The 144,179-nt window shown below is 40.1% G+C and overlaps 1 protein-coding gene across 1 annotated transcript; it reads left to right on the plus strand.

Moving 5' to 3' along the window:
- The first annotated feature begins 23,233 nt into the window (after positions 1–23,233).
- LOC119245740 (phosphatidylinositol N-acetylglucosaminyltransferase subunit P-like) lies at positions 23,234–89,197 on the plus strand. The gene is made up of 4 exons (XM_037511700.1): positions 23,234–23,356; positions 77,731–77,851; positions 87,381–87,435; positions 88,807–89,197. Exons 1-4 carry the CDS (start codon positions 23,234–23,236, stop codon positions 89,195–89,197), a joined length of 690 nt encoding a protein of 229 aa, XP_037367597.1.
- The last annotated feature ends 54,982 nt before the right edge of the window (positions 89,198–144,179 follow it).

Below are 144,179 nucleotides of genomic sequence, written 5' to 3' on the forward strand. Positions count from 1 at the left end.
TTTAGTATCTCCAATGTTAATTAGAATAATCAGAATCACTTTATAGATTTTTCATGTTACCTTCCTTGTGAAATGTGTGCAGTATTATCCTTCAGTTTAGCTCTTCTCATAGGATAGTGGCTTGCTAGTTTTAAAACCATAACCAAACTAACTGGTCACACATATTTATATATAAAGCACATACCACATTAAAAAATTCAAGAATGTTATAACCTAAGCATTTCCCCCCTAATTTTGTTACTTACAAAACTTTGTCTTAGATGAGGTAGAAATCAAGTATATGTTATAAATGTTTGTCTGTAAAAGCAAAAATCCATACTAATACTAGAATAATTTATTATGACTGAATTACTCTTTTATTTTTCCAATAATTATTATAGTACTTTCCTAGTGCTATTAGGTATGCATGTAATTTTTAGTTTTTCAACCAAGTTGTAACTCTTTCATTTGATCAGGGCTCTTTAATCTCATCTTCATTATTGGAATTAACCATAGTTATTTATTCCTGTATTAACACTCTCAACCTACTAGAATAACGTGCAAACTAATAAAGAATAGACTGTTTGTAGTTGTTGGCAGGGAACCCAGTGATTGGTGAATTTAAAACTAAAGTATGGGAGTAATTTGCTGCTGTATTTCCTTTGAAAGATAATGGAGGAAGAAATAGAACCTAATAATGATCATGAATTTTAGAAAAAGTAGTGAAAAAATATATGGTCAACTCTGATTTCTCTTATGAATGAGGAAAGATTCTATTTCCTAGCTGCTCTCATATTTTTGAGGGAGGATTGGCTTTTTTAGCACTGTCAGCAAACTGCAAAAGCTGCTACTGTGCTTATGCCTTATGAATATGATTTTGTTTCATTTGTATGTTAGCCCATGTAAATATCTATCTCTTAAATCTTAGAAGCATTGATTCAGTTCAACAAAAGTAAATTTAAAATATAAACTTTATTAGTTGCCAAAGAAGATTTATGAAAGACTTTTTATCCATTTTATTTTTTGCAAATGTTTTAGGTATTTTCATTTGACTTTGGACCACCTCTCTCTGAACCCCACCCTCTCCCGCTTAACCTGGCTTGAACCATGGCAAACATTCTTTAGAAACCAAGAAAAAAAATATCGAAAAGCACGTAGAATATAGTATGGCACAATTTAACTTCTCAAGTGAGCATAAAGAATGCAACTTAATGTCACTCAAAAAAGTATGACCATCAGATTTCCTTCTTTTTAAATATGTAATCAGATAGTTTTACATTTTCTGGGGGGGTAATATGACTTTTTTCACTTGATGTTTTCAGTTTTCTCTGTCATTCATGTTTCCCTTTTATGTTCAGTGTTTCAAATACAGTTGTATTTAAAAAAGATTTTTAAAGTACCAAAACTGTAACAAAAGGTACAGTAGATTTTTTTTCTGGTATAATATTAATATTATACAGTGAACTAGATGATGTGTTGTCAATTTAATAATTGACACATATGTTTAAATATAAATTGTGATGTTGATCAAGTTACTGCTAAAATGTGAAAAATATCCATGTAAAGAGGGGAAGCAGCATATTCAAAGTCACACAAATAACAAATAAGAGACTCTGTATTTTGTATTTTGAGCTCATACAGATTTTGGCTCTGAGGAAACTACAGAGACCCCAATCACTGGTGGTGTTGGACTAATGTTTGAGATAAACTCATTATATTCAGGGTAAAGAAATAATACTCTCGTAATAATCACAGGCAAGAGAAAACTGGAGAGGACTAGGGTTGGTGTTAAAATTGAGGCTAGATAATCTTATTTTTGGAATGAACTACTCAGTGGAGCTCCTGGTATGAGAGATTCTTGGAGTCACACAAAATATGATCTTTGAAGCCCTTTAGAAGCCAAGAAATATGTAAAGATGAAGAAAATTGTTGGGCTGTACTTTCTTCCTTTTGGACACAAAATAGGTTTGTGCCCTTTGGGTTGCTGTGATTCTGAAAGTATTGGTCTGTGAACCATTCAGGTCCTTATGAGAAAAGAAGATGAGATGTACTTCCTTGACAGGTTGACTCTGGAAGCCTGACTAAGACTTGACTTTGGGAGAACCAGAAACTGACAGGGCTCCCTCCCACCAAGTGAGAATTTAATAAACAGAATCACAATTGGCCCCAGCTTGGCTTCAGCATTTTTGAAAATGACATCCAAGATGGCATAATCACTGAGGAGGAAATCACAGCCTGGTCTGCAGTTGGAAATTGCTAGCTTGTTGGCAGCTGTTGTTCACTCATGGTTGAACTACTCTGTCATTAGATTTCAGAATAGGGCAACACAAAGGGAGAGGATGAGGGCCATCATCTTTCTAGGCTACTGAGCAGATTAAGAGTTTAGGAAAATCTTATTTACAGTCAACCAAGTACTTATACTGCATGTGGTCAGCACTATGCTAAACGCTGTATAAAGCATGAAATGGGGGCAGTGACGTCGCCCTTGTTCTCCAGAGAATCTGATTACTGCTGATATTCAAGAGAAATAAAAAAAAAAAAAAACAAAGGTGTGCCAATACTCAGATTATTGAATCTGAGTATTACCTCTCAGCCCTAAGTCCATTCCTCTTTCCCTGTTTTGTGATACTAGGGCTGGGCCCTATAAACATTGCCTCTGTGCCAGATAGTGCAGTATAGGAATTTATCAACAGAAGGTGCTATATCACAGGACAAAGAAGTTCCTCTTCCTAATGTGCCTTTTATTAGTAGTTAATCCAGTTATTACTTAATAATTATTCATACTAAACTCCCCCTGTTCTGGTTACTGTGTGGTTTCTGCCTCCAACTAAGAGAATACAAGTGCTATAAGAGTTCAGACAATGTAGAGTTCAATGTGGACTGTTGAGTCAAGGGAGGACATGACAAAAGAACTACCCAAACTGGGCCCACTCTAGTAGGGGAAGAGTTTTAATTCTAAATTCAGGGGGGAGGCAGTCCAGGGATGAGAGAGAGAGAGAGAGAGCATGCACGGGGTGGCGGGGAGACAGAGAGAAAATGGGACTAGGGGCCAGATTGGATGACTCATTTAAAGTGGTGGGAACTAATTTTAGAGGGTAAAAATAGATTAATGATTAACCAATTAATTCAACAAATGTTCAGTGAACACCTGTTATGTATGTATCAGGTTATATGTGTAGATTTACATCAGTGAACAAAACAGATGAAGATCTCTGCCCTATGGTGATTACATTCTGGGGGGGGGGAGATGGTGAGGCAGGAGAGAGACAATAAACAGTAGACATGATAAACCTGTTATGGAGTACAATAGAGGTTGTAAGTGATATGAAAATAAAGGGGAAAACGTGATATGAAGAAAGTAGACTGGGGTTGTATTCGTTTTCTCTTGCTATTGTAACAAATTGCTAAAAGATGGCTTAAAGCAAGACAAACTTACTATCTTACAATTTATAAGTCAGAAGTTCAAAGTATCGGCATGATGCATTCCTTGCCCAGTCCAGCTTCTAGAGGACACCTGTGATTCCTTGGCTCATGGCCCCTTCTTCCATTTCCAATCTAGCAGATTAGCATCTTCAAATCTCCTCTCTTACCTCTTTTTTTTGTATCACATCTTCTCTGATTCTGACATTGCTGCCTCTCTCTTATAAGGACCTGTCTGGTTATATTAGGCCCTCCCAGATAATCCTGTAAAATGTCCCCATCTCAAGATCCTTAACTTAATCACACCTGTGAAGCCCCTTTTGCTGTGTCAGGTAACATCTACAGGTTCTGGAGATTAGGACATGCGCTTCCTTGGGGAGGTGAGACATTATTCAGCCTATCACAAGGGGGTTGCAACTTTAAATCATTGGTCATGATATGCCTCATTTAAAAAGTAAGATTTGAGCAAGACTTTAAATAAGGGAGTTACCTGTGGAGTTACATTTATGGAAAATGTTCTGAATAGAGGTATTAACCAGTATAAAGGCCCTGAGGCTCAAAGCTTCCTAGTGTGTTGAAGGAACAAGGGGGTCATCATAACCAATTCATTCAACAAATGTTCATTGACCCCCTATTAAGGCAGTAATCAAAGCACTCCCCCAAAACAAAAGCCCAGGCCCAGACGGCTTCACAAATGAATTCTACCAAATGTTCAGCAGTGAATTAGTGCCAATCCCACACAAACGCTTTCAAAAAATTAAAAAAGAAGGAATACTACCAAATACGTTCTACGAAGCCAACATTACACTAATACCAAAACCAAACAAAGACAGCACAAAAAAAGAAAATTACAGGCCAATCTCCCTAATGAACACTGATGCAAAAATCTTCAACAAAATCCTTGCCAACAGAATCCAACTATGCATCAAAGGGATAATACACCACGATCAAGTGGGATTCATTCCAGGGGCACAAAGATGGTTCAACATACGAAAATCGATCACTGTAATCCAACACATCAACAAAAAGAAAAATAAAAACCATATGATCATATCAATAGATGCTGAGAAAGCATTCGACAAAGTCCAACATCCATTTATGATGAAGGCCCTTGAAATTCTCGGGATAGAAGGAACATACCTTAACATGATAAAAGTCATCTACGACAAACCCACTGCCAACATTATTCTCAATGGCGAAAAGCTGAAGGTCTTTCCTTTAAGATCAGGAACAAGACACGGATGTCCTCTCTCACCACTGCTCTTCAATATAATACTGGAGGTCCTAGCCAGGGCAATAAGACAAGAGAAAGACAAGGAATCCAAATAGGGAAAGAAGTAAAACTATCACTATTTGCAGACGATATGATAATATACATAGAGAACCCTAAAACTACGCAGAAAAACTACTCAAAATAATCAACCAGTTCAGTAAAGTAGCAGGATAAAAAATCAACACACAAAAATCAGTAGCCTTCCTATATACAAACAATCAATCTGAAGAAGAAGAAATCGAGAAAACCATCCCTTTTTTAATGGAAACCAAAAAAATCAAATACTTGGGAATAAACCTAACAAAAGAGGTGAAAGACCTATACAAAGAAAACTATAAAACACTGTTAAAAGAAATTGAAGAAGACACAAAGAAATGGAAAGACATCCCCTGCTCATGGATTTAAGTATCATATAGATGGCACAGAGTAAATCAGGGAGAGCCCAATAGATAATGTCAGAGAGAGGAAGAGCCAGATCATCTGGGCTAAAAGATTAGGGTAGAGTCATCATCAGAGGAAAGTCATCTGCCCTACATGTTAAAGGTCCTCTCTGCCTCCATTTTGAGTAGACTATCAGGAGGCAAAGACTCAGTCAGAAACAACTGCTTGCAATGCTGCATGGGAAAGAATGCTGAGGCCACATTCACCATGGACATGGGAGGAAGAAGAAACACAATTGGAATCGCTTGGGCCCATCATTTTCCAACCCTGTAATAGATATGAGGTAATAATGTTAGACTAAAGGAGCATGTTTCCTGTATTTTATAAAGAATTATAAAAAACATTTTAAGCAGTGCACACTTATGTTAATATGTACCTAAAAATTTTTATTGAGGCATCAACAAGAAAAGATGTCTGGCTGAACTAAAATTCAAATGTGCCTATTTCTCATATTCCTGATATTGCTTGTGATGTATTTGGTAGAACCTGAAATGTCTAACACGTGCAGGACTTGTGATAATGGCTTCTTGGCTGCGCAATTTTATTTTTAATTGCAAACACCTGACGGCTCAGATGGTCCCTTTCCTCAATCAACCTGATGCTATTTAAATCTACGGATATGACGCATGTGGTAAAGAAACAGGCTTTTCATCTGGTCTCAAGCTGATCCTCACAAGGGACCTGCCCTTTGTGGGGGGTCACGCAGAGCTCAAGTTCTCCTCTGCAGCTCTGCAAACCTGAAAAACTGACATTGCCAAATGCTCAAGATAATGAGTCCTGGGAAAGCAAGACAGGGCTAGGACACCCAAGTGCTAATTAACTGATTTGAAGTGTGAGGTTTAGGACAGTCAGTTTTCTACAGAGAACACTTGCTCCCAACAATAACCACTTGAAAGACTAAATTACAGATCATAAGAAAATCATATTAATAAAAGTTTTAAATAGCCAATTTCTTTATGTCTGACACTGTTCTAAGCACATTTTTATTTGTCTACTCAACAAATAATTATTGAGTACCTCCTTTATGCCAGGCATTGTGTGGGCCCTTGGAAAACATCCATTTAAAGAAAAAGGTTCCTGCTTTATCTATGTTGAAGGCAAAGCCAAGAGGATTTCTTGACAGATTGGATATGAAGAGTGATGTAAAGAAAAGTCAGGGATGAAACCAAGTTTTGGGTAAGGAAAGATGGTCAGTGAGGAATTCTCCATGAAGAGGGTGCTCGTGTTCCGCCCCATGGCCTGGGCGCCCTTGGTTGTCTGAGACCTTCAAGATCTGTTCTGAAGCCTTGTGTAAGTGACACATGGAGGGAATGAAGGTGAAACGGAAGTGCCTGCACATGGGACACAAGGAGGCGAGCTCGTGGGCTAGTGAGTGTGGGTCGAGAATTTGGATGGAGTATGGATTCAGGAAGAAAGAGGCACAGGGAACTTCAGTCTCCCAGTCTTAACAGTCCTTGTAAATACTGTGACAGAACTGGGCATCCCAAGATAGAGAGATGAGCGCTTGAGAAACTGGAGAAAGTTTACTTAGAGGTCATACAAAAGAGGGACTCAAAGATAGGAGGGCATTCAGAATGTATTACCTTTTATTAAGAGACTGTGCATATAACTATTATGCATTAGGACTAAGAGAAACACATTAACTCTCATCAGAATCTTATAATATAGGCACTCAAATAATTCTCATTGCATAAGCGAGAAAATTGGGACCAAGAAAAGGCAAATTGCTCACCCTCACCCAGCTAGCAAGGAGAGGTCTTAAACCCAATCAAGAATCACTACTATCCTCACTGCCTCGTTGCCCCCTCTTCCCTTTAATTTCCAATTGTCTAACATATTCAGACAAAAGAATTTGGGGAGATTTTAAGTTTTTTGCCGAGGCTTCTGCTTTAGAGATCCTGATTGAAAAGCAGGTTTTCTTATCTCTTACATCTTGTAAAATAGTTTCAAAAGATAGCAATTACCTCAGTTGCTTAATATTATTATTACTTGTTTAAAACATGTCATTTGACTATAAATGTCATATTCAAATGACAGTTCAGTCTGTAATGTAGTCAAATGGTCAAACCAGTAAAAGAACCCATAGCAAAGAGGTGACTAAAATTTTATGAATATTTTACATGTCACAACTTGGGCATAATAACCCAGATTTCTGTTATTTCAGAAAGGTTTCAATAAACTTGAAGCAAGCTACCTGGTCTATCTAAAGATGAGTTTGCATCTTGTTCACCATCAATAAGGTTAACTTCTTGCTAAACCAGATTTCATACTGACTTTAAGACAGATGTCTCTAGATATCTCTATCTCCACACCCACACCTCCCCTGATGTCTGAGTCTGCATATTGAAAGATAAATTACATTTAAAATGTGTGTGTGTGTTTGTGTGTGTGCGCACGCGCATGTGTGTGTTTCTGAGATTACCTTTGAGATAATTTTATTTGGTTACCTGTGCTTAGCGCTTCTGAGAAGTTTTATGCCAGGAAGAGTTAATTAAATACAATGCATCCTGGGGCTCAAGAGCTGAAAACCTAATGAGATCCAATGTTTCATGTGAGACTACTTAAATTGAAACAGTGGCAGAATTATCTAGAAAATCTTGATGAACCTTCAAGCTTGATATGTTCCTCATTTCATTTATTTGGTCTGATATAACACACAGCCCATTGCTGTGTACATTTCTGCATTTATGCATGTCACAATCCCCTCAGTTCATTCAGGAAGGCAATTTGAGATGAGATTTATTTTGATGGTGTTTTAGATGTTGTGTCTAGTAATGATAATGACAATATATAGAAGCTGGCACAAAACAAGTGCATAAGCTGCTTGGGAGAGAGAGGCCCCAAATTTCATAAGAAAATGCTCATTTCCTTTACCAGCAGCAGATAAAGTTGAAATTTATTTGGTGGCTTGCAGCCCAAAACACCCGACCATTTCCAAGGCACACAGATTACAGTACTTTGGAAATCAGCCAATACTGAAGGGCACAAGGATGTTTTGTTTTCTAGTTACAGAGCTTTATATCTGCCTCAAGTTTTGGAGTTGAATCAAGCTCCCTGGGATCAACTGTCGTTTCAGTAGGCAGCATGAGTAAAGGCTACGGAGGGTTAGCAGGAGCTGAGGGGGAGAAAGTGACAGTGTTGGTAGATTTTAGTTGTAAATGTGCAACTTGTAGAACTGTGCATCATTTGCACACCCTACCCATGGCCTCCTTGTCAGTGAACAGATACTCTTTTCTCCTTCCCTGAGGTGGGGACAGGGCAATGAAAAGCAGAGGCAGTGGTGATGGCTCAAAAGCCCCCCACTTTTGTTACTCACACTTAGTTTTCTGATGGAAACATGGTTTTGGTCTCCTGGTCTAAGAGTCCAGTTTATTTCACAAGGAAATGTACTGGCTAGAAGTAATGTGTCTAACACTATTCAATTTTACTGACTTCTCTTTGGGTCTCAGCCTGTCACAGTCAGCTAATTGTGAATGAGATTAGAGTTATATCTAAATTAATGCAAATAAACATACATTGTAGATATCAGAAATACAGAATGCTATGAACAAATGTGAGGTTCTGGCCCTGTCTACAAATTAGGAAGAGAGCAGAACATACGTTGTTACCTTTGCAAAACACTGATACTTTTCATTATTAACTTTTAAATTGCAGATATGACACAAATCATTAACCATAACATCAGTTTAATGAAAAGATCATATATTATAAAATCAGATCATTTAAGAATCTATAAATAAACTGAATGTATGTAAATTACTTAATGGAAGGGGAAATAGTTTTCTCATTGATTAAAAATGTTTCCCCCTGTCACCTTTAGCCTATTAATAGGCTCATTCCTGAATTAAAAGCTGAGCTGCACACCATATGTGCCAGGAACAGAGAAAACATTCCAGCATTTCCCAAATTGTAATGTGCTATAAATCACCTAGCAGTCTTGTTGAAATGCAGATTCTCATTCAGCAGGTCCAGCAAGGGCCTGAGATTCTGAGATTCTGACTTTCTAGCAAGGTCCAGGCGATTCTGCTCACTTGTGGACCCTTCTTTGGTCTTCTCTGTAAGGAGACTTCATTCAGATACAATGTACTCTCAAAAATTTGCTCAACCTTTTGATACACATACAATATTTTGGTTGTTGTTGTGATTCGCTCTCATGATTTTTTTCTTTTTTGGTAATTGCACAGAGTAAATATATTTGAAATATCTGATGCACATTTTACCATTAATACACATTTTTCTCCCCACCCCCATTCAAACAACAACTGACACTGTGCCCTCTGGCACATAAAAGGAAATAGGGAGGAAAGAAAGTGACTTCTTTCTAGATTTGAATGCTTCAAGGACCTACAACCAGTTCTCTGTGACCCTGTCACCCCATCCCTCTCTATTTTCTCCCCATCACTGAAGTCAGTTGTTGGCTTGCAATTGTTAATGTACTTGCTCTGTTGACTTGTGACAGGATAAAGAGGATCAGGAGCGATTTCTTTTTACACACTATCTCTATCATAGATTAAGAGGGTAGGCTAATTCAAGATGAATGAGAGAGCATATTTCCCTGTGAAAATGAAGACTGTAGCTTGTTTATTTTGCAAAGAGAGATATTAAATGTATACAACAATGTTAAATATATACAATTGAAAATATCCATTATAAAGAGACCATAGTAAGAACTCATATACAACAGGGTTTCTCAGCCTTAGCACTATTGACATTTGGAACTGAATAATCCTTTGTTGTGGGGCTGTCTTGTGCATTATAGGCTGTTTCATAGCATCCCTGGCCTCTACACATTAGAGGCCAGTACATTCCCTGCTCCTCCCCGCACACACACACACATTCCCAATATTCCCTGATGGGCGAACTCATTACCACTGAGAACACTGGCATACAATAATAATAGCACATGTTTACAGGGAGCTTAGCATCCACCTGGCAGGGTTCTAGATATTTACATGTATTCACACAATTAATACTGAATACAGGTACTTTTGTGTTCCATATTATATAAATGAGAAAACTGGAACACAGAGAAATGAAGTAACTTGACCAAATTAACAGCCAGTAGGCAGAACATCTGGGATCTCCACCTAAGCATTCTAGTTTCCAGATCTGTGCTTTTAGCCAACATACTTTGTGATGAACGTTTAGTAAACTGGAAAAGAAATGCTGTTTCAATAGGATTTATTTTGAATGTGGATAAAATTAGCAACGTTGCTATGAAGTGTAGTTACATATTACTTTAATTGCCTGACACTAAACCAATTACATTTGAGGAATTTATAAAAGAATGTGTATTGAGTATAAGAGGCCCTGACCTGCGCGCTGCCTTCCTGGAAATGTTCCAAGTTCCCCTCTGGCATGAGGGCTAGCCCAACCAACAGTGCTGCCCAGGTAGTATGCACTTTGCTCAGACTGGAACCAGTGTATGACCTAGTCTCTGATGAACATTTCTCCCTTCCAGTTACTTTGTGATCCACACTCCTACCCCCTGTATGAGGTCAACTAGTCACCCCAAAGAGTTCTATCAATTATATCTATGAGCAGGTCTTGAGGTCTCAGTTTCTGAAGGGCAGCCTAGTGGGCACAGTGCTCCCACAAGCCAACATGGGGTTTCTTTCATGGAATTGCAAAGACTGGTGCTGACTTGCTGATTTGAGGTGACTCTTACTTATCATACACAGGACAAGCAGCTCTGAACTAGCAATGGTCCACAATGGACTACTGGGCAGTGCTGCTTCCAATTCATAGAAACTGAGAGTGTCAAGGTTGGTGACAGTAACCCATTACCCTCTGTGTCCTCCTGCTATCACTCAAGGCCACCATATTCCTGGCAGCCTCCAAAGGTATTGGTGGTACTCAAAGGGAGGCCATGCCTGTGTCCTAAAGGGCTTTTGAGATCATTGCTTCTCAGTGCCAACAATCTATATCCTCTAAATGAGATGATGACTCTGTGCTCTCTCAAGTCAGTCTCAAGCCTTGTGGGAGAATTAAACAGACATTCGTTGTGCAAATGGGACTGCTCTTCTCACACAGCCTGGGGCCTCTTGTCTATCCTCCACTCTTCTCTCTGCTTGTAGTTCAGAGTGCACAGCAGAGGCATAGTTAACACAGAGATGAGTTCTAGAAATACAATGATGATGACCTAAAAAGTTCAAGAGAAAACATGGTTGTTTGATGTGCTGTTTTACCTTTGTGCTATAAAATTCAAAAGGTACATTTAACATGACCAGAAAATGACTTATCCCTGCATCCTGTGAGTAAGACTTGCATTTGAGATCATCATCAAAAAAAGCATAGTTACAACATCTGAAAGAGTCATGGGCAGCAGGATGGATGATGCAGCATTAATATCCAATGATGTCACCAGCTTTGTGTCAATGATCTTGCAGAGGCAAGAAGATCTGTATTGCTTCAGTAGTTTCAGAGTTTGCTGAGAGTCTTTATATATATATATATATATATATATATTATTTTTCATTTTTGCACAATGTATGCATTTTCATCATGGTTATAGTCCCCATACAATTCCCACCCTCGCTATTTTGACCCTAATCCTGCCTCCCCTCCACCCCCCATAGTGTGTCCCTGGTTTATAGTTGCTTGTTGATTTTGATTTTTACTTTATTATAATTAGTCTTTTTCCTGGTCCCTTATTTAGGTTTTCTAAATTCCTGCTATGAGTGAGACCATCCTGTACTTCTCTTTTTCTTTCTGGCTTATTTCGCTGAGCATGATCCCTTCCAGCTCCATCCATGTTGCTGCAAATTGCACGAGCTTATATTTTTTGATTACTGAGTAATATTCTATTGTGTATATGTGCCACATCTTCTTGATGAGAGTCTTTTTTTAATCATGAATGAGTATTATGATTTTTAATGATGATCTGCTCTGGTTCGTGTTACCCTCCCCCCACAAAAAAAAGAAAAGTCCATCTAAATTAGATGAAAAACTTGACATTATGACTCTTTTAAATATTTTTACTATTTCTCATTAAGAGCATTAGAAAATGGAGCAATTTGTTTCATTCTTTAGTCACACACAAAATGGATCTTTAGGAGTTTCGTTTGTCAGGAAAAAACTCATCTAATTTCCTTTATTAAAAGAAGTAAAAACCATAGCTGGATTTACATTCCCAAAAGTATAAAATTGAATCCCAAATTCCAAATATGTTTTCTTGATCTAAAACTTTATGAAAATCATCTATCATTGCTAAGTTCATCTTTCTCAACAATTGTTGACCGTGTGAACTGGAAATACCAAATAGAAGTTATTGAACTACAGTACTGAGAGTGAAATAATGACATTTATTTATCCTAAAAATAAAAGCATTGTGCAACTATTCTATGTTCAAAATGAACTATCAATTTATGAAGAGTTTCTTTCTGTAGTGAAACTGAATTCAATTAAATAGCAAAATCAGTTAGAGAATTCAAAGATGAATTCTGCCCTGCACCTCACTATTTGAAATATAAGACCTCACATTTTATGTTTTTGCAGAATTTAAAGGATCTGTTTTCCATTTCTAAATTGAAAGATTAATGAAATACAGAAGGATATAATTAATAATTAACCATGTCTATTTCCAATTTGCATTTGCTTACATGTATGCTAAAATATAAACTCCACTAATATATCTGTGTTTGTTATATCTTGACACTGTATTTCAGTAAAAACAAAGAAAGCTTGATTAAATTTCTGGTGATTGATTTTCCATACACCTGCCCTGCTTGCCCTGCTTCATTAATTTACCTGCTAGGTCTGTGGAAGAACTTGAGTTCATGACTCATGCAGTAAGTATGCAGCTGATGACAGTTAAATTGAGTGAGTTGCAAACACTTCTGACGTTATGGTTTGTTCACTGATTTTTCTTTTGATTCCTATGTTGCCTCAGTCTATAAATAGAGCAATAGCAAAAAATTAGGCACAAAGCAAGCTCTTGATAAAGACTCCTATAACAACATTGGAAATGTTGGTACAAAATAATAAAGTAATACTGGATTCAGAAGTAAATAAGAAGACCTAAATCTCCATTGAAAGGCCAATATTTCTCAAGCACTAAAACATCAGTCTACTCCAATCATGGCTTAATCTATGAGAGCAAATATAGATTCATTCCCATCAATGCCCTTCTCCTGTGATTACAACACCCAAATGACACTTTCACTATCCAAAAAATTTTCAATTGCAATGTTTCCTTTTTTCCACATTTTATTATAATCACTGGCACATTGCCGTGGGGGCAGATATTTACTTCACTTTGGGGAACATTGTTTTTATCTTGCCCCAATTTACTAATTTTCTCTCATTGTGAGTATAGTCTCCCTCAAATTATTTTCTGGAATGAGGTAGGATATAAATGTAGACATTCTTTTCTAGGATTCTTCAGATAAGAGAGAACACATGCTATAATAGGGCCTGAGGTAACTTAGCTAAGACTAACACAGTCTTATGTAAGCAATTGCTGGAAGGTTTTCTTCTTATAAATACATTTCTGTGGAAAAATTTTAAATCATTTTCAGTTTTTACTTTGGCAAATAGAAAACATGAAGTTATTATCTAGTCTGGGCTTAATAAAGAAGCACAAACTAAAAATTAAAGCAAAAACTAGAGAAATAGATTCTGCTGGTCAAATCTAGTATTTGTCCAGGTCTTTCGAAATCAAATGCCTGCCAGTTGTTAAAGAGCTACCAGTGGTAGAAAACGTCTCCCAAAGATAAGACACTAGAAAAGTATTTTCTTTTCAGAGTAAAATGAAAAAGGATTATAGGTGACAATAGAAAACATGAAAGTGAATTCAGTCACTCATTGAGCAAGTATGATGGAGCAACTCTGTGTCAGTCTGTTCAAGACACTAGAGACACAGCGAACATGTCGATTCAAGACCTGTTCTCACAGAGCCTGGTGCTGCTGAATGAGACAGATAATACAACAAAAACAATAAATGAAAATAATACAGAGTGGTGTGCCTGTAAAGAAAATAAGAGAGAGTGCGGAGTTAGTAAAGAAAGGAGATTGAGAGGAGCGTACTAGTTCAGTCAGATTGGTTGGGGGAAGGCCCTATATGAAGGGAATATTGGAGCAGAGACCTGAAAGCAGTGAAGGAGTATACTGTGCAGGGATCTGAAGGAAAATCATTGAAGGCACAGAAAACAGAGAGAGCAAAGTTTCTGAGGCACAAGAGGGCTTGGGGTGTTCCAGTGTGACTAAAGCAGAGTGAATCAGGCAGAGAGAAGCTGGAGATGCATTCACAGACATCACAGAAGCTGGGTCATGCGGGGCTGTGGCAGTTTTAAAAACAGTTACCAATTCTTTTACATTCCTTTCATCAAGGATCTGGTGGATCTGGTGGGTTTTGACTGCATCAGCCACTAGAGTACTGTAGAAGTGATACCAGATGTTTTCTCAGGTGAGGCCATAAAAACACCAAGCAGCTTCCACTTGGACTCTTGAGCACTCCTTCCAAGTCTCCTGAGACAGTCATGCTGAAGAAACCATGTGTGGCACACCAGGCGATTCCTAGCCAAGCCTATCCTTCCAGTCACCCTACCAAGAATGAAACTGCTGCCCAAGGCCCTCCAGATCAGCCCATCGACTGACTGTGCCCCCCTTAGTGACTTGAATTGACGCCATGGTGAGGGAGAAGAATCAACAAGCCAAGAACTACAAGTTCCTAAAGTACCATAAAAGGATTGCTGTTTTAAGCCAATTAATATGCAGAAAAAATAAAGAATTCCTACAACTCCATAATCAAAAAAGAAAGTCTGTAATTCAAAACTGGGCAAAGGACTTAAATAGACATTTCTCTTAAGAAGATATCTCTCCACAAGTAGCCAATAAGTACATACAAATATGCTCAATAGCATTAATCATTAGCAAAATGTAAATCAAAACTACGAGATACCACTTCACACCTATTAAGATGGCTACATCAAAACAATAAATAAAAGGAAAATAAGCATTGGCAAATATGTGAAGAAATTGGAACCATCATGCATTGTTGGTGGGAATAGATGAAAAATGATGCAGCCACAGTAAAAAACCCTTTGGCAATTCCTCAAAAAGTTATAGAGATTTACTAGATGATTCAGCAATTCAGCTTCTAGGCATACACTCAAACAAATTAAAAGCAGGGACTCAGATACTTATACACCAATATTCATAAGAGCGTCATTCATAATAGCTAAAAGGTGGGGTCAATTCAAATGCAAATGTCCATCAACAGATGAATAGGTGAATAGATGAGCAAATGTGATGAATAGAAAGTGTGTGTGTGTGTGTGTGTGTGTGTGTGTGTGTGTGTGTGTGTGTGTGTTTAACAAGTACAGAATTTCTGTTTGGAATGATGAAATGTTCTAGAAGTGGAGAGTTGGTTGCACAACATTGTGACTGTATTTAATGCTGAATTGTGCATTCAAAAATAGTTACAATGATCAATTTTTTATTTTAATTCTTGAGGTACATTTTTACTCCTCCTTATGTGCACATGTCCCATTCACCTCCCACCAAACCACCTGTGCCAATACTCCATCTACCTCCCTCCCCTAAGTCCAAGATTTGGTCCTGCTGTATTTTGCCTATATGTTTTTTGGTTATTTATATTCCACAGATGAGTGATACCCTTTGACATCTGTCTTTCACTTTCTGACTGATTTCACTTAATATAAACACCTCAAGGTCAGTCCATTTTGTCCCTAAAGGCACTGTTTCGCTTTAAGTTTGTTTTTGTCTCTGTTTTATTTTTTTAAAGATTTATTTATTTATGCATACAAGAGCTGGGGTACAGGCCAGAGGCGCTGGGCGGGGGGTGTGAGAGGATTCACCAGAGACAGAATGGGGAACAGAACAGGCAGATTGACCAAAGTACACTGCTGAGGGGAGCAGCGGGCGAGGCAGGAGAGGTCTGCTGTGCCATGTGGGTAGCTCCCTGGCCGGGGATCTAACTCATGCTGCAGTGGCTGCAGATAGCTCCACAGGCTGCATCTTAACCCTTGCGCCACCAGAGAGACCCTGTCTCTCAGTTTTAAATGGACCTCTTATACACAAAGTGTAGATGGTTGAAGCTTTTTAGCCCAATTTATCATTCTGTGTCTTTTAATTGGTGAACTTGGGCTGTTCACATTTAGCATGATTATTGATATATAGTGTTTATTATCACTCATTCTTTTTTTATGTTTTAATTGTTTTATCTTTCTATTGTTTCTCTTTCCATTTGTTTCTCTCTGATCTTTCACTTTGATGGCTTTCCCTAGTGACTATCAATTTCTTTGTTTCTTTGTCTGTGTGCCTCTATTCTAGATTTTTGGTGAGTGGTTAATGTGGGGGTTATATCTAGTGGGCTATGTCTGAAAAACTCCTTTATAATCTGGCACCCACTCTCCAATATTTAACTATACAGGTTCTGTCCATTTCTTCCTCTCCTTTAGTGTTTTGCTGTTGAGTCATAGAGCTCTTTCTCATGCTTTTGATTTTGTATTCCCATCATAGCTTTGCGCCTGATGTTCTGTTTCATTTCTTTTCTTTTCTTCTAGAAATCCTTCCAACATTTGTTGTAGGGTAGATTTGATGGTGATAAACTCCACTAGCTCCTGTTTCCCTGGTAAAGCCTTTATTTCTCCTTTATAGTTGAATGATAATTTTGCAGCATAGAGTATTGTTAGCTGGCAGTTCTTGTCTTTTAGGAGTGTGACTATTTCATTCAATTGTCTTTTTGCCTTGGAGGTGACTAGGGCAAAATCGGAGGATATCCTAATTTGGGTTTGTAAATCATCTTATTTTTCTTAGCTCCTGGTAAAATTTTCTTTATCGTTGATTTTTTGATAATTTAGCAATGATGTGCCATGATGTAGGCCATCTTGCATTCAGAAATTTGGGTGTTCTCTCTGCTTCCTGCACATCCATATTTAACTCATTCTTTAGGTCTGGGTAATTCTCAGCTGTTATTTCTTTGAATAGAGTCTCTGCTCCTTTCTCTCTCTCTTCACCTCCTGGAATACGCATTGTTCCTATGTTTCCTCCTCTCATTGAGTCTGATGTTTCTTGTAGAATTTCCTTGTTTTTCCTATGTCTTGTTTTCTCTTTTTCTAACTGAGTGATTTGTACATTTGAGTCTTATATTTCTGAAATTCTTTCTTCTGCCAGTTTAATTCTATTTAAAGCCCTTTCTATATTTGTCTGCATTTCATTCAGAGTCTCTTTTTGTATGCTTTTAATATTTTCAATCCCTTTGATAAAGAACTCTCTTTGTTCCTGGATCTCCTTTCTAAGATTTTTGCCCCTGCCTGTCTGCTTTCACTGGCCTTCCAGTAGTTTATTTAGCATTTGTAATATTGCTGTTTTAAAGTCTTTGTCTGATAAGTCCTTTATTTCTGTATCCTTAACATATATCCCAGAACTTCCATTCTTCTCATTTTGCTTTTCCATCTTGTATTCAGATGTTCCTTGCTTTCTAGGCATGTGTGTTGCAAATCTGCTTTTAGGTGGTTGGGGTGCTGTGAGTTTATTTTTGTTTGTTACTATTCTTCGTTTACCCAGGCATGATGTTGAGGCAGGAAGGGAGTCAGGGGCTTAAATATTCAATCTCAGTTTTGTTAAGGATGAGCTTGGTCATGTCTACCTCCCCTCCTCTCTCTCCATAGCAAACTCTGTTCAGCACTTCAGTCATCCTAATTCCGAACCCACCTCCTTGCTGCTCCTTTCTGCCTGGAATCCTGATCTATGAAGCTTGAGTCTCCTCATGAGGGGGACTAGTTCTGGTCCAGAAGGCTCGTGTTCTGGAACTCAGTTGGACCTGGCAGGCACAAGGTGCCTGAGCAGGGGGTATGCCTGCTTGTAGGCAATGGCCTACAACAGCAGCCTCCACCACTGCCCCACATGAGGGACCCAGGCTGCCAGTTCTGTGTGCCCTCTTGATACTTTCCAATAGATTGGTGCGTTCTCTATCATCAGCCTTTTTCTCTGCTGTTGGGCCCACAGTGGAGCCTGGCCTGGCTCCACCTGGTGACTCTTTGATCTGTTATTACTGGGAGGTGGGTAGAAGAGAGAGCTCTACCTACCCATTCCAATCAGAGTTCCCAATGTCTCAGGTCAAACCTGTACCCATGCATAACTGCACTTCCTTTCTGAAAAGCCCCTCCAAGGAAATTCACCCTGAGGTTCCCTGTGTCATCCATGAGTAGCACATCCCCTGCACACGCTGTCAGCTTGGGTACCTACTTCGCCCACCACACTGCCTTTTGCCTCTTCCCTGCCTTTCCCTGTAGCAAGCCACTGAATTTAGTGTGAGTTCTCCATGGGAAAGTCCTCGGGCTCTGTCAGTGAACTTCTGAAACTTCCTTTGAGCAAATATTATTTTTTATGGTTGTTTTAGATGTAAAAGTGATCCCAACTTTTCTGTTCTGCCATGATGTCACAGCAGTCAATTTTATGTTGTATATATTTACCATGATTTTTTTTTAAGATTTATTTATTTATTTATTTATACAAGCACTGGGTACAGTCAGAAGCGCGGGAGGGTGAGAGAATTCACCAGAGCCAGAGGGGAGAGCAGTGCAGGCAGACTAATGAAGTACACTGCTGAGGGGAGCAGCGGGCATGGCTGAGAGGTCTGCGTGCCATGTGGGACCCTCGCCGGCAGTTGGGGATCGAACCAGCGCTGCAGAAGCTGCTGGCAGCTTCGCAACCCAGCGCTCAACCGCTGCGCCACGGGGGAAGCCCAACCATGATTTTAAAGAAAGTCAGGAAGTAGAGGAGAACCAACAAATGACACTGAGACAGAGCAGCCATGGGCATAGGACAATATCCAGAAGAGTGTGTGGCATACTTTAACCAACTGAGATAGACAGAATGACCAGTTTCCAATGCTGTTGAAATGATGAGTGAGATAAGGACTGAGAATTAACTATTGGGTTCAGCAATGTGGAGGTGATAAGCTGCATGATTAGGACCATTTCAGTGGCACAATGGGCACTAAAGACTTAACCCAGACTAAAATGGGTTAAAGAGAGAATATGAGCTGAGGAAGTAGAGACAGTATAAACTAACCCTTTGGGAAGTTTTGCTGGAAGGAGTAATAGAAAAGTAGGGTCAAAGAGGAATGGCAGATCTAGAGAGGGATATTGGTAATGTGTGTGTTTGCCACTGGGAAATAAATGTCAGTTGAACCAGATGTGATTTAATGTCAGCTAAAGTCCTAATTTGCATAACAAATAAAAGGATGAGCAGTGCTCATTAGAAAGCAAGCAAAACACTGAAATTATCATTAGTAAGAACTGTGAACTAATCCTTCCAATTAGTCCCAAGAACAACCACTACTTAAAAAAGATGGAAACCATTTCCACATTCCATAGTTCAACAGACACATGGAAAATTTAGAAATAACCTAAGAAATATCATAAATGTGAGACGTTTTGATAAACAATCAATAGGAGAAAAATAAAGAAGAGAAAAATAAGGAAATAATAATTCTTTTCATGTGACTGTGTGGTTATTTCACAGAGGATGTATGAATATTATCCACCCTATATTCAAAGAAATAATAACAAATGTTAGTAAAATTATATATAAACAATATTATTGGCCTTGGGAAAGACAAAACAGAGCATATTACATATTACATATTATAGCATGAAATTTTAAACACTGGAACAAATTTCTGGTTACAAAACCTCTCTGCTATTGCTTGAAAAACCAGACAAGTTCCATTTAATATTGTTCTGGAATTTCTGGCCCCCCCAAAAAAAATTAGGCATAATAATTGGCAGGCAAAAGAATGATTTTTTATTATTTGCAGACATTAAGATTGCACAGCAAGTTAAGGCAAGAGAATCAATAGGATAGTCATTAGAATTAATAAGCACATTCAAAAAAGTGTCTGGATGCAGGGAAATTATCAAAAAATCAATAGTTTAGGTAATAAGCAGCTAGAAATATAATGAAGATGCAATATCAAGGCCTTTTTAAAAAGTACCATAGAAGTAACTTATAATAAGAAATATTTGGATTTTATACATATATACATACATGCATATATGTGTGTATATATATTCTTTTATTAAGTAAAAAAAAAAGTCTTGGAAAGACTTGGATCACATGCTCCTGGTTGGGCAGACATAATCTTGTAATGATATACATTCTTCCCAAATAGGGGCAATTCAGTCCCAATCATAGGCTGATGAGAATTAATTTAATTTGACAGTATATTTCTGAAGTTCATCTAGAAAAATAAATAGGTAAAACATAATGAAGAAAAGTTTAGAACAAAAATGAGAGTGGGGTTGCTCTGCTATATATTAAAGTTATTCATAAATCTCAAATAATTGAAAAATGAGACATCAGTAAAAGATTTATAAAGAGAGCAGTAAATCTGAGAAATAACATAAGAATAAAACTGTGCAATGCATAACTTTATCATATGACCAAGTAGGTATTAAAAACCAGTTGGGAAAGGATGGATTTTTCCATAATGGTGTAGGGTAGGAATTGATAAACTATATAAGAAAATCATATTAAACTATCACCATTATATGCACCAAAAAACTTTAATAGATTAGAAAATTAAACACAATAGTCAAATTACATAAAAGCTAGAGAAATATGTCTGATCTAGTGAAAAGTCTTAATTTTAAAAGTGATTTTTAAATGACAAAGAAAAAGATATATACAACATAAGAAGTAAATCAACGAATTGAGAAAAATATTTGTAACTAATATGATGGACTAAAATTAATATTCATAATATAGAAAGTATTAAAATAGTAAGATGATATGAAATCACATTAGAATCTCAATCAGATCAAAAAACGATTCACTGACCATGTGATTCATGATAACTATTCTAGCACCTTCCCATAATAAAAGCAGGGATTTGGGAGGATCTTTCTGTTTTAGACACTCTGATTAGAAACATCATCTCCCAAAGCAAGCAGAGCAGAGCTGGGGCTGAGTCTAGGGACCCCCAAGTCTCACATTGCAAGTCTGTGGTTTCTTATTTAAGGAGGTTCCAGCCTCCAGCTGGACAGAGTAGGCACGTATCCTGCATAGTGACAGCTGAGCGGCAACAGGAATCTCTCATCCTAGACACAACCACTGCGTACACAGTAGCTGAGGCCTGCGATTCCATAATTCAAGGTTTATTCCTTAAGCTTACAGTTTTATTCTCCTTTAAAAAGCAAGTCTCTCATGGGTTACTTACAATTTAGTGATAGTGGAAGACTTTGCTAGCTGCCTACCTAATATCCATTCCCCCCGCTTTTTTTTTTCTGATTCTAGAACTCAAATTTGGGGACTAAGGTTAGCAGTGTGTGCCCAGATTCTGTTTCATCTAGGGGTGGTCTTGTGACCCACCTCTGGCGTCTGAGATATAAATGGAGATCACTGAGGGGGGCTTCCTGGAAAGCTTGTTAAAATGGGCAGAATTCTGAAAACAATGGCCCTTTCCCTGTTCCGGTCTTTCTTAAGGAAAGGCGGACATGATTTTTGGAGGCACAGCAGCTTCGTGCAACCCAAAAATAAGCACTGCACTGCGAAGGGCAGAGCAGGAAGACAGAGGAGCCTGAGTTGTTGATGACTGATGACATCACCGAGCCACTGTCCTGGCGCCATAGGCCACCTGCCCCCTCCAGATGGGGGCATCCTATTGGGTGAAGGCTCTAGAGACAGGTTTCTGTCGCTGGTCGATGCAGTGTCACAAAGACTCAGAAAATCATGCAGGGAGTGAGTTTTGAAACAAGAAGGCAAGGAGACAGTATGAGTTCCGAGAACTATACAGGAGCAAGGCAGCTCCTAAAGGAGAAAATGGTTGACGTAGAAGGTATAGGACCCTGAAGATCAGTTTATCATGAACAACTAAAGCTTACCCTGCATCTAAACAAACAAGTGGAGAAATAATTCCATAACCTTCCATAGGTGGGAAAAAGGAAGTATTTCTCTGCAATATCTTTATGGTTTGATTGCACAACATGCTAATGGTTAAAGGATGGCTCTTCTGGGATAAAGCTGGGTGAATCACAATTCTTGTCAAGAGACTTTCATAAACAACATAGAAGGCCAAAGTGTTCCCTGAATAATGGCTCCAGAGGAGCAGGTGAGGACTATGAGCTCACTGATTAAAGTGAACGTTGAATTGCTGTTTTTGTTCTCCTGAAATGCCATTGTTATTGGCTGGACATCCGCAGTGTATAAGTTGGTGCAAACATTAGCTAGCACCACTTGAACTTTTTACCAAGAGTTTTGTTAAGAGCTGAGATATGATATCACTCTAAAGAGAAAAATATGGGCCAATTTTAACCTTTCATCTAAAATATTCACGCAACCTTGATTTCTTTCATAAGGATTTCATGCATGAAATCAAAGACAAGCCAAGGTTCAAAATGGGGGAGAGTTTCTTTTAACTTGGTGTACCTTTTACCACCTCTTTTAGCAAAATGTTGCTATAAGTTATAGGTACATTTTGTGAAATCCCACCCACAGATCAGTAGGTGGGAATCAAGTTAAGTCACAATGTTTCTTGTTTAACATCACAAAAAAAGAATTCGCCCATTGTATGGCCCTGAGGCACAGAAGTGCTTCCCCAGCTGGAATGTGTAGAGCCACTCATCTGCCTCAGCCAGAGGCCTGCACACCTGCAGTTCTACCAAGTTCCCGGATGCTGCAGCTCTCCTGGTCAGTGAACTATATTTTGAGTAGCCGTAGCCGGGGACTAGAGCCTAGCCTAACCTGGCTGCTAGTCAGGATCATTTAGGGATCTTGTTTTTGACAAATGCAGTCTTGGGCCACATCCCAGAGCCACAGAATCAGAATCTCCGGGAATGAGGTGCAGGAGTTTGTATTATTAACCATCTCTCCAGGTGATTCCTATTCACCCGTAAGCTGCACCTGGTCCGCAATGAGTAGAGCAGCATGTCTCAGTGAGTAGTTGTGCACCCCCTTCATCAGAATCGCCCGAGGAGCTTGATGATCGTGCAAATACTTCTCTGCAGATACCTCCCTTCTGCTGCCTAGGAAGGAGGCAATGGGTGGAGGGAGTAGAAAAAAATAAGGAGACAGTATAAAAAGGGAGATTGACGTCACTTCAACTCCCACCTGGCAGGAGTAGAGAGGGCCAATTCTCCTGGAAGTGACAGCATGGAACATGCCTCCTGCTGCCTGACCACCTGCACCTCCTTCCTTCTCTTCCTCTCCCTGGCAACAGAAGCAGCCAAGGCTGCCCCCCAGGGACAGCCAGGGGTCTGGTTAGAGAGGAAGGAGGTAAGTACAGAGAAAGAAAGGGGGGGCTAAAAAAACTAAAGTGAAGGTATAGGAATTATAAAATAGCCTTAAGCTTCTGTTTATATTGCAAGTCAATCCAAATAAGTCAATGCAAATAAGTCCTATTTTATATCTGTACTTGCTGAAATAATAACAATGTATTATTCGGTCATAGAAGTACATTCTAATTGTGGATAAGTGTGTATGCATAGAAAAAAAATCTATGCATAGAAGAAGATTGTGAACCTTATTAATCTCCAAGTGGTGGAGTTCAAGAAACTATTTACTTTGGTGTTCTAATCTATATTGTTTGAACATTTTGCACTAAGCATGGGTTGTCTTTATCATGAGAATTTTTTTTAAAGCTATTTCATTTAGGGAAACAAAACCAAAGGGTCACAATGCAAATATACTCTAGGGGGCTGAGTGAGGAGTGGGATAGAGTTCCTTCCTTGAAGAAGCCCACAAACTCAGAATGCAAATCCAAGTTGGGGAATGCTTTCTGACTTCCAGAGATAAGCAGTTATGTGACCTCGCAACAGATGTCAGAGCTGGACGCCCCTACAGGGGGAATGGCATTTGGTCCAAAAGTCCAAGACGGATTCCAAATGCAGGTTATCAAGTGCAGATCTGAAGAGCTGGTCTACTAAGGGAGGGGAGTGTATCAAGGTTAATTAGTATAAAGGAAGTAGCTTGGAGAGAAATAGGTTAGAAGACGCTAGTAAAGCAACTGTAATGCTACAGACAGGTAGCAATCTTGTGGCTGTAACAATGAGGTTAATCAGGAGCTCAGATTAAGTAAACCTGAGACCTTATCAAAGAGGGGGCTGCTCCTTGTTGTCTGGGGACCCACTCCAGGTACTGATGTGACAGAATTGCCACATGAAAATGAATTAAACAGCAACACAGCAATGATCTCTGTAGAAGACTTAGGGGGCTTTGTATATTAGACAGAAGATGGGCTCATGAGGACAGAATCTGGGTTACATGGGGTCTGTGTACTTGGGAGTGTCTTGGACATTGCAGGTCTGTGGCATCTCCCCCAACTTTAGCTGTGGTTGTGGAAAATAATATACTAAATGTCTGTGGGTTCTTATCGCCTCAGTTTCTTGCTTAAGGCATATGGAGAAAAAAACAGCTAAAGCAGCCTAGAGGGAGGGGGGAAGGTGAACAAGTTAAATCACACCTGGGATTTTGAAAACTCCAGTGTTTCTGGACTTTGCTCATTCACAACTTAAAGACATTTTTCTCCTTGAATTTCCTATATCTATCATGTCATATTAGCTGAAACTTATGCAGGGAACTCTAGGTCACTAAATGATAAACAGGAACCTAACCATGTGTAGGGTAAGGAAAAGGGTCAGGCTTTTCTGCCCTCCCGCCATCAGGACAGATGACGGAACCCTGCGGTCCTGAACGCATGCCTGATGGCGGCACCTGGAGTGGGGTGTGGGCACAGGTAGATGGGATTCACCTGGGCTGAGCCTGGGCTTTTAGGGGCGGCGTCACAGGGACGTCAGCAGAAGCCGAGAGAAGAGAGAACGAACAAGAACCACGAGAGCAGCAGAGATCACCGGAGAGCCCAGACAGAGTGAAGACTTGCCGGGGGCTGGGAGGCCTGCCAGCCTCCCGGCCCCCTGCACCCCTGCCTGCCGTGTACCCGGTAAATCCCAATAAAAGCCTGCAAACCACCGAGGGCTCCAGGCCTCTCTCCTCCCTTACCCCGTCTGCTCGGGTCATAGAAAACCTGCCCTGCGCCATTCCTGCCCCTACACCGTGGAAGCCCAAACCCGTGAGCCACCTTCCTAGCAGTGACAGATGAGGCAGAGAAAGGAGAGGCGGTTCCACTTTGGGGCTGCATGATACCCTTTGGCCTCGGACAGTATCAGGCAGCTTCCGCAACGCCTTGGGAGGAAAACCTGACTTCGTCATCACACTTCGAGTGTGTTAGTTTCCAGCCACCGTGCTGTCTGCTAAGGTTCAAGGAGATAAAGAAATGTTTCTGGGCGATGAGAATGGATAAGGAGAACTGGGGAGGACGGGGGGGGGGGGGCGGGAGGGATGTGGACACCAAGTGATTATAATACATCATGACAAGCGGGCCCCGTGGCCAGTTCAGGGTCATCGCCTGTGTCATCGCCCGATATTTCCATCGCTTTCACCTGGATGTGCAGTGGGGCCAGCATTGCAAGGGCAGTTACCATGCCTTCGGCTAATTTTACTTCTAGAAAAAGGTAGGACATATTAGGGGCTCTGCCGTGACTTTGAAAAGATCTGTGATAAAACATCAACAGCTGAAATGAAAAGAACTATCTCAAGGGGGAGAAATGAGTGATCAACAATAGGAGATGAGAAATCTGACTTGTTTGCCACCAATATTAATTTCGTGTGCCTGCTTCCCTGGTTTGGAAGAGTGCTGTGTTTGGGAAGCTTCGGCTGGTACTGATTATTTTTGTGTCTCTCAGGGTGTCAGATCTAAAACACCTGAACGCCTCCCCTAAGGAAGCTGCTAGTTCAGTTCTAACTCTCCAGGCAACATCAACCTAAAATACTCCTGCAGACAGAAATAGATCTGGATCAAGATTCTGCTCTTCCTTCCTCTTTCAGGCCCAGAAGAGATTTCTGAGAAGATGCATGAGGAAATTTGCCAGTGAGCTGCTCTCTGCCTGCGGGTCCAGAGGAAGGTACATGTGGCATACATACTTGTGACAAATGTGACTTAAACCCGGTTGTTCATTCATTGTGACTGAAAAGTCTGGTCATTGAGATCCTGGCTCCTCAAATTGTGGTTCCTTGACCAACAGAGGCAGCTACAGCTGAGGGCCAAGAATCTGGCCGAGAATCTTGTTGGCAAAGAATCTCGGGCTCGCCCCAGACCTGAATCAGAATCTGCATTTTCATACAACCCCATGTGGTCTGTGTTACTTTTCAAGCTGGAGAGGCAACTGCTCCAGCTTCTCTCTCTCTCTCTCTCTCTCTCTCTCTCTCTCTCTCTCTCTCTCTCTCTCTCTCTCTCTCTCTGGAAGGAAACAGGGGATGTCTGCAGGCTAGGCCTCAGGGCTCCTCAGATTTAGTTCTGGGGACAGGTAGACGTCACAGGACTCCTGGCAAATAATGGCCAGGCTGCAGATAAGATTAAGAAATTCCTGAAAACCCCATCACAGTTGAATTGTTTCTTGATCGTGCGGACGAGGACACCAGGGTCCTTCTAGTTCTTTGTGAAAGCAGCGAGTTCTTTGTTCATGCAGGCTAGGAACCCGTTCTTGGAGAATTTGCAGTTATTACCCTCCTGTCCAGCATTCTTCTGGAAAACCGCAATCAAAAACTCCAGGTACCGCTAGCCTCAGCTGGAGGGGACACTTTTCCGTGTCCAACAGCTGAGAGGCGGGGCGCGCGGAGGCTGGGAGCGCGGAGCGTGTGGGGAGCCAAGAAGGTCATTTTCATCAGGTTCTATTCTTAATAGGAAACAGGTCGAGAAGTAAAAAGCTCCCCAGGGCTACAAATCCTAACCTGGAAAATGTGAAGCTTTTAGAGAACATTAAAAACAAGTCAGCAAATGACAGTTTATGAACGCTAATAAAAAGACTGGGCTGAGGTCAAGGGCAGGTGCTCCCAGGAGGGCTGCTGTGATCTTGAAGATGGGTGTTTCAGCACGACCAGCCACTCTGCTCTCTGCCCTTCCTCTTCGTGCTTGCCTTCTTTCGCTTCAATGCCACATGGCTCTTTTGGCAGAATTAGCTCCCAGATTTGCAGTGGGAATCAGACAAGAACATCTCCTTCCTTTCCTTGGAGAGATGTTGCATGGGGGCTGGGCAACGGCCTATTTCTGAGGACAAGAGTAAGCAAAGCTAAAATGGAAAGGGGTGCCAAGACAGAATGCCCAAGAAGCGCAAGGACACAAAACTGCAAGGGGGAAGCAGAGCCGTGCACTGCCAGGCCCCTGAGACTGGAGAGGCTGGAAGCTATGGGCACTTGGTGTGAGTTAAGGGCAAGAGGAGGGACGGTCTCAGGGTGGGGTAGGTGGCTGCTCTAGGTTCAAGTCACCATGTTGACTTTAATTAACCAGTGACTGGTGGGTGGGCCCAACTTCAGAGCCAGGGGGAAATCAAATGGATTCACCGTGGGAGTGAAATGATGAAAAGAAGTATGGATATCAATGAGTCTGAGGTGTCTGGAGAGGTTGGTGGATTTCAAAGGATAGGTGGATGTGAGTCTGAAGAGCCTAGTCCAAGGTGGGATGTTGTACCAAGAACCAGACCTCATGAAAACAGTGAAATAGATATTTTGCTGCCAGTATCCTCTCTCTGCTCCTACCTTGCTTTCCCTCTTCCTACTCGCTTCTCCAACCCACATTCAAACCTCTGGTTTAGTATCTGTTCAACCAATTTCTTTAACCCTGTAGGTGTCAACCAATTGATTTGTCACACTTTTCAAAGAGGTTAAATTTGATTGTGTGCTCCTTAAAAACCAACCCATCTTCCAGACCTATAATCTTGAGACATCCAGAAGCCCCTCAGATCCATGTTAACACACACCTGCTCTATCCATCCAAGGCCAGATTTGTGTACAAGACATTCTGATAGGATGAGAAAGAGGAATTCCATAACTGGATGGAAGAGCTAAAGACATGGATGACCTCAAAATTTAATAGATGGGGCCAAGGGAGACAGTGGGCTTTTACTAAATGTAAGGTAGTTGTTTTAACAACATTCTTTAACATATTGTAATTTATTTTAGGACTGATCTCAGACTTCTCTTTCATAGTTTGTCATTTTTCCTTGTGAGGATATTTGTAATTTTCTCCAGATAATTATCCTGCCTCCTTTTGTTCTTGAATTTTATGCCACTCAAATACCCACCTTTTACCCCCAGTTGGTTGAAATGCCTTGAATTCCAAGACAATAGCATTAGCAAGAAATCAACATTCCAACCTTCAAGAGTGGAAGGCACATGGTTTTAAACTATGGTGATTAGAATTCAGTTTTCCTCGCAGATCATGTGGTTTAAACAATTGCATTGAATTATTAATTTGAGAGGGGAGAAGAAAGGAATACTATTCTCTCATAGGTTTTCTAATATCTGTTGTCTTTATAAAGTTTTGTTTGGCATGCACACACGGTCCTGGTGGCCATGCAGAACTGAGCTCTGAAGCATATACTGGCCAAACGGTACAACTCCCATTTCATGTTACTTGTCAAATTAGACATGCTAGTAATACCCATAATTACATGTTGCAAGCAGCCAAGCTGCAGTGAAGTGTACTTAGATGCTAATCAGGCCTCAGGGAAACCCCTCTGAACAATGCACTCAAGTGTCCTCTAACCTCTGGCTTGGAGGCCGGGTATAGGTTCTTTATAATGCCAACATGCTACCCATAATTTCTAATTGTTCCTGATAATTTAGAGTGCTCTTGAAAGGAAAAATAGCAGAAAGCTAATCTCCAGGGGGCCTGGAGAACCATTTTCCAGTTTTACCAAGTTTATTTTGTGTTAATACTATCTTTGCTGGCCACACTGAACATGAGGGTTTGGGGAACAAGCCTTAAGACCTAGGCTATGCTCAAAGAGTCCTGTGCCTCAACTTCCCTGCCAGCCATTCTGAGACGCTGATCCACCTGCACCCTTTCCCGAGCCCAACTCCTTCCATTGTGTGGCCACCACGTTCTTCTCCCTATGTGTTTGATCTAGAGACCACCTGTTGTGTGCCTGGTAATGTGCCACAAAGACAAGTGGTGCCTTCCTTGAGGCAGTCACAGTAAAATGAAGGACACTGATAGATGAACAGATGATTCTGAAACTTGGAGTGATGACTGCAATGGTGAAGATATAGCCAGTATATTGTAGAAGTACCAAGGAGCGGAATACAATCAGCCTGAGGGTAGGGGTGGGGGGAGCAGGTGTGCACCTCTTCTAATTTTAGTTCTCTCAGACATTTAAGCCAAAGGTCCCAAGATGTCACCTAGAATGCTCTTCATGTGGCGCCACCTTGTATCCTTAGTTAATGGCCTTCCTTCCCCAAATGTGACCGTGAGTCACATAATCAGACATTTATGCCTCAACACTTCCTTCCCGCTAGTGACTTCCAACTTTCCAGAACAGTTAGCTCAACAGATTGAAGGTAACCTTACTTTCCTGCCTGGAATGAGGTAGATCATACCAATATCTGGAAAATTAACCGCAGGCTCCCAAGTACCCATACCATCTCCTTTCCAGAACCTCGGGAAGCTAAGGAAAATGGTGACCATGACCTTTCAGTTTCCCAAGAAAACCTTGACTTTCACTTCATTCCTTCATTTCACAACATGGATTATTAAACTTTGCTTGTCAGTTTCAATCATTCCATAGACAATTTCCAGGTAATCTTTAAATGAAGTGACATAAAAATAGACATACTTAATTGAATCAGCTCCGTCACCTTCGGGTCCCCACTTCAAAAGATCTGGAAATGACAAATCAAAAACATATATTTCAAGAATGAATTTTTAAGGCAATCTTTAATGCCTGCCTACTAAAATGCAGCCATCTAGGAACTCTGAAATGTGCCATAAGTTCATGCCATTATACATAAGTATGACCGAGATCAATTTTCCTAAACTAATAGAATATAGGTATATTATCACTTGTTAGACACAGTAAAAAATATATGTTTGCAAATGTATGAAGGTGACCAGACATGGCTTCATTGTAAAATGTTATCTCTAATGCTCCTTTTCAATGTAGCACTGACATTTAGTTACCCTAAGAAAAGCATAGAGGGAAAAACATTTCAAGAAATGCTCTGTAATCTAGAAGGCTTTCATTTTAAAATCCCTGCACTAAGCACATTTATACAGAGAATTTTTCCATTTGAATTTCCACATTGTTTTTAAATATCTTGGGGAAATGTTTAAAAGAAAAAAATTCAAAACCTAGGTAGCTTTCAAAATGTGGACACTATTTACTTTCATCCATATTTAGCTCAAAAATAACTGGATTATTTTTTGCCAACATTTCTCAATGCGCTCACGTGGAACTAGGATAAATCATGGCATATTTAGTCTCAAAAGGTTCTTTTGGCATTTAGGAGTGGAGAGATTTATTTATGAACCATTAGCATCATAAATGGAGATTGCTCTTGGGACATAATCATCTTTATAGAAATAAGATACGATGACATGGTAATAAAAACACAGGAATCACTTAGAAATGAAAATGTCCACATAATTGGAGTTTTTCTGTTTACATATACAATATCTTAATATCAAGAATTTTAATATAAGAAGGTAAATTGGACTGCAAAGAATCTCGAAAATGTAATCGTTGAATATTTGAACTTGAATTAAGGGGACTTATTGATGAACTACAAACTGATTTTGGCTGTAGCTCAATGTTGTTTATATAGAATAAAGAATAAATTGTTATTTCATAGGCACATTTTATATACCAGCCTAATGAAACATAAGCTTTGTCTTATTCAAAGCTAAAATGAAAAGTCACAAACAAATCCAATACCTAAGATGAATCATTTCACTCTGGGCAAATTGCACTTTATTTCTTCATATGTAGAGGATGTTTGAAAAAAAAGAGGTAGCTTTGGCACAGTGAAAAGACCATTGGCTTCAGCGCAAACACAGCTGGGCTTAAGGGCTGACATATTCACTTTTTGAACAAATGGGCAAATTAACATCAGTGTTTACTTTTGAGCAAGTTTCTTCAATTCTCTTTTAAAAACTTTTTTTATACATAAAACCATGAAGATAATGTTATGAAGATTAAGATTTATGTTTAAGTCCTGGCATGATGCCTAATACTGAGTAAATGCCCAATACTGAGTAGCTACCCTGTTTAAAAAAAAAAAAAAAAAGACTCCTCATTGTACTCAAATCAATCAAAATGGCTTCAAAGATCATTCATGATCTGGTGCCTCTTACCTCTGATGGCTTCATCTTGTAAAACATGCCTCTTATACTGTCCCCTGGTGTCTCCAAAGTAAAGTATATAGATACCAGGGGACATATAGCAGACCCTTTTTTTGTTAGCAGAAATTTTTTGTACCCCGCAGATATTTCTGCATGCTTTACCACTTCAGTGGGCACCAGCCAAGTCTAACTGGCAACATCTACTTCTCTTTGTCTGGGGGCTTCCTCCAAAGTTGCAGTTTGGTCACACGGCCTGTTCATGTAGACAGCTGAAAATGTGGGCTGTGTGATGGCTCCGGGATTTGCCTTCAATCAGTGACCAAGAATTGTCAAATACCCTAGCTTCAGTAAGCCTCAGAAGGGATAAATCTAAGACATCGTTTGATAACTGGGAAGGGTCTGCGATCTTACTCTGCCTACATGCCATGAGTCTTCTGGGTCAAAGACAAAGGACTTCATTACTCACAGCACAGCATGTAGCATGAACTTCATGTTTCCATTGGTTTCCCTTGACAGCCAGGCTCTATGGTGGTGATGTGAGTGGTGGATGCTGTGCAGTGTGTCTGTGTTACAGCTGAAGAAACCCCTAATCTTATAAGGGGCTGCTAGCATACCTACCCACCTTTTGTCCCAGAAAAAGACACTATTATCTTGGTCAAGAAACAAATCTGCCCTCTGTTCATAGGAGACATTGTAATCTAAAGATGCTTGCCACGCAAACATTCTTGAAAACATAGAACAGAACAAAAACTGCATGAGATGTATAGAAACACCATGGAGAAATGCCTGCCAACAATGTGCCCTATGCATTTCCCCAGCAGGACTGAACTCCACCATAGTAACTCACTCGACATAGTTTCCTTGACTGGCTTCCTTTCCTTCTCTGTCTCATTTCTCAACTTCCAAATAAATGCCTTGCAAATACTGCAAAATTAGAATAATATTGGGAAGGAAGAAAAGAGAAAATGCATGGTGGAGCACTCACCAACAAAATCCACTACAACTTACTTACATTTCTCCTGCAGAAGCTAGAAGAATTTTCTTTAGGTGCTATAATTGAATTAACCTAAGAAAATAAACAGCTATCTATCATGCATTAATTCAAAATACAGGTTTTTAAAAAGATTTATTTTTATTTATACAAGAATCATGGTACAGGCCAGATGTGCGGGGTGGGCGTGGGGGTGAGAGGATTCACCAGAGACAGAGCGGGAAACAGAACAGGCAGACTGACTGAAATACACTGCTGAGGGGAGCAGTGGGTGAGACAAGAGAGGTCTGCCGCACCATGTGGGTATCTCCCCAGCCGGCCGGGATTGAACCCGCACTGCAGAGACTGCGGACAGCTACATAGCACTGCACTCAACCACCTGCACCACCAGGGAGGCCCTCAAAATACAGTTTTAATTGAAATGAATCTTGCAGTGTTTCCTAAGCAACTGAGCAAATTACCTCATGGCATAGTTAGGTAGCTAAGAAATTCACTGATCCCAGTTACTACCCAGTAAGATGATCCTGTCAAGAATAGAATTTTGTGACCTTATTATCACTAGTGAGAAGTCAGAATTTCCTTCTTCATTCCAGACAGTGGATGTTCCTTAATTTTAAACCACAATGGTGAGCTTTTACTTTAATTGCACATATATAAAACCCAGAAACACCATGATGTTAGTGGTTAGCTATAATTCTAGCCATAAACAAAAACCAGGATGTTTTTAGTTTGTTTCCCCATATGGCATCTAACATTCTTGATGTCCAATTTTCATCCCTTTTACATCCTTCAGTTTTAGTCATGATGTTCTAAATGGCAAGGTCTGTTCCAGGCAAAGCTTCATTTTGTGTCTATAAAACTGCTCAAGGACAATGCTCTTCTAGTCCATTCTTTCTCAAAGTGTGCTCTCTGCAATGGCAGCATCAACATTACCTGGAGTGCAGCTTCTCAGGCCCCACCCATTTACCTAGTGAATCAGAAACTCTAGGGATGAGGCTCAGCCTCTTTTTTAACAAGTTTTCCAGAGGCCTCTGACATGCGCTGAAATGTGAGAACCACTACATCTAGTGTCTACAGTCTCTAAAGTAGGTCCAAAGTCTCACTTCAAGTGACGGCTTTTGAGTCAAAGAAGCCAGCTACAAGCAGTCTGATAATTTCAGTTGAAGTAGCTTCAAAACCAGACTTTGATTGTCCTAAGGACAGATTACCTTCCTCTATCCTACTTGATACTGACATCTGGGAATTAGAACATGGACCATTGAATCATCTAGCTTTTACAGCCTCCCTTTTTTGATTTTTTCTTTAATATTTTATTTCTTTAGAGCAGTTTTAGGTTCACAGCAAAATTAAGAGGAAGGTACAGAGATTTCCAGTATAACCTCTGCTGTCCACACATGCATAGCCTACCCCATTATATACATCCTCCACCAGAGTGGCACATTTCTTATAACCAATGTACCTAGACTGACACGCCTTATCACTCAAAGTCCATATTTTACCTTAGAGTTCACTCTTGGTGCTGTCCATTCTATGGACGAGCATGGGGAAGCTGTTCCTGGTCCTTGGCAGAGACAATGGCAGCTGTTATCTTGCAAGCATTATTATATTATCATACAGAGTATCTTTACTGCCCTAAAAATCCTCTGCACTTCACCTAGTCATTCCTTCCCATACCCCCAAATTCTTGTAACCACAGATTATTTTACTATCTCCGTAGTTTTACCTTTTCCAAATGTCACATAATTGGAATTATACAGTATGTAACTTTCACAGGTTGACTTCTTTCAGTTAGTAATATGTATTTAAGTTTCCTCGATATTTTTTCATGGCTTGATAGCTCTTAATGAATACTTTTAGTTGTTTTGATTTGGTGTTTTGGGCCTCTTTGTCTGATTTAGAAATATGACATTATCTTCATTGTATAAAATAATATTCACATCTTCAAAAAGGTCTTTCCCCATTAACTCCATCCTCCTTTGATGTGGCATTTTACTCTGTAACTCAGTGTCCTGTTACCATTTGCATATTCATTTTGCATGGTATTAATCTGCACTCAAACCACATGCTTTGAAAATACTCTCTGAGTAAGTTATATCCATCTGTCAGACTAGAGCTTGGGTGCAGATCTTGACTTTTTCTCATATACTCAGAATCTATTTGGTCTCTATGCCTATATAGGTCAATTGTATGCCAACCAAACAATGATTTAGCTGTGTGTGCATGCATGTATGCATGTGTGCTTGTGTGTGTATCTTGGCATCATGAGCCTTTATTAAAAAATGTAGATAAATTGTTAGAGATATATCTCCATGAAAGGGAGGCACCATTTCCCCATCCCCAATTACATACAGTTGCATTGGATTACAAGTCCCAGTGTGCCATGAACTGGCCTTCCTCAGTGGGGGAACTACAGGGAACTAGGGGTGGAGCTGAGCAGCCAGATGGAATTATACAACATGGAAGGCAGGCAGGCCCATCTTGCTCTTGCTTTTCTGGTTTTGACTTGTACCTATGGACTTGAAGACATGTAGAGAAACTTGCAAGAGAGACATAGATGAGAGACACACAGGGAAGCTGTTCCTGGTTCTTGGCAGAGACAATGGCAGCTGTTATCTTGATGTGGTATCTCCTGCTATCCCAGCTCTCTAAGCACCTGTCTAACTCCTTTCTTGTGGTTCTCTGCAAGAGAGTATCATAGACTTGTGACAAGCTTTCAGGCCTCAGTGGCCCTATTTTGGGCCAAGCGTACTTGGCTGAGCATTTGCCCATGAGGGGATGGGTAATTTTCAGTTTTATCAGAAATGTCCTCCACTCAGATCATCTAGCCAAGAGGACAGCACCAAGATCAGACCTTTCTAAATCTTCCAACACCCATACCTTCCAGCATAACCCTGGGTAAAGTTGTGCCAGTGCAAAAGGCTCAGCTCTCCCACTTCCCCATTTTATGACTTTCTTCACATCCCTGCCCTCATGCGGTCCCCCTTTCCTGAGCCTTCTGCATTCTGCCTCTCCTTCCCCTGCTATGAAATCTTGCCCAGAAATTTCATCCACATGAACTTACTGATTAACAGGAGCTGTGGTTCTCAAACCTCACCACACGTTAGAAAAATTCAAGCTACTTTCCAAAGCACTAATACCTGAACCCCACCGACTACATTTCATTGATCTTGGGCAGATCAAGGCATTGGTATCTCATAAGAACTTCCTTGGTCATTCTAATCAATGTTGAGACTAGAGAACCACTAGTTTGAAACACATTGAAATCACCTAGGATGCTTGAAAAATACTTATGTCTGAGTCCCACCTCCATAAAACTTCATTTAACTGATACGGCATGGAGTTTGGACTTCTGGATTGGTAGAAACTCCCCAGGAGATTCTAAAATGCAACCAAATTTGAGAATCACTTATCTGACCTTACTACTCAGAGTGTGAGTTGCATCAGCAACATCAGCCCTACCTGGAAACTTATTAAAACTGTTGACTCACGGGTTCACCTGAGACCTACTGAAACCAAACCTACATCTTAACAATGTCCCCGTGATGATTCACATGCACATTAAAATTGGAGGAGCTCTGATAAGAGTGTTACCCCCTCTCAGAACACACACCAAGAACCAGAACCTTAACAAAAATAAGTCAGTTATCTTGTGAGAATTTTAGGCATCAGACAGAAGGAAGGAAGGCATTTTGGTATAAGGAGGGTTTCCCCAGTCCTCTGAGTCATGTCCTCAGAAACAGTCACCTACTCCTCCTACTCATAAGAACATTCTGGTGTTATTAAATGTCAGCTGCGGGTATACATCTGGCTATGAATCAGCCAAGGGGAAAATAGACACTGTGGAGGGTTTTTGCTGGTGTGTGTGCTTCCTGGAAATGGCTGGCAGAGTTCAGGAACTGGAACTAATATCAAAGCTATCTGGGACCACTATTAATTTTAAGAAAGAAAGATTTGCACAAGTTCTTGCTCAATGGGCTCTGTCCCATAAAGTGCATGATTGTGTGCGTGTGTGCACAGGCGCACTGTGGTGGGGGTGGGGGCAAGTGGTGTTGATGGGGACACAAAGGGATAGCATTATCAAGACAGAAATTAAACCAAATTTAAGAGTTTGTATATCAGTGAACAAATATGCATTTGTTTCGCTATCCAACATATTGAATATTCCAAAAGATACTAAAATGAGAGCATAAGCAGAAAATGGTGATGACCTTTACTTAGTTTAATAATGACTAAATACTTAGTTCCTCTGTTTTATTTCAAACAGAGTTGAAGGGCTCCCAAATGTCTGAGTTCGGCCTCCATTACACTGCAGTCCCATTCACTCCTCTGCTTATTCAGAATTACACCCCATTACCCAAATGTACTGGTGAGGGGCAAAAATGAAAAACACTGCTCTGAATCACCGCTCAATGGTTTTATTCTAAAAGGACCCCTCAAAGGCTACCAAGTGGTAGCCAAAGTTCTCTATGGAACCAGGTACAGGGAAAGAAATATCTACAGAACTGAATAACACCCCCTAGTTTGGTCTTCAGGAGAAGTCACCTCCTGGGTCAAGTGCACAAAATCTTGTACCCTGGGCTCCAATCTCAGGATAGTTAACATAATTTATTCTAGGGTCTTCAGTGATTCATTGGTATCCTAGGGGAAAGGCCAACCCCTAGACAATTAGTCTAACTGGAGACCAGCATCCTGAACCCCAGCAATGAGCGCAGTTCCATGGGGATTTCACAAGAGCAAGGAATCAGCTGTGTACACAAAAATCCAAGGAATGATAAACACCAGATTAGAGATGGTAACTTGAAGTCAAAGTGCTTTAAAAATCCCATTTAGGGCCCACAAAGAAGGGAGTTTGAACCCATCAGTTTAAATTAATCTAAGAAAGCAATACTTGGGCACTCAGCAATTACTATGAATTCAGACATTTTAGAGCAACAACAATAATGTAATCATTTTATATTAATGCATGCATCTCTGGGGAATTTGTTAGTAATGCAAACTCTAAGCCCCACCCCTGCACCTGCTGAATCACAATCCTAGGTGATTCATATGCTCATGGATAGTTCAGAGACGCCAATCTAGAACAGTGACTATCAATCCTGGTTGTAATCATTTGGGAAAATTCTCAACTTTGGAGATATCTGGGCTGCACAAAAGGGGCTTCTGGTTTGGAGTTGTCTGAACCTACAGATATGCTGATGCTAGAGGAAGGCAATGCAAGCAAGATTTAATTCCTAGCTTTCTAAAGAATGCATTGCAGAGCTTGCAAAGGCTGGGTCCTCTAGCTCCTTTGATCTCAGTGGGTCTACAAAGACTAGCTTTAACTTGAGGCAACAGATTCCTGCATACACAACAGGATGGAGCCTGCTCACAGTTTAAGTCTAGGAACATGGCTTTGCTCTCCTGGCTGCTAGGCAAGCGGGGGTGGGGTGGGGGGGGGCGGTGGCAGAAACTTTTAAATATATTCACAAAAGCCTCCAGTGGCCTCCCATTGCCCTCAAAACAAAGATCAAAACCCTTAACAAGGACCATAAAGCCCTTCCTCACCAGGCTCCTCTCTCACCTCACTTCCCGTGTACTCAGTGTGGCCAGTTTGTAATCAGTCAGCTCCATCTTCAGTTGTTCCGGGAAGCACTCTCTGCACCATCAACCACACCACAGCTGGTGTCTCATGCATATTGTAAAACCCTGCTCCATCCCTCCTAGGAACTTTGTATTACACATTTGTAAGTCAATATTTGACTTACAATATTTGATTGTTTCTCTTCCCATTGTACTACATATTTGTGTTAGCACACTGGCACTCAATGCTTGTTGAGAGAAGGAAAAAGGAGAAGAGGGACAGAGGGAGAAAGAGATACTAATATTTTTAGCTCTTATAGCACAAAATGGACTTTAATGGAAAACTACTCATTGTCTAGAGCAGGGAAAGGCAAACGTTTTTGGAAAGGACCAAAGAGTAAATATTTTTGACTTTGTGGGCCTTAAGCTCTTTTTTTTTTTTTTTAGATTTATTTATTCATTCATTCATTCATTCATTTATTTATTCATTCATTCATTTATTTATACAAGCACTGGATACAGTCAGAAGCGCGGGAGGGTGAGAGGATTCACCAGAGGTCAGAACGGGGAACAGAGCAGGCAGAAGGACCGAAGTACACTGCTGAGGGGAGCAACGGGCAGCAAGAGAGGTCTGCGCGCCATGTGGGACCCTCCTTCGGTGGCGGGGAGCAGCCGGGGATCGAACCTGCGCTGCAGAGGCTGCGGGCAGCTTCCCAACCCAGCGCTCAACCGCTGCGCCACCAGGGAGGCCTGGCCTTAAGCTCTTTGAGGCAAGTACTCACCTCTGCTGTTGTAATGCATATGCAACAGCTAATCCATACATGAATGGGCGGTGTTCAGTAATGCTTTGTGGACACTGAAGTGTGGATTGCAAACTGAAAAATAAAAGTCTCAAGAATAATTAGATGAAGAGTTTATTAGATAATCAAAGTGAGGATTCCAACCAGGGACGCAGCCAAACAGACCTACTCTGTGAGAACTGTTCTGATAAACATTAAGTTTGGATTTCATTTATATAGCCAGAAACAGTGGTCACGGACCCAAACAAGGTAACTATTCTTGAGGGTGTAGCCAGGAAATGCCAGGGTCGGGCTACCTGTCACTGCGGGAAACCAAATGAACAGAGACAGGAATTGAGAATATAACACACACTTTATTTTTTAAATATTTTGTTTTATATAATTCTTACACATCATTTCTCATTTTTGCACAATGTATGCATTTTCATTTTGGTTATAGTCCCCATACAATTGCACCACCCCCTCTTATTTTGACCCTAATCCTTCCTCTCCCCACCCCCCCACCCCGGTAGTGTGTCTCTGGTTTATAGTTGTTGTTGATTTTGATTTTTACTTTATTATAATTAGTTGTTTTCCTGGTCCCTTATTTAGGTTTTCTAAATTCCTGCTATGAGTGAGACCATCCGATATTTTTCATTTTCTTTCTGGCTTATTTCGCTGAGCATGATCCCTTCCAGCTCCATCCATGTTACTGCAAACTGCATGTGTTTATCTTTTTTGATTGCTGAATAATATTCCATTGTGTATATATGTACCACATCTTCTTGATCCAGTCATATTTTTGGGCATTTGGTTTGTTTCCATAGCTTAGCTATTGTAAATAGTGCTGCTATAAACATAGGGATGCAGGTGCTCTTTGGAATTAATGTTTCTGTATCATTTGGGTAAATACCTAGGAATGAAATTGCTGGATCATATGGAAGGAAGCTCTATGTTTAGTAGGTTGAGAAATCACCACACAGCTCTCCATAGTGGTTGGACCAGTTTGCACTCCCACCAGCAGTGCACAAGAGTTCCTTTTTCTCCACATCCTCGCCAACATTTGTTGTTGCTAGTTTTTTTAATATGTGCCATTCTCACTGGTGTCAGATGGTATCTCATGGTAGTTTTGATTTGCATTTCCCTGATGACAAGTGATGTTGAACATTTTTTTATATGCCTGTTGGCCATTTGCATTTCCTCTTCAGAGAAGTTTCTTTTTAGCTCTTCTGGCCATTTTTTGACAGGATTATTTTCTTTGTTTTTGTTGAGTCTCATCAGCTTTTTGTAGTTTTTTGTGATCAGTCCTTTATCATTAGTGTTGTGTGCAAAAATTTTCTCTTAGTCGGTGGGGTTTCTTTTTGTTTTGGTTATTGTCTCTTTTGCTGTGTAGAAGCTTTTTAATTTGATGTAGTCCCAGCTGTTTATCATTGCCTTCACTATCACTGCTCTGGGTGATGTGTCTGTAAAGATGTCTTTGAGGTACATGTCATGTAGTGTTTCACCTGTATTTCCTTCTATATGTTTTATGGTTTCAGGTCTTATGTCTAATTCTTTAATCCATTTTGGGTTGTTTTTTGTGTATGGTATGAGGAAGTAGTCAAGCTTCATTCTTTTGCATCTAGCGACCCAGTTTTCCCAGCACCATTTATTGAACAAACTTTCTTTCCTCCATTGCATACCCTTTGCTCCTTCGTCAAAGATTAGTTGACCATAAATCTGTGGGTTTATTTCTGGATTTTCTATTTCGTTCCATTGTTCCATGTGTCTGTTTTTGTTCCAATACCATGCAGTTTTGATTATTATGGCTTTGTAGTAGAGTTTGAAATCTGGGTGTGTGATGCCTCCATGCCCTTCTTTTTTTTTTCAGGAGGGCTTTGGCTATTTGGGGTTTTTGGTGGCTCCATATGAATTTCATAAGTATTTGTTCTACTTCTTTGAAAAATGTCATTGAAATTTTTATTGGTATAGGGTTGAATCTGTAAATTGCTTTTGGTAGGATGGCCATTTTGATAATGTTAATTCTTCTAATCCATGAGCAGGGGATGTCTTTCCATTTCTTTGTGTCTTCTATTTCTTTTAACAGTGTTTTATAGTTTTTTTTGTATAGGTCCTTTACCTCTTTTGTATAACACACACTTTATCGTCAGAAAGCCAGCAATCAGAACAGGGATACTTTACCTCAAAAGCCTGTTCTAACATCTCATCTCAAGGTGACCTTTCTCCAGCGAACTAAACAAAGCCAGTTCACCATAAGCGAGCGAGCCTCCCACCACAACAGCCTATCACCTTTGGCACACTGGTCTTAGACATGTCCCCAGAGTTTGTTGTCACCTCCTAGGTCATCTTGACCCAGGTACATCCTGTTTTCCTGATGGTATCCATGTCCAACACTTCTTCAGGAGTCAGTGGGGTAGGACTCTCGGTTCCAAACAATAGTTTTAGTTCTAAGAAAACAGATTATTAATCACGTAGTGTTTGTATGTGTTATAGGCTAGGTGTGTATGTGCAGATTCCTACACTAGGTATGGTGTGGTTCCTTCTTCCCTAGCCCCTGCCATTCCCCACTGTTAGTTGTGATCCTTATATCTATAAGGTTTAGAGTGGGAAGAGATTGTCTTTCTCCAAAACAGGAGAGGTTGCTGTATCAGCAGTAGGGCCTTCAAGCTCTTACTTGCCCTACTCCAAAGGGGAAGGCAAAACTGGATCCAATCTCCTCCCCTCCAAAGAATGCCCTGTAGAGATGCAAAGGCTGGGTGCCCCTGGCTAAATCATTTTTGTTTTTAATATGAAACACTTCAGGCAGTAGATTTTTGCATACAAGAACAGAGTGTGTACATATGGCCTGTGTCTGTAGTTTGCCTCCAGACCATGAGCAGGGTCCCCAGAAATTTTCCTTTATGTTTACACTAGTCTACAGCAGCTTCCAGGTTATCTGATTTTAAGTCTACAGATCTACTCCACACCTCCTCAAGTTGTGCATAACTGATGGAATTGCAAACTAATTCTTGTCTAGAGACTTCTACAGACAGGCCTATGTTGGAGAGAAGCTAATTTTCCTCTACCCTTGTATGTCCATAGGCTGGAAACAGTTAAATTGACACCAAAGAAATAAGCAAGAGAAAAGACAAATGTTAATTACATGTGCGTGGGGACTCAGTAGACTATGAACCCACCCTCTGGTCACTCCAGTGCTGTGTTATAGTCTCTAAAAGGGGGCTATAAACTTAGGAGGGAAAAAGCACAACACAGAACTTTGCAAATTAAAGAAGAAGGAATTTTGTGGGGTTTGTCTATGTCTGCTTCAAAAACAGACCTTGGAAGCCCTGGTATAGGGTGATGAGGTGTAAGGCTTTCTCCCACCACCAGACCATCAGGGATTTCCTGTTTGGGGAAACATAGATAACAAGGAAAAAAACATTCCTGAATCTTTTGTCTCCTAATCAGCATGTCACTTAGGTACAGGCTGTGGGAGTCTTTCTTTAGTCCCCACACCAATGAGTTTTGTCAGGTAGGAAGACAAGTTTTTCCACTAAAAAAAAAAGATAGCTTTGCAACCTTTTGTATTTCATGTCATCATTCCTGTGTTCTGTATAAATGTGTATCTATGACTTTTCACTTGACTTCTTTGTTATACTGTTTTCTGCTTCTCTCATTTCATTAATGATTTAAAGTCTTTAACACCTGTTCAGTTTATATATGTATGAGAATGATGTGCCCATCCTAAAAAAAAAAGTCTGTTAGTATTTTTAACCCAACTGTCCTTCCCCTGACTCAGTAAGGAAACTACAGGAAACTCTGTGTTCTCCTTCCAAATATCCCCAATGCTGACGTGAGAGCTCAAGCTTTTCACGTGCCTCATACGTTTATATCCCTCCTCCTGTAAGAATATGTGGACTTTCAAGAAAGTATGAACACAGGGTAAATGAAGGCAAAAAAAGATAGGTTGAAATCCAAGAATGAGGTAATGATACCGAATGCCAGTCTCCGTTTCCCTGCACCAGTAAAAGGAAACAGAATTTGAGGAGAAGGAAAGTAGTTTAGTTTGTTGACACATTGAGGCAGCTGACTTGTATCTGAAAGAGCCCCATCCTGCTCTTTCACAGAGGGCAGGGGTATTTATCTAGAGTTACAAGGAGGGGTGAAGGGGGAGTGGGCAACGGTGTGCGTGTCCATCCTTGTAACACCAGCGTCTGGAGGTTTCAGTGGGTGCCGGCTCGCCTTCACTATCACCTGGCCAGCAATTCAAATGATATCTTCCTAGTGGTTCTCTTTTCCCTCAAAAAGTAAGAAAATAAAGTTTATTAAGCCTAGAGGGTAAATAAAGGAAATGGGAGAGCCTTATCTGGTGGGACAAAAGACAGACAAGTCCTCCATTCCTGTTTCAGTAACAAAATACTGTAGTGAGAGACTGGCCCTAAATTAGAGTGAATTTTCTATAGACACAAAGAAGGAATACAGTCAGCCAAGCTTGCTGCTCAGTGTCCCTAATGAAAATAGACCTGGATCCTCAAGGGAGAGAAGAGTCCTTTGGGTAGAAAACCAGAGAGAAGTTACTCCCCTAGTCTCTCACCAAGAAGTAGCCTCGACAACCCACCCCCAGTTAATGTTTGCTGAGCTCCTCCTAGACCCAGGTCCCATTTTTAGCACTTCATGGGCTTGTCTTTACATTTTCTAAGAGTGTGTTTGAAAGAGCAAAAATTTTAATTTGATGAAGTCCAAGACTTACTATAAAGCCACAGTGTAAAGACAGCAGGGTAATTGGTGTCAAGATAAACAAATAGATTAATAGAGCAAAATAGAGTCTGGAAATAGACCCTCAGATATATGGGCAACGGGTTTTGACAAAGGTACAAAGGCTATTCTTTTTGCCGGCGCACCAACGAGGGCTATGAAGCCAAACCCTACCTGGGCTTTGACAAAATGTCTGTACCATTTAAGATGAATGTTTAAGATTGAATAGCATGATTCCCTCCTATAATGCTCTTCAAGATAAATTGGTTTTGAAATGTATGCCCAGGTATCTGAGCGAGCTGATTTGCAACATAGTTTTGTTACCTATACATCAGTTAAATGTTGGTGAACTGCTATCATAAATGATCATTTGTTTTAAGAAGAGTCACCTGTAGTTCTATTACTTTTCAGTAATTAATAGTAGGGTCAAGAGTTTATCAAGACCCCTTTAGGACACTAATTCCAGAGTCATTGCTTTTCTATTTTTTTCTATATAGTAGTCCGTGATAGTTAAGAATGAGAAAAAAAGGATGTGTTATTTATTTTTTTAAACTTCTTTGGTGGGTTTTTGTATAAGAGCTCTGTGTTAATTGTAGAAAATTTTCTAAATAGGCACAAAAAATTGAAAAGGAATAAATATTACCTGTGATTCCACTTTTCCCAAAAATTTGCTATGGTTCTAAAATTAATCTTACTGCCACTAATAAGAAGAAAAAAATAATATGTTATTGGAATTTCATTTTCTTTTCTCTTAAGCATTCAGTGAATTTCTGTTCTTGGTGAGGGCTGCCCAGATAGAATGTGTCCTTACTCAGGCTACCCTGTCTGTGCCCCACACTTATCCTAATATGTTTGGTCTGAGATACAATATGGACATCAGGATTTTTCAAACTTTCCAGTAGGTCCTAATGTGTAACCAATATTGAGAACCACTGGTCTGAATATAACCGAGGGGAGTTATGAATTGAAATGTGTGCAACCCCCTCCCCCACAATTCCCAATCTGATGCCCTTACTCTTTGTACCAAAAAAAAGTGAGCTTTTTCTGGAAATAATATTATTGCAGATGTAATTAGTTCCCATGAGGCCTCATGGCATAGGCTAAGCTAATATGACTAGTATCCTTATAAAAAGGGGAAATGTGGAGCACACAAGCAGGGAGAATACAGGCGAAGACTGGTGAATTAAATTCCTTGAAGATATCTTTGTGGCATGTCAAAGGAGTATAATTTTATAGCCACTTATACCTGCCTGCCAGAATCCATTCTTTAAATTTAAAATATTTTAAAAACTATTGAAGTCACATATTTTTAAATGACATTTGACTAACGATCCTGTCTGGAGACAGCATCCCTCGGGTTCCCATGAAAATGTCTATGAAGACACAAGGAGACCAGACACACACACACATACCCACACACACACCCCATAGAAAACTAAAATTAGCAGAACCCTCATTGTTGCAGCTAAGTACAAAACAGATGGATCGTGGGGAAAAAAGAAAAAAAGCAACTGGTGCCCCATCCATGCTTTCCTCACACAATAAAACCAGTCCCACCTGCCAGAAAGATCAAAAAAGACTCTTATTTGCTTCCTTGTAGTCTGATCTATTCTGCCCAAGATTTGATATTTTCTGTGATTCACTCTCTTGCCTGGGGACTAGAGGTTGGAGGGTAGTTTTAGGATTTCTCTACAGGTCAAGGACCCAGTAGAAATGTTGCCGACTGCTGTATATGTGCAAACTCATCATACTTTTGGACCCAGTATACCCACTGGGAGCTAAGACTCTTATCACCTGGCCTCATACTCCCCTACATTAACATGGGGAAGCCCTGATAGCATTTTGGGTCCTGGAGTATGACAATCAACTAAGACTCTGTATGTAACAACCCTGAAAAAAATCTCAGTATTCCCCTCTCCCCCGCCCCATACCCCACATGAAAATGCAAGGAAATGTCTATAAGTCCCTTTAGGAAAGAAATGGGAGAATCACTACCGAATATTGCCAAGATGTGGAAGGACCCTTCCTAACAGGTACCCACTCTTCTGTCATTTCATTCTTCATCTAAGAACTGGCTTAATGGACCTCACTCCTGACCTTAGACTTGTGGCTGTTCATTCATGAACTTTTGTGATATATGTTAAGCAATACTCAGGTTGGCTACCTATATATATGTTGCCTCTGAAAACACCATGTGGTATTAGCCATCTCCATAGATTCCTGCAAATCCAGGTCCCCTCGATGCCATTTTGAATGTGCTGCCCATTGTGATCATTATTCCCACTTTGCTTCTGTCAGTTAAGCACTGCCATCTGGTCTCTGCTATTCTGGCATCCTATCATCCCCATTGCTACTAGGGAGCCAGTTCTACAACAGCATCTCCTGCTATCAGCTCTGGCCTGCAGAGAACAGTCAATATTAAGCTTTTCCATGACATTGGTATCTCCCTCGCCAGTGCATTCCTTATTGCCTATTGCCTCAGTAAATAAGGCTCCTCCCAAAGAACATAGTCAGTCAGTTTTCCTTGTCTTAGATAATAAATCCTCTAGAATGCCCCTTACTGGGAACCTTTTGATCCTTTCAGTTACAATCTCGTGATAACCCTGGCATCTCTACTTCATGTAATATAAGCTATCACTTTTTCTCCAGGTTTCCAAGATCTAGTCCAGGAACATGTAAAAGGATTCTTCTGGCATTACACCAGGGTGTTAAAAAGCTGTGTCAAAAGAAAGTCCCCCAATATTGATGTGATAGGTCAAATTCTAAATAGTCCCTTATAGTCCCACCCTCCAAATGTATAAGCCCTATATAATTCCCTGTGTTTTAATGTAAGCAGAACTTGAGTATGAGATGGGACCTCGCCTCATCATCTTGTTGCATGAAAAAGGTGAAAGGATTTTGCAGATTAATTGAAGTCAACTTTGCAGTAATCAAAAGGGAGACTATATCCTGGATGGGACTGACAAAATTAGCCCAGCCCTTTCAAAGAGGTTGGAAATAAGCAACAGCAGATGCTATCCTGTTGACCTTAATGAAGCAAATTGCTATGCTGTAGAGAGAGCCCAGGACCAGGGGAGAGTAGACAACCTCTAAGAGTTGACACCCTCCTAGTAGCAGGCCACTAGGTGATATTGCTTTGATGAGCTATTGGGTTCAGTGATTGGGTTTACCCATAAAAAAGGTTTCAGTAGAGTTCCCCTTTCAGCAGCACGCAGAGACAAAGACATTATGTTATATCCTCCAGAGTTTCTGATTCAGTAGGTCTGGACCGGGGCCCACAAATTTGCATTTCTTACAAGGTCCTAGGTGATGCTGCTGCTTTTGGTCCAGAGACCAAACTGAGAACCACTGGTATAAAGTCATATGGATGAAATGCATGATGTGAAAACACTTTCTCGCACTCATAGGTGTGAATAATAAGTAAATGCTTTTTTCCCAGAATTTTTCTTTTTGAAGATTACAACCATTATTTTAAATCACCTTTAAATTTTAACGTATGGATCATAGCAATTGGGTGAAAGGAAAGATGATTTAAGGTCTTCATTCCAAGTGAGACTATTAAAAAACAAATAAGTTATTTACAAAGTTTTTAATAATATGTAAAAAATGTTTAGATGCTAATTTTAGACAAAAAAAGAAAGTAAAATTAAATACAGGCAAATTTAATCTTCACTATATAAAATATAGAAAAAAGATAGAATTATAGCTATGGTAACTGTGACTTTCCTTGGTAATGGAAGAGGTTTTATTTTTCCTTGTTTATGATTTTCAAATTTTCCTACAATACATGACTTTAATAACCAGAAAGCTAAACATACATACTTTCATTTCCTAAAGTTAAGGTTATCTTTTCAGAAAGGATAGAGAGGCAAAGATGGAAGGCACGAGGACAGGGAGACATACAACTACCCCTAAAATGACAAGAGAAAGTATTGACTAGACCTAACTGTCATCTTACTCTTGTTAAGATAGAAATTTTCATAAATATCCACAGGATATATACTAACAACTTATGTTTAATTTTTAATTTAATTAACAGTGACAGTTCATTCCTATCCCCAACAAAAGTTTTTAAAAGAAATACTAAATTTTTGCTTTCACAGTTCCAAAACATAAAAACTACATATAGAGTTGTTAACAATAACAAAAGCATAATATGACATGTTTCTGAAGCTGCTCCTTGGGCCTTCCCATGTGGTTTTTCTGGCCTGTGCTGAAGTCACTGTGGAGATTCTTATTTCATCTTAGGAGCACCCAAGTCTCATAAATTTGAATTTAAAATGCTTTTATGGAAAATAAAGATAATAAAATAAAATCTGAGCACCTTAATTAGTATTACATTTGCAAAACCTCCTTTTTGATTTTCCATTTAAGGACTTTGTGAAAATATTTTTAGTCATGTACAAAATGAAAGGAACTAAGAGGCTAATTAGCATGAAATTCCAGCTTCCCTCTAGGTTAAGTACAAGGTGACTTGTTTTAAAGCAACTTAAATGAAGGTCATCCAGTGTTCTACAGCCTGTCTTTATGGGATCGTTTTATTTCAGAAATATGCTTTATAAAAAAACCCATAAAAATGTGGAACCTAGGGAAACAATATTTCATCTGTTTTTAAAAATATGAAAATGAGTAAACTGATTTCAATTAGTTGGTAGAACATATGCATTGAAATTGTATTCATGGAAGTTTGACTCTTGAATCAAGTAAATATCCTATAAACAAAATTAAATTTAAAAAAAAAATTCTTGGTATAAACTTCCTGTTATAGAATAAGTCATGGGGATGTAACAAACAGTATGGTGACTATAGTTAGTAATCTACATTGCATCTTTGCAAGTTGCTAAGTTAGTAGATCTTAAAAGAATAACAACAACAAAAAATCCTAAAATTTGTGACCTCAACTAGTCAAATCAGTCCTGAGGAAAAAAGAACCAAAAAATAAGAAAGAAAAAGAAAAAAGTCATACTCCCTGACTTTAAAGTACACTAGAAAGCTACAGTAATCAAAACAGTATAGTATTAAAATCAAAACAGGCACACAGATCCATGGAATAGAATCAAGAGCCCAGAAATAAACCCACACATATACTAATAATTAGTTTATAACAAAGGAGCCAAGAACATACAATGGAGAAAGGAAAGTATTTTTAATAAATGGTGCTGGAAAAACTGGTAGCCATATGCAAAAGAATGAAACTAGACCACTATCTTATATCACATGTGAAAATCATTTTTAAATAGATTAAAGACTTGAATATAAGATCTGAAGCGATAAAATACGTAGACAAAAACATAAGCGATAAGCTCTTTGACATCAGTCTCCGGGACATCTCTGTGGATTCATCTCCAGTACCAAAAGAAACTAAAGAGACTATAAACTAATGGGACTACATCAAACTGAAAAGCCTCTACATAGAGAAAGAAACAATTGTTTTAACAAAAAGGCAGTCTATTGAATGGGAGAAAATATTTGTAAAGTATAGACAGGGGACTAATATCCAAAATACATAAACAACTCATTCATCAATTCTACAACAACAAAACAATGCAACCTGATTCAAAAATGGGCAGGACATTTCACCAAAGAAGATATATAGATGGCCAACATACACATGAAAATGACTTTTTCTTACTAAGGAAATACAAATCAAAACCACAGTGAGATTTTATCTCACACATATTAGAATGGCTATAATCATATGGGCAAAAACCCATAAGATGTTGGTAAAGCTGTGCCCACTGATGGATGAATAGCTACAGAAGATATGAAGCTGTACATCTGAAACTGATACAGTGTTTGTAAACCAATATTATCTCAATTTTAAAATAGCTGTCCTCACAAGAATAAAAAAAAATGTAAATCTATTTGGTAATGGATGTTACTTAGACTTATTATAGTCATCAGACTACAATATATAAAAATATTGAACGATTATGTTGTACATCTGAAACTAAAGTAATGTTATATATTAATTATATTTCAATAAAAAGTAAAAGAAAGGCAATCCCTAGAGTGTTCAAAAGTAAAATGACAGAAACTAACATAATTACCTTTCGATTCAGTGTTATAACCACACAAAGAGGAACTATTCTAAGTGACTTTGAAACATGATCATTTGATTCTATGTCCCTAATGAGAGATAGCCTAGTTTTTTTTTTTAAATCCCAGTTTAATTTTAATTTCATATAAACAACATAATTTTTAAAGTATAGGTATGTCCAAATATTGGATGGAACATACTTATACTAAAATGCTTATACTAATTCCTAATCTGAATTTCCAATATAGCTGAGCATTCTGGGTTTTTTTCTGGCAACTCCTCATTGGGAGAAACTGGGTAAAGGATGTACAAGTCTCCTCTATGATTTTTGCGACTTTAAGTGGATCTATAATTTCATTTTTTTTTTCAAATTGAGAGAATATTTTCATAAATGACTGGGTCATTAAATTGGAGTTTAAATCACCTCAAACTACCTGTAGTTAAGGAAGGAAAAGTGGTGTCTAGAATATTTTCAAAACATTAATAAATACAAAGAGGCAGTAGTCCTGGGTGAGGAAGTTAATATTAGGAAAAGGTAAACTAAGGGCTTATCAAACTGTTCTTTCAAGTGAATGCATTGCTGCTATTTAACCAAGAAGGTAGAAAGAGAAATGAACTAGGAGTGCTAGTCCATGGTGCTAGATTGACAACAAAGATATAATTTTAATTTTAATATAATTCCAATACAAATATAATTTAAATCGCAGCTTGGATCATTGTAAGAAGCATGACTTACAGACCTGAAATTGCATGAAAGGCAGTAACAGTAAAAAGTACTTAAAAGTGAAAGTTGGGAATATGAGAAAATCTCCTCCAGAAAAAACAAACAGTTTCTTATCATTGACATAATTTATTTCTTCAATTAAAGAATTGTTGTTACAGAATATAAAGCTATTTACTCTTAGTCATTTCAACACCAACCTGAAGTGGGGATGAAAAAATAGCAATGTCTTTCTTCCTAATCTCAGTCACATTTTCAATTTGGGAAAAATTTAACTTTCTTTTTCCTGGGTTTGTGGGGGAGGGAAATAAGGTAAGAAGGAGAGAGTACTATGAGAGTGGACAAAAATATCACAGCACCAGAACACATGGTGAGTGGGTAGAGTGGGAGAACACTACAGAAATGGATATGTATGACCTCACCGTAAGCATCCCTAAAATAACCTGCCAAGATGGAAGTCTTAACAGCTTATTCAACACTGTGTGTGCAGATGCACAGAGGAGAACCAAGATCTCAGTAATCATTCGTTGCCTGTCAGATTCTTAACTGAAAATTGGTTCCTAAAACTTGATAGTTTTGCTCAGAGAATTAAGTATATACTTTTAAAGTATGTTTTCCACTTAGCAGCATGCCTTAAGCACGTTTCTCCTCTTGAACCCAATGTAGCCAAATCTCCCACCCAGTGCATAGGTACTACTTTGCAGAAAATCACCAGAAATGGACAGTCAAGGGTTTTCATGGTAAACATTGTGCAAAAATTTAAACCATGAAATTTTGTCAATTGCCTGCACTTGTCTATGAGAACAACATACTATTCAGTGAGATATCACTGTACTAGTTCAATGCTTGATGAAGGAGTTTAGTGTATACAACTAAACAATACTGGTAGGAGACTGATTCTAATAATAAAGTATTTATTACATGCCAGATATTGTTGCAATCCCTCTGCATGTATTACCTTATTTAAACCTAATGACAATTTTAGAGATGTGGACTATTATTTTGCCTATTTTTAAGAAAAAGTGAAGTGACCTCAGGTGGGTTTAGTAACTTATCCAAAGTAATAGGCATTAAGAGCTTTTGATCTTTTCATTATTCACCTAGTGAACCATAAAGCTAATAGTTACTTTAGAAATTTGGAGAGAGATTGCCTCAGGCTGAGAGGGCTGAAAAATATTTCAAGCCAGAAAAAAAGTAGAAAAGAGGTCAGCAAAGTAACTGTCAAATTTGATAAAGTGAGAAGAGGGCATTGCAGGAGAGTGAGGAGGAATGGCCAAATTCGCAGAGAGAAAAATCACACAAGAAATGTGTGTTAGGATTAGTAACATCAGCAACTGCAACAAATAGACCCCCAAATCTCAATGGCTCTGTAAGTTGGTTTCTTGTTCATGTGATGTCAAAAAATTATGTTCCTGGGTGTAAGATTGCACATGGAAGTCAGACACCCATATGCCTTCTGATTTGTGGCTTTACCAGCTCCAGAGTCTTGGTGTGTACTGCTGAATCTTCTGCACCTTGCTGAGAGACAAAGGAAATGAGGATGGAGAACCATTCTAGAACATTTCATAAGTGAAGTCTGGAAGTCGTTTACTTCACTTCTAGCTTCATTTCACTGAGTGAACTCAGTGCCTTGGCCATATACAACTGTATGGAGACTTGAAAATGGAATCTAGTGGTACGCCTAGGAAGAAGAGAAGACATGGCAGTTTCAACTACACTATGCAAACTGGAACTTCCTCCATGCCTCACAGAGAGCTCTTCTCTTCCTCTTCAAGTTCTGGTCTGCTCTTAGGTGTTGTTTATCACTGACCACGGCAGCAGGAGTTGACAGAAAGGTTAGTAATCAAACATAATACTCACCTTAGAGTTAGCAGCCACCTCCAATCTGTTCCACCAATATTTACCTTCCTCCACTATCGTGTTGTCATTTGGGAAAATGTGACTTCTTTCAGCAATATAATGGGCATATAAAAATTACCTAGCTGCCGGAACACTGCACAGACTCCAAGAAGGAGAAGACAGAAAAAGGAAAGATAGTAGGCACATGGAAATCCAATCGCAGGAAAAGAGGATTTCACTTAGGTTTATGAAAGGAGAGGAAAATGGAAGGACTAAAGACAAGTGTTTATAATAAGCACAGAGCTCAGAAGAGTAAATATGCCAAAATTATTTCATTCAAGGAATAAGTGGGGAATGTTATGAAAGGAGAAGACAGAAGGTTAAAGACAAAATTCACCTGTCCCCCTAAAAATAAGCCTCCTGATACAAATATGACTTAAACAGACACAATGTTTTATGACCAATATTGCTCAAATGGGCAATAGCAATTCTTCTTTCCCCCCAAACCATCACCCATCCCCCAAAATGCCCCCAAGGCATTCCAACAAACTTCAAAAAGACACCCACACTAAGCCTGAGAAAGCTAAACCTCATCTATATTTGTTTATCTCATTTCTTCACCTCCCATTCAGACTCCCCTATATCGCTGAAACCATCCCACTCAAGGGCACTAGAGAGCTGTCTTGCCAGAAGTAGCAGTCACCTCTCTATCCTCAAACTTAATGTCCTTTCAGCTGCACTCAGCACAGCCGGTCACTCCCTTCTTGAAATAATGCCTTTCACAGTTTCAATGACATGACAGTTTCCCTTGCAGGTTCTTCCTGCTCTCTGTTTGCAGTCTCAGAGTCCTCTATTTTACCTCAGTGGGCTCATGCAGTCCAATAGTTTTAAATACCATTGATATTCTTTTTGTTTTCAACATTACTACTTTCTTTTTTTTAATTGTATTTTTATACAGTTTATTACAGTTTTGAAATACATGTGTATGATTTAGGGGTAGAGTTTCACATCTCTTCAGATGTATGTTACCACACCACACCTACCAACAAGTTACCCATAATTCTCCATCATAGTCCATTGGGGTGCCTTCATTATTTCCACCCTGCCCTGACCCTCCCCCTCTGGTAGCCTCAACACTACAGCCAGATTTCTAAGGTTTGTTTTGGTTTGGTTTTATCTATTCCTTTGTTTTGTTTCTCTATATTCCACATATAAGTGAAATCATCTGGTATTTGTCTTTCTTTTCATTTATTTAACTTAGCATAATCCCCTCCAGGTTCATCCATGTTGTGACAAATGGCCAGATTTCATCTTTTTTTTTTTTTATCCCTGAGTACTATTCCATTGTGTATATACCACATCTTCTTAATCTACTCATCTGTCCCTGGATACTTAGGTTGTTTCCACAAGTTGGCTATTGTAAATAGTGCTGTGATTTATATAGGAGTGCATATAGCCCTTCCAATTAGTGTTTTTGCAATCTTCAAGATTTCTAAATGGGATTGCTAGATCATATGGCAGACCTATTTTTAATATTTAAAAAAATCTCCATACTTTTTTCCATAAGGGCTAAACCAGTCAACAGTCCCACTAACAATGTATCGATATTAGAGTTCCTTTTTCTCCACACCCTCACCAATGTTTCTGGTCTTTTTGATATGTGCCATTCTACCAGGTGTGAGGTGGTATCTCACTGTGATTTTGATTGCATTTTCCTGATGATAAGTGATGAGCATTTTTTTCATGTGCCCATTGGCCATCTGTATGTCTTCTTTGGAGAAGTGTCTATTTAGCGTTTCTGTGAATGTTTTGATTGCTTTTTGTTAATTTGTATAAGTCCTTTGTAGATCCCAGATATTAACCCCTTATCAGATGTATATGTGCAACTAGGATTTCCAATAATATGTTGAATAGTAGTGATGGCAGTGGATATCCTTATCTTGTACCTGATCTTTGAGTAAAACCTTTCAGTTTCTCATCATTGAGTATGATATTAGTTGTGTGTTTGTCATGTTTAGACTTCACTATGTTGAAGTATCTTCCTTCTAGCCCTATTTTTTGAAAGTTTTTATCAAATTAATGTTATATCTTATCAAATACATTCTCTGCTTCTACTGATATGGTCATATGATTTTTATCTTTTGTTGATTTGGTGAATTACATTGATCAGTTTGTAGATGTTGAACTAGTCATGCATCCCTGAAATAAATCCTACTTGTTCAAGATCTATAATCATTTTAATCTATTGTGGAATTTGTTTTGTTAAGATTTTCTTGAGGAATTTTGCATATATGTTCATCATAGATGTTGGTCAAAGTTTTCTGTGTGATGTCCTTATCTATTTTGAGTATGAGAGTAATGTTAGTCTCATAAATGTGTTTGGGGAGCATTCCCTCCCCATTTGGGGGAAAGTATTTAAGGAAGATAAGTATTAGTTCATCTTTGAAGATTTGGTAGAACTCACTAGTGAAGCCATCTGGTCCTGGGCTTTGTTTTTGGGAGATTTTTGATTGCTGTTTCAATATCTTTGTGATTATTCTGTTCAGGTTTTCTATTCCTTTCTGATTCAGACTTCGTAGGTTATATGCTTCTAAGAAATTTCTCATGTCTTCTAGGTTATACAATTTGTTAGCATATAGATATTTTTAGTAGTCTCTTAAGATCTTCTGTATTTCTGAGATGTGAATCTATAATAAGTAGATACCAAAGACTATACTACTGAATGATTAATGGGTTAATGAAATCAAAGGAGAAATTAAAAAATACCTGGAGACAAAAATGAAGATGTAAGGTACCAGAACCTTTGGGAGGCAGCAAAAGAATTAAGAACAGGGAAGTGCATAGCATTACAGGCCAACATCGAAAAGTAAGCAAGATCTCAAATCTAACCTTACACCTTAAGGAACTAGAGAAAGAAGAACAAACAAAACACAAAGGCAGTAGAAAGAAGCAAATCATAAAAATTAGAACTTAAATAAAGGCAGTAGAAAGAAGCAAATCATAAAAATTAGAACTTAAATAAATGAAGTATCAAAAAGATCAATGAAACCAAAAGCTAGTTCTTTGAAAAAATAGGCAAACCTCTGGCTAGACTCACAAAGAAAAGGGAGAAAATTCTAATAAACAGAATCATAAATACCATTGATATTCTAATACTCCCAAACTGCTGGAATAACATCCCATCTTGGAAGTCAGGCAGGCTTCTCTAAAAGGTCCTCTAAATTACTGACTTAGACTAAAAACTTATAATCTCCTCCCTCCACAAAATCTATTTCTCCACCTATCTTACCTCAGTAGAAGGCACTGTCAGTCACCCTGGTCCATGTGACCATCACCTCTCCTATAAACATCTCCTAGCAGATATCCCTGTTTGCACTCTTCCCCTTTTAAAAACTGAAGCCAGAAGCCCAGAGTAATCCTTACACCATAAATCAGATAGTATTATTATCCTTACCCCCTCCTTTTAAAATCCCCTCGTGACTTCCCATTTTTCTTAAAATAAAATCCAAACTCTTAAGCCTCACTGAAGTGTCTATCTTCCTAAACTCATCTCATAAAACCCTGCCTACCTTACCATGTTCAAGCCACACTAGCCTTCTATTGCTCAGCCAGACCAAACTGCAGCCTTTTCGAAACTAGCTCTCATTGTAGTCCGTCTTGTAACTCTGTTTATTTCATTTTTAGCACTTATAGCAACCTTGGTGATCTAATTTGTATATTAGCTTCTTCGTTTATCTTTTCTCTTTCACTAGACTATAGATTTATGACTGTAGAAGCTAGATCTAGATTATTCACAGTTGTATATTTTGTATATAGCACCATTAGCTTATTGAAATGGTCCTCAATAAAAAATTGTTAAATGAATGATTTAAAATAAGTAGCAATTTGCAGATAATAAGAATGGAGGAAATGGATCTTCTTTGCCTCCTAAATCTTCCTCCGGTACTATCTTCTGGCCAAGGCTTGAGATCTGAGATCTCATGAGGTAGAACTGCACAACAGAACTCTGATCAGCTGTCAGCCTGTGGTGTTCCAAATAAACCTTTAAATAGAGCTATTTGGGTGGGGGGAGGGGCACTAGGGAAAAGTGGAAAGAAGCATGAAGTTGTTGACATGTGCCGTGCCTCTGGGGGCTCAGAGAAGCCAGAGGGGATGAGACATAGAAATCACAAAGTAAAAGTTTTAGAACCACCACTCTTGGCTTTCACTTCCCAGCCCACAATAACCACCAAAGTGCAGTCATTCTATTTCTAGGGTTCTATTTCTAGGCTGTAAGAATGGAGCAAATTTTAGAGTATTACAGACTTTCACAGGAAAAAGAAAAGATCACCTAAAAATATTTTCACCTTTGCCAAGAACTGCTTCCAAACACAAACCTTAGCTTGTCACACCTGCCCCATTACCCCCCCCCTTTTCCATCTTTGCTACTACCTACTCCCTCATTGCACCAGATACACCTGGAACCTAAGTATTAGCTAACATGCCTCAAGGGATTTGAGCTCTTCAAACAGAAAGGGTTCCAGAAATAAAAGTAAAGTGCTAAATAGTTACAGGTTGTTTCTACCAGAATTGTTGTTGAGGTTTTCTATTTTTTCTATTTTTAAGTTTTCACCCTTATGTTTTATGGAAGATAATGCCAAAGCATGTGATATTTCACCATATGATTAGTTCTCAAATAAGGGACAGAAAGCTAGTATTATGTGGAGCCACATTTCTATTTTCTCTTAAAAATATGCACCAGCCTAAAAGAAGAAAAACTTTTTCTCTGTCCAAAGAGTCTGAAAAGTTGGATTTGGATTCAAATTTGCTGCAAAATACAGGTTTTAGGTATTAGATTTAAACTTTCACTCAGCTAACATTTACTAGGTACTGATGTGTGCCAGGTATAATGGTAAATGCTTTCACACTCACTTTATTTAATCTTCACTACCATCCTCTGAGTGGATATTATTGCCCCTTTTCAGAAGTGAAAATTTTGGAAATTAGAATAGCTTGACCATATTTATAAAGGCCATGGAGATATAATTAGATGACTAGATGGGTGGATGGGTAGATGGATGTATGAACGAATAAATAAAATAAGTTCATGCCATCATTGTGTGCTTATGATAATGTGGTAAACAAAATAATACCCCTCCCCAAATGTTCATATCTTAATCCCTAGAGCCTGTAAATGTTTGCCTGAATGGTAAAGAAGGACTTCGTAGATGTGACTAATTAAAGAGTATCCTGGATTATCCAGGCGAGTTCAGTGTAATCATAAAGGTCCTTATATAAGAAGGCAGGTGAAATCACCAGTCAGAGAAGGAGCCACAATGACAGAAGCAGAGATGGCGGTGATACAATTGCTGGCAGGGAACAATAAGCCAAGGAATATAGGCGGCCTCTAGAAACTGGGAAAGCAGCAGAAGAGATTCTCTCCTGTTGCCTCCAGGAGGAAAGCAGCCCTGCCAAGCCCTTAGTTTTATCCAATGAGACCCATTCTGGACTTCTGACATCAGAACTTTAAATTAGTAAATCTGTGTTTGTTGAAGTCACCAAGCTTGTGCTCATTTGTTGCAGCAGGAATAAGGAACGGATATCCTGTGCATTCTCTTAACAACTATCTCTCTTCTTATGATTGACTCTAAGACTATAGGCTCCATGCATCCTGTTCACTTCCACACCTTTGGCATCTTCACTAGGTCATCTGCTTGTGGTTTGTGCTAGTGGTGGTTTTTAATGATCCTACAGAAAACACCACAACAATCCAATGTACACCTCACACTGTTCATTGCCTGGCAAGAGGAAATTAAAAAGACTTAAATCAAGTTAGTTCATTTCTTTAATCACCTATGAAATTTTTTTTACCATTTCTAAAACTGAAGATTTGCAGCATCTTTAATTTTTTCAAAATCAGATGGTTTAGCTGGGATTAGAAACTGATAGACTAAGAGGTGGTAGCAGGTCTTCCTTAAAACTCTTCCAGTTCCATCCATCGGTTAAGCTAAATCAGAACCCTACATGCTTGGCCTACTTTCCCCTCACTCTAGAACTGTCTTTACAGAATAATATTCTAACACCAAACTTTGGCTTTCAATGAGAGCAAAGGAAGAAATAAATCAAGAAATCCTGGTAATTTTTTTTGGTAAAATGTTTAAACAAACTTTTCTCTCAGGTGTCCTCATAGAGATTTTTGTTAGTTTCTCTAGAGAAACTGAATTAGTTCTATCTAGAGGAAAAAAAAAAACTGAGTTATAAAGCTATTGAGTTTTTCTCTCTTCTCTCTTTTTTTTTTTTTTTTTCCCCCGGGAGCCACCAGGAGGCACAGAGCTAAATTTAGTATGTGAAATCTATGGCTTCTTATAGCAAGAAGTTCCTGCTAGAGATTTCTCCTTTTTCTTATTTCCAAAATTCTTTTATTTTTATCTTGTGGTTGGTGATTTATAACACCTAGCTGCCACAAACCATTTTTGAAGGTTGAAAGAATATAACTGAATAAATAATATATTGAACCACATTCTAACTTTAATATTTATTACTGTCTTGATGACCATCCACATTTTTCACAAGCCATGTTGCTTATATGCCATGAAATAGTAAGCTAGCAAATCTCCAGGCACTTGCACTGGAGGGGTGCAGAGAGGACACATTTAACAGCAAGATCCTGGGGATAAGCACAGAGAAAATGACCTGTACACAGTAGGAAAGCGTTTTTTAGGTGACACTCAACCTAGAAGGTGTCCATTTTCTGCTGAAAATTATGAGGGGCTAAAAATATTTGTGAAGAGTTGTGGAGATTTAATAAGAGCAAATGTCTTGTAAAAAATTAAGGCGCTATACTTTAAAGTTTGGGCTTTGAGTAATTCAGACAAAAGTTCAGAGGCCGCTAGAGTTTCCATGAGGCCTGGTGTAAAGTGTTCATCGGCCGTGATATCATCAGACACCATAGGCAATGAGGGACAGTAACTGACCAGTTAGGTGAAAGACGACCACCAACCAGACAGGAGGACATCTAAGACATTTCAGTTGGTCATTCCCAGGTAAGGTCTTTACCATCTCGTGAGGCAAGATCAACTGGGAGTTAACCTCGGAACCGAACCATACTCACAGTGGCATATGTTTTTATAACAATTCATTTCAGTCCAAGAAACTTTTTTTTAATGTCTCTTTGTGACTAAATACTACACTAGGCACCTGGGAATTAAAAGATGAATAATATATGGTCTGGGCCAAAAAGGAACTCACATTCTGGTAAGGAAGCGAGACGTACGAACAATAATTATAAGGTTGCATGAGAGTTACAACTAGAATAGTATGCATGAAATAAGAGGCCAAGCAAGCAGGGGAGTCTGAGGAGGGAGATAAAATAGAATGTGGGGTGGAAAGAAAGACACTTCGTTTTTGAGACAGTGAAGGGACAAAAGAGAACTCCAGTTATGGAAGCAAAAAAATAGTGTCTGGCTCAGAAAAAGAAATGCAAAAATAAAGGCAAGAGTAGTGGGTAGAGATTAGGACACATGAAAGGTTTCTGAAAAGCAACATGGTATGATCAAATTTTTACTTTTAAAAGCTTCCTCTGGAACAATAATTGACTTAGCCAGTAGCCCTGATGAGAACAATTAGAAAATCTGGGAAGGGGAGAGATTGCAGGGGGTGATTAAATAATTTTAAAAAATCTTAACTTGAATGAATCAAAAAACTACTAAAGCAGTGGGCATTTGCAGTCAAGATCCAGAAAAAAACTGGAAGCCGAAAGAATCAAGACAGGCATTGGAGAATAATACTTTTACCACTGATTCAGTTGCCAATTACAAAAGTGAAAGCAGCAGCCGAGAGCCTTGAAAGCTAAACACAATGGCTGTAAAGGGACAAAACTTGGAGTCCAGAAAAGGGACCATCGTAAATATCCCAAGCTGTCAGTCAGGACCATGTAGGGCTTCTAAGAGGAATGGTGAGCTGGAAATAAGAGCCCTCCAAAGGAGAGTTTAAGTCATCTCAATTGCTGACTCCAAAAATGTGGTTACCCCCAAACCTAGTTACCTAAAATATGTAAAAATACATCCTCTGGAGAAAGTTTTATTGTATTGAGCATCAAGACATTTGTAGTGCAAATATCTGGTACTCAAAAAAAATAAGATACTTAAGTTGATACGATGCAACTGAAAACCATGATTTAAAAAAAAAAAAAAAGACAACAGAAAAAGGCCCTCAGGGAATCCAGAGAGTCTAGAGAGTGGAGTTATAAGACACACAGACTTTAAAATGGTCCTGAAAATATGTTCAGGAAATTAAATTACAAGTGGAGGATTTTGGCAGAGACCTGGAAACTAGAGAAGAGTTGGTGCTCTTCTGGTTCTGTGCAAGGTGGAGTCGGCACACCCTATCCTGTCCCTCCCACTCCATGCAGCTGTAAGGTCTGGACAGAATGCGTTCAGCAGCTGTTTGAGGACTCTGAAAAGCACATTCCAAGAGATAGAGATGGGGAAGAAGCCCAGAGTTCAAAGTGCTACTGAGCCAGTGTGAGTTTTCCCTTTTTGTCCCCTGGTGTCCCTTGGCATGGGCTCAGGGCAACCTGAAACCTAGTAGTGGGTACCCAGGCATGGACAGCCCAAGCTCCTGGAGAAGTCCTTTGGTTCTAGCTTGAGGAAAGGGAACAAGTGCTGCAGGCATGTCCCCAATACAAGAAGGTCAAAACCCAAAAGTTCATTCTTCAAAACACCAAAAATAATGACTAAGCCCTTGGCAAGATGGATCAAGAGAGAGAGGGAGAGAAACCACACAAATGTCCAGTGTAAGAAATCAAAAGTGGAACATCACTACGGGATATCACTATAGTGATTTCCTATCACTATGGGAAATCAATGACAACTTTATACACATATATTTTTAAAAAAACATGAGCATAACCTTCCTACCAGACAAGGACTTTTCTAAGGAGGAAAATCTAGATGCTCTCTCGTAGATAAATGTAACAATCCTAAATAAAACTATGACAAATCAAATCAAGCAACATGTAAAAAGTATTATATATGATGAAAAATCTTAATTCACTTTAGGAATGCAAAGTTTGATTAATTCTCAAAAAGTTTGTCTATGTAATTTACCACATTAACAGAATAAGGAAGAAGCATATGATCTTCTCAAATAATGTACAAAGAAATCCAAATTTCCTACATGATTTAAAGGGGGAAAAAAAGCCCTAGCAAACAAAAAATAGATTAAACATTGATTTATCCTATTACTATATCTACCAAAAACTTGTAGCAAACCTCCATCTTAATCATTAAGGATCTCTACCTAGAAAACTACAAAATTTTTCAAAAGAAATTAAAGGAGATCTAAATAAAGTGGAGGAATAAATCACATCCATAGACTGAAAGATAGTATTACAAAAATATCAATCTCCCCTAAATCGAACTAAACAATCTCAATCCAAAATTCCAGCAGGACTTTTTTTTTTTTTAAAGATTTATTTATTTATTTATTTATTTATTTATTTATTATTTGTTTATACAAGCACTGGGTACAGTCAGAAGCGTGGGAGGGTGAGAGAATTCACCAGAGACAGAGCAGAGAGCAGAACAGGCAGACTGACGAAGTACACTGCTGAGGGGAGCAGCGGGCGGCAGGAGAGGTCTGCGTGCCATGTGGGACCCTCGCCGGCAGCCGGGGATCTAGCCTGCGCTGCAGAGGCTGCAGGCAGCCTCGCAACTCAGTGCTCAACCGCTGCACCACTGGGAGGCCACAGCAGGACTTATTTTTATTTTAGAAATTGAAAATTATAAAGCTGTATAGACATGTAAAAAGGGCTGAGAATAAATAATGAAGAGAGTGCTGAAGAAGAACAAAATGGAAAATACACAATGGATGTCAGACTGTATCAAAGTTATAGTAGTTAAGACAATGGGCTGTTGGCACAGGCTTGAGAAAGAAAAATCAACTAATGAACAGACCAGACCCACACATCTTCACTTGTGACAAAGCTAAATGCAGAGTGGTAGGGAGGACAGAACAATCTTTGTAATACGTGACTCTGAGCCAATAGGAAATCCAAATTGAGGAGGGGAGGCAGGAAGGTGGGAAGGGAGGAATCTGACCCCTACTACACACAAAACAAGTTAATTCCAGCAGATAGTCATTTGAAATGTAAAACAATAAATCTTCCAGAAGATAACATAGAAAAATATCTTCATGATCATGGAGTAGGCAAAAATGTCTTAAGCAGAACAAAAAGGCACTATCCATAAAGTGCACTACATTATAATTAGGAACTTCTACATCATTAAAAGAGTGAAAAGAAATCCACACAGGAGGAGGAAATATTTTTCGACCCCTATGAATGGTAAAGGAGTCATACCCAGAGTATGTTTTTCAAAGAAGAAATGGAAGGGGAGGGGAGGGGAGAGAGGAGAGGGAAAAAACAGCAACAACAACAATAAAACACTTGTATAAATCCATGAGAAAAAGACAAGCCAATGAAAATGGGCCAAAAGACTTGAATCAACATTTCCCAGAAGTGGCTATACAAATAATGATCAACATAAACCAATACCCAATCACATCTATCACCAGGAAAACGCAAGTTGAAACCTCAATGGGATACAACCTCATACCTCATATTAAAGAACCAAATATTAAAGAACCTCATATTAAAGAACCAAAATGTAAAAGATAACAATACCAAGTGATGACAAGGATGTAAGTGACTAAAACCCATATACACTGCTGGTGGGAATGTAAATTGGTACAACCACGTAGGGGAACAGTTTGGCATCTACACCTGCTGAACAAATGCATTCCTTTTCACCCGGGACTCTCTGGTAGGTCCATGACCAACAGAAGCGAGCTTACTTGTGCACCAAAGAACATCTCAAGAATATTTAAAGCAGCATTGTTTTTAATAACCAAAAATAGGGCCTCCCCTGGTGGCGCAGGCGGTTGAGCGAGGTGCTGTGAAGCTGTCTGCAGCCTCTGCAGCACCTGTTAGATCCCCGTCAGCCAGGCGAGGGTCCCACAGGGTGCGGCAGACCTCTCCTGTCGCGCCCACTGCTCCCCTCAGCAGTGTATTTCAGTCAGTCTGCCTGTTCTGTTCCCTGCTTTGTCTCTAGTGAATCCTCTCACCCTCCCCCACATCTAGCCTGTATCCCAGTTTTTGTATAAATAAATCTTTTAAAAAAATAATCAAAAATAACCAATTAATAACCAAAGACTGGAAATAACTATTCCAAAAGCAGTGTTATAAGGATAAATGCACTCATATAGTGAACACTTGACAGCAAGAGAAAATTAATGAACTACATGTATACACAGTGATATGGATGAATCTCATAACCATAATGTTGAATGAAAGAAACCAAAATAGAATATGTATTATTTGATTCCATTTATTTAAATTTCGAATCTATGGTCTAAAAAGTTAAAAATACGGCTACCTTAGCAAACTGGGAATTATCACTAGTTTGCCTAAAGGATTCTTCTAGGGTGTTGGTAAAGTCTATTACACATGCATCTGTTTACTCTGAAAATTCATCAAGCTGTGTGCTTATGATTTGTGCACTTCTTTAAATGCTATATATTAATAAAAGCTAGTTTGAAAAAGCTATATTTATAAGCACAGTAACAATAAGATTAAAATAACAGGTTTAGAGAATCCTTTGAATTTAAAAAGTATATGTCAATATTAGCATTTAATGCATAAATAAATCACTACTTTTGTGCATTTTTGTTTCTCTTATTGATTTATGAATTTAATTTCACTTCAAGTGCTAAAGCAATTTAAAGATAGCTTCGTGTTCTCAAATTTGCACCCAGGATGTTGAGCGTGAGGACATATTAAAAATCCACAAATAGTAGATCTGTCTAAACTTGGAGTTCTGAGTTTATAGCAATTTTCTCAGAAACCAAGCTTAAAATATTTAAGAAAGCTATTTCAACAACCTTGGTTTTGAAATTCAGATTAGGAGTGTTGAAGCACAAAATTAAAAAGTAAATAATAAATCTTTCAGACTTCTGATTCAAGATTATTGAGTGAACACAGACATTTACCGCTCCCTCTTACAAAAGCCATGGAAGGAGAAATATAAAAATAATCACTCCACAGTCTGTTGGGAATCTGTGATGGGTGTCAGCAATAGACCAGAAAAGAAAGAAGTATCTGGTAGCTATAAATTCAGTCGGATCAAACTGACAGTGACACCCGAAAGAACTAGGAAGCAAAGAAAATCCTAACCTACAGTACCGGCAAAAGCAAGGCTCTCTCTAGGGGCCTCTTCCCAGCAGAAGATGGGCATAACCACGAAGTCCAGAGGCAGACATGCTGAGAGGAACTGGCAGTGGACATTCAGCAAAGGACATGGTGGGGGGGGCATTGATTTAATTATACTCCTTGGTTCAGGTCACGCTGTCATCGTTGGTCCATGCAAGGCCCAGCCCTTACTGTATTTTATTTATTCCTATAGCCTTATTCTCACTCCCATTTGCATGCCCTCCTTAGTCCACTCCCCAGCCCACCCCCATTTAGCACTGTTTTTAAGATCTCCTATGGCTCAGTACAACTGGTCAGATGCTTCTAATTACTGCCCAATATTCCATGAGTTGCACTCTTGACATTTTACTTAGTTCCACAGTGGTGCACATCTGGAGAACCCCCCTATTCCCCACTACCACAAATAAGTAAGCGCTGGGAGGGGCATCTGTGAATGTGGCCACCTTACAGTCCCCTAGAGTTCTCTGGGATATACAGCCAAAGGTGGAATTTCTGGGTTATGATATATACTAGAATAATTTATCTAAGATCAAAAATTAGCTATTCCTTTCAGGCTTGGTAGAAATTACCTATAAAACATGTGGTCCTGGAAAAGGAAAGGGAGTTTTTAATTGCAACAAACTTTTTTTTAAATGTTTCCTATTCTATTTTTAAATCAACTTCTTAGGTGTATTAGTACTCAAAAAAAACCTTTTTTTCCAGAAAATACTCTAGTCACTTTGGTTTTTGAATTTAATTGCTTGGAGTTATTCATTATGCTCTTTTATTATTTTTAGTGTCTATTTTATCCACAGTTTTAAAATTTCTTGACTTGAAAGTATAGCTCACTTCATTTCAGTGTTTCTTGTGTCCTGATAAATGCATTAAAAACTATAAATTTCCCTCTAAGTGAGGACATTGCTCCGTGTCTCACAAAATTTGACAAGTAGTGTTTTCATTGTAATTCAGTCGAATTTAATTTTAATGCTTTAGTTATTAAGCAAAGGAGATTTTAGTGTGCTATTCAGATTCTAGTCTCACAGGAATTTTTAGCAATTCTTTTATTTTATGTTCTAATTTTATTACATTATGTAGGAGAACACTGGTTTTTAATATTGATACTTTGGAATTTATTGAGGTTTCCTTTGTGGTCTATTACATTGTCCATTTTTGAAAATGTGCTCAAAAAGAATGGGTTGAGTTGAATTTAATTAATATCTAATGGCTGGAGATTATTAATTTGTATATTCAGACCTCCCATGTCTCAGTTTGCTTTTGATTGCTTCATCTATCAGTTTTAGAAAAGGGTATAGTTAAGTACCTAAGTAAGTTATTGTTGAGTAATTCCTCCCATAACATGATGAGTAGTTGCTAATTTATGCATTTTGAGGCTAAATTGTTAGGTACATTGACTTACACATATATTCATGATTCCTTTTTCCTTCTAATTCTGTTGTAACTTTTGCATCTGTGCAAAGACATTTTTATCCCTTATGAGACTTTTGCTCTAATTCTATTTTATCAGAGATTAACACTGCAGCCCTGATTTCTCTTGGCTTGCTTCTACTTGGTATATCTTTTCACCATTTTTTCAATTTTCCTGTTTTGTTTGTTTTAGGTAGATTATATAATGCTTATCTTAATTTTTAATTCAGTTTAATGTTCTCTGGCTTGTTTAATTATTTTATTAAATCTGTAAGTCATTTACACATCTATATAACTTTGGGATTATATTTTGGGATTATATTTTTCCTCCTCCTCTTCCATACTTCTCTCACCCCCCACCAAACCTGCCATGCCAATACTGTCACTACAAATTTTTTTAAATTTATATTCCAACAATAAATGAAACCATTCGATTTGTTTAGAATATTTGCATTTATTACACTTACTCTTACATGAAGACAAATTTCTGCTATCTTATTTCATATCATCCACTTACTATCTTTATTTTCTTTCTCCTGTTTTCCTCCTTCCTTGCTTATTAATAATAGGTCAAGTTTCCTTTTGGAGGAGGGACTATAGTAATTATTATCTATCCCTTAATTATTTGGCCAAACAGATCTTGAAGTGGATCTAAAGATAGCTTCAGAGTTTTTGATTGTTGACAAGATGGGGAACAGGCTTCTGGCTCTCCCCCCCTCAAAATCAGCCATGGAGAAACTTCACAAGTGGGAGGAATGAATGGAAACAAGGTATTAAGAAAAACACTCTTTGGGCTGCCTTGGGAGGCCCCAGGAAGTCATGAATTTGTGTGTCTGGGAATGGCTCAGCCTGGGTAGTGGACAGGCGAACACGAGAGGAATTAGAAGAATTGGGGGAGACCCTTTCTTTAAGTTCTACTCTTCTCCTTTCACTCAATATGATCATGTCCCTTCACACAGAAAAGGTGAAAGCAACCTGGCATGCCAATATCCATGGGGTTCTCTCAAGGTAACACAAAAATATCCCTGCAGGCAGGTGTTGATAAACAGGTATGGATTTGCCAGGACCACCCAGGCAGCCATTCCTTCACTCTTTCTAAATTTCCAGAGCCAGTAGACTAAAATTTAAGGAGATCACCACCTCCCAATGTGGCTTCTTTAGGTATGTAAAGAAAGGAATTAGAAGGATTCAAATTGCTGCCTTGTGAAATGGCAACAAGTGGAGGTGGTTATCAATGGTTCTGTTGTTTCTGAGGTATTCTAAACTTCTGCTCATCCCACTCTTCCTAAAATCATCATGAGGGACATAAACAGCTAGAACCTGGGCTTCATCTGTTCCTGATATATAGTACTAGAGAGCATAGCTGGTACCCAGGGAACATGGCCATACTTGCCAAAACAATTTTTATCTCTGAGTAATACAAGATCTATAAAAATGAGGCAGTATAGTAAGCAATGAATATAGCATGAAGCAGAGTCACCAGACAGTAACATATTAAATACCCTGAAATAGATAAGGATGGTAATTTTAATTATGAAGCAGTGAAAAGAAGACTTTGAAAAGAACCAAGTAAAAATGTTAACTATTAGAAATATAGGCATAGCAGTAAAGATCTTAATAGGTAGGATATGTAGCAGGAGAAACTCAGCCAAAGACCAAATTATTTGGCTAGAAATCAGATTGGAGTACAACTTTGCCATAAAGCAACAGGAAAGGGTAAGAGAAAGGAAACTGTAAAATAAAAGCCACGTATTAAGGAGGATTAAAATGACAAATCCGGATACGAGGAGTATCAGAATTTAAAGAAAAATGTGTGTGGAAGCAGCAAGCAGTAGCCTACATGATAAATCTAGCCTGTTTTGTTAATAATGTTTTAATGGAACACAGCCACATGGATTATGTGTCGTATGGCTGTTTTCATGCTATAATGGCAGATTACTTGCTACAGAGACCATATGGCCCACAAAGCTTACAATATTTACTGTCTGGCCCTTGACAGAAAAGGTTTGCTGATTCCTGCTCTAATATACCTAGGAATTAACGCCATCCGTGGGTGGAATGAAACAAAATAACCCGTAATATTCATTCCCATTCAGAAGGAGAAAGAATGACAAATACACAGCATTCTCTGGTGCAAAGCAACCTTGAAACCGTAGGAACACAGGGGTTGCCTTCCGGGAGGATGGGCACAGCAGGCACTGGCTGTAAGGGTAGCGTTGGGAAACCCAGCTCATCTAGCATCTAGTGATTTTGGAGCCATTTCTGTGGCATCTGATTTCCTAGTCAAGGAAACTTGATGGTGACACTATTTAAATGACTCCGAAGTTGCCACATGCTTGAATATTCTATAAAGATAATGCAGGTAGGATAGGTAAGTTTGAGAAGGACTGAGGACTGAGGAGAAGGTAGAGAGGGGGCTATTGAAGAGGGGGATGGCAGGAAACCAAACCCAAGAGGAGCACAAGGAAAGCCAGAATGGGGAGGTTCCTTCCAATGTTATGGGTTCGGGAGGCATAGGCAGACTCTGGAAGGCTCCAGAGGCCTCTGTGCAAGGTGCACTAGACACCTTGTTTCAAGTCCCTTATCCTGATAATTACAGGACCCTCTGTCCCCACATCCTACCTCAGAAGCCCCTGAACATAAAGAGACGCTTATCACCTCCTCCACCCCATGAGGGGTGCTTCATCTTGACTATTTCAGCTCATTGCTCCTTAGATATGTGGTTCTGAATGACCACAAAACCCAAAGGTATACATAGGGCACAGTCTGCTAAGCTTCGAAAGTGTGAGGGGAAAATTAAGACTCAGTTACCTAAAAAGAATAAATCTATGTGTGTTCATAAGTGTTCCCACATCATCTGAAGCTTCACTTTTTCTGAATGGAGGTACAGTTACTTCCATCCATCAGCATTGAGGCCTTGGCCCAGCAGCTGTCAAAGGCACACTCTCTGGGTCTGGAAGAATGGAGGGAGTGAGAAGACGGTGTCACTGAACTACACACACTGGCAGATAAACTCTTACTACACTTGCAGGGCTCATCTGCCCTCCTGAATCACTTCCAGAATCTTCTGGACTCAGAAGTTTGTTCAAGATTTTGATACTCTCACAATTCCCTGAGGTCCCAGGCAAAGGAAGTCAGATTTCAACTGAATTTTTGCTGAGACTTAGATTGCACTCAAGTGGTGTGTGTGTGTGTGTGTGTTTTCAAAAAAGGGAAAATAAAAAATAAATTGCGAGGGAAAGTCCATGCCCCCAAAAGCGATGTCCTCCAAACTAAGAAATCCATGCTGTATTGCTCAGGACACTATTGTTTCTCCTGCTGCTGCTCTTGAAAGCCGACTGCAAAAGCAGGCAGAGTTAGCTGTGAGTTTCCAAGTGGAAAAATATTATACTAGACAATCCAATAAGCATTTCAAATTAGAATCGGTTAAAAGAATTATAAGTTTCAGAAAATTCTGTATTTGTCCACATTTTTTTTCAGCATATTTAGTAACCTGGGGTCTGGAAAGATTCTTCTCCATGTCTCTTTAAAAAGAATCAACCATTTTATTTTTGAAAGAAAAGTCAAAAAAAGGAAAAAGATTTTAACAATTCCTCCCCATAGGTCCCCACAGTTTTACAAATATAACTTCATGTGCATTATTTATGGTATAAAATTTTTCCACCAAGGGCTATTTTTACTTTAAGGGGGTGGATGAGTGCTTGCTCTCAGTTGAATGTAAATTTTCTCTCCAATTAGAGCTAACGTGTGGAGACTTTGTCCTATGACTGAGCTGACATGCTGACTCATTTCAGCCAGCATCATTTCCCACTGTGGTTTAGGCCCTGAGGTGCCCCCCTGCTCTCTCTCTCTCTGCCTCTCTCTCTAAACCCTGGAGAAAATTTGAGGATTCATCCATGGCACACTAAGTTACTGAGGTAGTCAACCAAAATTCAGAGCAAGTTTTCCCGCCCCCCCCCCCCAGCTGGCAGTCAGCCACTCCATTCTGCCAGCGCTCGAAGTTGGCTTCTCAGAAAATCTATTCCAACGCTGGCACTTTACCTCGGGAGAATTTTGTCCAAAGCATTTGGCTTATCAGAATGTCTAAAATACAAGGTTAAGAGCTCAAAATAGCCGGCCTATTCCAAGACTGTCTTAAGTTAAGGAACAAAATTATTAAAAGATTCTGCTACAATTGGATATGAAAACCATCCCCTTCCACGAGGTAGCTAGGCAAGATGGCATTTCCTCCTGATAAATGAACAAACATCTCATGAGCATGCACTCTGTTCCTCCGCTATGGGAAAACAAAGAAAAACAAGACACAGTCATCCTCATCAAAGAGCTTAAAACTTAATTAGCGAAACAAGACATAAGCACATAAAAACAAAACCATTTACAAAATGAGAATACAAGAATTAGATTTGGGCAGCATTAATAACTCCACATGCTCAATCCCCAGTTTGCAGAGTGTGAGAAATTTACCTGTGTTCCCTCTTTAAAACAGTTTTGAAGTCTCATGTAGATGCAGAAAAGTACACATATCAGAACTCCATAGCTCAATGAATTTTCACAAACTGAACACACCCAGGTAGCAGCTGGCTCAAGGAAAAGCAGGTCACCAGCCTTCCTGGCACTAGTCTCCTCTGAGGAAATCCTTATGGAAAATTGTGGTACCATAGATCCTTTCTCCTTGTTTCTATACTTCCTGTAAACAGAATCATGCAGTATGTATTCTTTTGTGTCTGGCTTCTTTTTCCCACCATTGTGTTTGAGAACATAACACGTGCTTTTGTGCAGAGTTGTGGTTCATTCTCATATATCTGTGTAGTATTCCATTGTGTAAATATTACAAAATGTATGTATCCATTTCCTAATTGATGGGCCTCTGGGTAAGGTGAATGATATTGTCATGAACATTCAAGTTCATGACTTTTGGTTAACATGTGTATACATTTGTGTTGGGAAAATACCCCTGGGTGGGACTACTGTGTGACAGGGTAGGCATGCACTCAGTTTTAGCAGGTACCACCAAGCATATTTCCAAACTGGTTGTATCATTGACACTCCCACCCTTAGTATATGAGTATTTCTTCTAACCCACACCCTTGCCAACTTATAGTATTTTCCACAGGACAGCCTCTTAACAACATTCTGATAGAGCAGAATATGGCTCTGAGCAGAGACTAACAGGGATTCAGGGCACAGCCTGCAAGTGATTGAGAGATCTTTCTTCCAAACTGTGGGGTCTCAAGTCTGACCCCAGAAGCACAATTCCCCTCTTTATCCCTAGTACCCCGTCTTGCATTAAGTCATCAAGCACGTGTTCATACACCACCTTCTACACTGCAAAAGAAGTTACTTGAGTTTTCCTACAGCAAATAAACAAACCACTGAATAAACGTATATATCCTTTAACACAAAGACAGACCAGGGAGCACAGATACAAAGTTTTCCTGGGCTATGCCATATATGAAGAAAAGGCACAGGATTCCTACCTACCTACCTACCTACCTACCTACCTAACTATCCCTCCATCATCTATCATCTCTCTCCCACCCCTCCCCACCCAATGCATAGGTCCTTACTGTGTGCCAGATCTTGTTCTAATTCCTCTGCAAATGTTAATTCATTCAGTTTGTACAACCACAGATGAGATCAACACTATTTATTGTTATTTTACAGGTGAGGAAACTGAGGCACAGAGAAATGGAGTAACTTACCCAACCTCCTAGAGCTGGTAAGTGGCAAAGAGAGATTCCAAACCAGGCAGGCTGGCTCCACAGTCCATGCTCTTGACCTCACCTTAGGCTTTCTTTATTTTTCTGGAATACCCAGGCTTCAAATAACTGCTCATCTCAATCAGTCTAATGTGTTTGTTTTTCCCTTGATATGCCAAGAAGTTTGCTTATTTCACATACCAAATCTAAACGAAACCCTTGATTTTCCAAGGAAAAATTCTGCCCCTCCCATTGGAGCCAGTTTAAATAATAAATTTGTTGAGACATAGATTAAGTAGTCACATGTCTACTGATAACAGTATACTTTTAAAAATTCACATAGAAATTAAATAAAATAGTGCATTGTTAAAATGTTATTTTTTTCCAAGCCAGGGGTCAGGAAATAATTTACTCATCTTGGACAAGCTCAGTGTCTTCCTCGTCACTGTAATTTTGGTAATATCAACTTCAGTTCATTCTGAGCTATGGACATACAGCATTTTTTGATTTCATATATGATGTCATTATTGGGAGTTTTATCCCAAATTATACTTTTCACACCTTCTTTTAAATTTATTTATTCTTTGTATCTTATAATCACCACCTCTTCAATGAGACATCTTAATATATTGATCTACATACTTGCTTTCCATTGACCTTTCTCTTAAATGTGTCCCCAACCATCCTCCCTCCTCCCCTTCCCCCAACCTGTCCTTTCTCCCCAAAACTGCCCCCTGGCTCTTTATGCAGAGAGAGTTACAGCCTTAACGTCATTGCCCAGAAGGCAAGGAAATAACAAACATTAAGAGTAAAGAATAATACTGAAGAGGGACAAGGAGAGGAAGAACTAGAGTCAAAATAAGAGGGGGGTGCAATTTTATGGGGAATATAACCAAAATGAAAATGCATACATTGTGCAAAGATGAAAAATGATGTAAGAATTATATAAAATAAAATATTTAAATAAATAAATAAATTCTAGATAAAAAAAAAGAGAATAATACTGAAGCCAACCAGGGCAACCACTTTTTGAGTTCAGACTATATGTTAAGCACCATGCAATTCTCTTTCATCCTCCCAATAATAATGCACTGGATTATTATCAATATTTTACATTTAATTATGAAATGACTAAATCCCAAAATATGTATAAAATTTGCCTGAGGCCATTAAGTTGTATATATTAATCAGCCCTGTCTGATTTCACAGCCTGCATTCCAAAGCTGTCATCACCTACTGTCACATGCATATACAGGGTAACTGATGATAGCATAACCAGATTCATTACATAAACATAAGTGTGCAAAATATGCCACAGATTGGAATACAAGTGATGGGACACAATTTTCCACAAGCGAAGTCCTCGAAGTCTTAGTAGTTCTATGCCAGTTATATCCAGCCAGATTTCCAAATTCTGGACACCGTGAGCAGACCATAAACTAACAAGTTTCTCCTGTGCAGTGAGTTCCTCACTGGGCTAAAGATAAGTCTGGAAAATTCACACCCAAGGTGAAATCCATGTGTACAAAATGGCTAGATACCAGACAGGGCCTCTGGGGGCCTCTGTTCAAAGTGCCAGGGTCTCCATTGAAATAATGTTTGGAGAACTTGCAAATAATGCAAAGGAGAAAAATTAGAGCAACAGTGACATTCTAAATCTATTGGGTTGTCTTCATCAGAACTCCTAGGATGTAAACAAGAAAAGCTAAGAAGCAGGAGCACAGGCTTTGGAGTTAGAAAGATCCAGGTTACAACCCGTCTCTGCCACTAGCTGTGTGGCCCTGACAGAACACTTATCTTCCAAAAGATGTAAATAATAATCACTGTAATAGTATCTAATTCATAGAGTTGTTGTGAGGAATAAACTAGACGATGCCTGTAAAATAGCACCTCTAGCGTGTGGGAGTCACTTCATAAATGGTCATCATTATTACGATTATTTCATTCTATTTTATAAACATCATCAGCCCAAGATTCCAGGAAGCCTGGCATATTCCTTCTCACTGTATTTACGGGATCTAATAGTCTCCAAGGAAAATGAGGGAAAAGGCCTGAGATAATGCAGGGACTAAGCCTCCGTCTCTTCCCCATACTCTCTTCCTGAGTTTGTTTTGCCACACAATATCACTGCTCTCAGCCCACTCTGTGCCAAATTTCACATCACCATCTGAAGTAACATCTTCAAGATGAAAGGAAAAACAGATAAAAGGATGCCAGTGATGTCTCAACTCAAGTTACAGGAAAAGTGGCTCAATTTGTCATTCTTCGCATCTCATGTGAACACAAGTGCCTTGTACCTGCCACACAGCTCTGTAACCATTGCACTGATTAGGGGAACAAATCTAATTTTAATGCTTAGCCATCTTGAATGATGCTAGGCCTACTTTTGCCAAATTGATAAGACTTTTTATTATGGGGAATTTGAAATAAACAAAAGTTGAAAGAAAGACCCACCCTCGCCCACCCCTTGTACCCATCACCCAGTTTTAAAAGTTACCAGCTCGTGGCCAAATGTGTTTCTAGTATACCCTGCCCACTTTGCCCCTCCTTTTAGGATACTTTGAAACCAATCTGACTGAGGTCATATCATTTTAACCTTTCAGTATTTCAGCAGGTGATAGTAAACAATGATTCTTTTTCTAAAATATAATCATAATGTCCTTATTCTTACTGAAAATGAATACTTATTCCTTAATATCATTAAAGAATGGCCAGCAAGTATTAAAATCTTCCCCAATCTCATGTTTTGTTTATAACTTGTTTAAATTAGAATCAAATAAAATTCATACTTTGCAATTAGTAGCAACTAGTAGATACAGCTTTTTAGGACTTTCTTAATCTCTAGCTTCAATTTCTTTCTCCCTCACTCCCTCATTTTTCAATGCAGTTTTGTGATTGAAGAAAGCATATTGTTTGTCCTTCGAGTTATGATAATCAAGATTTTTCTAACTGCATCCCTATAGTACAAGTTAACATGTTCCTCTGTCCCCTAATAGTTCAATCTAGAGACTTGATCAGACTCTGGTTTAATATTTTGACAAGAGAACTTCATACATGATGTTTTATGCTTCCATCAGGAAGCAAATCGTATCTGCTTGATTCTCTTGAGGCGGTAGCCACTGATGATCCTTCTTCAAATTCAGTTTTTCTAAGATCTTACTATGCTAACAGCGTAGTGCCTATGATGTCCCAGACACCCCAAAATTGTTGGTCAGATTATCAGAAAACCAATCATTTTCAGTACAAGGCAATTTATCCCAAAAGTACATGCTTTTATATTCTTATTGGTAGCACTTACAAAGTTAAGGACTTCACCACTACCCCAACGACTAGCCTGACTATTCCTTTTAATTTAGTCATCAAATTCTCCTCACATTCATAAAAGAAGAAATTGCTATGCCTGGAATTTACTGACTACAAAGGCTAACATTAGTTTTAATTCCTCCATCACATCTGCTTAAATTTCCTCATTAAGACTTCAGGTACGATTTTCCCAATAGTATTACCTGGGCTGTGTATGCAAATTATATCCCTGCTTACACAATTGAGCATTTAGGGCATGATTATATTTTACCTCCCCTCTGTGATGAGGAACAAAAGGAAATTTGGTTCACACAGTGTAGGAGACACCTTTGGATTCTCTTGTTCTACTTTTTAATCAATTCATTGTAGCAGTTCTGGCAGGTCTCATTGCCCTGGGTGTTCTTGATCTCGTTTTGCTACACTTCAGCCTCTTTCTTGATTTTGACAGATTTAGACAATAAGAGCAAATCAGCATTTAGCGAGGGTCAACACCAAAACTGGTTCTATGCATAGAAATGTTCCTGGAGCATCATTTCTAGCTTTGGTTGCGCTGACCCTTCAACATCAAAGTCCTCTGAGAAGTTATTTAGCTCCATTCTCTCCCCTTCTCCCATCTTGCACCCTCTTCAGTCTCCTGCAATGGGATTTCCATACCTACTTCTACCCAGCAACTTGGTCAGTCACCGAAATGTTAAATCGAATAGGCGTGCCTCAGTTTTCACCCCACATGATGGTTTTGCAGTCTCCGCGCTCTCCAGCCACCCCTTCTTTCTGAACCCCCTCTCTCAACATCTGAGCCTCTACACTCTGGTTCTCCTTCTACTGCTCAGACTGCTTCTCATTCGTGTTTCTTGTGTTCTTGCATCAACTTCTTAAACATTGGACTTTCCTGTTGCTTTTGCCAAGGATCTATTCTTTTCCTCCTCACTGTCTCTCCTAATAATTTCATCACCAAGTTGAAGAGAAGACTCCCAAATCTGCCTCACTTCCTCTGTCTTTGTCTGCAAAGTCAGCCTCATGCATCTAGTGCTGCACTGGGGCAGCTGCAGGAGAATGAGCGAGCAGCACAGTCCAAACAGGATTCTCACCTCTCTCATCTCCACTCCTGATCCGCTATCGCTGCTCTCCACAAATCTGTGGAAACACCAAGCTCCCCACAGTAACTCTTACCCTCTCTTCTTCCTGTTCCCCAATCCAGAAGGTAATCAGGATTTTTCAAGTGAATGCTCTAGAAGTCTCTCAAAGTCATCCCTTCTGTCCCTTTGGCTCTACTTTAGTTTATATCCTGACCTCCTTGCAGCTGAGTCATCACAGCAGCCTCCCAGATATTGGGCCAGCCTCTTTCTCTATCAGTCACACCACCACCACGGTACTAACGTCTTCCTCAGACACCCCGTGGGCAGTGACTGCCCCCCTCCAAGACTCCCAGTGACTTTACTTTCTAGAGGCTGATGACAGCGACATCCAAGCCCTCATGACATGGACCCAGTTTCTCTTTCTAGTCCCAAAATTCAAAGCGAAGAGTCTCTGGGATTCCCAGTAATAGACGAAATTTGAAGAAAGAACTTCTATGGGAGGAAAGTAAGCAGAAAGGCAAGCTTGATTGGGAAAGCAACATGAGCAACGCACTGACGTTGAAAATGCTACTCTATTAAGGGGAAGACAGAGAGAAGCTAGTGGGCAAGGAATGTGGGTTCATGGAGGGAAAGACGCGTGTGGGGTGAGTCCAGAGGATGGAGGAAAGGCATCTGTAAGAATCTTAAAACAAAATCAAGCATGGGCCTCCCCTGGTGGCGCAGCGGTTGAGCGCTGGGCTGTGAAGCTGCCCACAGCCTCTGCAGCGCCAGTTCCATCCCCGGCCACCGGCGAGGGTCCCACAAGGCACGCAGACCTCTCCTGCCATGCCCGCTGCTCCCCTTAGCAGTGTATTTTGTCAGTCTGTCTGTTCTGCTCCCCTCTCTGGCTCTGGTGAATTCTTTCACCCTCCCGCGCTTTGACTGTACCCAGTGCTTGTATAAATAAATAAATAAATCTTTAAAAAAAATCAAGCATGAATTTAATAAAAGTGCTATGTTAATTTCCATGTATATTACCTATCCCTGCATACAGCTTCTCCCCAACCTAATATTCTACAGCATACCCAACAAAATACTCCCAAGTTGGCTAAGTGTTCTTACTTCTATTTTAGGCTTTAAATCCCAATTGTTAACAACTCCATTAAATATAAAACTTCCTTTCAGAGCTACTTGGAAATGTGTTACATAAATGCTGCATATTTCCCCTCTTACTTCTTCCCCAGAATTTCTCCAGCTTCTAAAAATAACACCTCCGATGCTGGCTTTGTTCACTGTTCTAGCTCCCACTTGCACACCTGTCATGTTCAGAGCCCGACCAGGTCAGATCGCTCTCATTGGCACTTCTCTATGTGTGTCTCCATGTCTTCCTGCTCCTATAGCTTTTTTTTTTTTAATGAAGCTTAATGCTCCTGAGAAAATTATGATCTGCCATGGGAGTGAAAAAGCTACAAATCATCATTTTTTCTCTTCTGATTTCCTGGTAGCCTCAGAAGACATCCTTTACAGCCAATATAGGAGCTCTCCTATGCACATGAGGATGGGGAATAAGACCAATAATGGGCAGTGATTAACACCATGTATTTGAAAACTAAAACTATGAGCCAGACGCTGGGCCAGGCACTGCGTGTGCATAACCACACTCACTGCATCATCACCTCACTCTGATGACTGGGAGTTGCTACTCTCCTCATTGTTCAGACAGCACATTAAACCTTGGAGGGCATAAAGAACTTGACCCAAGGTCTCAAAGCTAAGTGGCAGGCTCCACTTTCAGAGTTTTATCTGCACAGCACCATACCTCATGTTCTCCATGCAGAAAATCACATAGACATTTTGAAATGGAAACTTCTGGCTGGTATCTTAGGTTGGTTTCTCACAGAAGCAAGGAATAGAGTCCCAGAGTTCTGTATCCACCAGGAAGGGAGGGATGAGTAGTCCAGGGGAGAGAAGAAAGCCAATAAATGCTGTGCCTCCTGTGGGGCACGCTGGGAGACACCCAGGAGCATACTCAGTGTTAACTCAACCGATAGGCAAGGAAACTGAGATATTTCTCCACCAACTCCCATGTCCATCCTTGCTTGACAGTTGCTGTTGGAGGCACTTGCAGCTTTCTCTGAGTATGGACTGAGCATGCACCCTAGCGAGAAAAAGACCTCAGCCAGCGAGTCACAGATTCCACCCAGAAAGCAGCCTGCAGCAAGTACAGGTGAGTACCGAGGGCTGTGGGGAAGGCGCCCAGAGATTCTGCTGTATATGCATATGGCCCTGAGAACCCCAAAAGGAAAGAGAGAATTCCCCCCCACCCCGGGCTCACATCTTCAATTATGCCGCTTCACACACCATCCTCCAGACTCAGCTTAACTGGGTGGGTGAATGAGATTTCCCAGTACTGACTTTGACCATTATACGGGTAATGTCTGGTGTCACTCTGCCTTTTCTGTTTCCAATGGGGCGATATAAATTTTCGAGGAGACATAGCAATGACCATGGGACTGCTACCACCCACAACAGTAGGACCCCTGTCCACCCTCCCACCATTGTACACCAGAACTTTCTAACAGCCAACACCACGTACACTGAAAATCTGTACACTTCCCACCATAAAAAATGTCTACACCATCTCCTTAGCTTACAAAGACTAGATACTCTAAGGGTTCCCAAATTTCAACTTTTGGAGACAAAGATGAAGTCCCTTGCCAAGACAGGATCCCATCTCTTTAAAACCTGCCTTAAATTTCTTCATTCAAGAGTTTGCAATTCTGAACTTCCTAAGTTAGTTCACATCACCAGGTTAGCTCAATATTGCGGAGTTCTTTGGGTCACATCACCTTCTAAACAATTTTATAGGATAGACATTATAGTGGTAATGATAAATATTAATAATACTGAAGAGTTCCAATATATTAATGGCTCCAATATATTATGTGCCAGCACCCCCCGCCAATCTCACAAGCTCATTATTTTGCACTATGACCCTGAAAGATTCTTGCAGCTGACAAATCAAAAGCCTGAATGAGTAACAACCCCTGCAAGGTCGCAAAACAGATCCAGGGTCCCAATCTAAGCCTGATGTTCTTCTACCACATCACAGTACTATTCTAGCAGTCCCTGGAGTCAAATGCTCCAGGGCCCTTTGCCATAAAAGCACTAAAGAAACTATGGCTGAATAATGGACCGTTTTCAAAGACAAAATAGAGGGGACTTCAGAAAGTTTGAAATATTATAGTATCCTGTAAAGTGGGTGATTTATTAATGGGTCCTGATGTGTTTTCGTGAGAAGTCAAATTAATAATGTCATCTAAACGTGTTCCTGCTTGAGGAGTAATTTGTTAGAAAGGGAGGGGTCAGGAGATCATCTGATCTTCCAGCTTGCAGAAGTGACACCCAGAGAAGTTAAGTAACTAACTTAGGGACACGCAGACAGAGGTAGCTAGTTGGCAGTGAGGCAAGAGTCCACCTCCTATTTCCCAGGCTTCGGGTCTGCAGCTTTTCTATCCTCACCCCCCACCCCGCCCCAATAGTGACTTCCCATTCAAACTGCCCTCTTGGGCAATTGTCGATGGTCACAATTTTTAGCGTAGATGCACATTTTGATCCGTTCCACTGCCCTGTTTCTAACAATTCTCAGAAATGTTTCTCTCACAAGCATTTAGGATAGTGCTGTAATAACAGCTTTTTTAATGTCTTTTCTCTGAAAGAAATAACAAGCCAGAGCTCCAGGCTTCTGCTTCATCGTTATATAATCCTTGTCTGGGATTGCAAATCACTCGCGAAAGGACAAGGCCCGGGGGAGGCGAGGGTGGGTGTGAATCTTTGGTGTTGTCTTGAGTAACGTGAAGCGATTTGTCATTTTCGAGAGGCCGGAGCCGGTGCTCTGCGATCTCTACGCCGCCGGGCTCATTTTGATTATCTTTGAAAACTTACAGTTTCTGAGGCAGCCCCTGAATTGGGGTGGAACACATTGGTTGCAGACAGATCTGTTTTTCTCTCTTCCCTTCCACCCAAGTAAGAGAACAGGCTAATAATAAACCAAAGTTCTAGAACTTGAATTTGAACTGAAAATACCTCGGAATAAAACCTGTTTCTTCCATCCTGCAAATGGGAGGGGAAACGACCTGCCAGAGCCGGGAGCGGCTGTATTTTCTGTGAAAGCGCGCCCTCTGCTGATGAACTTCGGTAACGACAGGCACTCGGCAAAGTAAACAAAATTATACCAAAAAAAGAATTTTTATGGGGGGCGGGGTGGGGGAGAGCTCTAGAGAACTGACTGATGTTAAAGTTTATACTCATAAGTTGGCGGCTCCGGTGGACCCACTGCGAGTTGTGTTAGTTCTCATGGAGATTTGCACAAGAGCAATTGAAAACACTTCTGTTAACTTGGGGAGCTCTTCACAGACCTTGTTGCTGGGCACATTTACAAAGAAGTGAAAATAAGGCAACCCCAAAGGGACGGTTGGGTAAAGATGTTGGCTATTTATGTTAAACTCTTACGAAAATAGTCAAAACCGGGGTGATGTCACTTCAGTTTGGAGAGGATGGACGAAAAAAAAATTCTAGAGCAAATAGGTACTTTAACAGTGTTTGACTAAAAGCAAATGAGGATTTTTTTTTTTAAATACAGTACAAAGAGCTAACCCTTCGGTGGCACGTCCTCTGTGATTGTGATGAGTCTTGTCTTTCTACTCCTTTGCCTCCTGGTAAATGCCCTGCAGTGAGCGAGGTAACTGTGCCTCAGTATTTAGTTGGAAAGGCCAGGGGGAGAAAGCCAGGTCCTTGATTGGGCATTCCACTCAGCAGGGTTTCTTCCCCTGGTTCCTACTCACATTTGATAAGGAACTTGTCCCTGGGGACAGTGGCCACCTGCTAGCAGCCACAGAATTTTTCCTCCCAATTGCCCTCCAGGCTTTTCCTTTTTCTCTCGACCCACCCAGCCTCTCCTGATTCAGACTGCCTGAACTACCTCCATTATTCATCCCCATCATTCCTCGCCACAAGCACCCACGTTTACTTCCTGAGCGATGCTGTTTAACCTCCTGGTGCAGGAGAAATACAGAATCCGATCGGCTGCCTGAGTCCAGCACCCATGGGAACTGATCACAGGGTCTGCGGCTCCCACTCTCGAGCCAATCAAGGAGGAGCCATCAGCAAACAGACCACATTACATAAGACAGCAGGGAGGCCGGCGGGGAGACTGGGGAGGCAGATCACACAGCCACCGCTCCACCCACGTGCTTGGAGAATCTCCACCAGCTCCTCGTGAGAAACAAACCCACACGTCTGTAGCTGTGCGTACATTTTGTGCCAGCCAGCAAGCACAGGGTAATAGAACAAAATCTCTCTCCACATTTGTGTATTCCGAAATGCAAGTACTTAGCGTACTTAGCGCAATTGCCGTTGCCCTGGGGGGATACAGAAACAGGCTCCCCTGCTTTGAAATTCCCGCAACTCTTTATTAAGGACAGAGCTTGCCGGGATGGCTTTTGCCCGCTTGCTTTACTACTCGGTCAGCACATGTTTAGTGACTAAGGGAAACAGAGCAGCTGTGATCACAGGAGGGGAACCCAGATTCTGCCTCTTGATCCTTGTCTGAGCTCTCTCCGTCGGCTGCTCGGTGGGAAGAAATGAGGGCATCGCCAGAAACTGAATTTGCTGCGATAGCCCGAATCAGAGCTGCTAACGTTTCAGGCTACCTTTTTAACAGTCAAAAATTCCGATGGAGGTTTGGTTTGAGAAATGAGCAGGCAAGCAAAACCCCTCTCCACTGGACAAGATATTGTGATAAGAAAAATAGAGCCTGGACGCCAAGTGATTTTTCCTCCACGTGGCTTGACTTGACCCTGAGTGGGTCTGCACTCACCCGTGCTGTGCATTCAGGGGGCGCTCGCTCCGTTCGGGATGGAAGGGAGCAAAGCTTGAGCTTGCTTTTTAGGTGGAGATAATATTTTCCTACCAAGACAGCCCAACCAAATTTAGCATGCAAGAAAACCTCCTCTAGATTTTTAAGGTCAAATTTATATCATCGGGATGTTCTCCTTATATGTTCAAGCTGGCATTGCATGCAGAAAAGAGAAGAGGGACGAGGGAGGAGAGAAGGAACAGGGTGTGGGGAACAGATCTAGAGGGAAAAAGAGAAGTAGGAAAGTGAGAGTCCAGGAATATTTAAGAGCGTGAGAGAAAGAAGTCCCGGTCTAAGAGAAAGTGTCAGCCGTTCACTGGTAAGAGTTGAAGAGGGTTAAGGAGAAAGCTCAGGCCAGGGGTGCTGAGCAGAATCTGAGGTTAGGGGAATTCCACTACGCACAGTCCCCGCCCACTGAGGATCTCTGCTGACAGCAATGGAAGCACGGCAGGGAGAGTGGTGTGACTGGAGGTGTCAGTGACGCGAGGACCTTCTACATGAGAATTGTGTGGAGAAAGAAAAGGCCCTGGAAATAAGGAAGGAAGAAAGAAATCCCTTCACTGCAAATCAAAGGCATCAAATCTTCTCATCTTGAAGATGAGATATAGAAATTCTCAGAAGAGGAAAGTAAAGCCAGTAACTAAGCCATTGAATATCTGAAACCCCACCCCACCCCAAACAAGATAGGAAAACAATTCTTGTTGACAACGGAGAGGTGTGTCATCTCAGACAATTACTCAGTGGGCGGCAGCGCTTGGCGCAGAGTTGGAGTCCTCAGCTTTCCCATGACGAGCCTTCAGAGATTCCTGTTATGTCAGATGGTCAGATGGCAGCTGGCTTTTGGTTCAATGATGATAATTTCAAGCATTTTTGACTGATAATTCCTAAACTGCAGCAAAGACTTTCCAAGACTTTAATTCTCAATTGTGTTCAATATACAAAGTTCTGGACCTCTTTGTGAATCGCCTTTGTTGTGACTGTTGTTGTTGTTGATGATGATGATGATGATGAAGATCAGGGTGATATTTTCGTTTTGACGACAATGAGGTTGTACAAAGGAAGGAGACAAAGAGTAGAGCTTTTGTGCGCTGCAGCCTTGTCTGGTGAGGATTGATTTTGCGAAGGGCTTTGCTGCCATCTAATGGCTATTATGGAGAACCGCCTCGTTCCGATAAGTGAAATTCACTGGACTAGATTATTAAATCCCCTTAAACTCTGCAGAGAACTAGTGCTTAAAATATTGATACTAATGCTACTGCTTTTAAAAATGTTGGTAATATTATCCTGCACTGTTAAGTCCCCAATATTCTAGAGGAATCAGTCGTTTAAATCGCTATAAGCAAAGCAGATCTTGTGCTTTAAAACTGTCCGTCTTTCTATACGCAGGTGTTTTTCTTTTTTCTTTGTTCCCTTAATAAACTTGACAAATGCTGCTTTAAAAATTGCTATAAATATGGTCAACTAATCTTTGACAAAGGAGCAAAGAGTATGCATTGGAGCAAAGAAAGTTTGTTCAATAAATGGTGCTGGGAAAACTGGGTCGCTACATGCAAAAGAATGAAGCTTGACCACTTCCTCACACCATACACAAAAATCAACTCAAAATGGTTTAAAGAACTAGACATAAGACCTGAAACCATAAAATACATAGAAGGAAATATAGGCGAAACACTACGGGATTTGCACATCAAAGACATCTTTATAGACACATCACCCAAAGCAGTGATAGTGAAGGCAAAGATAAACAGCTGGGACTACATCAAATTAAAGAGCTTCTGCACAGCAAAAGAGACAATAACAAAAACAAAGAGAAACCCCACTGACTGGGAGAACATTTTTGCACCCAACACTAATGATAAAGGACTGATCACAAAAATCTGCAAAGAGCTGATGAGACTCAACAACAACAAAGAAAATAATCCTGTCAAAAAAATGGACAGAAGAGCTAAAAAGAAACTTCTCTGAAGAGGAAATGCAAATGGCCAGCAGGCATATGAAAAAAATGTTCAACATCACTTGTAATCAGGGAAATGCAAATCAAAACTACCATGAGATACCATCTCACACCAGTGAGAATGCCACATATTAAAAAAACCTATCAACAACAAATGTTGGTGAGGGTGTGGAGAAAAAGGAACTCTCCTGCACTGTTGGTGGGAGTGCAAACTGGTCCAACCACTATGGAGAGCTGTGTGAGATTTCTTGACCTACTAAACATAGAGCTTCCATATGATCCAGCAATTCCACTCCTAGGTATTTACCCAAAGGACACAGAAACATCCATTCCAAAGAGCACCTGCACCCCTATGTTTATGGCAGCACTGTTTACAATAGCTAAGCTTTGGAAACAACCCAAATGCCCAAAAATAGATGACTGGATCAAGAAGATGTGGTACATATACACCATGGAATATTACTCAGCATTCAAAAAGATAAACACATGCAATTTGCAGCTACATGGATGGCGCTGGAAGGGATCATGCTCAGTGAAATAAGCCAAAAAGAAAAAGAAAAATACCAGATGGTCTCACTCATAGCAGGAATCTAGAAAACTTAAATAAGGGACCAGGAAAATGAATAACTATAAGAAAGTGAAAATCAAAATCAACAAAAAACTATCAACCAGAGACATTCTATGGGGGGTGGGGTGTGGGGAGGGGAGGAATTGGGGTCAAAATAAGGGGGTTGCAATTGTATGGGGAATATAAAAATAAAATTTATTTTTAAAAAATTTAAAAAATAATAAAAATAAAAATTGCTATAAACAAGACCAGTAATAATAATAGTTAATATTATCTAATGTCCACTATGTGCCAGACTTTGATCTGCACGCTTAAATTTCATGTTATCACTCACCTAATTATCTCAACAATCCAATAAGGAACTATTTAATTCTCATTTTACAGAAGAGGGAACTGAGGCTCAGAGGGGTTATATAACTCCACGTGAGTCACACAAAATAAGTGCTGGATTCAGGCTTTGAACCAGGCCAACTGGCTTGTGCCAGTACTGTCACCACCAAATCCTTGTATGAGGAACACCATAGAAGGAATATGTAGTAAGTAGTTGTAGGAATTGAGTATGGCTGTGAAGATAAGAGCGAGAATTTGAAGTACAAGAGAGATCTAAAATATATTTAGGGAGTGAAATTAATAGGGCTTGGTGGACAATCGGCCCCGGGGGAACAGAGGAAAAAGGAAGGTAGTAATTTCTGGCTAAGCAACATGGGAGATAGTAATTAAGACAGTGATTTTTGAAGTGGGCATAAGTGGGAGGAGAATGGATGAATAAGAGACACTCATTTCTTGTTTAAAGGCTTGAAAGTGATGAGAAGTAAACATATTTCAACCAAAAATATGAATATTTGGAAAACATCTATGTGTGAGTAGGAAAACTATTTCATCATACTGTGAGTCATCAACTTGACAACATATGAGAGTTCACTCATCCAATATGACTTTGTGAAACCTTTGCTCTTTCTGAAGTTGAAAATTTATCTTGTGAGCTATAGCTACAAATAAATCTTCCAGGGTCTTACTATAGAGTAAGCCAACAATGCTTGGTGCAGGGTCCCCTATGATCTGTTCTCATGAAATCTTTCTCAGAACTTTATAACAGCTGGAGCAACCTGAAGCTCAAGTATTCCAACCTTCTTGTTTCACAAGGACATTCTTGAACTGAAATTGATAAATAGTTTTGAGCACCTGTACTATAAGGAACTGAGGCCATCCTCGGGAGATAAAGTGGAATATAGTACAGAGCCCTGGTTCTCAAGAAGTTTGCACTTTAGGTAGGAAGATAGCAATAGAGCATAACAAAACAGTTGCTTTTCTTGTCTACTCAGAATCAATTCCTTTTCTTTTGGTCACAGGACCTAAATTTCCTTGGGAGAACCATTCCTCCTCCTCCCTCAGCGACTTAGGTGGGGCTGCCTCCAGTCCTGGCTCCAGCTGATGCCACCTGGCCAATAAGAGTAGTAGCCTGTTTCCATGGTGACAATAATTGATCCCAGCGTGGGCTCATTACATAGCCTGGCCAATGCAAGCAAATGAGGATCAGGCCAAGAGTTGTTCTGAGATCCTTCTAAGGAAAACTATCCTCTTTGCACAGAAGTTGCCAACATGGTAGATCAGTCTAGGTCCGCTTCTGGGCCACCGTATGACAAGAGTGTCCTGAAAATGATTTTCCCGGTGAAGGTAGACTGAGAGAGGAAGACTTTGAAAGCTGATGGCGATGTGTGAGCCCCTAAAGTGAACTGCCCCTGAGCTCCCCAGATTCAGCATCCTTTTCATTGGGCTTTCATGATTCCTGAGCTCTTCATTTGAATCATTTACATAGTTAAACGAATTTCCTCATTAAAAGGTTAAATTCTTTGCTTTTCTCATGTCTGCCTATTGCTCTTTTGAATTGAACCATCAGTTGACTGAGGATAAGATTCTTGAGTCCCATTTTCTTTGCCCCAGAACTTTGCAGATGTTGTTCTGTTGCTTTCTGACATTAAATGTGACTTCTGACTGCCAGATAAATACATGATGCCCCATTGAATTCAATTTCAGATAAACAACAGATTTTTTAGTGTAAGTCTGCGCCAAATGTTATGTGTAATATTTTCAATTTAACTAGGCATGATATATTTTTATTTGCAGCATTGGATGACCCTAACGGTGATGTGAAAACTTGCAGGAATGTCTGGTTACTCTGTTCCTCCCACACCTCTAGATGACTTGCTTTAAAAAAAAAAAAAAAAAAAAAAAAAAAAAGGATCTGCATGTTTGAAATATTTTCTTTAAACTTGAAGTTTAATGTTGGCTATCAGCTAGTCTGTGTCTTTTTCCCTGGTATAAAGGACCTTCTTGTGGCAGACATTTCCTTTTATTTTCATTTCAAGGACATTTTCCTGCATTCTAACCCTATCTTCCTGGACTGGGGGAACACAGGGGTCCAATATGTTGTCTTCTACATCTGTCATCTTCTCTCCTAGTTGTCTTCTCACCCTGAGGACTGAGGCTATCTCAAATATTTGTCTGTTTCTATTTTCAACCCAAAATATTCTGCTCCCTGCTGTCTGGAATTAATTTTTTAAAGTGTCATGGTAAGCTTAATCTCTGCAGTCTCTTTCCTTCTCACTCCATTGTCTTATTAATTCATCTACTAGTTTTTGTTTTACTGAATGTGTATTCTCACGACTTTTAGTGCTTGTAGTAATAGAAGGAATTGTCTCCTTGTTCTTCCAGATTTAGAGTATCTCTTGCCTTTCGTTCATCCATTCATTTATTCATGACTGTATTTCTTTGTTTCCAACTACCTTCCTTCAATTGTTAATTTCTCTACCCATTTATTTGGCTGTAATATCGTCATATGGTTTCCCTACCATTTTATTTCATCTTGCGAATGCTGAAGGAAGGAGAGCAGCTTGTGCAAATTTGTCTGCTCAGAATTCGTGTGGGTAAATTTTAATTGACACCTTTCCCACTTTATCCAGGGCGAGTCTGTCCCTTTCCCTGTGGGAGGGCTTGGTGCTACATTCTTTTGTGTAGGTGGAAGGCGTGCAAAGACAGCAAGGGAGATAATTCACCTGAAACTGAGCTCACCCCTCACTAGGGGATCTGAAATCTGCTTTTTCCTCTGAGACCTTATAAAATTTCCAGTGCTAGGATCCATTTTGCCATCACATTTCAAAGGAATTAGAAACAACCTACCCTTCTATACCTTGAGAAATAAATTTAAGGAGATAAAATTAGTCTCCTTAGCACCATTCCTAGCCTGCCACAACTGTAAATTCCATGGACTTCCTTTCCCTTTTGACTCACATTTCAACCTGAAAGTTTTTGAAATGCAGATCTTTGTGTGGAAAGGATGAGCATGACGGGGACTTTAGGACTCCTCCACCTGAAGTTGGTGTGCACAGTGCCTGTTCAGTGCAGAAGCCATGCTGGAGTGGCCCATGATGTCAGCAGAGCAGTATTATGTGTCTGCTTTTTTAAAAAAAACAAATTAATTGTGCATGATCATTACAGTGTTTTATATGTGGCTTTAAGCATAGGCCCTAACCTTCATAGTAAGCCTTAATCTCTTTCTATTTCCCTACACAAACTCTCCACCTCAGTCAAAGTGGTCAACCCACTGTGACCTAAATAAATCTTAAATTTAGTCTCTGAAATATGGCTCATGTCATGCCATTCATTTGAAATACCTTCTTTTTCCCATGCTTGCCCAGCCTTTAAGATTCAGCTAACATTGTGTCTCCTTCACAATGCTTCCTCTTAATTGTGCCAATCCAAAATGATTGCTTCTATACTCCTGAAAGGTGTTTACATTCTCAATAAATTTATCGGATGTAGCTTCCGTTTCACTGATTCACTCTTTAGTTCTGTCTACGCTGTGGTTTAATCTACAAAGTTTGTATTTTAATGTCTACATTTTATATTTCAAAACAAATCAACTGGTTACTTTTCAAGCCTCCCTGATCTTTTTGTTAGTACCTTCATATATTAAATTTTTCTTCCTTTCAAAAATATGTTTAGTCATATTTTATAGTACATAGTTAACACTCTCATTATCTGAACAATTTGATGGTCTCACATGGTCATTGGCCGGTTGGCTGCTCTTGCTCATGGTAGCATGTGTCTTTGTGTTTGTGTGTGTGTTTGTTTGTTTGTTTGTTTGTTTGTTTGTTTGTTTTGGATGCTGCCTTTCTGATTAGGCAAGCTCATATCTGCAGGAATCCCTTGTGACCTGGGTTGAGGATGTGATTCTCTAGATAAGATTGGCATTTGCCAGTCCAGGGACAAGCACTGAATGGGAAACATTCCAAAGAAGGTAGTTGGAAACAAAGATAATCACTGAATGGGAAACATGTTTTATGTTCATTTCATGGGCTGGAGGTTATTGAACCATAAAGGGTTTTGAATCACAGGTTTAACTGAAAGCAATACTAAGGCCAACTTTTAAGATGGGGGACTAGAGAAGAGCAGGGTGGTTGTGTCACTGCTCTGGGTAGATTTTGTTTCTCATCACTGTGGCATAGCCCTTTGATGGTTGTAGCTTTATTAAATATTCATTTCTGCTTTGTTCTGGCCTAAATTACAGGTGCTTGTACCACTTGGCAGTTAAAACCTAATCCCTGGGGTGTGAACATGGTGGGTAGGGAGTATTCCATCATGATGTGGCCTTTCCCTCAACTTTTCCTCTCTTACCCACCTCTTGTGACTCCCTGTTTGGTGCCTGCACATGGGATTCTGAACTGATCTTGTCTAAAACTACAGGGAAAATTTGCCATCGCTGTTGCCAAAAAGAGCAGTTTATGGATTTGTTCTAGCCCCCAATTTGGCTTCATACTATATCTTGTGGGCTTTCATTCTTGAGTCTTGGCTAAACTCCTTAGGTTTAACTTATGGGCCTCAAAAATACTGGACTGTGGCATTGTCTGTCTACCTCCTCATTACTAAAGTAGTTGGTTATCTATTCTTACTGGGAGTAAACATGATGAGTACCTCTCTGCTCAGTTCCATTCGTACAGTCACAAGTAACTGTGCTAAAAATCAACAGCAGAAGAAACACCAAGAAGAAACCATTCCAGCATTAAGAGATATTCCTATTACTGAAGTGAACCAAATGTTCTTTCTTGTAGTCAAAGAACTGTACACCAAATACTGAATTTTATGTAGACACACAAAGCAATTTTAACCACCATTATTTTGACTTTCATTATTATTAAATAATCCAGTGTTAAAATATTTTTAAAAGTAATTTGAAATCACTTAAGTTCCATTGATATCATAAATGTTCTCAAATATTAGTCATTAGTCAACAAAATAAATAAAATACAACATCCCTTAACCTAAAAAAAAAAAAAAAAAAAAAAAAACCCTAACCCCAGCCCCCCAATCCTGAGGTTCAGCTTCCTCTAACAACTCTCCTTTTTCATTTCTGGTTGTTAGAGTAAGTTCTCTTAGTTTCCTATTTTCCCACTTTATATGAGAAATAATATTTGTGATGTGCGAGCCATTACTTTTTGGTGTTTTGTATTGGAAATGGTTATGGTTACCTAATACACCACGTGGTAAGAATGAAGAATTTAAAATTGATTCATTAATTAACCATAAAGAACTCTGTGACAGATCTCCTATTGTTGTCTTGATCTACTTTTTAAATCTTAAGAAATTTTTCACACATTATTTTCCTCAAATAAATTACAAAAAAAATAAAGTCAAGAATTGCATCTCACAGTCCTTTTTACTTATGCTATGTTTTGCCCAGCGTGACTCCAGCCTAAAATTGATAGAAAATAAACTCATTGAAATTGTTTGGGCTGAACACAATTACTCAAAGGAACAAAGTGATTACAAATTAAACCAACTATTCCAAGTGTTTTTTTTTAATATTGATAATGTGATAAACCCATAAAAAATAAATATTTATAGAATGAAGGTAGAATGTTGAATAAGACAGATATGGTATCTTCCCTTATAGAAATTACACCACAGGGTGGTTTACAGTCCTTTAGGTGTTTTAAAGCACTTTATCCATTTCTTCTCCAGCGGTTTGAGTCTACACACTAACACACACACACACACACACACACACACACACACACTACTTTTTTGTTTTTATTTATAATTTATTCTGATCCACTTATTCCCACTATGCTGGTTTGAAAATGCTTTAGCAAATTGTTACATTTGCCTCTAGCTCTAAATGAATTTTCCAAAAGCAAATTAATAGAATTAATATTTACAATCTCCAGTTCACATTTCTGTCATTTCTGTGCAACCTAGGATAATTGCACAAATTTTAAAAACACTTATAAAAGTAATTTTTGTCTGCCTTCTAATTTACTTTTTTTCCTTTTAATTTTCAACTATCACTGTTCATTGAATTTGTTTTGTTAGCTTTGCATATCATTTATTTTATACTTAAAGTTTTGGGGCCATAGTTGATGTTATGTGGCCAGCATGCACACAATGTTTGTTGCCTGGACTGAAGCTGTAGCACAGAGCAAGTGCAGCCACAGTATGAACGCAAGGACAGGCTACAATTGTTTACACCGCTGGCCTGAAGGCAGATCGATCTGATGTTTGCCTTGCTGCTGGGTGGGAGACAGAAATTTCCTCTTGGATTTTAAGAAAGGTAAAAAAATTGTATCTAAACATTGATCCTCTTATGATTTTCATGGATTGGGGCATCTAGTTATAGTGTGAGTTCAGTGAAAAAGAAACTTCTGTTTTCTCTGCTAGAAAGCCACTTTTCCAGCTGACAGCTAATCCCTCTACATGTAAGTCCTCAAAGAATTAGAAATGATCAGAATCACTCCAATTCTGAAAAATGAACAAAAATGCCCAAAGGTGCAATAAAAGGTTCAAAATCATTCCATGGTGCTTAAAACTGTTCCATCCGTGAAAATCAATCACTAGAAATAATTGTTTCAACAGCTTACATTCAACAAAAATGATCTAAGTCTGCCTAACAGTAACAGCTAGCATTCGTGAGCTGCAGAATTGCCCATCACACATGCTCTTTTTATGCTGTGCTTTGGCCACTCCCCCTATTGAGTGGCAGGGGAATCTGTGTTCCTGTCCCTTGAAGGGACAGGAAGGGCTGTAGGCCCGTTCCTACAGCAGACGTGATGCTATGTCACCCCTGACGCTAGATCATAAAGGTGACACAGCTTCCATCTGGCTTTCTTGAATGGCTCATGCTCTGAGGAAATCCAGATCAGCTTACTCAGAGAGATCACAAAGAAAGACCATGTGTAGCTGTTCTAGCTGAGCCCAAGGAGTTTCCACCAGCAGCAACTACTAGACACATTAAATGAAGATGCCCTAAGAGGAACCCTGTCCCCAACTGAAGAGTCAACCCCAGCCTTTGAGTGTTCCAGCTAAGGCCAAGGACATGCAGTGTCCCATCTGAATTCCTGACCCAACAATCCATAAGCATATGTTTGGAGTAGTTTGTTAAATGTCCTCAGAACATGGCCTCACTCAAGTGTGATCTGAAAGGATGGTAAAGAAGAGAAATCCTATCACAACAGAATGTCAGTCTACTTTGGAAAGGAAGATGACCCAAGGTAGGCATTGACACGAAATCCTTATTAGTTAAAGAATCCTAGTGGGTAGTCACGACCTAAGGAACAGATTTGTGAGCTTGATTAAAAAGGTTTGGAAAAAGGACACGTGGATGGGATAAAAAACTGAGAATTCTCTAACATGAATGGTCACCAGAAGTTTCCCATGGCCTCATTAATCCATTGCTATCCTCTAGACTTCTTTTCTAGCCCCGAGCACCCAAGGGTCCCCTGAGGGTCAGGATGGAGGCTATGCATGCGAACAATAACAAGAGTGAGGTCTCTTCACCAGTTATTTTCCAGAAAACCTTTTGTTTTGCCACACACAAGTCTTGCTCCCTTTCTTAGGAATGCATTGTTCTCTGAAGGGAGGTAGGTAAAAAATCTTTTTACTATATTTAGGTTGAACCATATGAAATTGCTATTTTTGTAAGCCAAAATGGTTGAATATTGGCAATTTCATGTGATTCAAAAGATTTTTTTTTTTTAGGATGGACAAGTAGTAAATCCAATAAAAAATCAAGGCAATTTGTTGATCTTGTGCATAGTGCCTGAGATCAATTCAAGAGGTAAGTCAGTGGTGAAATAGCTCGTGTTATTATTCCATGATATAATCTTCTTAGTTACATAAAAATGCTGACTGTAATGTCATTCAAACAATGCCTGGTTAAAGCTTAGTAATGTAGGAGGATTGAGAAAAATCAAGGGAGAAGGAGGATAAAGTGACAATTAAAAGGGAATCAACTTCTGCCATCATAAAAGACACACTTGATTACTTTACTAAATTTGAAGACAATGAAGACAGAAGAAGCACTTACCTGTCTGAGTCATGGATAAGACGGAAGACAGTAATTGCAAATACCATTTTTTATTTCTCTCCTGAAATATAACTCTGAAGATGATGGCAAGTTTATTAGAAGAAAGATAACATTTTATTTCAAGTCATCTGGAGATAAAGAAAGGGAAACATGAAATGTCTCCAACACAACGTGCTTTGCTGTGTCTTGAGCAAGAGCAACCTTTGCAACGTGCCAAGCAAGATCTCACATCAGGATGCCAAGCACCAAGCAAATGCACTTGGGAAAAAATATACTCAGTGGAGGACACGCACTCATGCCACGTTTTCGTAATTTCTCCTCCTCACTCACCCACCACATTCAAATCCAAAATTCAAACAGTATTTGCTGGCTACCATTCTAGACTCTTGGGGAACATCAGTGAGCACAACGCACAAAGAAACTTCTCAAGGAACCGGCTTTGTGGAATTGGGGAGGAGCTAGATAACAAAAGAATGAATACAAAACATAGGTCAATTTATAAAACATGTTAAAAGGTCATGAACACTATGTCAAACAAAAACAAAGAACAGAAGAGCAAGATCAAGGCTTTCAGGAGTGCCACACCAGTGCTGGGAGTGTGGAGGGCAGGCTGTGATAGAACATCAGGTGATCAGGTCAGAGCTCACTGAAATGCTGAGATCTGAGTAAGAGTAAGATCTGAGTAAGATCTGAAAGCACCTTAGCTGAGTGGATATCTGGGAAAAGAACCATCCAGGCCAAAGGAATGCTGGTGCACAGGCCCTAAGGCAAGAGAACATTTCTGGTATATTCTTTGAACAGCAGGGATGCCAGTAGGGCTGGAGTGGAGAGGGCAAGAATAGGAGGACAGTGATGAAAGAGGGTGACGAAGAGCCTTCCCATTCAGAGAGGGGTCTGAGGAGCAGCCGCAGGGGCCTCACATGTGACCTGGTTAGAAATGCAGAATCTCAGGCCTCAGACCTACTGGTCACAAGTCTGCATTTTTTAAAAGATTTATTTATTTATGCATACAAGAATGGGGGCACAGACCAGAGGTGTGGGGCACGAAAGGATTCACCAGAGACAGAGTGGGGAACAGAGCAGGCAGACTGACCGAAATATACTGTTGAGGGGAGCAGCGGGCTAGACAGGAGAGGTCTGCTGCGCCATGTGGGTAGCTCCCTGGCTGGGGATTGAACTTGTGCTGCAGAGGGTACGGATAGCTTCATAGTGCTGTACTCAACCCCTTGCACCACCAGGGAGACCCACAAGTCTGCATTTTAACAAGATCCCCAGGTAGTTGAGATGCAGGTGCAAGTTTGAGAAGTGCTGATGGCAAGCCTGGAAGATACCTGGACTCTCGGTGTGATGATTCGGGAGCCACTGCAGGCTTTTGAGCCGAGTTGCACAGTCTGCTGTGGTTAAAAGGATCACCACGGCTTGTGTGTCGAGAAGCACCTGTAGTGCAGCAGCAGAGGGGGAAGTCGGGAGGCAATCACTGTGATCTAGGGCTGAGGAGACGGGCAGGAGGCAGAGGTGGTGAGCCCCGAGCCAATCTTCTGCTCCGCTACTTCTCATGTCCACTTCCTTCCTCCTTTGGCTTCAATCAGGCACACGAGTCCATTGTATAAGGAAGGGTTAGAAGGTGTTTAAGAAGGAAGTGACCTTTCAAATCAGATTCCTTCAGGAGGATCCTGGTGCTGCGGAGACAAACAAGGGCAGCCCAACCCAGTCCACATCATGGCCAGAAGAATACTCAAGAAAGGGGAACTTGAACTGCGCTTAGGAGGAGTAGGAATTAAAGCCTGGAGGGGCATCCTGGGAAGAAACGTGACATACGTGAAATACAGACGTGAGGAGCGCTAGGATACACTTTGCCTGAACCAAGTAGCAGGGCAGGGGAACGGCTAGAAAATGAGACTAAGAACTCACCAGATCATGAACCTCCTTGCAGCCTGCAGTAAGGGGCTGGAGATATCCAAAAATCCCTGAAAGACATATCAGAGTTCAAGGCGGGAATCAGATGTACATTTTAGAAAGAATATTTAGGAAAGGCTAGGAAGGATAGATTAGAAGAGGATGAGCCGGGAAACAGGGAGAGCAGTCCCAGGTTAGTCAAGAATGCCAATAATTCACCCCAGGACTGAAAGCCCCGGATTGACAGTCAGAAATGCCTGAGCCCAGATCCACTACCACCTATGAGCTTTCTGATCTAGGCAAGTCACCACGCCTCTTGAACCTTCATTTACCCTCCATGAGAGCAGGCATCCTTTATCTCCTTAATGATATCTCGACTACTGTTGGAAGAATCGGATGAAGTGCTATATATAAGCACTTGGCATACAGCACGTATTCAACAAATTGCCTTGTCAAACATTCCAAGAGATCCTAATTTGCAGCCAAGGTGTATGCCCATCTAGTCCAACTACTTCATATCTGGATGAAAACCAAGAGGTGCACAGAGGGTGAATTTCTTCAAAGACACACTTGCAGCTAGTAAACTACTAGGTCCAGCATGTTTCAACACTGGGGTGAAGTGGGGAAGGACTTGCACTTGCAGGATGTCGCTGGTGTCACGGTTTACCACTCAGGAGACTGAACCAGTCTCAGAATCTCCCTTGGCCTCTAAGATGGGGATGATAACAGCAGCTACCTGCCAGGGGGTTGGAAGAAGCAATAGATTAATGCACAAGCACGCTCAGCGCAGTTGCAGCCACATCAGAAGCATTAAAGAAATGCTCTCTCCTGTCCACCGGCTTGTGTACACTTCTCGTAAATGCTGGTCACATTCATGCAATGGGTCTTTAGATATTGACCTATAAAAAAAAAAATTTGAACCAGCCAGTTCTAATTCTCCCTGCCGGCTGATGATACCAGGGGTTTTAATCAAATGAACCAAATATAACTGTGTCATAAACATCCGTGCTCGCACACAGGCCCCAGCCAGGTGCTGTTTGTGCTGTCACTGGGTTTTTGATGTCACCATTTCCTGTGTGTAATCAGTAATCGACACCAGAGCTCTGATAAAATGACCATTTTTAGAGTGCCATTAGCTGTCTCCCTGGGTCTGGCTGTAAATGTAACATAAGTAGGGTATTTAGTACATCAATTTCTTATTGCAGTCATGTGTATCTTCCTGAAGTAAAGAGCTCTGGGAAGAGCTTGAGTGGGTGGGTATTTTGCCTTGTTTTCCGTTAACAGACAACTTTAATGTTCTTTTACTATTACCTGAGATTTGTGTGCTATTGCAAAAAGTGTCCTTCTCCAGGGAAGAATGTGAACACTGCTGGAGCTAAAATATTGTGTGTGTGTGTTTCTGTGATGTGTACAAATGAAGCAAGAAGTTTCTAAATTTGCTCCTCACAGAGAAGTTGCCCCGTGATGTGTTTTGTAGTATTTTGAAACGTCCAAACCCCTCATCAGACACTATAGGCATCTCTTGCTTGTTTCAAATAGAGCACAGAGCTCTCAAATTTAAGCCCTGGGAAAACAATTTCTCCGGTATCTATAATAATTTTAATTGCCACCAGGAGCAAGGTAGCTATCTAATTGCCAAAGCCAAAACAAGATGTTTCTGAAGGTACTTTAATTAGAGTTTATTTCACTTTGCATCTTACCATGAAACGGAAAACACCAACCATGAAAACTCTGTGGATAAGCTTTCTTTGGCTTTGGTCATGTGCTTCAGTAAAGATTCATGCATGTCAGAATTATAGATTCAATAGAATTATAGGTTCAAGGAGCATAAACTTGTATTGTTAATTTGGATGACCATGAGAGAAACTGACCTCATTAAACTAGAAAATCATCCATAAAAACATTTCAAAGATTTTGGTTACCATGGGTTTCTGAATAAACAAATTTTGAAGTCTATAGAAAAAGCACTATCTTTATTTATTTTTATTTTATTTTATATATTTTTATATCCTTTTTCATTTTTGCACAATGTATGCATTTTCATCTTAGTTATAGTCCCCATACAATTCCCACCCCCCTTATTTTGACCCTACTCCCTAGGCCCCACCACCCCCAGTGTGTCTCTGGTTTATAGTTGCTTGTTGATTTTCATTTTTACTTTATTATAATTAGTCTTTTTCCTGGTCCCCTATTTAGGTTTTCTAGATTCCTGCTATGAGTGAGACCATCCGGTATTTTCTTTTTCTTTCTGGCTTATTTCGCTGAGCATGATCCCTTCCAGCGCCATCCATGTTGCTGCAAATTGCATGAGTTTATCTTTTTTTGATTGCTGAGTAAAACACACACACACACACCCCACTACCTTTAATTTGCAGTTGGAACACTTCCATGAAGTTTGGGACCTCAAGCTAAACCCATCTCAGGTAACCGAGTCCATGGGGTAGGGATGCAGGGGATGTAATACAGAGCCAGGTACCTTGTTGCTATCTTACAAGACGCATTTACTTGGACAAAGCAAATTTTAGGTTCAGCAATGGCTGAAGTGGTAAGAACCTAATGTATATACATTTGGAGAAAGCAAGTACCTTGAACTGAGACCATCCGAAGCCATTCTTCTCTTACCATCAACAAAGTACTGCTCTATGGTCAAATTGCTCGTGTTCTCAGAATTGTAATTGTGATAAAGTGCAACTCCAATTTTCACCCCTCCCCGTATCACACCATTTGTTATGTGACCAGAATTCCATCATAAAGGCAGAGTGTATGTTGCCACCCCTGTCTTTGTTCTATGCCTGTACCTTCCTCTCTGGTCAAAAGTATGTGGGTAGAAGTGTCAGGGTGCTGGTCAAAGCCTCGGCCTTAAGAGGTTTGCGTGTTTTAGCTTGTCTCCTTTGGCTCTGCCATTTCATAAGAAAACACGCTTGAGGATAAGAGACACACGGAGCTGAGCCTCCCCAGCAGAGCCCAGCCTAGATCAGCCACCCCCCAGGCAGCAGTGGGCTTGTGAGTAGTATAATCATCGTTTAAACCAATGACCTTGTGGAATGCGGCAGCAATCGTCACATAAAAACTGTAACAAGTTATTGACCTGAGCTTCTCTAAGCTGTGATCTATAAATACACATGATGTGGAGCTGGTCTAATTTCTACAGTGGAATAGTTATTGTTCAATCATTACCTCAATGGTAAATTATTTCTCTATGCACATCAAATCATGCACATCTGTCTGTGCGACACATCTATCAGTGCTCTGCTCGATATAGGTACAAAGAATGGAAGGTACAGAAGTAGTCCCCAAAGTCCCCGACCTTGATAGAAGCTCTGGAATTGTAATTGCAAGACCCATTCATGCTAGAGGCCAGAGAACTTTCTCTTTTCAGAGTTCAGTTTCCTTTAGACAGATATAATATCTTGGCCTTTGCTTGAACACTCACTCCAATGTGGCATGCGCTGTCTTGACTGAGTTAGTCGAAATTCAGCAAGTCCTCTTGTCTTGCTATTCTCTGCAGGTGACTGGTTCAAGCTAGGTGTGTGATCTACCGGGGCATGGAAAAATCGCACAGGTCACAAACCTCTCACTATATACACATGTAAAAGAGAGGGTGGCCTAGTGTTGTCAGATGGTGGGCTGGGGGTAGAACTTAGAACCCTCAGAATAGAAATGATCCCGGTTAGCAGGGGTACGGGTCAGAGGTAGGAAGCCAAAAGCAAAACAGAGAAGATCAAGGTGGGAGGAACTGGAAGGCAGAGGCCACTTCGAACCTTAGATAACTGGAATCATTCTCAGGGCATCTTTATATTAGTTGGTGGCTTGTTTGTATATGTTTTAGCATCTTCTAGGGGACTTTCCACTATGGTTTCTTGCATGTTCTTTGTTCTGCAGCTCCCTTTCTCTTATGTCAAGGACCAGGATTATCTGGAAAGAAGGCTGTTCTTTTGGGTTGGAAATGGTATCTTTCTCTACCTACGAAGTTTCCATGTTTCTCAAAGGATTCATGCATCCTTTGGGCACATGAAAATCTTATTGAGGGGACAACTGGAAATGGATGTCACTGAGAACCAGGGGACATGGTTTGTCAGGTCGTTCCCCTGGGTCCTGAGACTTACATCCTGGTCCCTGGGCTCTGCCATGTTACACCAGAGGAAGCCCTTGGCCTCTGTGCCTCCTCCTCATCAACCCACACAGGGCGTTTCAATCCAAACATCAGCAGAGGATGACTCATCAGTGGGCTGCCTCTGAATCATGGCTTGGGCCCGATGTGGAAAGGCAGACTGAATGCAGCACTTGAGAATTAATGTAAATTGGGATTCATCTGGGGTTTGCACTTAAATCTTAGTGTAATTTGACTCAATGTTAACCTTCCTTTGAGTTTAATAAAATATCTACAGCAGGACATTCAAAGTCACTCTGATGACTTCATTCCTGATTCAGAATCGGCCTGAACGTCCATCATTTCTGATACTGAATCTCAATTTCAACTTTGTTGCTGGCCTCAAATAATGACTAACTGAATTGATTAGGTTCCACAATTCCTGGTGCCAAAACAACTCCAAAATCAGAGCTATTGACTATTTTCTTTGGAGAGAGGAGCATATCTCATGGCATCAACCCCTAGAACTGTTGCTGGTTTTGACATATTATATCTCTGCCTGATCTCACTAGCCCTGCTAGTTTGTCAGTTGCTGACCTGTACCCCAACTTGTTTCATAAATTATTTAGGATGACAAAGTACTAGTTTTATCCTGTGAAGATCGAAGTGGCCAACCCTTTAAAGTAACTGGTCCTAGCTCTTTCCTTTCTGAATTATACCCCCTCATGAGGCTCTGAAATTACATTATCTAGGTTATTTATTTAATTTAATCCTTCCAACAGCTTCCTACCACTCTCTTTTTCTCATGGAATTTGAGTCAGCATTTCAGAGGGATCCAGGAACTCCCTAACAGTGATACTGTTATAATCATGGAGCCAGGATTTGAACCCAAGCAGACCGACTCCAAAATCTTGCTCTTAACCTGTATGCTACTAACTTCACCTCAACCTAAATAATCCAGTCCCATATACTAGTCAACCTTTTCAAGTGACAATGGACAGAGCAATGATTTGGAGATAGAAGCTTTCTTTCAGATATATTTCCAGAAGGGTAAACATTTAAAACACCCAGGAATCAAATTTTTTTCCCTGATATTGATCCTTATTGTCACAATCTTGGTGAATTGAGGTTCCTATATTAATACTACAATTTAAAAAGCAGCATTTTTCTGTTTTACAAACAATCTCCAACTTTTCCTTTTTAGTTTGTCTGCCTTGTGGTTATATCTAGTAACCATCAATTAACAGTAATGTCAATAAAACAAGTTTAACAAAAGTGGGGGTGGGGAAAAAAGCGTGAAGAACATTATGCCAGGAAATACTTTAATGGGCGTGGAGTCCTGCCAGCTTCTATTATTATAAGAAACAAAGCAACTTTATTAATCTAATAGACATTATACTTTGGCTTTAACTTACTTTTATTTTTGAGCATGCAATAGAATTTTTTGCACTCAGATTTTCCTTATTGCTGCCTGCTACTAGCTCCATGTAAAAGGAAGATTATTTTAGTAGCAAGATATATATGTCTTTCATTTTGTATTTGAATTCATTCTTTCTCGAATACCTACAAAATTCTCTTATCTGTGGTGTCTGAGAAGGGAAAATGGTACTGAAACAGAACCAATCCTGCCCCTTGCTTCCTTTGGTTAGGGCAAAATTTGTTACAGGAGAAATTATATTTGTTTCCTGAGTTGCCCCAGAAGCAACTAAATCTCCAAAAGGATTATAAATAATGACAATTTATGCATAAATGTGCTCCATTGCTATTATCTATTACCAGAAAAATCCAAAACAAAATGAAAGGGCAGCTCCAGGCAACAACAGAACTCAGGCCTGGCACCTCTGGTCCATTAGGCCCCTCTGCTCTCCCCAGACCTTCTCCACCCTTCTCCCTTGGCAGATGCTCACAGGCAGATCAACAGAATTACTTTGGTGTCTATCTGAATATCAAGAGAGGACAAATAATTATATCTCATATATGTATGCAGCTTTCTCGTCAGTTTTTCTATGCATGAAAGAATCAAATGAAGAAAAATCTTTATATTGCCATGCTTTATATACACTCTTAAAACCTTCGATATAAAATCAAATTTTGTCTGCTTCTCTATAATGCAATATCACAAACAGTAGAAAAATAGAAATATTACAAGGTAGGTCTCATCTAAGAAAAAACGAGAGCTCGATAGCACTGTTTTAACATTCTATTATAGAAATTATAAATTGTGTAGTCAAGACAATAGTATTATGAACCCACGTATACCCAGTACCCTCCTTCATTTATCAGCATTTTGATAAATTTGTTTCATCTTTCCTCTCCCACTTTTTATTTATCACCTACCCCACCACCCAGCTCTCCAACACAATATGTTTAAAACTATCCCTGTATATGTCAATTCTGATATGGATGAATCTTTACTGAAGCACATAACAAAAGACAAAGAAAGCTTATCCACAGAGTTTTCATGGTTGGTGTTTTCAGTTTCATGATAAGATGCAAAGTGAAATAAACTCTAATTTCAGAAACATCTTGTTTTGGCTTTGGCAATTGGATAGCTTCCTTGCTCCTGGTGGCAATTAAAATTATTATAGATACCGGAGAAATTGTTTTCCCAGGGCTCAAATTTGAGAGCTCTGTGCTCTATTTGAAACAAGCAAGAGATACCTGTAGTGACTGATGAGGGGTTTGGACATTTAGAAATACTGCAAATCAAAACTACAATGAGATACCATCTTACACCAGTGAGAATGGCATGTATTAAAAAACCTATCAACAACAAATGTTGGCGAAGATGTGGAGAAAAAGGAACTCTCCTGCACTGCTGGTGGGAGTGCAAACTGGTCCAACCACTATGGACAGCTGTGTGGAGATTCCTCAACCTGCTAATGATGGAGCTGCCATATGATCCAGCAATTCCACTCCTGGGTGTATACCCAAAGGACACAGAAACATTAATTCAAAAGGGCACCTGCACCCCTATGTTTATAGCAGCACTATTTACAATTGCTAAGCTATGGAAACAACCCAAATGCCCAAAAATAGATGACTGGATCGAGAAGATGTGGTGCATATACACCATGGAATATTACTCAGCAATCAAAAAAGATAAACTCATGCAATTTGCAGCAACATGGATGGAACTAGAAGGGATCATGCTCAGCGAAATAAGCCAGAAGGAAAAAAGAAAAATATCGGATGGTCTCTCATAGCAGGAATTTAGAAAACCTAAATAAGGGACCAGGAAAAAACCTAATTATAATAAAGTAAAAATTAAAATCAACAAGCAACTATAAACCAGAGACACACTACAGGGGTAGGGGGGAGGAGGGAGGAGGATCAAAACAAGGGGGGTGGGAATTGTATGGGGACTATAACCAAGATAAAAATGCATACATTGTGCAAAAATGAAAAATGATGTAGAAAATATATAAAATTTTAAAAATGTTCAAAATAAATAAATAAGTGGAGAAAAAAAAGAAATACTACAAAACAAGTTACCAGGGCAACGTGTCTGTGGGAAGCAAATTTATCAACTTCTTGCCTCATTTGGTCCCACTTGTGGGGGAATCACAGAAGACAGCATGGTACTTTTTGGCGTAGCGACAGCAGAACTGTTACCACCCCTAGGTGTTAGAAAGTGAGGGCAAATTCAAGGATACTGAGCTGAGGAAAGAGTGTAGAGGAGGCCAGGTGACCTCACAGGAGGAAACCAGGGGAATCAATGCCCAGACCACTCTTTCTTCCTCCTTCTGATCGCCTACTGGCTATTTCCATTGACCAAACCCAACCAGAACAAGGGACGAGGGAATCCAACTAAGGATGAGGGAACTTAAAGGCATGGTTCATACAGGTCAACTTCCCAGACCCACGAGAAGGGTAGAAAGAAAACCTGCAGGAGAAAAGAGATCTCTGGCATAGGAGCCAACAAGGCCTCCACATTGGGCTTGATTATTATGTTTCTTAGCATTCTTTGATTCTACAACAGTCCCAAGCTTCCTCTTATTTATTTTAACATGCCATTAATAGAGAAACTGAGATTTTGGTCTTGTAGAATATCCCACTGTTGGGATTTGGTTGACTGCTTCCTTTCGGTGCTGTTGAAGTTGTTCCATTACTCCCTATATATTTCTGTATCGCCATGAGTTGCATATTTACGGATGCATTTAAATATTATTTATGATTTCTATCTGACTATTTCTTGTAAACTGGTAGTTCTATCTAGAGACTTGATTAGATTGGGCTTGATATTTTTTAGACAAGAAGACTTCCTTGGTGGTACTAGAAACATCCCATTGCATCATTTCTAAAGCACCTAACCTTGGCTACACATAGGAATCACCTGTGGAGATTTTTAAAAAATCATACCCATCATTTAAACCTGAGTCAGTGGGGGTGCGACATGGGCATTAGCATATTTTTTAAAAGCCCCTCAGTGTGTCAATGAGCAGCCAAAGTTGATAACCTCAGACCTAATGATTTTATCTAAATCTATTTTTCATTAGAATTTGAAAATTGGTAATTTTCTAACTTTATCATTCCTTCTGTATTTATTAGCTATGAGTAACTTACACTCAATAAAGAAGTACTAGTTGATTTGATCTGAACTTCATATTTAATTTAGACTATTTTTCATCAAAAAGTTTTATGAAATTTCTCTATTGAAATATATAAATATTTACAAATGGATTTAATAGGATTCTGTTATTTCCATCAAATTGATGTTATTTTTACAGATGATAACTCTCTGGATCGTGTCTAATATTAAAATTGCCCTCAAAAATATTCTTCCCCTAAAATCTCAGTTCATGTGTGTGTGTTATGTATTTTTCATAACATTTTGGATTTTTCAGTACCATACACAGTAGGACCATGTGATGTAAATATATAATATGGTTTCTTTTTTCTGTTTGATTTTTCAGGTGTATTGTTTTTACTGAGGTACCATTGGTATACAATGCCACATATGACTTAGGGGTAAAGGTTCACGTATCTTCAGATGTATGTTACCCCAGCATACCCACCACCAAGGCACCCAATGTTCTCCACAGTAGTCCCTTGGGTCCCTTCCCCCTTTGTTACCAACCCACCCTCCCCTTCTGGTAGCCTCAGTTCTGCAGTCAGATTTCTAGTTTTGCTTTGGTTTTGTGTGTTCCTTTGTTTTGTTTCTCTATAATGCACATATGACAAATACATCCAGTATTTGTCTTTCTCCTTCTGACTTATTTTGTTTAGTATAACCCCATCCAGTTCCATCCATATTGCAAATGGCAAGATTTCACTTTTTTCATACCTGAGTAGTATTCCACCACATATCGACACCACATCTTTATCCACTCATTTGTCTTTGGGCACTTAGACTGTTTACATATTTTTTTGAAGAAATCTTTTATCCCATCCCTCATTGTACCTGACATATTTGTAAAGAATGGGATTACAGAATCCTTTGGAATTTTTGCAACAATGGAATGTTAATGTTTGAAGAAGTGGACTGGTTATAAAGGGGGAGCCTCTGGAATCTAGCAACTAGTTTTCCTTAAGTCAGACCTGCTGGGCTAAGTTCTCTGCTGAACCTACCAAAGGGACAAAATGCCTTCCAGATTGTCTCTCTTCCATATGGTAACTACATAAGATAAATGTCGTAAATACCTGAGATACATAAGATAAATATACAGGATTGTACTACATAAATATATAAGATGACATTCATTGAGCACTTACTAGGTACCAGGCAATTCAATTAGTGATGTTAATATTTTCCCTAGTCAACCACACTTGGAAACTCTAGATCCTTTTTGGTTTCTTTTTTCTCCAAGATCCACTTGGTGGTTCTTTTCATGCCAACTTGTAGTGCTCATTCATTTGATGTGCATTTGCTTATTCATCTGTTACTTCATTTGCTCAATTATTCAAGAACACTTATGTAATAGATCTTTTTTTGAGGCATGACATGGGCTCTACTTATGACCAAAGCATAGCACAAGTATTTTATAATCTGGAATATGGAATAAGGCAAACCTAATTTCCAAAACAGAAAAGGTCCCTTCTCTGTCCTTTCCCTCTAGTCTCCCCTATCCCAGTCCAGGTTAGATTCTCCTCCCAATTCAGCCAGCCTCCTGACTTTGTTTCCTTCTCCAAAGCATGCTGCCTACCTTTTTCAAGTTACTTCCTCCAAAATACTGTTTTTCACCTATCACAAACTTTTTTTTAATTAATTAATTAATTTATACAAGCACTGGGTACAGTCAGAAGCGCGGGAGGGTGAGAGAATTCACCAGAGCCAGAGCAGGGAGCAGAGCAGGCAGACTGATGAAATACACTGCTGAGGGGAGCAGCGGGCGCAGCAGGAGAGGTCTGTTGCGCCATGTGGGACCCTCGCCGGTGGCCAGGGATCGAACTGGCGCTGCAGAGGCTGTGGGCAGCTTCACAGCCCAGCACTCAACCACTGTGCCACCAGGGGAGGCCCACCTTTCACAAACTTTAAATTACTCTTTCTACGCCTAGCAAATGAAATGTTTTTAAATGTAGTGTGGCATTCAAACCCCTTCCAGATATGTGTATTATCAAGTTCTACCTCTTCTAAATGTACCCCTTTGAATCCTTCTCCCCAGTGAGTTTGTCCATTAAATCATCTGCACCTCAAATCCATGAAGCTTTTCCCACTATCATTAACTGTACTTCTCACTTGATCATATACTGTCTTATATCTTTAATAACCTTGTCATATGTTGATATCTTCCACGACTAGAGTATAATCTCTCTGAGGTCAGGAATTGAATTTATATTTCTGTTTTTTCATACTTAGTACTGCTTCGCAGCAGTAGGTGCATGATAGAAGGGTGTTGATGAAGATGAGAATATTGGGAAACTGTTGGAATATAGTAGTGGTTAAAGCATTACATCAAGAATTATATGTTTTTTTTTTCATTTGATATGGTTTTTCAACCACATTTCACCTGGTTCTGGTTCTTTTTCTGTCATCATCAAACTAAAGTATACACGTCTCTCTGTCTTACAGATGGAGAATAAAGGTTTCATTGTGTGCCTTCTCTCTCTCTCTCTCTCTCTCTCTCTCTCTCTCTCTCTCTCTCTCTCTCCCTCCCTCCCTCCCTCTCTCTCTGTCTCTCTCTTCACAGCCAGACTTCCTAAATGAATAGCCTACACTTACTGCCTCCGCTTTTTCACCTCCCATTCACTTCCTCAACCCACTGCCATCTGGCTGCTTCCACCATCATACCAAAAATCTGCTGGCAGAGGTCACCTAGCATCTCATAGATGCCAACTCAGATGGCCAGTTTCCAGTTCTTTTTGCATCTCATCTCCATAGCATTTGATGCTGTTTCCTCCTACCTCATTTGGGAAACTCTCCTTTACTTGGTGTTTTTAGACTACACTTTCCACAGTTTCTCGGTACCTCTGTTTCTTCTCTCATTCTGTCCTGGGCTTTTATCCCCCAGTGATCCCATCAGTATTATTGAATGCCAGATGTCTTCCTTGCTTGCCTTAACTCTGATTCTCCCGGAAGCAGACTCTGAGATAAGGATTTACATCCAAGTCATTTATTGGGGGTGATAATCCCAGTAGGGTTGTGGGAAAATGAAACAGGGAAGGGAGTGCAGCCAATAAAAAGTGTACTTTCGAGCCAGTTATCACTGTGGGCAACTGGAGCATGATCCCACTGTAGAAAACACCCTCCAGTATCCTGCTTGTGGAGTGAGAGCATAAACAGATTTACCTATAGTTCTATCACTTATTGGTTGAGGGCTATAGTAATTCCCTAGCACTTCTCTCCTGCCTGCAGGCAAAGAATCACAGGTGCTAATAGCTAGAAATCAGGCTGGTGTGTACAGAATGTAAAGGACTGAAGGGTATGGTATGGGCAGGTTGCCAACATCTGCCTTCCTCCTGCTCCTTAACCACTATCCCTGGGTTACTCAACAATGACAATAAAATTAACAATGAGAATAACTAACTTTTATATATGAGGTTCAGTGTTTTACTTGTATTAACTCATTTAATCCTTGCAATAGCTCTATGAGGTACCATTATCATTCCCATTTTATTGAGAAGGAAACTGACTCAGAGATTAAACTGTTCAAGGTTACACCTCTTGAAACTTTAGCTAACATCTATGTGCTGATGTCTCTGTGCTTATTTACCACTTATATTGCTTCTCCAAGCTCTAACTAGTATTTCTATTTGCTGACTAGATGTCCTTACCAGGTTTCTATAGTCATTTCAAAAGCAACACATTCTAAATGCATCGATCAGAAAGTCCAAAGAGGGGCCTTCCCGGTAGCACAGCGGTTGAGCGCAGGGTTGTAAAGGTGCCCGCAGCCTCTGCAGCACCGGTTCGAACCCCGACCTCTGGGTGAGGGTCCACATGGCGCGCAGACCTCTCCTGCCACCTGCTGTTCCCCTCAGCAGTGTATCATCAGTCTGATTGTTCTGCTCCCCGTTCTGGCTTTGGTGAATTCTCTCACCCTCCCGCGCTTCTGACTGTACCCAGTGCTTGTATAAATAAATAAATAAATAAATAAATCTTAAAAAAAAAAAAAAAGTCCGAAGAGAGTTGGATACACTATGATTCTTCTTTTTCCTTAAAAAAATTTTTTTTGGAGCTCCACTTTGAGAGTAATTTCTATCTTGAAATAATCTTTTCTGGTAATAAGAAAAATATATACTCTTTAGAGGGATTTTAGAAAATATGGGAAGTATAAAGATTGTGATAAAATTCCCCATAATTCTGCCATGCAGCTGACACTGTGGGCATCTCCTTGTGCCCAATTGTCTATATATTTTTACGATGTTTGAGAATATACTCTGTTTGTGTGTGCGTGTGTGTGTGTATTTGCATCTTGCCTTTTTTACATTATAAGCATTTCCCCATGTCATTAAAAAAATCTTTATAAACACATTTTAAAGGCTTTATAATGTTCCTGGCATATGGATTACCAAAATTTGCTTAACTCTTCCCTTCTGATTGAACATTTATATTGCTTCCTTTCTTTGCTCCTATAACATGTTGAAATCAATATTTCTGTACTTAAGTCTTTATCTGCATTTTGGATTATTTCCAAAAGGGGAATCACTTTTTAAAAGGGCAATAACGTTCTTAGGGTTTTATCGTATCTTGCTATACCAATTCACTCTCGTACCCAGAGAAAGTGTGTCTTCCACTGCACCCTAGTTGGCAATGAGTCTTCTCACCGTTTAAAAGACTTGTTAAATCTATTAGAGAAAAATTGCACTTGTTGGTTCCACTTTCATTACCTCAATTTCCAGTAAGATTAAAGTTTTTTCATGTTTGTTGACCATTTATTGTTCCTTTTATAAACTATCCACATAATTTGCCAATTGTTCTACTGGTTTTTGAGGTATTTCTTATCATTTTTATAAATTAGTGGTAACCTTTTTTTATATTTACAGAAAAGCTTGCATTTGCCCTTTCAATTTCTGATATAAAACAGCTTACATGATGGCACAGAATAGCTCCCTCACTGTGAGCTATTGAAAGCCCTTGACACAAAGATTTTTTTTTAATTAATTTATTTATTTATACAAGCACTGGGTACAGTCAGAAGTGCAGGAGGGTAAGAGAATTCACCAGAGCCAGAGCAGAGAGCGGAACAGACAGACTGATGAAATACACTGCTGAGGGGAGCAGCGGGTGGCAGGAGAGGTCTGCATGCCATTGGGACCCTCGCCCCGCGGCCGGGGATCGAACTGGTGCTGCAGAGGCTGCGGGCAGCTTGGCAACCCAGCGCTCAACCGCTGCGCCACCGGGGAGGCCCGACACAAAGATGTTTTAAAAAGAGAAAAAGAAAAGTTTAATATTTTCTGGGGTCAAATCTAACCTTTCTCCATGTGAGATGATTTCTGTTATATTTGAGCATTGAAAGTCTTTTCCCTTCCAGAGGTCAGGTAAATATTCACATATATTTCCTTCTCTTGTCTTATAGTTTTTATTTCTACTTTGAAATTCTTCTAAATCTGAAGTATGACATGAAACGCTGCCCCCCCCATACTTACCCAAATGGTCAACTTTTTCACTTATTATGTTCTTATCCCCATTGTTATATGACATCCCTTTGTAATAGATCACAATATTTTACTACCTGAAGCTTTGCGAAAGTTTCAGTTTCTGGCATAGGAACAGTACTATCATCCTTACCACCACCACCCCAATATTTTTGGAGCTTTTTTCATCTATTTATTATTTCATATAGGCTTTGGAATCATTTTGCAGGTTACAAGAAATTCTAATGTGTGTTTATTATGATTACGTCAAATTTAAATATTATTAGAGAAGAGAAGATATATTTGAGATATTTAATGGTTTTATACCCCACTTTCCACAGTTTTCATTCATTAAAATATGATCTCTCCATTAATCTATTGTTCTGCATCTCACACAAGCTCTCAAACTTTTCTTATTCAATTCTTATTCCTATTTCAAATGAAGTACTTTGTTCCATAATCTCTTCTGGCTGATTATTTCTACCATGGAGTAGACCTATTTATTTTTGTATATTTGTTTTCTCATTCAATAACTGTTCTCAGATCTCATTAATTATTATAATTTTTAGTTGATTCTTTGGGACTTCCTCCTTTCTTTCATTTCTGTTTCTACATGTCTTTTGTTTTTGTTGTTTACTGGTTTGGTTTTGGTTTTGATAACTTCTAAAACAACGTTAAATAAATATTCTTTCAGTGTATCACAATTAATTAGATATTTACTGCTGCTTGGTCATTAATACTGTTATTAGCATTATGCTAGTTTTTCTCTGCTTTTTAAATCAGAGATGGCTATTGAATTTCCAACTTCTTTTCAGCATCTATTACAGTAATTATGTGATTTTTCTTATTTGTCATCCTGATATGATGTATTATATTAATTTATTTGATAATATTATATTATCCTTATATCGCTGGGATAATGTTACTTGGTGAGTTATTCTTTTAATATGCGATTAAATTTGATTTGCTGTTGTATTATATTATTGCTCTTTATTCATATTGAGATGAGACTACAATTTTTGTTTTTGAGTTTTTGTCAGTTTTTAGTATCAGTTTAATGCTAAATTCATAAAACAAATTTGATAATAAAAATGAATAGGAAAGTTTTTGTCCTTTATTTCTGTTCTTGAACAGTTTATAGAACACAAAAATTATCGTCCTTTGCTTCCACATCTCCAACTTGTTCCTAGTTGCATATAAGACCTTGTTAAATACCTTTGGCATTGAGACCATTGTTCACTAAGAAAAATTAAATAACCCAAATGTTCATCAACAGGTTACTAGATAAACAAAAAGTGATCTAGCCGCAGAACAGAATATGACCTGCAATAAACAAAACACCCAACAGCAAGGATGAATTTCAAAACAGTAGGGTGATAGAAGCCCAACACAAAATTTACATACTGGACAATCACATTTACATTGAATTCTAGAAATTGAAATTAATCTGTCGTGACAAAAACAAATACTTGCCTGACACCAGGAGTTAGGGGAGATTTGACTGCACAGGGGCACAAAGGAACCTTTGGGGGCAGTGGAATGTTCTATATCTTGATCATTGTAATAATTACGTGGGGTTTGCACATTTGTCAAAACTCCTCAGACTGTACACTTTAAATGGGAAAAGTTCATTTTATGCAAATTACACCTCTACAAACATGATTCTTTAAAAAAACAATACTGATTATCGTGTTGCCCAGTTCATCACAATAATCTAATAATCTGATTAAAGAAAATATTGAATTAGTCTCCCATGACTTCTTCACGAACCTCTGCTGGGCCCAAGCAATGGCTACATCATTTTCTAAGTACAAGTGCATTATTTTAATAATATGTGCTAGATGCTAGAACGTTTCTGAAAATCAATAATGTCAAGCTCACCCAGCCACAGTACATGGAAGCTATCTTCTTCCACCCTTTGAAAATAGGAATTCTACTTTTCCATCTGAGTTTTCTGTGCCTTTTTATAGTGTCAAGTACCCAGAGAAATAAACAGTGATTCTGTCATCTCATTCGCCTGCTCTCTTTGTTCCCCAGCTTGTAATTCACCCAAGTCAGGACATTTAAAACTTGTTTGGAAATATTTAGTGCTCTTTCATCTTGGGCTTCCTTTGCTAAGGGGCTTCTGAGTTGGAGATATTGTGGGAGAATTTAGGCTGCAATTTAAGGAGCTATTCCCTGCTCATGAGCCATTATGTTAGCCTCTGTCAGGATGTCTGGCTCCGAGTCTGGTGCGGGCAGTGTCTGAGGAGCTTTCTGTGTAAGAGCACCACAATTTCCTGCCTGAGAGTTCAGTATTGATCTGGCTCAAACCACTAAAGGATTTTACTCTCCTTCACTTCGTTGGTGGCAGGAGACAAGGTTACTTAGGCCTTTTATATTGTGCTGATTTCACATACTCATATGCAACAAATACATGTATAATACATGTCACGCTTGGCGTTCTGTGTTAATGTTATGAGACTATGTATTTTCTCTGTTTCCACAAAAACCTTTTGAGCCTGGAAGAGAAGGGAGAGTGAGGTAGCAGTCTGGAGTCTGAGTTGACAGCCCCTAACCTCTATTTCATATGGTCCTCCCTGCACTGCTGTAGGTCAAGTTGTAGGTCAGCAGGGAACGGCATCTGTCTGTGACAGGGAGCTATAGGCCAAGGGGTAAGATTTGGGTTCCCTGGTAGGTGACATGCTCCCTGCCCTCCCTCTTCAGAGCAGAGTGCAGCAGACAAAATGGAAAACTGAACAGTGGATACAAGAAATTCTTTGTTCTTTGATAGACACACCTTGGGGTCTGTGACCTTGATGTCTATGGCTCACATGATAAAGAGAAGCGCTTACCAAAAGCTCATCGAAACAGAACAGCATCTTAAATGGTTCTCGGTGCTGCTGTGAGGGAATTTATTTCTGCCACCAGAATACACTAACCCCTAACAATAATCCTCTAACATCCTCAAAGCCTACAGTGTACTGAAAACAAAGGAAGATCACTGTGGCTTCTATCTCAGACTTAGAAATGTTTTCTTTCTGTGTGGAAAGCTGGAATCACTAAGCACTGTGGGTGTTAGAATCAACTCAGGTTTGGAAGACATGTTTAGATTAATCTAATGTATCCTCCCACTGAATGCAATATCCCTGACAGATGATCACCACGCCTCTGGATGGATATTTAATGCAGAGGAACTCAGTTTTTTAGAGACTGTTCATTTCTTTGTTGGACCAGTTTTCTCTTATCCTGAATTGAATGCCCTCCGTGGGGAGCATGTGTCCATTGGCCCATCTTCTGACCTCTGAAACAATAGAGAATAAAATTGTATTCTTTGGAATCCGACAGCAATTTAAGTATCTGGTGATAGCAATTTAAGTATATGGCGATAGTAATTGTATTTCTCATTCCTTTCTGCTTCCCTAGTTTTTCCAATCCTATTTTCTTTGATTGCTACCTGATGCAGTTTTTAGATCTTACATGCATTCAGAATGACCCATAAAACTCTTAAAAGTTTGATCTGATCCTTAAACACAGTGCTACTCATTGGTGTGGCAGACACACAGAGCTGACACTGTACAACACTTCCATTAGAGCTGCTTACCAGTGTTTAGCTTACGGCTGACCGCAAATAGCTGCTCTGGCATAATTCTTTATTGTGGAAGGATTATAAAGTTCGTGACCCAGCAACAGAATTCTTTAGTCATGGGAAACTTTGTTAAGACTATTCAAAATTATAAATCTATTTTAATCATTTAACAATGATACCATCAAAGAATGTGTGTTCCTTAAAATGCATAGCAAACTATCTCCAGAACTGTAATGTAGAATAAGACTACTTGAATAGAAATGTGAAAATATAGGGAACTTAGAAATTGTACCTAAGTAAGGTTTCACATAGATTTAAGTACAGAACATGTTACTGAGCATCAAAGCCATTGGGGGCATTTCAAAGCTCATGTGAGTTTTTTGGCTTGCTGGACAATATTCCTTTGTCAATTATTTCATTGTCATTCTCAAAAATTTCATGGAAGCTGATGGGGAATGTTTGTTCCCTCGGGCACTATGAATGTCATAATATTTGTTGGAAACAGTTTTGTTGGAAATTAAAGTAGATATTATTTGCTAGGCAGTTCTTCACTTTAGAGTATCTGAGCCCATCGGAGGGGTTAGTACATTTATCATCTTCAGCTAAATATTTTCTGCATGGCATCAAAACACACAGAAACCAGACATTGTAGGGTAGATGGCAACTGTCATTTCATTATGTCTCACTGCCTAACTGACTTCACACTATGGGATAATGTAACCCAAAGGGTAAAAACACTTTGCTTAATCTTAATCTCTTATTTGTGGGCTGCTGATAATTTTGTTCACCTCTTTGAAACCATGAGACTGTGGCTGCTGGGGTCTGTGTGCTAGGATTTGGAATGGAGAGTAGCGCAGAAAAGCACATGATTTTACTTAATCCTTAAATAGCCCCCTCATGTAAGCAAGAAAAATGTAGTCATGAGAAAACAGAAACAAAAGGATCCATTCAAGGTCACGGCTGATAACAACTAAGGCTAATACTTAGATACACACATTCTGGAGTCTAAAACCTTAGTTCTAGACACTATGCATTTGTCTAGACTGCTCTGCATATCTCCCAAAAGTGGTAGAAAATGAGTCCAAGGTTTCCCTTTTGACCCAATAAAATGTAGACATACGAAAGATCCTGCCTTAACTTTTGCGCCAGACACAGATGGTTGCCTGTTCACTCACTCTCCCTGCTTCTTCTACTGCTGATGGTTACCAATCCATTCTCTATGCTTTCTACTGAGAGAAATGTGTTATCGTGCAGGGCTGCAATGTGTTCCATTAAAACACCTCCCCAGACTCCCTTACAGCTACTGTCCATGTGACCCAGTTTTTTCCCACTGAAATGTAAACAGATGTTAACTGCATGAGGCTTCAAGAGCTATTCTCTCCTGACAGAAAGGGGAAAACACAGTGCCTTTCCCTTCACGCTCAGCTTCTTTCTCCCTGAACTACGAGCATGATGGCTGGAGGTGGGGCAGCCATCTTGCAATCTTCAAGATGACAGCCACAGCCCAATAAAGGCAGAATGGAAGGCTGAAAGACACTGTGTCCCCCCTGGCATCTTGCACTGCAACCTCTCGATTCCTTACCTTAGATTCACATTATAAAAAGTTACTATTTCATGCGGGCTAATGTAGGCCCAACCCAAACAACTATTTTCTCCTTACTTTGCCTCAACATGTCTATAAGTTCCAGAACATGGTCCAAAAAAGTGACTTTGAAGCCATCATTTAGGAATTCGCAACAGAGTTGTTCATAGGACACTATAAATTAAGATGCTTTGCCTGGGGCCTGTGCTTCTCCTCCACCCCACTCAATTCAAAATCGAATCCTGCCTTCCAGCACCTCGGAGCTGTGGGTGACCATGTGCCTGAACTGGGGAGAGGCAATGTGGAATGAGGGGTGAACAGAGAGAGGTAGATTCTGGTTCTCATAACTATCAGGCAAGAGTGGTGTTTCCAGAATGCAATGGGTTGGATTCCCTGATGTCTTCTTTATTCATCTGTTTTGAAATTTAGAAGAAAAAGGTGTATCACATGATTTGCTTCAAAATTTCGTCCCTATAGCATTGTTCCTAGATATCTTGGTGCATTTTTTTCAGGGGGAGCTATATAAGTCAAATTTCCTTTCGTGTCCCTCAATTGTAGGGAGAATAAGTATATCCTATTTTAAACCACAGGGGAGTCATTTTAAAATAGATGTAGAGGGGCCTCCCTGGTGGCCTAGGGGTTAAGTCTCAGTGCTAGCACTGAGACGACCCACCATGCCTGAGTTTGATCCCTGGCCATGGAGCTAACTCACATATGGCACAGCAGACCTCTCCTGTCATGCCCACTGCTCCCCTCAGCCTGCTGCTCCCCTCAACAGTGCCTGTTCTGCTTCCCACTCTGACTCTGGTGAATCCTCTAACCCCCCCCCCCACCTCTGGCCTGCACCCCAGTTCTACACAAAAATAAACAAATAAAATCTTAAAAATAAAATAAAATTGATGTAGAATAAATCCACAAAAATAGATCCAGGATCTTCCTGGTGGCGCAAGGGATTAAGCCCTGCACTATGAAGCTATGAGCAGCCACAGCAGCATGAGTTCGATCCCCCACCAGGGAGCTGACCCACATGGCACAGCAGACCTCTCCTGCCTCCCCCACGGCTCCCCTCAGCAGTGTGTTTCAGTCAATCTGACTGTTCTGTTCCCCACTCTGTCTCTGGTGAATCCTCTCACCCCCACCCCGCATCTCTGGCCTGTACCCCAGCTCTTGTATGCATAAATAAATAAATCTTTTTTAAAAAAAAATCCAAATAAGGATTCCTAAATAACTTATCCAGGGTGACCCTCCTGTGAAAGGGAATATTTATTGAGCATATTTATATACCCAACAGGAATATTTACATGCCTTGTAAACAAAAAAATGCTTTAAGAGATGAGTAATAAAGTAGCATCTGAAAGTAAAGACTAGTTCATTAAGGTCTTTTAAAATGGTTTCTTGTTTTAGGACTAAAAATAAGTAAATGAAACAGAAATATGTCTTCTTTGAAAAGAAGATTTTAAATTGATTTTGAGATAATGTTCATTTGCAACATTATATGTTGTTTAGAGGTATAGTTTCGCACCTCTTCCGATGTATGGTACAACATAACCATGACCAAAACACTCATAATCCTCTACCATAGTCCATTGGGCTCCCTCCTCTCTACATTTTTCTATGGCCTTTCACCAGCACCTGCACTGAAGTTAGGCCCGTTCTGCACCATTGCCTGCAGTAGAACCTCTCACCAGGCATGGAAGAGCAGGCTAGAGCTGCCTTTGGAAACAACAGAAAGATTTGAATTACAGCCTGATTTCACCATCCACTCATGGAGAGATTTGGCCAAGTCAACCTCTCCAAGGTTCCATTTCCCCAACTCTAAAAGAAGCTTAGTGTTGTTGTGAGAGTTGAACGATGACATAATAAAGGGTGAAGTGCCCTACAGGTGCTGTGTGTTTTTTCTGCCCTAGCATGTGGATTTAGTGTAAGTGATAGAAAAACACACATGGTCAATCTTTGCTTGTTCTTCCCACAAGGAAGTTGTAAAGTTAACATAGCTCCTACCTCTTTAATGCAGGCCCCATAATGAGATCTATATTATTGATTACAAAGAGCCTTCAGAGGCTCTTTTAAACCCCAGCTGAAGAGGATATTACCTTTGCCTTATTTTCCTTTTTTTCTGCATTTTTTAACAGGAAGTAAAAAAGCCTGCCCCTCTATACCCCAAGATCTTTGACTCTGTGGCAAAAGCTATCATCAGAGGCACCAGCTGGGTCTCTGGGCTCTGTTGGCAAAGCTGACAAAATGTCATGCCCATCATTTCCTCTGGGAGCTCTTGAGAGCTGACTGAGCAGATAGCTTCATCTTTTCCAGAAACGGTTCTCCCCTACTGCTTTATTGATCCCTGCCAGCTACCTTATTTTTGATCCGTTAGTTTGATGTGGCCAATTCTCTGCTGAGTTACAGTGGAGAACTGTTGTGTGAAATTGTCCAGCTGGAAACACTCCCAGTCCCACTCCTGTCACCTCCCCATTTTCCTTTGGGTTGGCTCTGAAACAGATCTGGAAAATAAAGAATTGTCTGTGTCATATAGATAACGCATCCTTAATTCCTGATATCTCAAGATTAAATTAGCTATTTTGATGGCTTCATATTCTGAGAACACTGTGTTTTTGAAAACTAGCCCTTTGTCATGCTGAGAGCCATTTGGAAGCTTTGAATGAATCTTTGCCAGATCTACATATTGATCTTTGTGACAAGGGCTGGACTTAGAGAAAGAAATGTGGCAGACAGGGCAAAGAAATAGGAATTAAGAGGTTAGAGAACACCATTAGGTTCCTCCTTGTGCGGAGCAAAATGGGCCAGGGGAGGGGTGCAGGAACATCCTGGGCTTTGATGATTTTCTCAAGAGCACTCCTAATGATTCCCAGGAGCAACCAGGAAGCAACCTTACAGCCCTGGGAAAAAAAATTTCCTTGCCAACTTCAGTTGAGAATAATCTACACTCTGAACTGAACTTTTTTTCTTCAAAGGTTGATTTAGTTTACAGTGAACAGATCATTCTGTACTTGATACATTTGATACTTTGGTCACTGATGTCACAATCTATATTGCATTATCGGGGCATCTTAATAATTACTCCAGTAACAGTTAACAATGATGTGAGTCTAGAACAATAGTCAGCAAGCACCGACCCACTGCCTGGTTTTATACAGCGGTGTGAGCTGAGCATGGTTTTACACTTTGAAATGGTTGTAAAGAAATCAGAAGTAGCATATTTTTTGTGACAAGTGAAAATCATATGAAAATCAAATTACAGTGTCCATAAAGTTTTATGGGACACAACCATGCTCATTCGTTACATGGTCTCTGTGGATAGTTGTATCAGAGATCTGATGACCCACAAAGTCCAAAATAGTTAGTACTTGGCACTTTACAGCAAAACTTTTCCTACCCTTGTTCCACACCAGTGCTGCCCCATCAGTTTTATGTGATGATGACAGTATCCCATAATCTGTTTTGTCCAACTCAGTAGCACCAAGCCATAGGTAGCAATTTACATTTAAACTATTAAAATTAAGTCAAACTTGGGCCTCCCCTGGTGGCACAGGCGGTTGAGCTCCACGCTGTGAAGCTGTCCCTAGCCTCTGCAGCGCCAGTTCCATCCCGGCCAGCCGGCGAGGGTCCCACATGGTGCAGCAGACCCCTCCTGTCATGCCTGCTGCTCCCCTCAGCAGTGTATTTCGTCAGTCTGCCTGCTCTGCTCCCCGCTCTGTCTCTGGTGAATCCTCTCACCCTTGCACGCATCTGGCCTGTACCCCGGTTCTTGTATAAATAAATAAATAAATCTTAAAAAAAAAAATTAAGTCAAGGGGGCCTCCCCGGTGGCGCAGTGGTTGAGCGCTGAGTTGCGAAGCTGCCTGCAGCCTCTGCAGCGCCGGTTCGATCCCCAGCCGCCGGGGAAGGGTCCCACATGGCGCGCAGACCTCTCCTGCCGCCCGCTGCTCCCCTCAGCAGTGTACTTCGGTCCTTCTGCCTGCTCTGCTCCCCACTCTGGCTCTGGTGAATTCTCTCACCCTCCCACGCTTCTGACTATACCCAGTGCTTGTAGAAATAAATAAATAAATCTTTAAAAAAAAATTAAGTCAAACTTAAACTATCTTTCCCCAGTTCCTCTAGCCACATTTTAAGTGCCACATGGCCATGTGTGGCTAGTGGCTACCATACCAGGCAGCACAAGTCTAGAATAATGCATAATCTCTATCAAGGAGTGCCATTGGTTTGTTCCATGATGCTTCTTGATAGAGATTATGTAATATGCAATGCTGTTGCCTCTTTCTTCTTTTGCTAACTTTTTAAGGGTCATTTCTCTGTTTCTTTTTAAATCAGAATATATTTCTTAGCTCAGGTACTTCTGTAAACTGACCCTGAGGTAAGGAGTTGGATATATGCGCTTTATTTGGAAGGTAATCCCAGGAAGCATCCATAGGGGAATAGGGAAATGAGGTCAAAAGTTTTCTTGCGGAGGCTGGTGTGCTTATCCGCCAACTCTCCATTAGCTCTTGGTGGAAGGCTACTGCTAGAGGCGTTACTTCTGCAGCACTTCAGATGGAGTGTGTTTTGCAGCCATAACACATGCCCTCAGGCAGAGTCACAGGTGTCCACAGTAAGCAGCCCCTGGTAAACCCTGGTAATGCCAAGGAGATAAGGGCAGCACATTCAATATCTGCTACGGTGAGGCACAGGATTGCATAACATAGGAAACTCAAGGGATGGCTTTGCTTCTTTGTAAGAGCTTGCAAAAGGCTGGTTATCATTAATAGCTAAAACTGAGGCTTGGGCATCTCTGTAAATGACGAGCGCCCTTCACGCTGAAACATGCCTTAGCGGTCAGCCTGATCGTGCTCTTCCAGCTCATGGTGACCAACATTTTTGCCATATGTCCTGCAGTGAACACATGGAAACATATCTCCTGGCCAGCCCCACATTCTGGCTTGGACAGTTGACATTAGTTAGTAGTTCAGCATTGTTCAGGATCGGGCCAGTACAAAATCTGATGCACAGTGTTAAATAACTGACCCAAGAGGGCAAGGCAGAAAGTAGTAAATGCGAAGTTAAACTAAAAGTGATCAAGAAACCTGGAAAATTGAAGAGGATTGGTTAGACCAATCAAGGTGGCCTGGAGAAATTCTAAAGGAGCTGTAGACGCCTTGGGTGGCTTCTGATGCAGCCCTTTTTACAGGCTGGACTGTGAAGCAGGATAGACAATGACTGTGAATTAGACAAGTCAGGACAGCAGAACCCAGTTTGTAATTGATGGTGTGAAATGGGGAAATATACTATATACCAAAAGTTCTCTGGGAATTCAATATGAAATGTCAGTGCTAAGTATCAACCTGATTTTGGAAATCAGTCAGAATTGTGTTTCTAATTATATAGAAGTTTTTAAAAAAGGCCTCTATATGTACATACATACATATATACACACATTTTTCAAACTTTCTGAATATAGATGTGAGGATTCTGACCCTTTCCTCCTGTACCTCTATAGTCAGGAAAAATTGAGGTCACCTCTTGTCTTCTTTTTTCTGGCATGTTAACGGCTTCAGAAAGACTCCGCCCATTCTCTGGACGCTTAGACTGTGGGCCTAGCGTGTGTCTGAATTCCCTTCTTTTTGGGGAGTAGAACTATTTCATCACAGTAGAAAAGTGTGTGGGGGGGATCTAAACAGATCTGCAAATAGACCTGAATAATAATTTCTACAGTCATACTGAAGTATTTTTTCTAATACGTTGAAATCTGTATTCGTTAAGGTAAAGGTAGCTGTTATAATAGATAAATTCCATGATCTTGGTAGTTTAACAAAGTAGAAATGTTTTCTTGATCATAAAAAGTACCCTTTTGTGCAGGAATTGGGGCTGTGGTCTCTGTTCCTCCAGCTATTTGGAACCTTAGATGAAAGAAGCCTCTAAAATCTTCAACATTTGGCTTCCAAGATTACTCCAAACATCGATGCAATCAACAGATGGTGGGGGTGGGATGAGATAGAGGGAGCGTGAAAGGAAAAAGGAGAGATTGCTTGCAGAGGAGCTTTTTAAAGGGCTCAGGCCTGCAAGTGGCATCTGTGGTTTATCTACCCATATTGCATTGGCCAGAACTCAGTCATGTGGCATCACCTAACTGCAGAGGAAGCTGGGAAATGTAGTTTAATAAGTATTAGTCAATTTCTGCCACAAATGCCCTTTGAAGTTCATCTTTTTTCCTCTTCCCCACTTTCCCCACCACAGCTGAGCTATGGAGAAGCCTGTATGACCCTTCTGGCTGGGGCAATGCATCCCCAATGGAGCCCTTTTGGCCCAAGTTTTAACCTCACTGTGTTTTCTCTTACTTTTTAAGTTCTGCTAATCTCTGTTGTTTCTGAGGACCTGAGGATAGGTCAATGGTGTGGAATGGAAGGCAGAACACGTGGAGACTAATCATGGCTCTGCCACCAGAGCCATTGCTGAGTCCCTAGCATTGTCCCCAAAAGCACAGATGCAGGATTCAAGACCTCAAGTCTGTAGTCCGGGTACTTCCTGCTCCCAACGCCTTTGAAAGGCCTGGAGGTTGTGTCTGAACTGACCCACTCCATTGATAATGTACCTACTCTTCCAGAAATGGGAAGAAGGCTCATTCTTCAGAGGGCACAAACAGCAAATTCTTTTTTCATCTCCTGTGATACAGAGTAGGAGTGATGTAAATGCCAAGCAGTATGGATTTTTAGAATGATGAGTCACCGCTTCTGGTTTTTTCAAGGCAATTATTCATCCAGCCATCTCTTCAAATGAGCCAGTTAGTCTGTTATATAGATGAAGGGGATGACTGAGATCCCCCAGAAGAGTGATTTAGGTCAAATAGTAAAGCTAGGGAAAGTGATTTTTAGAAATAGTGCATCTGTTTTTGAGAAATTAGTTGAAATTCAGTCTCAGGGACTGAGACTGCTTACCATTGTAACCCTTGACTTCGATGATCCTCTGGCTCCAAAAGTCTGGCTTATTATTATAGAGGGAGTCTAGCTTATGCTTCACTTTCTTTAGGCAGGTATCCAGCTCCTAGAAAATGCCTCTTCAGCTCAAAGCTAGAGAGAGATTTAATTAACAGACAACAACATTATAAACGTTAAAGCTGCAACTTGTCCATGGAAACAGATCCCCTCACCCCCAGTCTTGTAAATACCTCCACTTCCTACAGTTTCCCCATCTGTAGTGCATCCACCCACCCCCATTCCCACCTCCACCCTGGCTTTCTGCATCTAGTTTTCTTCTACCTTGAACCACCATCTTTTGGTTCCAAAGTTATTATCCCAACCTTAAGCTGCTCTCTCAGCTTCTCTAAGTACCCAGAAAATATCTGTCTGTTGTCCTCTGCATACCCTTGATCAGTGGGGGGAAAAATCCTCTCTGTTACTTATAAAAACTGTGATTGCTTCCATTTTTCAACTCCATTTGTTGAAGACAAGGTGATAAACCACAGCTTGCTGCCAGACAAAGCCAACAAAACTTCCCCGCCCTACCCTCTCCCAGGTGGATCTTTCCCTGGCTTATACATAAGTATATGCCAAGCCAATGGGCAAATAATAGAGCTATCACTGCTTTGCATGGATCTATGAAACCAGGAGCCTGAACTTCCTTCATGAAGAATTCCTGTGCTCACTCGGGCATCTGAAAGGCTGGGATGCTGTATAATATTTTGTGCCTATTATGTGCCGGGTAACACAATCCTACAATCCGGTCCCTAGGCACACCATGGAGACTTTATCCTGCACAGATAGTTTGGGCCACTGATGCCTTTACTTTCCAGTGATCGAGATGAAAATGTATTGCAACTAAGGGATTATAGAAAATATCAATGTTGAATCTTCAGCATCATCTTTTAAAGATTTCAGAAATGTTAAATATTATTCCATTTTATTCACAGCTTCTGGCATCCTTCCTGGATCTGAACGACTAATCAACTTCTTTTGGAAAGTAGGTAAAGTACCATTAAAAATAGAGATTCTATATTGTGTGGGGTTTTAAGAAACATTTATTGAAGGGTAGCATATAGGAAACTACTCAAATAAACCTAGAACTCAAGAAAACAGTATCAGCTCCCCAGAATACCCTTGTTATGCCCATTGTAGGCATTACTGCCCCAATATATATTACTGCCTCAATACTGCTATCGTGACACTATAAATTGGTTTTGCCCATTTTTGCACTTTGAATGCGTAGATGCATGCAACATGTTCTCTTTTATGTCTGCCTTCTTCCACTCATTTTGAAACCCAACTATGTTATGTGTGGTTGTAGTTCGTTCGTTCTTATTTCTGTATAGTATTCCATTGTGTAAATATACCACTGTGTATTTATTCAACCTATGATGGTCAGGCAGTATTTGGATAATTTCTGGTTTGGAGCTTTTACAGAATGCTGTAACTCATGTTTGTGTCTTAAAGCTCTTCTGATAGAGATACATTAATTTTATTGGTAAAATTAGTTTGCCCAAGAAATGCCCTCAGCTCTGTCCACTATTCCAAACTAATCTGCACATTCTCCTTTATGTGTTAAGTTAATTAGAGTTGGAACCATGAGGTAAAAATGGTAGATCAGTTATCAAAGTCTTGGTGAGTAAAATCAACCCCCTAGGACAAACATAGTTTACAAGTTTAAGCAAACAAGTACAATTTTCTACCCCAAACATTCTAACATTCAGTTTCCTGTCATAAACATTCATAGTCTCAGAATTACAAGTCAACAATTTTTAGAGTTCCTAAAACAAAACTTGTAAAATTATGGAAATGCTCTTCACCCCTCTTTAGTAAACAGACTTAGCAATCCAACTTTATAATAACAATGTATAGAAAAATCAAGACTTAGCTTAAATGTTGTGAAAACTGGTACGTAAATATTTGGCAAACTTCTTTATCTGACTAAGCAAAGAGTGATGGTTAATTCAGTGTTTTGCATTGTCAAAAATGCTGTGTCAACTTCTTAAACTGTGTCCCCGTGTTTTCTCATGTGCTGCTATTCAAATGTTGTAGACTGGTTTTAACATTTATCTTAATTGAGGGTGCACAAAGATACACAGGTTATGGGGTTTTCTCCCTACAGTGGGGTATATATAAACTCATCTAATGATAGTTATTACAAGTGTTGCTGGGTTGAATTGAATCATGGTTTAGAAGAGAATTAACAAATAAGGACACCACTGAGTGTTCTGGTTGGCTTCATTAGAGTCCCTTCTTTCTACTTTGTGTTTCAGAGATGTAAACTAGGAAAAGGTGGTATGATTAATAACGATTTGACTGTTAAGGTGAAATCAAGAATGACCTTGATATATCTTGTGCAAGCATCTAATATAGAAGAGAAAGCGATAGAGATCGAGAAGAAAGGTGTAGAAAATAAAAGGAAGAAATAAAATAAAAGAAGGAAATACATGTTTCTTTAACATTTAAATTAGAGAAGGTGACTCGACAAACGATCAATAATAAGCAAAGTCAGATAATTAGCAAAGTATCTGAGAAGCAATGAAAGGATTGCAAGTTAAAACAGAAAATGGGAAAGAACTTTGAGGACAGTGTAAGGGCAGGAACGGACCAGTGCAGGTTTTCTGATCCCATGCAGACCGGGTAAAGGAGGAGTCAGAGTCCTCAGTGGTTTTTTGCAGGTCTTTTATTGGGGTTCACCAAGCATATGGCAGGCAGGAGTGCTGGGGGGCCGGGAGGCTGGTAGGCCTCCCAGCCCCCAGCAAGTCTTTACTCTATCTGGGCTCTCTGGCGTTGGTTCTGCTGCTTCTCGGCTTCTCTTTCGGCTTCGGCTGTGGCTTCTACTGCTGCTGCTACTGCTGGCGTCCCCGTGACGCCGCCCTTAAAAGCACAGTCTTAGCTGAGCTAAATCCTATCTACCTATGCCCACACCCTATTCCAGGTGCCCGCCATCAGGCCTGCATTCAGGACAAGGAACCATCATCTATCCTGATGGTGGAAGGGCAGAAAAGCCTGACATTTTCCTTACCCTACAGACAGGAATATATTAAAAAGCAAATGCATAATCCTTTGAGTAGTGCATGTGTGTTGAGGGAAGAGACAGAATCTATGACAAGGTACCTACTCTCAGAAACTCTTACAAGTAGATGGAGAGCAAAGGGCCCAGGTGGAGTTTGCTATAGGTTGGGTTTCCCAAGTGTAGACCCTAATGAGAATTCACGTGAAAGTGATTTATTAATAGCTGTTCCCAGGTAGAGGAGTGGGCGGGGTGCCTGGGAAGGGAGGGAGGCCAAACCAGAGTGCAGCAGCCAGCAAAGCCAAGCCCAGTGGAGGATAACTTGACTTTGGTGCTGAAGGGGTTCTGGGACTGTGGAGGTCACGACCTTGGAGTTGTTCCCATAGGGAGCACAGGGACGGGGGTGTTGCTACTTCTGGGTCAGTCATTGGTCCAGGGCTACGTGGGGGCACCTCCGGCTTGCTCAGGCAAAGCAGCTGCAGCAGCCTGGGGCAGCCCTCCAGCGAGGGGATGCAGGTGCTGCTGTTCAGAGATCACGCTCAGGGAGCGAATGTGCTGACGGGATCGCAGGGGCCGGTGAGGAGAGCTCTAAAGCAGCAGTATTAAGAGGGGGGCAACATCTCCAAAACAGAGCAAGCAGTGTCAGAGAGTGAGAAGATAGATACACACGGAGGCTCTGTCCTGGCCAATGCGGATGTCCCTGGGTTGCAACCCGTGAGAGAACGTCACCTGGGGGTTGCAACCTGGCGCTGAGAGAAACCCTTTGCTCTTTGCTGTGGAGTTGTGCTAAGGTAAGCCTGGAGCTTCCAGGGCAGCCATGACATGAGTCGTGGAGAGAAGGGGATACCAGAAGGAAGAGCAGACAAATGATCGGAGTCCTAATCCCCTAGTTCTTGTTACTCCTCCCTTTTGTAATGGTCTCGATTCAGACACCAATTCTCCTCACTTTACAGCCGTTTACTGAGCACCTGTGACAGCACCTGCCACACACGCCTCTAGAACAGGGGTTACGGAGGTGATAGAAAAGGCAAAGTTCTCTGCCCTCACGGAGCTTACAGTCTACTGTGTGGATAGCCCATTTTTTTATGAGTTCGCCGGCTCCCCCACTAGACTGTAAGTGCCATTTTATTTATGTGTATGTCACAGGGGCTAGTGCTGTGAAGAAAAAGCAAATCGGAGTCGGCAGAGAGTGAGGAGGGAGATTATTTGGAACAGCACTGACAAGGGAGGCCCTTCCGCAAAGGGACACTTGAGCAGAGACCTGAGAGGAGTGGAGGTGTGAACTGGGCGAGGAGTTGAATTTCTGTCAATCCCAACCAAAACAGTCTGGAAAAATGCTAATGACTATTCTTAAAACACCATGTTTTGTGGGGTTGTACTCGAGCAGATAGCCCGTCGCCCCCTGGCCAGGGGAAATGTTCGTTCTGCATGTTGTCTCACCCAGAAGGCTGTGGGCTGGGGCCTCCGCCGCGCTGATCAGAGCTGAGTGTGCTCTGGGCTGTGGCTCATAACCACACAACTGAGAAGTGACGGTCTAGGAGACTTTCTTTTGTGGTCATTTGGATTATAGTACCGGAACTTTGCTGTTGTGCCTGCAAGCCACAGGGCAGGTTCTGTCGATTGGGGCATATGGGTAGAGTCCTGGAGCCTTCAGTGGCTTTTTCAGGCTTGTGTGCTCTTTCTACGCCAGTGGTTGTGGGGCAAGCCCGCAGGCTGGCAAGGTAGGGGGCCAGTCGGCTGGCAGGCTTCCCAGCACCTCTTTACTTTCTCCTTGAGCTTTCTCGCGCGTCCTTGTAGCCGTTCCGCCATCACCGTCCTCTGAGTAATGCCACCCTTCTATCCCCAGCCTCCAGGCTCAGGCATGCACACTTACTCAGGCCCACACCATACTCCAGGTGTCCACAATCAGGCATGAGTGCCCGTGCCCACGCTTCCAAGCGCCTCCTGCATTAGCACAATTAAGGCCGCAGGTGATAGCCCCAGAGGCCAGCCTAGAAGCCTGACCAATCTTCATTTACTGTACAGCAAGCTGTTATGTAATCTTCGCTGAACATATGTTTTATAACAATTGAGCTGTTTCTTCTAAATATATAAGTGGAAAACAGTTAATATTTGAAAATTCCAATCTTTACCCAGAGATTTGAACTGTAGAGGACAGACATTATCTTACATAATACTGTTGGCTGAATATATGTTTTAAGAATAATTGAACTGTTTTCTTGGTAAATAATATTTAGTTGCGATGGTATATTCCTTCTGGAATCATTTTTGTTACAGTGCATTCAAGAGCTAGCTTTAAAGTGGGATTGGGCTACCCTTCTTCCTTCCATTATTCCCATTCTCCCCTGAAGTCTCCATCAGTACCTTCAGTAACTCTCCAGGGGTAGCTGTCTTAACACTTCTGTGTTCTACATGGCAGGTCTCCTCTATCTTGGTGGGGGTGGGGGGCTGAGGAAAGAGGTGTATTCAATCTTTCTCTTTTAAATCCAGCTGTGTTCCCCAGCTAACATTTGTTGACTGCTGGCAAATTGCTAATTGCTTCATGGTCATTATCTCACTTTATTCTCACAAACCCTAGGATGCAGGTAATATTTTAGGGAAGAAAAACAGAATGGCAAATTTCGTAGAGTACCAGTGCTATGTAACCCCAGTGCATGATCCCATTTGATTCTCAAAGGAAATCCTCTGTGATCACTAAGGAAGGTCAAATTTAGAAAGCGCAGGAAGATGGAGGATGGTTTCAGGCTCCTGGGGGATCTGACACACTTTCCTCTACCCCTTAGTTACTCCACTATCCCCCAGCTCTGCTGTTTGCCCGCATTTCTCCTTCACCCCCTATGCCTAGGTCTCCTGCCTTTCACTCGAGGTTTCTTCACACCACAAATTACAGAAACCCTCTCAAAGTGGCTAAAATTTAAAAAGGTAAAGTTCCACAGAGATTCTCTCAGAAAGCATGTAGTAGAAAGTACTGGTAGATTTCTGATAGGACTGGCACCAGGGAGTAGAAAGCAAGCAGGAACCAGGGCAATTCAGCCTGGCCTCTCCTCGGGGCTTACCGCTTCTCCTTTGAACATGAAACCCTTTTTACCTAGGATATCTTTAACTTCATCCTGAGTAACTGGTGTCCCGAGAACCTTGCATCACAAAGGGTGGTGTGTGAACCGACAGCACCAGCATCACCTGGGAGCTTGTTAGAAATGCAGAGCCTCAGGCAGCACCCCGGGGCCTATTGCTCAGATTTGACATTTTAACAGGATCTGCAGGTAACTGCTGTGCACTTAGAGTTGGAAAGTACTAGTACTAGCTCAGTGCACAATTAGGGGAAACACTCATCACTCAGGTCCCCATGAATCAGATTCAGTCACAGCCTTTATAGTTTTTAGGCCCCTGAATAAGGGCATTAAAAAAAACTTATTCGGAGCATTCATCAAGAGGCATCCACTAGGTACTCCATTAGAATGAGTTCCATGAAGCAAGGACTTTGTCTTGTTATAGCTGTGCCCTTAGCAGTTAGAACACGGCTGGAATGAAGCCTGACATATGGTAAGCACTAATTTGATACTTGTTGAAAAATGAAAAAAAAAGCATAAGAAAAAGTGCCACAAGACAAATGAATGCAATACAGATAGCCACTGCCTCCATCATTCTGTGGTGCTTGACTTGCTTCAGTAGAGCACATTGTAAAGATTGACTGCATAGGGCTTATAACAGATGGAGTGGACTCATTGTTGAGCCAAATAGAACTGAAACTGCAAAGATTCGAGTACTTTACAAATTTTTCCTGATTACTAGTACCCCCAGGTAAACAAATCAACAAGGTATCCTATTCCATGCGGTCATTCAGGGCCCAGACTGACGGAGGTGCTACCATCTTTAACAAGCAGGTGGCAAGTTGCACTGCGATCATTTCATTTCAGCCAGTCAGAAGGCAAAAGATTAAAGGCACACAGGAGAGGTTTTTCCTGGACCAAGCATGGTGGCATTTCCTGTGGTAGCCAGCCTTTAAGATGGCCCCATGAGCCCTGCCTCCTGTTTTTCATGATCATGTATGGCCCTTGACACTGAATGAGGTTAACATGTGTAACAAAGAAGATACTGCAGAAATGACAATGTGTGTCTCACTCTTGAATCACTCGCTGGGGGAAGCTAGATACCATATTATGAGTACTTTTAAGTAGCCCCATGGGGAGGCCCACAGACCGCCAGCCAACAGCTGTGTGAGTGAACCATCTTGGAAGTGGATCCTCTGGTCCTATTAAGGTCATCAGATAACTAGTCCCAGCCCACCCCAATTGCAACTTCAAAAGAGACCCTCAGTCACACCACCTAATTAATATGCTCCCTGACCCTCAGAAACTATGAGATAACAAATGTCTATTAAAAGTTGGGGAGTTTAGAATAATTTGTTATACAGTAATAGACAAGTAATACATTTCCACTCATTTCATTGGCTAGAAATCAGTCACGAGGCCACACAAAACTGCAAAGGGACTGGAAAGTGAAGTCTAGCCCAGAAAGAAGAGAACATCCATTTTTCTAAGGAGTTAGAAGATTCATGCACAGGAGTAGACAGAACAAAATTGAGATACAAAAAAATCAATCAGGAGTATAATTGGAAACCCAGGTTCAGACCATAAGAGTTACTGGGCACACTTTGCCATTCTGTCCATCTTTGCAAAGTCCACCCACCCTAAAGGGTCATGTCTAGTCCTGCCTCCTTTATGAAATCCTGTCTCTGTACTTCAGGTCACATTATCTTCTCCCTCTCCTCTGAATTGTAGTACTTGGTTTAATCTCTTCTATACAACAATAAATGTCACTAGTTCAGAGACAAGAGGCATCATTTGACATACAGTCGTGTATTTCCTTGTGCTGGCTCTTACGTCACTGTCTAGGACAATTATTTAACTTTCATGTCTGTATCTGTTGTCTTCCCAATTAGATTCAAGATCCTAGTGGGCAAAAACCAGTGGAGGTAGATGATATATGATTTGTGACCACATTAGTTCAATAATCTATAAAGTGATTTATTGAAACCACCAAATCTGATCTTAATGGAAGTTGAATCTCAATAGGAATTCAGTTTCTTTCCTGGATCACTAAATATATGATCAGAACCAGGTCATTAAAATTCTTTTGCTAAGCATCACATCCTCAATGGTACTTAAAACCAAGGTACTCGGAGTATTATTTGAATGTATGTTTCACAGCAAACGCAAATAAGAAACTTGATCAAGTTTTATATAAAAGATACATAATGATATTCAGAAAAATGCAGTGAAAATAGTTTTTAATCTAGATTTATTTTGACATCACTGTTCACCTTTGGTTTAGCACATCCTAATCAACTTTAAATTTTAAGCACCTTCTCGGTTTTATGAAAGCAACCATCATTTTGCCAGGAGATGTCATTTCATTTACTCATTAACAATCCCTCCTTATGATATATGTTAGTCATTTAAAATAATTGCAGAGGCTTTATGTTCACCTTCCATTTGTATCTTAGCTTGATGTCAAAAGTAATGACTCAAGGACTGACAAGTAGATATTGCCTTATAATAAATTTATGAAGAGTTTATCAAGCATGTGCACTGTTCTTTGTCAGGCATCTTGTAGCTAAACATAGCAAGCAGACCATTTAAAGTAACAATGCTCAGAGTAGAAGCTTTTAAGAATGATCACTGAATGCAGCTCTTTGAAAATGCCAAAAAAAAAAAAAAATCACCCCGTGACCAATGACTTCTAACAAATTCTTTGGTGACAACTTTGTTTTCTGTTCTGAAAAAGCTTTATTTTCATATCCTATGCTGAGTTTTTTAAAGACCTCTGTAATATTAGAATAATGCACATTGGTTGAACTCACAGAAGATGTGGTCTAACTGGCTGTGTAAATCAATTATTTACACCATATATAAGGATTGTTCAAGGAAACTCAGGAATTCAGGTTTTAAAATGCCGGGTCTTTCCATGTGAGGAAGAAATATGGCTCTGAGGTTTTCGTCAAAGATGAATGTTCTAGTCTGACTTCAGTCACTACATGTTAAACATACATTTTTCCTCTTTGCTGAATTAAATTATGGAATTAATTTGTTTTACAGATCCATAGAAATAGCAATGGTTTTGAGTACTGGGCAAACTTAGGAGTGTACAAAGATGATTGGTTAAAAGAAAGGGTCTTTGTATTATGTCTTGATGTGTTCAGATCCCAGAGTCCCTGAAGCAATATCAGCTAAGTATGCCATACTGTGATCTTGTAAATAAAACATGACAATCTGAAGGTCAGAAACTGTTTTACCAGGGTGCTCTGGCTGCTAAAAGTAGGGCCCATGATTGACACTCACCTGCTGTACAATTGTGTCCTTTACTCTGATGAGTCACCAGAGTTCAATGTATAATCACATTTCATACGCACCCTTCAGGAGAATTTTCCAAAAATGCCCATTGACATACAGTTATAGCTGCTTTAAAAATACCGCAAATATCATAGTATTTGTTAATTTGTTTGTATTCTGTAAATCTACCATGATTGCATCATTAAATGGTGAAGACCAGTAAGCTGATTAGGAAGGAATACTATCAAACCATATGGCATGCAAAATTAAATAAATTTAATTGCTCACAAGAAATGAAGATAAATAGTAAAATCTCTTTCAAATATATATACATATATTTTAAGATTTATTTATGCATACAAGAGCTGGGGTACAGGCCAGAGGTGTGGAAGGGTGAGAGGAGTCACCAGAGACAGAGTGGGGAACAGAACAGGCAGACTGACTGAAATACACTGCTGAGAGGAGCAGCAGGCGAGACAGGAGAGGTCTGCTGCGCCATGTGGGTAGCTCCCTGGCTGGGGGATTGAACTCATGTTGCAGTGGCTGCGGATTGCTTCATAGGTTGCGTCTTAACCCCTTTTGCCACCAGAGAGGCCCTATATATATATTTAAATAATGGTATTATCACTGATCAAAACTGATTTAGTATCAATTGAAAATCAAATTATTTTTAGCTAGAAAACATACCAGTCAAAAGCACTAATAAAAGACTTACAGAGGAAGGAATCCCCCCACCACCACCACCGCCGCTGCGTAGGGGCAAGTACTGAAAGCAAACGGCTGTTGGGTGATTCCCTGCAATGGATTCTGGGCACAGAAAGACCCTTAAAATGCAAAGCACCTGACTGCTTGCTTTCAAGGATAGCAAATGGGAAGATGAGAAGACCCCATCCAACCCCTCAACCAATTTGGGAGAGACCCCTCAAGAAGCTGCTAGATGGGTTTCCCCGGTGGCGCAGCGGTTGAGCGCTGGGTTGCGAAGCTGCCTGCAACCTCTGCAGCGCCGGTTCGATCCCCGGCTGCTCCCTGGCCATCAGCGGAGGGTCCTGCATGGCGCGCAGACCTCTCCGGCCGCCTGCTGCTCCCCTCAGCAGTGTATTTCGTCAGTCTATCTGTTTAGTTCCCCGCTCTGGCTCTGGCGAATTCTCTCACCCTCCTGCGCTTCTGACTGTACCCAGTGCTTGTATAAATAAATAAATCTTAAATTAAAAAAAAAAAAAAAAGCTGCTAGCTGGATAAAGGAAAAGAAATCCTAAGAAATAAAAGGTTGGTACATCATGTCTCTTAGAAATAGCCCAGAGGTAGGATGAGCAGCTGATCTGTGACCCTGCTGGGCATCTTCTAACCGGACAAGGACCGCTACGAAATTTGCTCTGACCCAAGGCCTCTGGGTGAGCCATCCTCCTCTGCCCCAGCCCGGTCCTCACTGCCAGAACAGCACGGCAGCCAAGAGCTCTAGAATTTTATGGCAAGAGTAATAGTTGATGCTAGAGCTTCAGTGGTGCAATCATACTTAAAAACAACTTCTGTGATTTTTAAGTGTAATTCGGGACCACTGAGCGATGGGTTGAAATCATTTGAAATCGCCAAATTCTGTGTTACAGCAAAGAGTTTTATTTATGGATATCATTCATTGATACATAAGAAATTAGAGAAGTAAATAAGAATTACGTATTCTAGGCAGAAGCAAGATAAAAATAACTCCTTTTAAAAATTTACAGGAAACACAGTAACACATGTGAGGCATTTTAACAAAGAGCTGTTTGTGAGTCAATATATTCAAGCGTTAGATTTTTAAATTAAGGCTATCATGATTGTATTTGTTGGAATATGCATGGAAGTGTTATTTCTCTATTCTGAATACACTGAACCTCCCGGAGAGAACCAATTTACCATCATATTTGCTTGTCGTGTGCCAGCATGTCTGTGCTTTATATTATCACATCTGATGCTGAATCAGTCAACAAAGACTTAATATGTGCCTATCAGCACTCATTTTTCATTAAAGAATAAAAATAAAAGAATACAGGATAGAAACCGGAGACGGAGCTATCCATCTTCATATGGTTTAATATGCCCTAGGAGAGAAATTAATATCCTCTTAATTCACATGTCACGTATCAGTGTTTCTCAAGCTATTGTTGACATAGACCAATGATTTTATAAAATACAATGCCATTAGAACAATATCAAAAAGTATGCAAAGTGCAATCTGACTAATCAGTGTTACAGTATTATGAAATTATTATAGTAATTTCTACTTGCCTCTTAATTTCTGAACTTATCACAGACTAGTAACAATATGTGTCATGAGGTTGACCCAGGATTCCCACTTGGAATAATCCTGATTGGCATAAGTCACATTCACCACAGTTCCATGGGCCAAATTATTTTTTCATTCCTTGAAATAAAAGAGCTATTAACTTAGGAATCATCACCCCTTTTCCATTCACCTGCATGATACCATTTAACACATGATTCTGCACCTAACTCCTGTAAAGTGAAAGCTGCCTTCTCTCATTTGCCTGGGTATTTATTTGCACACACACCCACCCACCCCCGACACTCACACCTGATTCCTTAAATAATTTAAGTATTGAATGTGATATACACTGTGAAATTTTTCTTTCAACCTTATGTGAAATTTTTCTTTCAACCTTATTTGAAATTTTTCTTTCAACCTTATTCTAATTCTTGGTGCAGATTCAGCTCGGCAGGCACATTCAGTTTAACCTCAGTGGGTAATAATAATTCGACTTTAAATGCATTTAGGTGAGGCATTATCAAATACCCAGCCCTAGATACAAGGGTTACACAACTGGCTGCCTTTAGTTTCTCCCCCAGTGCTGTGGAGGAGGGCGTACTGAAACCAGGTCCACCTGCGCTAGAATGTTGCCTCGCCTCCTCCGTGACCTGGGCAACTTAAACACGAGATGCATTTTCTTCATTTGTGAAATGGTGATGGCACTTAGATTACAGAGTTCTTGGGAAGATTAGATGAGGCAGCATAAGTGCAGCACCTGGCACGTGGAGTTAAGCACACGGTAACATTACTTCCCCTCCACGGCCACCTCCCCATGCCTCATCTCCTGTTGTCCACCTTTTCCTCATTGCACCCTTGGTATTTTACCTCTGGTGAGTTTACCGCCTCATTCTGCTGAAGAGGAAGATAACCAAACTCATCAAAAATGCACCTTTACAAAGTGTAGAGGAAATGGCAGCTTTGCCACCTGGAATCAAAATGACTCAGAGTGCACTAAGTGAAAAGGAAAGCTCTGAGGGAAAGAGTTGAAAGCAGCTCTCTCAGAAGATAAAACATGCACCACCACCACCCCCAAAAAAAGCAATGAGTGCTTCTCCATCTCACAGCACCATCTTGCCTCTCTCTCTGTCTCACGACAAGCTCATTGCCTGAACAGCACTGAGCTTTCAGGAGGGCACGTTATTTCTATTTTTAATTGGGGGAGTATTTGCTTGTCTATTAAATATGAAGATTTCCATAATCTTTAAAAATTCCTTTAGTGGAATTCTATGCCTTTTTTTTCTTATGAAAACAGATCTCTTAAGATAGTAGCTCTACTAAAATGAATCCATTCATGATGATTTCATTCAAATGTGTGTATGAGAATACATTTAGCAAATGTAACCACGTGTATTTGTCATGCCTATTGCCCATTGTAGGACACGATTTGTGCTTTCTGATCAATTACCTAAGCCAACACTGTCCTCACATACCCAGTGTGGGGATTCTGTCCCACTCTCTTGGTTCGATATGTTCACAAGTCAATGTATGTATTTTCAGTAATTAAATATGACTACTAGGTGATTAGTTATAAAATTAATGAAAACCATTACTAAATATCTCAAACAATTGAGAAGTAAATGAAATTAAAAATTAGAGTTGTCCACTTCCTGCAATTTACTCAAAGAAGTTGAAAACATATGTCCACAAGAAAACCTCTACACAGATTTTTATAGCCAGCACTCAGAAGCAGCCAAGATGTAGGTGAATGGTTAAACAAGCAGTGGTACATCCAGACAATGAACTGTCCAGTCATGAAAAGACATGGAGGGAACTTAAGTATATATTACTAAGTCAAAGAAGCTAATCTGAAAAAGCTACAACTATTATTCCAACTATATGGCAAACTGGAAAAAGCAAAAATAAGGAGACAGTAAAAAGACTAGTGGTTGCTGGGGGGATGCAGGGCAGGAGAGGAATGACTAGGCAGAGGACAGAGGATTTTTAGGACAGTTAAAATAATCAGTATGATATAATGATGGATACATGTCATTGTGCATTTTTCCAAACCCATAGAGGTACAACACACAGACTAAACCCTAACATAATCTGTGAAGTCTGGGTGATAGTGATGTGTCAATATAGGCTCATCAATTATAACAAATATGCCACTCTGGTAGGGGATGTTGATAATGGGGGAGGTTATGCCTGCGTGGGGTCAGGAGCATATATGGGAAATCTCTGTGCCTTCTCAATTTTAATGTGAACCTACAACTGCTTTTAAAATATAAAGTCTTAAAAAATTAAAGTTTTCCCCACCACAAACCACCTGCCCACTCACACACCCACTGTCACAACACCCTCCTACTTTCCCACCAAGGTCTTTCCACCCCTAAGATCTTGCCTGTAAGATAACTGGGCATAACCAATACACTGAAGACATAAGAATTTGTCTCCAAAGTGGAGTAGGGCTCTTATTAGGCTTCCCCTTAATTGACTGACTAACCCTTAGTAAATTCCCTCGGTCAAACATGGTGACCAAAACCCATGACACTTGGAATGCCCGCAGCTGACAGGCTCCCTTCCAGTCCACCCACAGGGCTTCCATCCTTTAAATTGTCTGCTTAAAAAGGCTCTGTTAGGTTTCTGTTCTCAAATCTGTTTGCTCGCATTGTAATTGTAGGTATGTAAATATTATGCAAACTAATGAAATGTGAGTGCTAGGGAAGGGAAGGAAGCAGAATTGGGGGCAGAGGGAGAAATTGAGTGGCAATATGATGATCCCAAGGGTGCTACTTAATAAATATCTTGCCCACCAAACTCCATCTCAGCATCTGCTTCCCAGGAAACCCTGCCTGCTACAGTGTTGCTATGCATTACAGCACTTAGCATGAGGAAATAAAAATGTTTATCTCCATTCAGCTTAAATTATCCCATCTGAGTATGGTCACACCTTAGACTCAGACATTTAATCCAGGGTACCATCCAGTCAGGAAGGGTACAGTGTCCTTTATTTTGCATGAGCTACACTGGCTAACAACCAGAAAAGATGGGGGAAACTGCAGTTTTTAAAGATCTATACTAACAAATATAATAGGAAAGGGAGTTCAATGTAGTAAACATATTTAAGGTTAGAAAATCCAGTCATTTCCATTTAATGTGAAGATTAGAGGTTCTGAGTAGACTAAAAACACTTCAAAAAGAAGAAAATAAAACATCAGGAATTCAACATTGCAACACAAATCTTGATCTTTTTCTAAGATGATAAATTTAGACAAAGGAAAGACTCATCCTCATTACCGATGAAAAAAGAAATATGCTTGACAATAGATGTGGGTGGACTTGCTATTTGGTCCCCAAAGCATTCTAGATTAAAAAATAGTCATTATTTGAAATTTTCCATAGTGGTGACAGCTATTCCAGTGTGCTATCTTTTGAACTAACAATCTAATTCGCCTGATCTGTTGATGGAAGAATTGCACTGATAACTAAAATGTTTATTTAGCTAATAAAATTATTCATTGTTACTAGATATGCGGATACAGATACAGTAGTATGAATAGTGACAAGAAAATTGTCATCAACCGTTTCATTTACAACGATAAGCAGTAAAGAAAATAAAAACATTTTAAGGCATCACTTATCAAGAATGATTGAGGCTCTTAACTTTCTTCATTATATACAGAAGAGCTATTCATTCCCCATAAATCTACCAAGGGAAAAAAAATGCTATCACTCCTCTCTAAAATAGAAAGTTATAGCCTGCAAAAATTGTACTATATATCCAAATTCTACATGAAAGGAGTTACAGAAAAGTTATGAATTGACCTGCTGTTGCACTGAGAACTCTTCATCCCTAAGAATAAAAATGCTAACGTTTCCCTCCACCTACTCTCCGCCGTCCACCCTTCTTTTATTGCAATCATCTGACCTTAAGTCCCGATTGTTTTCCTCCTCTAGGTCCAGGACCTGGACCTAACATTGGTGGTATCTCATCAGAGTCATTTAAATCAAGCACTTCTAGATCTTTTTGTAATGTTTATTTTTAGCTGATTTGATAGAAGGATAGGAAGCAGTTTCTGAAAAGGAATGCAAGTTCCAAATAGGATAGGGCAGCCTTGGCAGAAGCAACAACCTATGTGCTCCTAAACTTGTGGGGCAGGGGAAGAGGGGAAGGAAGAATGTACCAATTAACTATGGCCACAAGACTACTGTGTAACCAACAACCACAAAATCTCAGTGGCAAACAAGAGTTTCTTTAGCACATGAGTCTAAGTGGACAGAGGTCCAACTGACCTAAGCTGGCTGAATGGCTCTGCTAACCTCTGCTGGCTTGTTTATGCATCTGTAGGGTTGACTGAAGATGAGTGGATCTAGTCCAGCTTGGCTGAGGTGACTTAGCTCTGCTCCACGTGTCTCTCATCCTCTTTCTGGGTCCAGTGGGCTAGCCTGGGCATGTGCTTTTCAAGCTGTTGGCGGAGGTATAAGAGGGCAAGCCCAATCATGCAAGCACATCTGCTTTGGGGTCATCTCACAATCATTAACATTCCATTGGCCAATGCTCATCACAGCCAAACTAATGTTCAAGCATCAGAGAAATATAATCCACCTCTTTAGTGGGAAGAACTGCAGTCATATGGCAAGGGGTGTGGACACAGAAGTTTAAAAAAAAAAAATTAGGGTCATTCTATTACAGAGGAGGAACCGAAGAAAGTATTTTGATATTAGGACTGCCACATGTTGATGTTCAGGTGTATCCTGCACAACAGCCCCCAGGGAAAGGGGCAGTGATGGGGAGTGGGGAATCCAGCAATACTTCATTCCCCAAAGCCATGCACCCTGGCATGGGACTGTGTCCTTTTTCTAGCAAAAGTGCTGCCTGGGTGAGTGGAGTCCTGTTCAAAATTCACCAGAAAAGACTTCAAAAATTACTACTAGATGCAATCGTAAACTTTCTCATCGGGTTCTTCAATTCCGTTTTTTTCCCATTTCAGTTACTCTCTTCCACTCTAAAACTTCCCCCTCCAGATACCATTTAAAACGTGGTATGTATGAATTTTGGTATACAAACCCAGATTGCCAAAACATTTAAATATTTTCTTTTTTCTAATTGATGTATATACCATTGGTTTACAATACTATATACTTTTCAGGAGTACGGCTTCACACCTTAGTAAATACCACACTACACTCACCACCAAAGTTCTAGTACCATTTACCACTACCCAAATGACCCCCTCTACCCGTTCCTTCCACCCTCTTTTCTTTCCCCTATGGTAACAATCATTTTGTTGTCACTCTAAGGGTTTTTTCTTATTTGATTTTTTCTTGATATTCCACATAAGAGTGAAATTACCTGGTATTTGTCTTTCTCTTTCTGATTTATTTCACTTAGCATAATCCCCTCCAGTTCAATCCACATTGTCACAAATGGCAAAATTTCTTCCTTTTTTATAGCTAGGTAGTATTCCATTGTGTATATATACCACTGCTTCCTTATTCACTCATCTGTCATTGGGCACTTAGATTGTTTTCCTGCATTAGCTATTGTGAACGATACTGCTGTGGACATGGGGCCGCATATATCTCTTTGGATTACTGTTTTCTTATTCCTGAAATAGATATCTAGAAACGGAATTTCTGGCTTATATGGTAGCTCTATTTCATTTCCTTTTCTTTAGGTCTTCAGTCAGATAGAAAATTCCAGTTAATTCAGCACCACCCCTTCCCCATGGTGTCAAATACATGGCAGGCTTACATATTGTCATGTAGTCAGTGGAAGATCTGGCATGCCTCATCATGTAGCCAATGAAATGTGAGAATTGTGTGCACCCATAAAATCCTCCCACATGCGACCTTCCATGCTCATTCCCTAAGCTGGAAGCTTTGGAACCATGAGTCAGATGGCAAAGGGATAAGAGGCCAAGAGCCTTGAGTCCCTGAATCATCACCTAGAGTGGAGCCACCTGGCAATCAGGAGCACTCTTGGGATTTACAAAGAAAAAAGAAAAACTTGTATTGGATTAAACTGCTGATATTGGGTGTTTACCTTCTCAATAGGGAGAATAGCATTAACAAGTACAGACAATTCAGAAAGCAAGTTGACTGGGAGAGATTAGGGTGACTAGACTGCCCCTAGAACTCACTAGGACTTGTGTGATCGCTAATTCTAAGTACATTATAATCATTGGCATAATTATAGAGTTTTCACCAACCACAGTTAGCTTCTAGGTGTAGATATGGAGTAAACAGAGTCCGGTTTTGAAGCCCAGGTTTATTTGCCTCATCCTCAATGGTTTTAATACCCAGATAACTCTTTCTCACCAACATTGCTCCTGTCAGAATTTGTGGAAATCTCAGTATCCACATAGATGATTCTTCTAGAGCCCTGCTGCTGCCAGCTCATGTAATCAGAATCATGTGTCTTAGGTCAGTTTCTCCAAAAACAGAACCTGAAACGCAGATTTTTGTGCAAGTGATATATCGAAGTATTCAGGAGTAAGGAAGAAAGGGAAGCAGTATAGGAGGGAAAAGTCAAAGATGTAGTTTCAGACGAAATCTAGTCTCCACTTGATCCCTCAAGGAGCTTTGGAGTATGAATGGTGCCATGGAGTTGTCCCACTGTGAGGAAAGGGGGGGAAATAGGATTTTGTATCCTCCCCCAAAGCAAACAGTGCTTGGCTTGGGGGAGGGGGGCTTAGGGAAAGAGGAGAATTTCCCAGGCAATACCAAGTGAAGCAACTCCAAGTGGCCAAGGATAATTCCAAAGAAGAGAACAGCCATGAACCCTAAGCCACCAACGCAGACTGTACATGACAGGAGCCTCTGAGGGGAGCGGCAAGCACCTCTACAGAGCGCCACCTAGAGTGTCCTCCAGGAAGGAAAATCTTTTTGTCTGCACGACCTTCTCCTTCAGGAGACCACTTCTCTTCAAAACAGTTGGGCCAGCTACCTGGCATCGCTCCGCAGTCAGCCTCATTGCCAGTCCAAGCTCATATCAGACAGGTAGTCATCTGGAAAAGCTAGTGCTCAAAGTTAAATCTCCACCTAGAATAAAAAAAAACAATATGCAGGTTTTAGTTTAAGTTGTTACAGCCCCCACCTCGGTTCAGCTGAAATGATTTGACATAGCCCTTAGGTCTGTTATCCCATTAGAAATTTTGTGAACCTGATCTGCAAAATAAAATGAAAGGGAAGATATTTGCTTTGCTAACCTCCCTGGGATCCTCAGGTTTTGTGTAGTGTTTCCCGTGTAGCTAGTTTTTTCATCACTTTCCAGAGTGCTTTCATGTTATGGCAACAGAATTATTTTTGCAATTTAAAAGTCCATTTCATAGAAGAAATTTTGGCTCAAGTCATGCTCAGAGCTCTTGAAATCGAATTAACAGAGTGAATTGGGGCCCTTGTCTTTTCAAATAGATTAAAAAAAAACTTCCTCTCTATAATAACAAAATATTCCAAGACTCACTCTTTTCCTTACTGATGATTTATCAGCCCCACTAAAAAAAAAAAAAAAAAAAAAAACTAATCCACTCTATATAACTCCAGGAAAGAGCTCTGCTTTCACTCAGTTTCACCATCTATCAGTTTCTCAAACGTATATATTACACATACTTACATATACAAGTATATGCAAAACCCTCAGATGTTGACCAATGTTATTACATCTCCGGTATCTAATTCAATGTGATAAATATTTAACACAAATATGCCAGACACTGTGCCAAATGCTAAAATTGCAAGGGAGAATGAGACATGTGTCCCACCCTCAAGTTGCTCATTAGGGGAAATGGGCCTGAATTTAAATAAATGACAATAGAACTGTGGTATAGAAATAATAGAACAAGTTTGCATGGTGTGGTTTGGGAAAATGTCATTGAGAATGTGACATATGGAGTTAAAGGGTGAGTAGGCATTATGTGGTAACTGGGATAATTAAATTAATATCCCAATTCATACAATAATCAATAAATACATCTTTCAAAATTCAGAGGGCTCACTATTTTCTAATACAAACAAGGTCTGAAGCTTCCAATATAAATACCTAATCAAATAACATAGGTAATAAACATTTTAGCATCAGAAGTTAAGTCTCACTCAGAAAAAAAGAGAGGGCTTGATACAATATTGTAACAAAGGAAAAAAGAAAACCATATAGACCTTCCTCTTTTCCACCAGAGTATTTTTCATTCAGCTCAGCAAACATTTACTGAACACTTATAAGCCATGCATGACAATGATATTTAAGATGGAGAATAGTTGCATGTGTAAAATTTGAATTTTGGAGCTTCAGAACAAAACCTCAGGCAATGAAAGCTGTTTCTTAAAAAAAAAAAAATCAGAATTGTTTGGTGCATTGCTCATATTTTCCTTCACCAAATATCTTTCTTGCAGTGAAAATGAAGATTAAATAATTCCCTTGGACCCATAAACTGTAGGCACCCCAAGAATGGCAGGTACATTAGTGAATATAAGGAGCACTCCCACCTCAAGGGAGTCTGCCGCCTGAGTAGTTCCAGACTATGGAAGATGGATTAGGCATTGCTGACAACCATGAAATTGATGGAGCTAGAGAATGATTCAAGCATGAGAGTCACAGTCATAGTCATGGGATTTAGAGATGGAAGGAAATCCACCCGTCAGGAACAGACAGTTGTTTGTCAAACACTCATCCAATTTAAATAGCTCTTCCTGTGCTGATTCCACAGGTCAGAATTAAAGCATTGGGAGAAAAATTGGCATGCCAACCCACAAGCACAAGGTGTGCAAGAAACAGGCCACCCATCTGAGCTGAAGTGGTTCCAGAGATCCCAACATTTAACATGCCCAGCGGGCACATACACACCCCCAATCTTTAAACCTCGAAAATGCAGCCTGAAGTCCCACACTTACAGAGTCATTATAGTTTAAAGGTTAATTTCCTTCCTGGACCCAATTAAAGTAAAAATTGCTCATGAAAATAAAAAGACCTACTTATCATATGATCCAGCAATGCCACCCCTAGAGAAATGAAAAATTACATTCCCACAAAGACCTGAACAGGAAAAGTGTCAAAAGCTGCAGAAAACCCAGATGCCCTCCAACAGGTAAATGGATAGACACAGGGAGGTAGAGCTGTACCGTGGGATATTACCCAGCAAGAAAAAGGAATGACTAACAATGCAAATAGCAACATGCATGAATATCAAAGGTATGATGCTGAGGGCCAGAAGCCACTCTCAAAGGTCACATTTACATGACAAGTAGCAAAAATTTGGGCCTAGCCAACAGATCTGTGGTTGGTAGGGTTGAGGAGTAGGAAGCAGGGTTCTAAAGGAACAGCTCAAGCCAGGGTTTGTCTTTGAAGTGATGGAATCATATGTACCCTGACTGTGGCAATTCCACAAACCCAGGCATACAATTTAACTTCAAAATATTTTATATGCAAATTTAAAAAAATCAAGACAAACATGCCAGTCTCAAAGAGAAAAATAAGTATTCAGCTACAATATGAAAGGGCACTGGAATTCCCCCCTCCCTCCAAATCGGATTTTATAAAGTGAGAGAAGAAAGGTTGAGAAGGCCCGTGGGCGCCCGAGGGTGAACTGGCAGAGGGTGCAATATGTGGCCAGCGAAAGGTGTGAGTGAGGAGAGGATAGAGAGCAAAGAAAATGGGGTCTGGGAAGACATGAGGTTTTCTGACATCACAGTTTTACCCAAGACCAATTCAGACTGGCAACTGTCACAATACCGATTCCGAAAGTTCAAAGGGTGAGCTGGTACCTTTTAAAGCCAATTACACAGCTCTCAATTTTTGTTCAAAAAATAGAGGCTGAGAAAAGCTGAATAAAAGGAGAGGGAGGGGTGAAGAAAGAGAATTTTTGTTCCCTAATCCATTCCACAGCGAAGATATGGCTGTTTGCCTTGAGTGTAGAGCAAAGGTGAGTTTGCTTTCCTTCAAAGGCAGGGTCCTAACCAGCCTCTTGTCCAGTTCTCAGCCCTTGAAAGAAAACTACCCATCTACTTAGCTTTTGGCAAAAGACTGATTTCGGCAAAGACAAATCATCATCAATTAGACAAGCCTTCTGAACTTTAAGTGGTTAGGTGAGTCATTTGCCCTTGGAAACATACCTTTATTTGATGTCTATTTTACTTTTTCTGCATTCCTCAATATCTAATTCTAAATCAAAGAATTACCCAGTCCCAAATGTCAGCGGAGCCAGGATTGAGAAACCCTGTTCTAGATGTTCTAATAATACTTGAAATTTTTCCATTACCTAATTTACATACCACCTTTCCCTGAAATAACTTTTACTCATTAGAGGTTTTTCTCACACATGTGTGATGTGGCTGAGGGTCTGGTTGGCTTTCTTCGCTTCACAAATGAAGCTGCTGATCACCACAGGAAGCTGAGAACTAAATACAGTTGCTCTGACTTGAAAACCAAGGCACTGCAAGACTGCACGCTCATCCGCATATGCTAAGTACATTTTCCACATTTGGTACATTTTATGGGACAAATAAAACCCATGCTGCTCTTTCGAGATCACACAAAGATCAATCATTGTTCTCCATGGAAACGCCACCCAGCTCAGGGCAAAGCAAAGCAAATGTGCCACCTCTGGGAAGGGACGGTACTTCTTGTTTCAGAGACTAATGACAGTTAAGATGATGAGTATTTCATGCCTTCTCAAAGTTTAAAAAGAATGATTTTTTTTCTTTTCAAAGCACTATCCAGAAAAATCTATTAATTTTCACTTTGCTTCTCACAGTAGGACAGAATCTGAACAGATACAATGAAATCCCCAAGCTCCCTATGAACCAACCCCCTTTCTCGTCCTCTCCACACTGCAGCTGTCCTCAGTTGGGCACCGATGAATTCCTATTAACCTGATTGTAGACTAGCAAATTCCCTGAATACTCCAAGACACAGGAATAGATGGCAAAGTAAACCCAGGTCATGTCTCTTTCAGTGAAGGCTTAATAGAAACATTAAATTGCTGTTCATGCTCAAATGAATTCTTCCTGTATGAGCTGAACCTTCTTTCTTGCATCACAGACTTGGGTTTTTCATGCATTTGCCTCCTGTCTCTTTTATATCCTGTCCCATCCAGGCTGAAAGCATGAGCACAAAGGTACATTATGCTGCTGCCTTGGCTCCTTGTTGAGTTTCTTGTAAAGAGAGAAAGCAGTGAATGGTGTTGAGAGTAAATGGAGGCAGGTGTGCTGCACCTTGCCTTCCGTCTCATGTCTGACATTTTCAAACTCCTAACAGCAAAGCTGTGCACTGACAGGGCCCTATCTGTTGCTGCTGTCTACGATGCCTAGAGCACTAGATAGATGACTAACAGCCCTGGCCCATTCCTTCCAGCTACCCGGTATTATGAGAGTGCTATATTCACTAGGGATGACAAAGGCATTTTATTCAAAGACCACCTTCCCCAAAGGGCTAATTTTCTGTGCAGAATCTTTCCCATAAAAAGAGTAACATTTCAGCCTGCACTTATGTCCTAGTGAAGTTAGATCAGAAGAGAATAATCACCTAAAACATAATTTGGCTAGAAATTTCAGTCTCTGTGGATTTGGGGACGTAGGGTAGGTACTAAAAAATACATGTATTAAATCAGCTGATAGTCGAGTCTGTCATTCTAGGTTCTATGGAAGATCCAAAATGGCCTGCCTTCAAGGAGTTTAGGATATAACTGAAAACATAAGACAAATATACAAAATAAACCACCAAAACTAATTTAAGGACACTACAGATGTACATATTTCATTTATTGCAAATCCTATATGATGGTGGTTAACCCTCAAATTAAAAAAAAAATTTCCTTTTGGAATATTCAAAGAATATGATATCATCTGATACCCAGATGACATCAAACACAAATTAAGTGTGGGTTTTTTGAAGACATCAAGGTATGGCAGCCATATGTGGATGATTTCTAGAGTAGTCCCAATTTTAACATCTTACCAGATCCGGTGCTCACTTTTAGTTCAGAAAATATGGTCACAATACATGCAGTGAAATGCTGGGTTCTCATAGTAAGCTATCAGCAAATCTCAATATAGAAGTTTCCTAGAAAAGGACTTC

Source organism: Talpa occidentalis, unplaced genomic scaffold (genome assembly GCF_014898055.3).
Source record: "Talpa occidentalis isolate TD23 unplaced genomic scaffold, MPIMG_talOcc4v2.1 talOcc4.15, whole genome shotgun sequence".
In the NCBI taxonomy this organism is placed as follows: Eukaryota; Metazoa; Chordata; class Mammalia; order Eulipotyphla; family Talpidae; genus Talpa; species Talpa occidentalis.

Excerpts from the sequence above, each read along its gene's own strand:
- LOC119245740 (XM_037511700.1), top strand. The coding sequence starts at position 23,234 with ATGGAACATGCCTCCTGCTGCCTGACCACCTGCACCTCCTTCCTTCTC. Across the intron at positions 23,357-77,730 it reads TCTGGTTAGAGAGGAAGGAG|TTGCTGTTGGAGGCACTTGC; the intron begins GTAAGTACAGAG and ends CTTGCTTGACAG. Across the intron at positions 77,852-87,380 it reads GCAGCCTGCAGCAAGTACAG|ATCTTTGTGTGGAAAGGATG; the intron begins GTGAGTACCGAG and ends TTTGAAATGCAG.